Source organism: Microtus pennsylvanicus, chromosome 7 (assembly GCF_037038515.1).
Source record: "Microtus pennsylvanicus isolate mMicPen1 chromosome 7, mMicPen1.hap1, whole genome shotgun sequence".
Taxonomy (NCBI): domain Eukaryota; kingdom Metazoa; phylum Chordata; class Mammalia; order Rodentia; family Cricetidae; genus Microtus; species Microtus pennsylvanicus.
In genome coordinates this window covers 74618658-74761524 of record NC_134585.1, presented here as the reverse complement: position 1 = coordinate 74761524, position 142867 = coordinate 74618658, and the positions used below count along the sequence as shown (strand labels likewise).

General features: G+C 46.1%; 3 protein-coding genes and 1 pseudogene across 7 annotated transcripts in view; 2 read left to right on the top strand and 2 right to left on the bottom strand.

Annotated features, from left to right (window-relative positions):
* Window positions 1-39447, bottom strand: part of Dnai3 (dynein axonemal intermediate chain 3) — a 49642-nt gene extending 10195 nt beyond the window's left edge. The window contains exons 1-18 of the mRNA XM_075978975.1: window positions 39284-39447; window positions 35268-35354; window positions 34848-34886; window positions 25252-25433; window positions 23948-24052; window positions 22107-22256; window positions 20207-20406; window positions 19119-19235; window positions 18603-18793; window positions 17588-17712; window positions 17189-17278; window positions 15119-15205; window positions 14000-14128; window positions 11699-11772; window positions 9687-9900; window positions 8108-8195; window positions 4680-4840; window positions 3641-3704 (exon numbers count right to left, since the gene is read on the bottom strand). Of these exons, the coding sequence (XP_075835090.1) occupies window positions 3641-3704; window positions 4680-4840; window positions 8108-8195; window positions 9687-9900; window positions 11699-11772; window positions 14000-14128; window positions 15119-15205; window positions 17189-17278; window positions 17588-17712; window positions 18603-18793; window positions 19119-19235; window positions 20207-20406; window positions 22107-22256; window positions 23948-24052; window positions 25252-25433; window positions 34848-34886; window positions 35268-35340 (2089 nt within the window). The 5' untranslated portion in view covers window positions 35341-35354; window positions 39284-39447. The remainder of the gene's footprint in view (window positions 1-3640; window positions 3705-4679; window positions 4841-8107; window positions 8196-9686; window positions 9901-11698; window positions 11773-13999; window positions 14129-15118; window positions 15206-17188; window positions 17279-17587; window positions 17713-18602; window positions 18794-19118; window positions 19236-20206; window positions 20407-22106; window positions 22257-23947; window positions 24053-25251; window positions 25434-34847; window positions 34887-35267; window positions 35355-39283) is intronic.
* Window positions 39448-44164: 4717 nt separating this feature from the next.
* On the bottom strand, window positions 44165-44295 carry LOC142855218 (U1 spliceosomal RNA; annotated as a pseudogene).
* A 5673-nt stretch (window positions 44296-49968) lies between these two features.
* On the top strand, window positions 49969-67705 carry Mcoln3 (mucolipin TRP cation channel 3). 2 transcript variants are annotated; one of them, XM_075978973.1, is made up of 12 exons: window positions 49969-50196; window positions 53113-53280; window positions 56814-56967; window positions 57370-57454; window positions 57621-57717; window positions 58965-59064; window positions 60628-60740; window positions 60819-60968; window positions 64035-64136; window positions 64224-64346; window positions 65795-66001; window positions 66814-67705. In XM_075978973.1, the coding sequence occupies exons 1-12, from the start codon at window positions 49969-49971 to the stop codon at window positions 66946-66948; spliced, it is 1662 nt and encodes a 553-aa protein (XP_075835088.1). In that variant the 3' UTR covers window positions 66949-67705. The 2 variants fall into 2 exon arrangements, with proteins under 2 accessions (XP_075835088.1, XP_075835089.1); XM_075978974.1 differs by lacking the exon at window positions 53113-53280.
* A 7327-nt stretch (window positions 67706-75032) lies between these two features.
* Mcoln2 (mucolipin TRP cation channel 2) lies at window positions 75033-117968 on the top strand. 4 transcript variants are annotated; one of them, XM_075981141.1, is made up of 14 exons: window positions 75033-75179; window positions 88335-88494; window positions 95235-95408; window positions 95791-95944; window positions 96973-97057; window positions 97152-97248; window positions 98312-98411; window positions 101657-101769; window positions 103366-103515; window positions 105761-105862; window positions 105969-106091; window positions 112581-112787; window positions 114397-114518; window positions 117188-117968. In XM_075981141.1, exons 1-14 carry the CDS (start codon window positions 75070-75072, stop codon window positions 117222-117224), a joined length of 1734 nt encoding a protein of 577 aa, XP_075837256.1. In that variant the 5' UTR covers window positions 75033-75069; the 3' UTR covers window positions 117225-117968. The 4 variants fall into 4 exon arrangements, 3 of the variants coding, with proteins under 3 accessions (XP_075837256.1, XP_075837257.1, XP_075837258.1); XM_075981142.1 differs by lacking the exon at window positions 75033-75179 and adding an exon at window positions 75292-75502; XR_012911375.1 differs by lacking the exons at window positions 114397-114518; window positions 117188-117968 and adding an exon at window positions 106246-106400 and having other exon boundaries at window positions 112581-112715.
* The last annotated feature ends 24899 nt before the right edge of the window (window positions 117969-142867 follow it).

Below are 142867 nucleotides of genomic sequence, written 5' to 3'. Positions count from 1 at the left end.
CTCAAGGGTTCTGAGAAACAGGAGAGACTGAAGGAAATGTGGCCTGTGGGGGTGAGCTGACTAACCGAACTTAGTCAGAAGTCAAAGGAGCTGTTCTGACTTGCTGGCTGTGGATGCAGGCTTCAGGGTCAGAGTTGAGCTGTCCACTTCAGTCCAGTTGCAAAGGCAAAAGGGCAGGGCTGGGTCCAGCTCGAGGGAAGGGAAGAAGATCTAGGTGGGTGGACAGGAAGGCAGGCAGCAGTTTTATCTGCGAGGCCATATCGGGCGAGAATGAGCTAAGCTGAAGGAATAGTCTGGGAGTTCCCCGCACGGGGTCCTTGACAGGTCTGGAGGAGCCATGGTCTCTGCAGGGCTAAGTACCTACATTTTGGGGCATGGGGAGGGCAGGTGAGGGAATTACAGCCTTTCCTAAGTCTGAAATGTCTGGTAAGTTCTTGGGGCTAGTTTCCCTGATTTTCTTTTTTTTTAAATTTGCCCTTGTTTCCTTACTGTCCCAAGTCACCCTGATACATTTCCAGGGTGGCACTCTTTCTCCTCTCACTGATAATAATTTATCAGTCTGTGCACTGTGTGTGGTACCAGACAGATACCATCTGAATGCCCATTATGCTGCAAATGTCATCCTCCATCCTAAAAACTCACCCCCAGGCTGAGTGTAAGAGGAGTCTCAGCGGTCGGTCAGGGCCTGGTCTGAAGGGCCACTGCTTTATACAATATAGAACAGACTGATCTCAACAATAATAATAATAAACTAATAAGAATGGTGGCTCTTCTGGGCAGGAAGCAAGAGATCCTCTTTCTGAGGCTTCATCTTGAAGAGATCACAGAACTCATATTTCCCAGGCCTTCTTGAGTGATCTAGAAAATTCCTTGTAAGGCAGAAGATGCCCCAGACAACCAGTGGCTTTGTTTTTGTGAATGTTTTTGTTTGTTTCAGGGTTACCCTTGGGGAAGTTTCCCTCCACACTGTCTCTGAGTGAGCAGGGCTGTTCTGGGGCCTGGAAACCCTCGGAAACTGTCTGATCAGCTATGACATTATCCACAATGGTAAGGTGGGTTGTTGTTAATGACATCCTACGCTAATCTTTTCTTTCTGGTGTCCTTTGGAAGACTAGCGTGACTTTCAACAATGAAAGGAGCTGTCCCTAAGTTATTAAATGGAGTGTCAGAGCCCCCAGGCCAGATCGGGTAAAGACAATTATAACTAAAAGGCACAGACAGACTGGCGGCAGACTGCCTGCGTTCAAAGACTGCCATTGCCGCCCAAGACAGCAATCCCACAGGGCTGCTGTGACAATGACAGGCATTTAGCTGTGGAAAGTGCTGGAAGGGTACCTGGCATGCATATGTGCTGCCTGCACAGTTTAAGGGTCTACTGCATACAGTGGTTTATACCAACTGTCCTCACTCAGATCTGCATCTCTTGACTTGGTCCTTGGATCATGTGGAAATATTTAACGTGACCACACCCCCATCTCATTTGGGGAAATCTGCCTTTTTTTCCCCTAAGAGGATGGAATTCTCTCTCCCGCTTGGTTGTGTAGAGCTAAGCAGATAGAAGGGACCAAGTTGTGGCAGCTCCCTCTGCCTTTGCCCAGGAGACATGCTGGTGTTTATGACAGATGCAGGGTGGGAGCTCACAAGGAAAGCATCTGCAGCCCACGGACTGTGAACAGGGCACATGGATTACAACTGAGGGCAGCTGTGTACCAATCCTCCCACCTTGCAAGCATTATTCAATGGGAATAGCAGGCTGGCTCAGCGTTGCCTGTCTCATGGCGCTCGGCTGATGGCTTCAGGGGCTCCCACGGCCCTGGACTAAAGCTCTTCTCATTTGCTGGGAACGGACTAAATGCCAATGAATGAAAAGCAGCTCCTTTCCATCCTGACCACCCATATCCCACTGGCCAGGAAATCTTGGCGTAGAGAGCCTCACATCGCCCATGCTTTTCGCGATGTCCCTGCTAGTCCACATTGCTCTTATTAGGCCGCTGTGACTGCGCACCCTGCTTCCGTTAGGACCTCCACAGGCAATAGCCAGCTCCGCTGGCCCAGCCTCTAAATACTATTGGGTCTGGAAATCTCATTGATACCATCAGAGATCTTTGTCCCTCTGGGTTGCTATGCTGTGGCCCCGAATTTTCCTGCTTCCTTCCTGTCCACTGCTCCTTTGGGTTCCCTTGCGCTTGCCCTTGTTGCTCTGTGGACAAGGAGGGTCTTTCCTCGTTTAATCTGAAAAGTCTCTACCCTTCAGGGCTGTAGTGGTTTGAATGAGATGACTCCCATCTGCTCATACAAAGGTAACTATAAAGGACAGGACATGTGGCCTTGTTGGAGTAGGTGTGACCTTTAGGAGGAAGTGTATCACTGGGAATAGGCTTTGAGTCTTCAAATGCTCAAGCCAGACCTAGTGTCTTTCTCTCTCCCTGCTGCCTGCCAGTCCAGATATTGAACCCTTGGCTCCTTCTTCAGCACCACGTCTGCCTGCATGCCACCATGCATCCCGCCATGATGACAATGGACTAAACCTCTGAAACTGTAAGCCAGCACCGACTAAATGTTTTCCTTTATAGGAGCTGCTGTGGTCCTGGTGTCTCTTCACAGCCATAGAACATTGACTAAGACAGGACTCAGCTCAACTGCGGGTCCAAGTGGGACCATTTCTTAACAGCCCGAGAAAGACAGCTCTTCTCTGGGCTTCTCCGGCACTCTCTCTTTGCTGACAGCCATAACACTAGCATCTGTTTGCCTTGCCAACAGGGCACTTCCTCCTTGTCTCCTCTCACCATTGTCCAACCCACAGCATCAAACTGGAATAAAGGTCATTTAAAATAAATGACCGTTCCTCCACTGCTAAATAGTTTCAAAATCTGGCTGTAAGAGGAGATGGGACCCCAGGAGCATGTATGAGACCAGGAGGAAGTCACGTTTGCCATGGCATTGAATCCTCTACTGTGGGTCACAGGACTAAATGGTGCCACTATGATATATAATGTCTGCGTGCAGCACACATGTCCACCATGGGCATCCCTGAGTGAGCTCATAAGTATAGCAATACCCCCAAGGTGCAAAGCTTCACAGATGAAAGGAATACAGAGAGGTAGAAGGCTGTCTTCAGAACACATGCGGTGGCTACACTCTTGATCTCACGGCACTGGTAATTACTGGCATAACATCTGGGCAAGCAAGGGAGAGCTGACCCATGAGGCCCCATTTCCCCTGAGGAACTATAGGCAGATGAAGGTTTTTAGTCAGACAGGGGCTCACCAAGCCCTGCTACTTCCTGAATATCTGAGGATAGTCCATGGTGGCTGGAGAAAGTATGACATCTCTTCAGTGATGTAGACACTGGCAAAGAAGCCCATGCTCCTGTAAAGAAGTCTGGACCAAGGACCAGTAAGCAAGCCCAGTGAAACTCATTGGCTCATTAATAAATAAAGTAATAAGGACCAGGTAGGAGGATGAAGGGGACCACTGGGAGTTGGGAGCAGATAGGAGAAGGTGATGAGGAGTGGTGATGATAAAAATGCATTTTATATGTGTTAAAATGCCATAAGGAACCTCGTTATTACATATAATTAACATATGCCAATAGCAACAGGAAGATCTTATTAATAGGGAGCTAGCCCATAAAACTTACGCATAAACCGTCCAGTTTCAGAGTCTCTCTCCATTTTCCAGTCTGTGTATATCACTTCGCCTTCCTAGAAAGATAACAGGTTCTGGATAAATGCGGTAAGTTCAGAGGCAAGAGACCTTGTTTTCTGCAGCCCTGGGCTAAGACTAGGGGGACGAAGACAAATAAAAGCAACAAGTCACATGAGAATTCAGTGTGCCAAGTGGAAAGAGAGGCTCAAAATTGTTACTGCATTTGATTCCAAGATGAAATAAACGAGTTTGCTTTATGTACACATGGTGATAGGAGTAACCTGGTTGGCTGTGGAGACTCACTATGTGTGTTTGCTGGCCTTCCTAACTTTCTGAGGGTGAGTGGCTGGGCGAGAACAGGTTTGGGTCGTTCAGTGATTTGTTCTCAGCATTTTAACCAAGTTAGGATGTAACAAAGACCTGGAATAAGGCAGAGAGGAGCGATACATCACAGCATTTACCTTTTAAAGCTGAGAACAGGAAGTACACGTCTCAGCTTGGATTTAAGGATTGTGCAGCCCGGTGCTAACCTACAGCTGTTTTAAGGAGAGGGAAAGACAGAAGCCTCCAATGTGGAGCAGCCGAGGAGATAGTCACACAGATGGGAGACAGAGGCGGTGAGGTGAGCGACAGTGGGGCGAGGCAGTGGTCCCACCGTGAACCTGCTCCAGGTCACCCAGATCGGGGCGACTTTGAATGTGTGCTCTTCCGGCCTCCTGCTTCCACCTCCTGGGTGCTGAGATCACCCATGTGTGCTCTCAGGCCTGGTTTATGTGGTGCTCGAATGGAGCCCAGGGCCTCACGCATGCTAGGCAGGCACTCGGCCAACTACGTCCCCAGCCCATTAAGGAGATTTCAGACCTGAGTCTACAAAGCATCTCAGTCAAAACTCTTAAATACAAATTGAACATATTGAAAGATGAAAACGCCTTCAGGCAACAAACATGTCAACTAAACGTTATAAAACTACAACAGTGTGTGTGTGTGGGGGGGTGGGGATGTAGTTTAAAAACCAGACAATTCTAGCTTACCTCTGTCCCCACAAAGAACTTGGTGCAGAAATCATCTATTGGCTTGAGCATATTGACTAACCCAGCCTCGAGATTGTGGTAGGGGTTTATTTCGGCTGCCTTCAGGGCTCTGATCTGGTTTAACATCTTGTCTTTCTGAAGAACGTGGATAGAAGAAGTACCTGTTTAGAGAGAAAGACATATCATATTTGCCTTTGCTTGCCACACGCATCTATTACGTTTGTTCCCTTCTCAATAAGGCATCGGTTAAGTCCGAGACTCAGCAGGCTTCAGCTTAGCTGTAACTCCCCACCTTTTCAGACCACCACCAACTATGTCATAATGTGTATATATATAAATATATATATATTACGCATTAGAGCTGAGTGTGCAAGCAGCATAAGGGACAGCTGTTCTGGAGGCCGACAGACTGGGATATTTTTTCTCGTATTAATGTTATTTTACTTTTTTTTTTGCAAAAAAACCGCTACTTTATTTAGATCTTTACCTAAAAATGTAAAAAGTTTTTTTATTGAACTGTGTCTAGGGGCCACTAACTTCTGGGTTCTAAGATGGTGGACAAAAGGAGAGGTCTTTGGTCACTAGATGGCGACAGAGTGCCAGAAAACCGAGCGGATTCAACAGGGGCAGGTGAGTCATGGTCCAAGCCAGGGCTGGATCAATAGGCAAAATGCCACAGGAAAGTCCTGTGTGCACTCCGCTGGCCAGATCCAGGCTGGCCAGAATAGGTGTGTAGCTGGCAGTGGGCCAAAACCACTATCTAATAAAATTCTTAAAGTTGGCTATTCACCCAGAAGGCAGGAAGTGGCCAACCTTTCTGAGACCCTGGGATTGTGGGTAACATGAACTTTTGTCTGGGCCGTGTGTGTCTCTGCTGGGAACATATCTTTTGCTTCTATGATGTGGTTTATCCGAAATGCTTTTCTTTAAGGATAACTTATAACATCATGTTGTCCAGAAAGAAAATAGTTATTTGATGGCATGTCTTCCTGTTTGACAACTTAGGGGTGTGCTACAAACTACTTACTTTAAACAGGCTTTTCCTTAAGTGCATGCAAATGTATTTGATATCTCTTCCACCAGAATATTAGCTCTGTGAAAGGAAAGACTTATCTTTAAAAAGATTTATTATGTTAAATTGTGTGTGTGTGTGTGTGTGTGTGTGTGTATGTGTGAGTGCAGATGGCCACTCTACAAGAGAGGGTGTCAGAGCCCCAGAGCAGGAGTTGGGCAGTTGTGAGTCATCTGCTGTGGGTGCTATGAGCTGACGGAGGTCCTCCAGAGGAGTAGCATGTGCTCTCGCGGGCTAAGCCATCTCTCCCGCCCCAGACCCGCCTTTCAACTGCTGTGTTCTCAGAGCCTGGGGCTTTTTGAGAGCTTAAGAAATACTCGTTGACTGAATGTAGTGTGAGCATGGCACCTTAGCATGCGTGAGGCCCTAAATTCACTTCCCCACAGCACTAAAGGAAGGAAGGAAACATTAATTTTAGGATTTATGTTTCTAAAGGCAGAATTTCAACATTTGACGCAGCAGCTGAAGGACAGACAGCACAGGGACAGGCGAGTGTGCAACAACAGAAGATCACATCCATGCCTCTCCCTCAGCAGTCGCTAGGACGGAGTCTCTCCGCGCGGTTGCAATTTCTGTAACTTCAGTTCATGACTCAAGGTCTACTGATGTCAGGAGAGAGCAAATGGAAAATTCCAGAAGCACCTCATTTTAAGTTGCCTGTCAGTCTCCTCAGGGCAATGAGACATGGTGCCATCTGGTTCCATGCGGCTAAGGTGTGAGTTGCCCTTGGGGCAGCACATCCGCTGGACAGGGCACCTGCCCCTCAGCCACTTAGCCATCCTGCTAATCAGATAGGCAGCGGTGGCACCGCCGAGCTCGGGCTCCAGTGACCCAGTCCCCTTTAACTTGCTAACGGTGCTGAAGTGCAGATCAGTGAGACTGGTGAAGCTGCAAAAACACTTCAAGTGAAAAGCTGGAAACACAACCCAGTACTTTTAGGGACCGATTCATGGAAGCTTTATTCCAGGATACAGTCATAATGCTGTATTTTATGAATAGTTCCATTGTTAGCGTCTTAATTGTCTTGTTTATAGAGCAAATCTTTGTGTTTGTGTCTTGAAGAGGCTATTGAAGATCTTGGCACTCATCCCTCACAGATGGCAGGACCACTGCTTGCTAGCTGACTGGGCTAACAAAGCTTACAGAGCTTCTTGGAAGTCAGGGCCATGACCCCATGTCATAATTGAGCCTGGGGTGGGCATCACTAAAAATCAGTAAAAGTCTTCTGACCCTGAGCAGGTGGCACACACCTTTAATCTTAGCGCTCAGAAGGCCGGTGGATCTCTGTGAGTTAGTCTACATTGTGAGTTCCATGACAGCCAAGAATATGTAAGGAAGATCCTGTTTCAAACAAATCCTACCCAATAACGGACTTTAAACAAAAGTTGGAAATTTTACAACTGAAATCCTTGGGGACCAGGCAAGTGTCTGAGAAACGCTTCAGCTGCTGGGTAGTTCTGTGCACTTTGTACGTTTACAGGGCACTTTGCTCTCCAGTTGAAGCACTCAGCAGACACTCCGAGGGTTCAGGTAGCTTGTGCACACCCTTCCATCACTTTCCAAAGAGGTATGGATTGAGCCAAGCTAGATTTAAAAATGAATTTTCCTCTTTCATTTGGTTTAATTTATCATGGTGCAATGTAGCTGTTAGTTTAAAAATTATAATTATAGAAATTGGTTTCTTTGTGCTTCATAATTGATTTGGCTATGCTTGAGATAAGTTTTGGTCTATAAAATTATTCTTTTTATAATAATACACATCCCTTAGGTGGGCTTCACTCAACAGTATATTTGATTTCTATGTTCTTTGAGGCTTTCATACTTGTTTACAGTGTATTTTAGTCATATCCACCGTACTTGTTATGGCTAAGATTGCTGGGATGAAACACCACGACCAAAAGGCAGGTGGGGAGGAGGAGAGGGTTCTACCATTCACAGTTCCATAGGACAGCTCATCATTTAAAGCAGTGAGGACAGGAACTCAAGCAAGGCGGCAACCTGGAGGCAAGGGCTGACGTAGAGGCCATCTCAGGGGCTCTTTAAGTCCAGTGTTCAAAACCAGCATGGGCAATAAAACAGGTAGAACAGACAGAGACAGAAAGACAGACAGACAAACCACATACACGCACACACACACAAATGCAGCACTCTCAGGGCTTACAAAGCTGAACCACAGAATTCTGTGGCGCCCTCTGTGTCCTGATGACTTTAGTACAGGCCATCTCTCTTACAGCTATTATAAACTTGAATCCTTCTTACAAATCAGACTGTTCCAGCAGGTAACTCACCTTAGACATAGACGGATATGAACGCACCAAAATGAGCTTTTGATGGACAAAGGTGGTTAGTTAGTTACCTTGTATTCTGCAAAGAAGAGGGTCTTCGCCCAGGCTCAGCTTGGTTGGACAGTGATCTAAGCTAGTTTCCCCCTTAGACAGCTTTATCTGTTGGAAGAACATAAAAGAAAGTTACATGCTTAGCAAACCCTTGCATTTTTTCCTTTACCTGTCCCCTCTGCTCCTAGATGGTAACAAACTTACCTTTTTACTTCCCTGCCCCTCCTTTATCCCAGTTACTTTTCCCCATGGAAAGCATCTAAATCCATATTTCTAAGACCATGCAACCAAGGGAAGCTTGCCTGGGCGCAATCGCAAAGTATCTTCTTTCTTTATACGTTTTATATCCATCCCCAAACTCACCTTTGTTGTAGCTTAAAACAATGATTTAGTGCCCTGATCCCTAAATCCTTCAGTAGAATGAAGCTTCAGAAGGGGCCTGGCTTCTACCCGGATGCCTGCTGGTCTGAATGATGGATGTGGCTCTGTGCCTACATCGTGTGTCCATGGTCAGAATAATAAATGGCCATTGGGTTTCTTCCTGTATGGCAATCTCCCCCTATTTTCTCCCTCTGACTCTTTATCTCCTCGCTATGCAATTATTCTTGGGTACATTTGCATATTCATTTGTTTTACATCTCAGCAAATCTTACCCAAGACAATTTCTTTCCTTTCTTAAAAATTGCTTTAGATTTATTTCACCTTATGTATACGGGTGCTTGGCCTGTATGTATGTGTGTGCACCATGAGCATGCTTCATGCTCACAACGGCCAGAAGAGGGCATCCCATGCCCTGGAGCTGGAGTCAATGCTGGTTGTGAGCCACTACGTGGTTGCTGGAAAGGAACCCATATCCTCTGCAAGAGCAGCAGGTGCTCTTAACACGCTGGGCCGTCCCTCCAGCCCCCTCCTCCAGACAATTATTAATATTTTCGTTCATGTTCTTTCCCAGCTACCTCAGAAATAGTCTCACCCCTCCAAGCTCCTTCTCTGGGAGCCAATACCCAGGAGTGTCGACATGATATTCATAAATTAAAAGAAAATATAAATATCAAGTTTGAAATTAGAATCACACATCTAAAGAAAAGATCTCCACACACCCTCCACATGTTCCCATACACTGCTAGGCTATTTTCAAGGTGAATTGCCCACTCAAGTTAAATACAGCTGACTTCTTATTCGGTGACTTCTCAGCTCTGTTTGCTGCAGTATTAGCCTGTCATTTCTTACTACTGATGTTTAAAATGTGCAGATTTTTCCTATTGAAGTGGGGAAAATTAACTTTCCTGGGCCCACCTGAGTAGCAACCAATCTTCAAGGAACCAATATGCAGCTAAAGAATCATCACTCAGCTGTTTCTAAATGTAGCTTGCTTATACAGGAGATACCAGCCCCGAGTTCACTGCGATTTGGGTGTCTGTTTGGGTCTAGATCGGCATCAATCATCCTCAGTCAGGTTGTTATTGGCTGAATGAAAGAATTAGTGAACACTGGGATCCTGTGCTAGTCTGAGCCATTCTTCATTTGGAGGGTGGGTGCACGGTGCAATCTAGGCAGAATGTGTGGGGTGTAGGATAGAACCACGCCCACGTTGCTTACTCTAGACAGGGGTTTCCAGGACAGATCCAGGTGCAAGAAAGTTGACGGCACATCAAAGGGAATTTCAATGGTTTCTTCTTTCTTTTTCTCTGCTGCTGGTTGTTGGGAGTTTGTGTTGTTGTTGGTTGCGGCAGTGGCGGTTGTTGTGGCTGTGGCGTTCGTTGCGGCTGTGCTTGTAGGTTTTAGGGGTCTAATATCCCAAAAACATATTGTGCTAAAAGAAAGCTCATGTGATTAGTATTATTACTTAATTAAGAACAAGCAAGAGGCACAATGTCTAGACATCATGGGTGGCTACATGTTAACATGGCAACTTCCTAGTGTTTCTGAAACTAAGCTTTTATGAAATGAGGCCATTCTGTGTTTCATTTCCAAAAAGATTTGATTTTTAACTAATACGTTTGTGTGTGGCTGCACGTGACTTCGTGCATGTGAATGTGGTGTCCATGGAGGTCAAACAGAACCTTGGTTTCCTGGAGCTGGAGTTCCAGGAGGTGCTGAGTTTTCTCATGTGGGTGCTGGGAACTGGGCCTGACCTCCGGCAGGAACAGTCAGAGCACTACGTCATCCCCCGGAGCACCACGATCCATGATTTACAAAATCATACCGTGCGTATAGGTGTTTGATTTTCTTTGTCTCGATGATAATACAGGAGAATTCAACTTGGAAACTGATGACTTTGAAAAGGAATATAGGAGCTTTATTAAGACACAGCTCATATATAATAAGCTCATCTAGCTCATCTATCAAAAACACAATTTTAATGGTGGTTATTAAAGTCTCCAGTGCCTTCGGTTGAACCCCACAGTTTCTGCTCCTTCTAGCTTCCCTATCATAAATACCATGTCATTATTTTTTGTCTGGACCAAAGATTTTTTGTTTTTGTTTTTTGGATTTTTGAGTCAGGGTCTCACTACATAATTCTGGTTGTCCTGGAACTCACTATACACACAGGCTGGCCTCAAACTCACAGAGATCTACTTACCTCTGCTTCCCAAGTGCTGGGGTTAAAGGTGTGTGCCACCACACCGAGATTCAAAGATTTTTTTTTTAAAAAAATAGGACCTTACCATATAGCTCCGGCTGGACTTAATTCATAATTCTCAGGCTCCAGTCTTTTGAGTGCTTTGATTATGAGCTACAAAGCTGTTTTTAATAGTAATTTTTTTCTGGTATTTGAAGGCTAGATAAGCATTATTACTTATCTAGATAAGTATTAAATTTTCCATGTTGTTATGAATTCTTAATTCTATAAATGGGCCGATGCAATTTTATCTAAATGAATAGCCTCTGACATGTCTGTCAAATTATAACAACACTTTTCTACTGTTAGGAAGCCTTCCTGTCCCATGTGAGATGAACTGAATGTGAACAGCATTTACCATAGATTGACAAATACGGTGTATGAAGAAGCAGATACTGCTATGCAGGAATACCAATGAGAAAGTGTAGTTAACTATGTTTTCTATTACGGTTATTATTATTACCATTATCACTGCTGTTGTGTGCACGATGTGTCTGAGCACAGACACTGGCATGCCATGGCGTGTGTGGCACACAGAGGACAACAGCCGACAGTTGGCGCTCTCCTCCACCCTGGCTCCCGGGACTCCAACCCAGATTGTCAAGCTTTTCTGCCAAGGGCTTTTACCAGCTGAGCCTTCTTGCTGGCTCCCATTTTCTTATTGTTTTCAAATTTATCCCCATAAAAAGCTCTTTTGTTCTCTTTTGGCTCAGAACTTGCTTTGTAGATGACTTGGCTTCACAATCTAAGATCCTGGTCTACTGGAGCCTCCTGAGCGCTGAGACTAAAGGCACACACCACATTGCTCCAGGTCAAAGTTCATTTGTTTTAAATGCCAGCAACACTACACAATTCTCCTTCAGTCATGTTAGGTTATTGCTGTAGTAACGATTATGGAATGAGCGAAGAAAAAGATGGGTCTTAGGAACATCAAAGCAAAAGAGCCTAACTTGGAAAGGGTTTGGGAAATGTTTGAAATGAAACTTACCAATCCGCTGAGCACGTGACCAGCTGACAGTTTATCCCACTTCGATTTTCAAAGACAGAGCCCATTCTGTTAATCTATTTAAAACGTTTGAAGAAAAGAAAATTCGGTAAACTAACAATAATAAGTTTCCTCTAAGGCTGCCTCTGGTTTCCTTAGCCATCAGCATTTCACCAAGTTTACATGTATGAAGAAGTTCCGAAAGCATAACGACTATTATTTAAAAAGCAAATTCTGAGTAGCTAAAAATGATTTTTCTCATAGCTCTTTTCCTACTTTAAAAAGTTTTTCTTTTTTTTTTTTTTTTTTTTTTTTTGGTTTTTCGAGACAGGGTTTCTCTGTAGCTTTAGAGGTTGTCCTGGAACTAGCTCTTGTAGACCAGGCTGGCCTCAAACTCACAGAGATTCACCTACCTCTGCCTCCTGAGTGCTGGGATTAAAGGCGTGCACCACCACCGCCCGGCTTAAAAGTTTTTCTTCTTTTAAAAGATATCATTAACACTACCATAGACATTTGAAATCGGAGTTTTAAGATAAAATACAACTGTACTTTGAATTCTTATCCACTCCTTGTTCACAGAAATATTTTTACACAGTTTTAATTAAGGGTTGATTCTCAGATTCTCCAATTCACAGTGTGAATTTTAACTGCATGTTCACAAAGTATTTTACATATTTTATAAAATGTAGATGACACACATTGTTTAATGATTCACTAGTTTTAGAAATGCAGGCTCTTTCCGTTTTCCACTATCGACTGTTAACTAAGCCAAATAGTTTCAGGGGACTATTAAACAGGTAAGAGCCATAGAAAAGGGGATAAGTCTCAAGGAGGGAACTGACGGTGACTGGGCATAGTGACAGGTGACTTTAATTCCTTGTCTACATAGAGAGGTCCAGAATAGCCAGGGCTACATAGAAAGACCCTGTCCCCCCTAACATAAAAGAACAGAGTCTAGAAGATAAAAGGAAACAAATGGCGTCCCCTGTCAAATTACTACACAGCCCCGCAAGCACACAGAGGATCTCCAGGATCCACTCACGCTCTTAGAAGGTCCAAAGTCCACACTAACTACTTGTTAAGGAGATTAACACGCTTGGGAGTAACTTGTGAGGTTGGCTCTCTCAAATGTATACGGAAAAATAGCTGTCTTGATAGGGTTCATATGTAAAATAGTAGACAGCAAAGGGGCTTTAGCAGGGTTGGGTGAGGGGGAGATGCTGCGACCAGGCATGCAGGCATCCTCCAGGTAACCGCAGACCAGGCTGACCCACCCTCAGCTCCCAACCCTTTCTGGTTGTGTGTGAAATGCCAACTTTCATTGGATCTCTACTGAGGCCACCCTGATGGTCTCAGAGATTCATGACTGTAGGATCTTATATTATAATCTTTGTCAACTCAACACAGCCTAGAGTCAACTGAAAAGGAAGCCTTGGTTGAGGAATTGCCTAGATCCAACTGACATGCATATGGCGTGTCTGTGGAAAATCATCTTATTCCTTGGTGCCTGAGGGTCCAAACCACTGTGGGCAGAACCATCCCTGAGCAGGTGATTCTGGGCTGTATAATTCCATGGTCATGAATGTCTTTAATCTCAGCCCTTGGGAGATAGAGGCAGGCAGATCTCTGTGAGTTTGAGGCCGGCCTGGTCTACAGAGCAAGTTCCAGGACAGCCAAGGCTACACACAGAAATCCTGTCTGGAAAACAAACAAACAAACAAACAACAACAAAAACCCCGAGAAAGCTGGCTAAGCACAGTAGAGCTGTCAAGTGGGATTCCTTCAAGGTTTCTGTGTTAAGTCCCTGCCTCGACTTCCCTCGAGGAGGGACCTGGAAGTGTAAGCCAAGTAAACCCTTCCTTCTTCTAAGAGGTTTAGTAAAAGCATTGCATTGCAGTAACATAAAGGAAGCTAGAACAACCCCCTGAAACTGCAATACTACTTCAGAAGCTTGAACAAACATATTTTATAAACTAGGCAGGGACTGTGGCTAGCTCAGTTGGTACAGTGCTTGCCAAGTGTGCTCAGAACCCTGGTCTGACCTCCAGCGGCACCACATACACAGGGCATGGTGCACACATTTGTAAGCCCAACACTTGGGAGGTGGAGACAGGGGAGTCAGAATTCAAAGCCATCCTTGACTGCATAATAAGTTCAAAGCTGGCCTGGGATACATGAGACACTGTATCAAAACAACAACAACACAAATATAACAGAATTTGGGCTTGGTGGTTAAGGGGACTGGCTGCTCTTCTAGAGGATCAAGGTTTGATTCCCAGCACCCGCACAGCCATCAACACTCACCTCAAATGAGTCTGGCAGCCAGTGTATATCTGTGATTACTTTCCTATGTCCGTTTTCTATTGAAGACACCGCACAGTGTCTGATGTACATCGCTTCTTTATTACTGTCTGGTTCAAGGAGAAACATAGGCTAGAGAAATGTTAAAAGAATATTAGATTTCAGAGAGGAGATGGGTGAACTCCACTTCACCGGCAATTGCAGTTAAAATGGAAAAACCCAGAGTGGTATCAGTTTAGGTAAAAACAAATTAGTGTTTCAGTATACCACAAATTTAGTAACAGACTTACCAACTTTCCCTTTCATTGGGGTCCAATCTCTAAACTTCACAAGGATTATGGACCCAATCTATTCTTGAATGAGTGTTTCCATGGGCACAGGGACGCATACCTCCTACCATTCCTCAGGGAGAGCCCTATGGCTCCCAAGGCTGGAGAACTGGGATTGGAGGAACGTGTGATACGGAGGGAAGTACGGACATGGAGGTTGATTGCTTTTTCCAGTACTCCTGATGGAGTCCACAGCCTCATGGAACCATTACATGTTTTTTTAATTTAAAATGGACATTAATATGTTTCATACATGTGTACATGTGTGTGGATGTGCTTGAGTGTGGAAGTCAGATCTCTCCTTCCACCATGTGGGTCTCAGGGATGGAACTCAGTTCACCAGGCTTGGGGACGGCACTTTTATCCAATGTCACCCTTTCCTCTTACCATGTGACCTGGCCCTTGGAGAGGCGAGGTGGCACGTGCAAGCTCAGAGCCTGTGAGACAGCACCTGGGTACCCAGACTTTCTGTCCTTCCATCCTAGGCTCCTTCAGGAAAATCACTTTAGGCAAATTATTTGCTTCCTTCATTTTCTTTAACAAAAATATAGCAGCAAAACCCCATAAAATCCTGCGCTGGTCAAAGAACCTTGTTTTATTATGTTTTTAGTGACCACCTCCATAAAAAGTGATTCAGAAAATGCCTACAGACAGATGTAAAGAATGGAAAAAAATATTGCCATGTTTCTTGTACGGAGTCTTTACAAAGATTGGCGACCCTGTTATGTGTGTTTTGCGGAACTCTGGAACGGAGAGGAACATCCCTGTGAGAAGGAAGCTAGAAACAGCCAACCTTGAGAGTGGCCTTTTTACTTCTGCTGCCGCCGGTCTTGATGTTTTCTATGCGGTCCACGTGCGCTGTGATATCCCAGAGGACGATCTAAATCAGAGAAAGGTGAGCACAGCACTTTCAGGACACAGAGGACTGGGTTTGAGAGACTGCTTTGTAGGAAGCGATTGGTATGGAGCCTGAGAAAAATCAATCACCTTAGGGCATACTCAGATCTAGCTTGAGGCCTATGTAACTTGCGACTTCTGGAGCAGATACTGAGAGAGTGTTCTCATCTCTCCAGCAGGTACTGAGAGAGTGTTCTCATCTCTCCAGCAGATACTGAGAGAGTGTTCTCATCTCTCCAGCAGGTACTGAGAGAGTGTTCTCATCTCTCCAGCAGATACTGAGAGAGTGTTCTCATCTCTCCAGCAGATACTGAGAGAGTGTTCTCATCTCTCCAGCAGATACCGAGAGAGTGTTCTCATCTCTCCAGCAGTGTCCGCCACTCCTTGTTCTATGCTCATGGATGTTGTTATTGAGCAAATAAACGCAAGACAAATAGCGGGCACTTCTCCATGCTTTGGTAAGATTTTGTCCCTTGTCCTGCTCTGTATATAGGTATATATACCTGGGGAGAAACAGAATTTACCCAGATTCTCAAGAATTAAGTACAAACTTCCAATCACGAGGGAGGAAAGGCAGACACATTATCTTACTTGCCTCTAACTGCTACCTCAGAATTTGTGTGTTACTTGGATGGTCCTTTTTTTAAAAACAAGAACAAAGTAGAATATACAACGCCAGGTCAGGGCAGTGGTCAATGACTAGCCAGCATGATGGTCACAGACTGCCAGTGTTGGAGAAACAAGAGTGGTTCTATTACATTGTGCCCCTTTCTACAACATTCTAAAACAAAATCATACCATTTTTGTCACAGGTCAAAGGCACTTCAGACTTTCTTGGTTTAGGGGATGGGTCATTACTACAATCTCAGCAGCTGTTGAAGAAACACCAGGGAGGTGTTTGCTTTTCTGATTTTCCTGCTGTTCTGGAAAAATGTACTGGAAGCTGCTGATGTGTGAATCTAAAGAATTGTCTCAGCCACACACAGAAAGAACAGATGCCTCTATTTATTAATGGGCTTGGGTCTCATATAGCCCAGACTGACCTTGAACTATCTATGTAGCCAAGGATGACCTTCAACTTTGGATCATCCTGCCTCCGCCTCCCAAGTGCTGGGAGTGCAGGTGTGTGCCCCCATTTTTCTGGGGGATCCAATTCAGGGCTTTGCAGTCTCTGGGCAGCCCTCTCCAGCTACATCCTGTGCACTAAGTGAAGTTTTTAATTGTCAGACTCACTGATTGAAATAGCTTGAAGCTTAGACCATAGAAAGTCTTTAAAGTTTGTGTTTGGCTTCCCTAATACAACATTGGAGGGTAGAATCTCAATGTGGTATGAAGTATATGCCTTAGAAGAAAAATGAAGGAAACGTAGTAAATTCAAGCAATGGTTTCTTTCCTAAGAGGCAGCAATGCATGTAGCTTATTGCATTGGTTAGTTTTTATTGAAACTAGAGTCACCTGGGAAGAGGGAGGCATTACCTAAGTCAGCACGACCTGTGGGCATGTCTTTGAGGCATTTTCGTGATTGCTAATTCATGTCAAAGGGCACATCTTGAGAAGTCAATGCCTAGCCAAGTGGGTCTGGGCTGTATAAGTGAAAAAAGGATAGATCTAACTGAGTTCTTATGTGTATCTTTTTTTTTTTTTGAGACAGGGTTTCTCTGTGGCTTTGGTGCCTGTCCTAGAACTAGCTCTTATAGTCAAGGCTGGCCTCGAACTCACAGAGATCCACCTGCCTCTGCCTCCCAAGCGCTGGAAATAAAGGCGTGCGCCACCACCATCCAGCTCCCATGTGTATCTTAAGTGCCAGTCCCATGACTGACCTATCTTTCTACTCAAGTCATAGCACAGTGGTTGCCATATGGCCAACATGCCTTCCCTGTGCCCTACTGCACCCTTGAGTTCTAAAGTTACCCCAGTCCAAACTTCTTACAGCGTCAGTAAATACCTGAAGAGAATTCCTAACTACCTGTCCATTTATACAGCCTCCAGCGATGATGTTAGGGTCACTCGGACAGAACTCAAAGCAGAAGATGTCATCAGGGCTCTCCAGCATCAACTAAAGTCAATCCATGCATCAAAAAGAACAAGAAAATCTATTACATAATATTGAGATGGGGAGAAGTCTAATTTTGTAGCTGTCTATAAATAAGGCACATTTGAGCTAGCTCTCAGAGGCACTTTTGTTGAATTTTATCATGGACGTTGGTTCCACCTATGAGATTGCAATCTGCGAAGAAAGAAACCTATTTCCTGTGATTTACAACATTAGGAGATCATGAAATAATTTGCAGTTTAAATTTTTCTAGAGACTTGAGGACATGGCATTTGAGAAGGTCAAGCTTTTGGTGTGCTGTCCACCTGTTACCTGAGGGTGTATGGGGTCAGAGAAGCTCCAGAAAAGAATCAGGGATGGCTGTAGCAGTAGTTTACCCGAGAAGTGGACTCTCTCTTCGTAGGAGAGGCGCACAGCCACCGACACAACTATGAGTCCTGTTGAACCAAACACAGTAGCAAGCAGTCAGCAGTCCCCACGCACAGAGACCCCCACACTCCATGCTTGTTGTAGTGGTGGATTTGATGTTGTGGGCATGAGCTGCATGTCCCTAAGCACTTAAAGCATAGCTGGTGCAAACTGAGATGTGCAGTCAGCAGAGCCAGCTTTTTTGGAAGACTTGGTAGTAAAAATATGGTTTTGTCTTTACTTGTGTGACTACGTGTCTGTCTCTGTGTAGTCTGCACATATGAGTGGAGGTGCCCTGGGGACCAGTAGGAGGCATCAGATCCCCCACCTGGTGTGGGTGCTGGGAATGAACTCTGGTTTCCTCTAAGAGCAGCTTGTGCTCTTGACCACTGAGCCATCTCTCCAGCCTTCAAGATCGGGAGACAGAGGCAAGCGGATCTCTGTGAGTTCGAGACCAGCCTGGTCTACAGAGCTAGTTCCAGGACAGGAACCAAAGCTACAGAGAAACCCTGTCTCGAAAAACAAAAAAAAAAAAAAAAAAAAGAAAGAAATATTTTTAATCAGAAAAAAATGTCAGTGAGGAGGGCAGGAAGGGAGAAAGTGAACAGAGACTTAATTTTTTCCCATGGCTACACTTGAACACATCGACTGCTTTCCTTGAGCTATTGAGCTCTTTAAAGGTGTCTGTCTGCCCAGAGGGTTAGGGTAGCACACTCAGCACAGGAGTCTGGCAGGCCCCAGGCAAAGGCAGACTCTTCGTTCACTGTCCCTGCCGCTGTGTGGCCTGAACAAGTCTTTTCCCCAAGTGTGTGTGGGAAATGCTTGCTTGGCAGGGCCCTGGCACTTAGCAAGCCTTATATGTTTAGCCGAAGTCAATCTCATCTTCAGTCTTAGATACTAAAATAAGACTTTTCCTTACCATAGATGGTTGGGTGCCACGAGACACAGGTAATCATTTTCTCCATGGTGCTGTGAAGGTCTGTAAAGGACTGGTACTCTTTAAGGTGGGTGTCGCCCTTGTCCCCAAAGGTGCTTTCTTCCTCTGCAAGGTTCTTCCAGTCATTGATAAACGTGTTCATGATTTCATTTTGCTGAAGGGCTATTTCAACACTGTTTTATTTAAAAAAAAAAAAAAAGAAGAAGAAGCAGCCGCCATGCTGGATTTTAGTATCAGTGACATTAGAACTGTCATCACAGACATGAGGATGGTGGAGGAGGCATGTGTGCCCGTGAGGACTATTCTTGCTCATAACCCAAAGCTGCACAGCCTAAGTCCCATGGAGGGCAGGAATCACTGAGACTCATTCACTCATGTCCCACTAACAACTGTCCCCATATTCCTATGTGTCACACAGGAAGCTGCTTCTGGAGACACCATTATTAAAAATAACTGGGTGCATATTATGTTTAAAGTTTTTAATAGATACTTTCTTACCTTGTGGACACGTTGTTGAGAAAGTCGACCAAAGACTTGGATTGTTCTAGGCTTTCTTTTTCCTCTTCTGAAAATTCCCTTGGATAATACTGTGTAGTCGCATTTCTAGGAAATGCCCTAATAGTTAAAAGAAAGTTGAATACCAAAGCTTGGATCAGAGAGAAGCAAATATGGGTAATGTCAGAGTGGGCTTGGGGCGAAAGGTAGATAAGAAACGGAAGAGGATGTGGAGTGCAGCGCTGGTTATGTCCAGGGGAGCAAGGACAGCTGCCATGAAAGTGGCATCAGGCAATAGCTGGAGCAGATGTGTTACTATTTGGTTTCGATGATGGTGTTTTAAATGTACAAATCTCTCTATCCTATCATCTCTATATCTTGCCACTGCCTAAATTAACAGTGGCCACATTTTGCCTGGTTTAATTATAGCCACTTCCTACCTGGCCAGCCTGTTCCATTTACAGCTTCCTCTACCCTGCCCCCCCAGCACACACCACCACGGATCATTTTTACACTGTACATCAAGTCTCCTTTGTATGAGAGCTCGCCAGCATTTCCTGCTGGTCCACTGCTTTTCTGCGTGCCACACTGTGAAGGAAATGAGACGTTAGATGCTATTCGAAGCGTTCTGGATGGAAGTTTCTTGTTTTTTTCATAAGCGATAGTGGCCCAAATAAGAAATCCAGCCAATGCAGCCAGACAGTCTGACACGGGGTGCAAAAATGGTCACTTAGAGCTGCTGAGGTGGCATATGCCTGTAATTAATCCCAGCATTTGGGAAGCTGAGGCAGGAGGATTGCTGAAAATGGAAGATTAGCCCAAAATACATATAGCAAGTTCCAGGCCAGCCTGGACTAAATAGTGAGACCCTATCATAAACAAAGTCTCTCAGCAGGAAGGCAGTAGCACAATTCCAGGTGCGAACCGGCAAGCACTGTGATTATTAACACCATTTCCCATTGTCCTGCTTCATAGTTTTAACATATATTTATGTCGTGTTCCCTAAGAGTTTAAAAAGAGAGTTATTGGGCACAATCCAGTCTTCCTGAATTGAACACACTTTTGTGACGGCTGTACCATGTCATACCTACCATCTTGTCTGAGTGCTTGTGCCCTTGACTTCAGGAATGACTTGCAAGCCGATGTCTTTCTCAGCTTGTGTGAGTGTGTAATTTTTATCAACGTAGGAAGCACACTCAATGTAGGCATCTTTGACGCTAGAAGCATTCTGGTCTCTGAAAGCCACGGGGGCACCAAATTGACTTCTTTTCCTAGAAATCATATACGTCACCTGCAACACACATAGGCAGCAAAGAAAACCCAATGAAATCTCCGGAGAGAAGTGGTGTGAGTGTTGGTTTACCCAGACACTAGGAGACTGCTGTGGATTCTTGCTGTCCCTCTTGAGCTTTGGTTCCCACAGCCTGCAGCCACTATTCCTCGATGAAGCCATGGTCACCATGACTGAGGCCTCCTTGCCTGTCAAAAAGACAAGCAGTGACTGGGAATTTACATCTTGACCAGTAGTGGACTGGTGGGAGGCTTCGGAAGTCCATCTCCATGGCTTCTCTTTGGGACAACCCTGAGTGTAAGTTGTACTCCCGAGTTCCTTTATGAACTCAGGACAAAGCCTTCCTTCTAGAGACAATGGCAAGCTTGCTCCCTCGGAGGGCTTCCTTCCTGCCCAGCACCCCGCTAAGCTGACTGCACCCGAGCCTTCTTTCAAGAGTTGCTCTGAGAGGGATCACTACTGTATTCCCTTTCTACTGCTGCGGTAATCGATGACCACAACTGGGGTGGCTTAAAACACAGGGATTTATTCTATGTTTAGTCTAGCTATAGAGGCTAGACTGCTGAAGCTGTCTAGTTGGGGGGCAAGGGAGAACTTGACCTTGCTTCTTTCTCAACCCTTGGTACCAGCGAGCAGTCCTCATCCTTCCTTGATCATAGGTACATTCTCCCTGAGGTCTCTACAGTCTCCGAGCAAAGGGGATTGAGCCGGGGGCTTGGAGGGCCTGAGAGCCAATTCTCTGTCTCTTCCATGTGGCATCCCTGCCTACATCTATACTTGATCAACTTCTCATAAGACCACTAGTCAATGGACAGGGGGTGGCATAGGAGGAGCATGAGGAGGGGAGAGAGGGGAACGTGGTTGGTATGCAAAATGAAAAGAAACTTTCAAATACAAAAATTTTAAAAAAGAACACCAGTCAAATCAGATTAGTGTAGTAATATGAGCGGCTGGGCTGCGTTCCCAGCACCCCGGCCGCCTGGCTAGCTTATGCCCCGAAATAACAGATTGATATATGACACTCCCACATCAGATTAGGAGCCTATTCTATGTGTGACCTCATTATAGCTTATATACAACTCATTATATATTAGCAAAGACCCCTCCCCATTTTACCAGTAATGTTACTCTCTGGGGCACTAGAGGTCAAGAGATTTTTTTAAAGATATCCTTTTGGGGGGGGGGCAGATTAAATTCCTGACACCTGCCAAAGGAAAAGACCATTCTTTTTTGGGAGCTGTAGATCCCTGGCCCCCTGCCTTTCTTTGCCTGCCTCAGACCCTTTGCTGGAGTGAACTGGGCAAAAAACCTGTGCCTGCAGCTGCTCTGAGCACGAGACCTTAATGGCAGGGGAGTGGATTCTGATGAGGCCTGCAGCTGAAAGATCCCGAGAGCTGGGTGTGGCTAAGGATCCCTATATAAGGTTTCTGTGAGCACACTAATCTTGGAATTGGCATTCTTGTATGAAGGACCGCCCGTGTCCATGTCTCTCTGTCTCTGTCTATGTGTTTTTAAGTCTCTCAGCCCCATTCCAGCTTGCATACATCTTGGCCCGGGTGCTGCTTTTTACAGCTCTTCTATGAGAAATAAGAAGAAACCCCACACTTTCCAATATAGCAAAGTTCAGGCTATCCCAGGAAAGAACACTTCCAGTTACGGGGGGGGGGGGGTAAAGACTGGACAGCATCAAAGACTCTGACCCGCCTTTTTGATTCCTTGACTGATTCTTCCTCAATTTCTTTCTCACTGCCCAGAGACACCCACGGCTTGGAGACAGGCGGTTTGTAGATGTACATGTCTTCTGGAGCATGCTCCTTGGGTTCTTCTTGTTCCTCTGGCACTTCTGGGGTCTAGGGCATAACAGAAGCATTTTAGAACATCTGGCCATTCTTATAGTCCATGTGTCTCACACAATTAACTTGACTTTTCTAGGGGTGCATGGAGCACTTCCTGTATCCTTGCCAACTTACGTGTTCATAAGTCCAGTAAGCAAAAGGGTGGTGGAGGAGGAAGTTGGCTCTTGACCTCTGTCTCAAAGGGCCGGGAGGATGAATGGGAGAGGAGTAAGAGGGCTGTTGGCCACTGTATAGGACATGTGACCCAGTAGGAGGGAGTTGGGTAGGCAGGGTTAGAGGTGTGAGGGAGGGGCCAGTATTTCCGGCAGCATGGTCAGGGCAGCATTTTTAGGGTCACAATTCCCAGGTAGGCCGGAATCTGGAGGCGCCGTGATCCTAGCCAACAGGACAGGTGGTGAGGGACACTGGTTATTGAGGGAAGGATGGGAGCGTAGCACCCAGTGGGCATACGGGAGTTTTGGCCACTTGTCCCACAGTGGCAAAAATTTTTAGATATTCAAGACATATGGTATCAGCCCCAATTTAAAAAGATTTTGTTAAAGGCTGCCCAGGGCGTTCGTGGATCTGGCTTCGAATTGCAGGTGACCATTTTGCAAGTCTATGCTGGGACCGAAGCCTAGTGCAATGTATCCACTGTGGTAGGCTTTGAGTCAAAAAAACAGGGGGTGTCCTTTGAACAGAATGCCTTCTGAGAAAGGGGATAAGGTAGGTCCTTGTCCCGGTAACAGGTTGTCGAGGGCCTGGTACAGCTGCGCCTTTGATGGGACACCCTGAAAATCGCAGCAGGCCCTGGGAAAAACAGCTTACCTAGTTGAAAGCCAGTCTTAGCCTGCTGGAGAGCAGGTGTTGGGGAGAAGGGTGTTTTACCACCATTTTGCCCTGGGCCAGTGGGGGAAAAACAGCCCCTTGGTGGAATTTCCAGATTATTTTTTTTTTTCGAGACAGGGTTTCTCTGTGGTTTTGGAGCCTGTCCTGGAGCTAGCTCTTGTAGACCAGGCTGGTCTCGAACTTACAGAGATCTGCCTGCCTCTGCCTCCTGAGTGCTGGGATTAAAGGCGTGCGCCACCACCACCCGGCCAGATTAAAATTTTTTACACCCCATAAGGGGTCCATCATTTGTCAGGCTTTCTGAGATGCAGTAGGGTTTGGAGAGAAATGGGGGAGGGGCTTGGGGTGGCGCTTCCAGCCAAGCAGGGAGGATGAACAGGATATTCCATATGCTAAGAAAGCATAATTTATTGCACGTCTTTACAAATAATACAGATTGCTTAGCTTGGTGGCTAAAATATAAAACTCAGTTTCCCTGGATTTATGAATAATTATCTGATAAGAGGAAAGTAATACATACACACATACACACACATATGTATATACATATTGTATATATAAGTACATACATATATATTTATGTATATATGTGTGTATGTATATATACATGTGTATATATGTGAGTGTATATATATACACACACACACAAATATATGTATATGTGTGTATTCTATTTGGGATAACTCCATCCTGAGGTATAATTTATTTTCCTTAGTTCCTCTACAGGAACTGACAAAGCTCACTATTCTGAAGCTGAGCTGAGCTCAGGGTACAGAGCTCTGTCAAGGAGCCTAGGGATGACCCAGAAGCATCGCTCCCTCCAGCAGCTGACCTGCAAAGGCTTATGATTTTCTTACCTTTAAAAAGTTTTCCTTGCCTTCCTCGGTCCCAATGAGGTAAAAGTTTAGTCCATATTTGAAGTCTTTGTCGTAGACGAGCAGCAACTCATCCCCAGGATATTCCTGTGGGGACATCAACGGGGGGCTAGGGTCAGAGCTCATCACTTGGTGCTGGTGCCAACATCAAATCGACATAGTCTGCAATGTAATCACGGTGATGATCTGCCTGCTAAACCAAATCCTCAAATTTAATTAAAACGTTCTCAAAAATAAAATGGATTCATGTAATTTTTACTGTTCAATTAAGTGTTTTGTTCGAACATATGTATGAGCACCATCTTCTTCACACATGCACACGATGCACCTGCACTTACAGAGTACACTCACCCAGCCCAACAATGCGCACACACACATGCACACACATGCACACACAGTGCACACTCATGCATACACATGCACGCACATGCACACACATGCACACAATGTGCCTGCACTTACAGAGTACACTCACCCAGCCCAACACATATGTGCACACACACATGCACACACAGTGCACACGCATGCATACACATGCACACACGCACATACACATGCACACATACATACACACACATGCATATGCACATGCACACACAGTGCACACTCATGCATACACATGCATATGCACACGCAATGCACCCTCATGCATACACATGCACGCACACATGCACACTCACGCATGCACACTCATGTGCGCGCACACACACATGCATATGCACATGCACACACAGTGCACACTCATGCATACACACGCACACACACATGCACACTCATGTGCACGCACACATGCATGCACACACATGCAACATGCATACACACATGTACCCACAATGCACACTCATGTGTACACACGCATGCACACACGCATGCACACACGCCTTAGAAAAAAGAGCGAGCTATGTGCACTGCTTGGTGGTGTGGTCTCGATGCTTGGAGACAAAGCAGGACCAAAACTATAAATTTAACAATTTAAAACAACATAAGAAAAAATTTTAAGACATGATCTTTTTTTGCAGCTCAGGGTGGCCTGGAAGTTGCTGTATGTCCCAAGTTGTCCTCAGTCTTGTGATCCTCCTGCCTCAGCTTCCCAAGTGCCACCATGCCCAGCTCGATTCCTATTTTAAGCTACAGGGTAAGACTGAACCTTTCACTTAGCATTCTCACATAGGATTTCCGGGGGCTGAATGTAAAGGGAATGCCAGAATTGAATGCGAAATCATCTCTAACTTGTTCTGGGCTGCTCTTGAGGTAGGACTGAGAGTAAAGATCAAGCCTGTATTTACCCGGACAATTTTTTTCACTGGGTGGAAGTCAGATACTGCGGCTCGGTTCAGCAAGTCTGCCAAGATATCTTCTTTTTTGATGAGCTTATATGTTTGCTCATCTGTGAAATCTTCATCTGCTCGACAGTTGAATATTTCCTGGGTTTTGGTCGTTAATACTAATGGATAAATCTCTGGATGGCCTGGGAGAACAAAGTGCAATTGGGACATTAAATACAACTTAAAATGCTAGTATCAAGGAATGTTCTTGGTTACAGATGTGAGACTCTAAACGTCTCAGTCTTACATCTGAAGCAACTACATTCACGGTAAATATTCTGAACCACAGACTTTAAAGATGACTCTGTCACTAACCCTTGCCTTACAGACCTGAGGACCTGGGCTCCATTGGCAGCACCCACGCAGAAGGTGGGCAGCGTGGTGGAAACAGAGACTGCCCTTCCATTTCCTGGCTGCCCAGACCCAAATAATCACACAGAAACTATATTAATTACAACACTGTTTGGCCTATTAGCTCAGGCTTCTTGTCAACTAACTCTTACATCTTAAATTAACCCATTCCTATTGGTCTATGTTTGGCCACATGCTGTGGTGTTACTTCATTTTTTATATGTCTGTTTTCTCAGAGGCTGGCTTGAATCTCTCTTCTTTGGCAGCTACATGGCATCTGCCTGACTCTGCCTTCTTTCTCCTTGCATTCATTTTAGTTTTCCTGCCTACCTACATTCTTCTGTGTCACAGACTAAAGCAGCTTCTTTATTAACCAATGGTAATAAAACATATTCATGGCACACAAAGGGAATCCCAGATCATGGTGGGATACCCTCATCCTGCCAGCAACGGTGAGCCTGGGGTAGAGACAGGCAGATCTCTGGAGCTCCTGGCTAGGCAGCCTTGCCTACTTGGAGAGGTTCCAGGCCTATGAGAGACCCTATCTCAAACAAGAATGACATCCAAAGGTGTCCTCTGTCCTCTACCTGCGTGTACACATGGGTGCACCCACTCAAACACAAACATGCATGCACACACACAAAACCTTGGACAAAATAAAAAGAAAGTACCAATGGCTTATTAATATCCTCTAAGGAACACTAATGTTTTCCTCTACCATCCCATGCAAACCTTTTACTGCTTAACTGTCACCTCCCTTGTATTTCTACTGTGACGTTAAATAATATCTCTGAAACATTTTAAATTAATTTATCCCTGTATTCGACCATCTTCTTACTGTTGAGTATTCAGTTTTTCTTATTTGTTTCTAATTATCATAACTACTCTTATAAATTAAAAATGTTTATGAATTGTTCTTGTACTACAAACTGTTTCTTTGGGGTAGTTTTAGGTGTGGAAGTACCCGTCTGAAGGTGTGGTGATTTTCTTTTAGGTCCTTTCAACGTCTGTCTCTGTCCCTGGTCTTGCTACTTCCTCCCACCACAGACCAGTCCCTAGCAGTGGCGTGTCCTGGGTCAGAGGATGCAACAGGGGCAGGGAGCATTTTACCCGTCATCAACCTTCATTACGGATTTCTTCCAGAGTCTTATCCTATTCAATATCATTAGTCCCTGCCAGGCCCGCCTCTGTCTCCCTATAGCATCTTCTCCCATCTCAACATTCCTGGGTCCCAGTGGTGATGTCCAGCACACAGACTACGCACTAAAGACTCCGTGGTTTCCTTAGGAAGCTGCTGGGAGGAACTGGAGACTCCTCAGCACCCAAGATGGAAAAAGAGCAGGTACTATACCAACACAGGTGTTCAGAAAGGCAAGAAGCTTCAAGAAACTGGAGAGACAAAACAAACAAACAAAAAAGCCCATGCTCTCTTTTTAAAACTGCAGTTTAATTTTTAAAGGCCTTTTGAGATGGTCTGTGATTGTTAGCTTTAATTATCAACGCAACAGAACCTGGAATCACCTGGGGAAGACTGTCTACAATAGATTGGCTGTATGGGCATGTCTATAGGGGATGGCCTTCACTAAGTTAACTGATGTGGGCAGTTTCAGTCCATGCATGTGGCACCATTCCCTCGGCAAGGAGGGAGGATCCTGAACTGTATGAGAAAAGAGAGATTCAGTTGAGTGCAAGCAAGGACACTTGCGCTTGTTTTTCTCAGCTCTTAACTCTCAATGTGAAGGAAGTGGCTGTTTGCAGCTCCTGCCTTTACTACCCCTTCACTGATGGAGTATAAGCTGAAACTGTGAGCCAAGTAAACCCTTTCTCCCTTATGCTGCTCTATGTGCCCAGTGATTTTATCATGCCAACAAAAATAAAACCTGGCACAGGGTCTCACACCGTGAAAGTACAGGCTGCCCAAAATGTACTACGTAGAACAGATTGGCTTTGAACTTGAGGTAATTCCCCTGCCTCAAGACTGTTTTATGTTTCTTACCCTGACTAGACACCCAGTACATAACTTGGTATTTTTCACAAAAATGGCCAATTTTCTCTAACCAGACATTTTATTTATTTTTGTTTTATGTACATTGGTGTTTTGCTTGCATGTACATTTGTGTGGGAGTGTCAGATCTTGGAGTTACAGACAGTTGTTAGCTGTCATGTGGGTGCTGGGAATTGAACCCGTGTCCTCTGGAAAAACAGTCAGTATTCTTAATCATTGAACCATCTCTCCAGCCAGTAACCAAACATTTTAAAGGCAATATAAAAATAGGATTTAACGTTTCTTCGTGTAGTAGCTAGGAAACATTATAGGCTATTTGTAGCTGGGGTAGACAATCGATGGTTACTGTGAACAGAGGCAGCTGATAGAATGTGCCTTCATGGCCCAGCATAACAGACGGGATAGAGCAAGGCCCGAGGATTCTGCCACCCAACAGAGTTTGAGGTGAAATTTAACAAGAGCAGATGCTATTAGGCTTCAAGGCAAGCACACAGGACAGCATCAGGACCTGAGGCAGCAGCATTGGGCTGTGAGATCAGCAGTAAGAGGCACTCACTTGAGCCTACCTGTTAAGTGGGATGCTGTTTGTTCCCGAGAGACCAAGGAAGGTCTGGGAGCAGAGGAGGATAGAGCTTCACACAGGTATCAGCTACTGGACTGCTGGCCATGAGCTCAGCAACAATGAACTGGCAGCAGACGAATACTGCCTTTGAGCACAGTATAGAAGTAATAACTTTCAGACAGAAGATCTTTTAGTACTCTGATGATAGGTTAGGAATTATTACTAGGTATGTGCATGATGCACAAGTGTGGGTGTGGGCGGGCATGCAGCAGTGCAGGATGCACATGTGGGGGTGCACAGCAGTGCAGGATGCACATGTGGGGTGTGAGTGTGAGTGCACAGCAGTGCAGGATGCACATGTGGGGTGTGAGTGTGAGTGCACAGCAGTGCAGGATGCACATGTGGGGTGTGAGTGTGAGTGCACAGCAGTGCAGGATGCACATGAGGGGTGTGAGTGTGAGTGCACAGCAGTGCAGGATGCACATGTGGGGTGTGAGTGCACAGCAGTGCAGGATGCACATGTGGGGTGTGAGTGCACAGCAGTGCAGGATGCACATGTGGGGTGTGAGTGCACAGCAGTACAGGATGCACATGTGGGGGGTGAGTGTGAGTGCACAGCAGTGCAGGATGCACATGTGGGGTGTGAGTGTGAGTGCACAGCAGTGCAGGATGCACATGTGGGGTGTGAGTGTGAGTGCACAGCAGTGCAGGATGCACATGTGGGGTGTGAGTGCACAGCAGTGCAGGATGCACATGTGGGGTGTGAGTGCACAGCAGTGCAGGATGCACATGTGGGGTGTGAGTGCACAGCAGTGCAGGATGCACATGTGGGGGGTGAGTGTGAGTGCACAGCAGTGCAGGATGCACATGTGGGGTGTGAGTGTGAGTGCACAGCAGTGCAGGATGCACATGTGGGGGGTGAGTGCACAGCAGTGCAGGATGCACATGTGGGGGGTGAGTGTGAGTGCACAGCAGTGCAGGATGCACATGTGGGGTGTGAGTGCACAGCAGTGCAGGATGCACATGTGGGGTGTGAGTGCACAGCAGTACAGGATGCACATGTGGGGTGTGAGTGTGAGTGCACAGCAGTGCAGGATGCACATGTGAGTGTGAGTGCACAGCAGTGCAGGATGCACATGTGCGGGGTGAGTGTGAGTGCACAGCAGTGCAGGATGCACATGTGGGGTGTGAGTGCACAGCAGTGCAGGATGCACATGTGGGGTGTGAGTGCACAGCAGTACAGGATGCACATGTGGGGTGTGAGTGTGAGTGCACAGCAGTGCAGGATGCACATGTGAGTGTGAGTGCACAGCAGTGCAGGATGCACATGTGCGGGGTGAGTGTGAGTGCACAGCAGTGCAGGATGCACATGTGGGGTGTGAGTGCAGAGCACTGCAGGATGCACATGTGGGATGTGAGTGTGAGTGCACAGCAGTGCAGGATGCACATGTGGGGGGTGAGTGTGAGTGCACAGCAGTGCAGGATGCACATGTGGGGTGTGAGTGCACAGCAGTGCAGGATGCACATGTGGGGTGTGAGTGCACAGCAGTGCAGGATGCACATGTGGGGGGTGAGTGTGAGTGCACAGCAGTGCAGGATGCACATGTGGGGGGTGAGTGTGAGTGCACAGCAGTGCAGGATGCACATGTGGGGGGTGAGTGTGAGTGCACAGCAGTGCAGGATGCACATGTGCGGGGTGAGTGTGAGTGCAGAGCAGTGCAGGATGCACATGTGGGGGGTGAGTGCACAGCAGTGCAGGATGCACATGTGGGGTGTGAGTGCACAGCAGTGCAGGATGCACATGTGGGGTGTGAGTGCACAGCAGTGCAGGATGCACATGTGGGGTGTGAGTGCACAGCAGTGCAGGATGCACATGTGGGGTGTGAGTGCACAGCAGTGCAGGATGCACATGTGGGGGGTGAGTGTGAGTGCACAGCAGTACAGGATGCACATGTGGGGTGTGAGTGCACAGCAGTGCAGGATGCACATGTGGGGGTGAGTGCACAGCAGTGCAGGATGCACATGTGGGGTGTGAGTGCACAGCAGTGCAGGATGCACATGTGGGGGTGAGTGCACAGCAGTGCAGGATGCACATGTGGGGGGTGAGTGTGAGTGCACAGCAGTGCAGGATGCACATGTGGGGTGTGAGTGCACAGCAGTGCAGGATGCACATGTGGGGTGTGAGTGCACAGCAGTGCAGGATGCACATGTGGGGGTGAGTGCACAGCAGTGCAGGATGCACATGTGGGGGGTGAGTGTGAGTGCACAGCAGTGCAGGATGCACATGTGCGGGGTGAGTGCACAGCAGTGCAGGATGCACATGTGGGGTGTGAGTGCACAGCAGTGCAGGATGCACATGTGGGGGTGAGTGCACAGCAGTGCAGGATGCACATGTGGGGGGTGAGTGTGAGTGCACAGCAGTGCAGGATGCACATGTGGGGTGTGAGTGCACAGCAGTGCAGGATGCACATGTGGGGGGTGAGTGTGAGTGCACAGCAGTGCAGGATGCACATGTGCGGGGTGAGTGTGAGTGCAGAGCAGTGCAGGATGCACATGTGGGGGGTGAGTGCACAGCAGTGCAGGATGCACATGTGGGGTGTGAGTGCACAGCAGTGCAGGATGCACATGTGAGTGTGAGTGCACAGCAGTACAGGATGCACATGTGGGATGTGAGTGTGAGTGCACAGCAGTACAGGATGCACATGTGAATGTGAGTGTGAGTACACAGCAGTGCAGGATGCACATGTGGGATGTGAGTGTGAGTACACAGCAGTGCAGGATGCACATGTGGGGTGTGAGTGTGAGTGCACAGCAGTACAGGATGCACATGTGGGGTGTGAGTGTGAGTGCACAGCAGTGCAGGATGCACATGTGGGGTGTGAGTGTGAGTGCACAGCAGTGCAGGATGCACATGTGCGGGGTGAGTGTGAGTGCAGAGCAGTGCAGGATGCACATGTGGGGGGTGAGTGTGAGTGCACAGCAGTGCAGGATGCACATGTGGGGGGTGAGTGTGAGTGCACAGCAGTGCAGGATGCACATGTGGGGTGTGAGTGCACAGCAGTGCAGGATGCACATGTGGGGTGTGAGTGTGAGTGCACAGCAGTGCAGGATGCACATGTGGGGTGTGAGTGCACAGCAGTGCAGGATGCACATGTGGGGTGTGAGTGCACAGCAGTGCAGGATGCACATGTGCGGGGTGAGTGTGAGTGCAGAGCAGTGCAGGATGCACATGTGGGGTGTGAGTGCACAGCAGTGCAGGATGCACATGTGGGGTGTGAGTGCACAGCAGTGCAGGATGCACATGTGGGGTGTGAGTGTGAGTGCAGAGCAGTGCAGGATGCACATGTGGGGTGTGAGTGCACAGCAGTGCAGGATGCACATGTGAGTGTGAGTGCACAGCAGTGCAGGATGCACATGTGGGGTGTGAGTGCACAGCAGTGCAGGATGCACATGTGGGGTGTGAGTGCACAGCAGTGCAGGATGCACATGTGGGGTGTGAGTGTGAGTGCAGAGCAGTGCAGGATGCACATGTGGGGTGTGAGTGTGAGTGCACAGCAGTGCAGGATGCACATGTGGAGTGTGAGTGTGAGTGCACAGCAGTGCAGGATGCACATGTGGGGTGTGAGTGCACAGCAGTGCAGGATGCACATGTTAGTGTGAGTGCAGAGCAGTGCAGGATGCACATGTGGGGTGTGAGTGCACAGCAGTGCAGGATGCACATGTGAGTGTGAGTGCACAGCAGTGCAGGATGCACATTTGAGTGTGAGTACACAGCAGTGCAGGATGCACATGTGAGTGTGAGTACACAGCAGTGCAGGATGCACATGTGAGTGTGAGTGCACAGCAGTGCAGGATGCACATGTGGGGTGTGAGTGCACAGCAGTGCAGGATGCACATGTGGGGGGTGAGTGTGAGTGCACAGCAGTGCAGGATGCACATGTGAGTGTGAGTGCAGAGCAGTGCAGGATGCACATGTGGGGTGTGAGTGTGAGTGCAGAGCAGTGCAGGATGCACATGTGGGGTGTGAGTGCACAGCAGTGCAGGATGCACATGTGGGGTGTGAGTGTGAGTGCAGAGCAGTGCAGGATGCACATGTGAATGTGAGTGTGAGTGCACAGCAGTGCAGGATGCACATGTGGGGTGTGAGTGTGAGTGCACAGCAGTGCAGGATGCACATGTGAGTGTGAGTGCAGAGCAGTGCAGGATGCACATGTGGGGTGTGAGTGTGAGTGCAGAGCAGTGCAGGATGCACATGTGGGGTGTGAGTGCACAGCAGTGCAGGATGCACATGTGAATGTGAGTGTGAGTGCAGAGCAGTGCAGGATGCATATGTGGGGTGTGAGTACACAGCAGTGCAGGATGCACATGTGGGGGTGCACAGCAGTGCAGGATGCACATGTGGGGTGTGAGTGCACAGCAGTGCAGGATGCACATGTGGGGTGTGTGAGTGCACAGCAGTGCAGGATGCACATGTGGGGTGTGAGTGTGAGTGCACAGCAGTGCAGGATGCACATGTGGGGTGTGAGTGCACAGCAGTGCAGGATGCACATGTGGGGTGTGTGAGTGCACAGCAGTGCAGGATGCACATGTGGGGTGTGAGTGTGAGTACACAGCAGTGCAGGATGCACATGTGAGTGTGAGTGCAGAGCAGTGCAGGATGCACATGTGGGGTGTGAGTGTGAGTGCAGAGCAGTGCAGGATGCACATGTGGGGTGTGTGAGTGCACAGCAGTGCAGGATGCACATGTGGGGGGTGAGTGTGAGTGCAGAGCAGTGCAGGATGCACATGTGAGTGTGAGTGCACAGCAGTGCATATTTAGTTTTTTTGCATCAATGTTCATGCGTGAGATTGGTCTGTAATTCTCTTTCTAGTGATGTCTTTCTGTGGTTTGGGTATCAGGGTAATTGTAGCCTCACAAAAAGAGTTTGGCAATGTTCCCTCTGTTTCTATTGTGTGGAACAATTTGAGAAGTATTGGCATTGGTTCTTCATTGAAAATCTTGTAGAATTCTGAGCTGAAACCATCTGGTCCTGGGCTTTTTTGGTTTGGAGACTTTTGATGACTGCTCAGCTATGTTTATAGTAGCTTTACTTGTAATAGCCAGAACCTGGAAACAACCTAGATGCTTCTCAACCAAAGAATGGATAAGCAAAATGTGGTACTTCTGCACAACGGAGTATTACTCAACTATTAAAAACAATGATGTCAGGAAACTTGAAGGCAAATGGATGGAACTAGAAAAAAATCATCCCAAGTGAGGTAACCCAGACTGAGAAAGACAAACATTATATGTACTCATTCATAAATAGATATTAGCTGCAAAGTAATGGGTAACCATGCTACAGTCTACAGATCCAGAAAGGCTAGGTAAAAAGGAAGGTTCAAGTGGGGATGCACCGATCTCCCTGAGAAGGGCAACTGGGTTTGGTGGGGATGGGAACATGAGGAATCAGGATGTGGGGTGGGTGGAGGTGGAGAGTACTGAAAGAGATGACTGGAGAGGGGGGCGTTTTGGGGCCAGGTAGACACCTGATGCAAGGGAAGCCTCCAAGAATTTACAAGGATGACCCTAGCTAAGATTTTTATCAATAGATGGCCTGAACTGGCCATCTCCTGTGATCAGATTGGTGACTACCCCAATTATCATCAAAGAGCCATCATCCAGTAGCTGATGGAAACAGATGCAGAGACCCACGGCCAAACATTAGACTGAGCTCAGGGGATCCTGCTGAAGAGTGGGAGGAAGGATTGGAGGAGCCACAAGAAACAGCTAACCCAGGCTCATAGGAACTCGCAGAGTCTGAACTCATAACCAAGGAGCCTGCATAGGACCAACCCAGGCTCTCTACATGTGTGATAGTTGTGTAACTTTTTGTGTAGCTTATTCTACTTGTGGGACTCCTAACGATGGGAACAGGGGCTGTCCATAATGCTTCAGCTGGCTCTTGGGACCCTATTCCTCATACTGGATTGCCTTGCCCAGTCTTAATACAAGGGGCATTGCTTCTTCTTACAGCAACTTGATATGCCATACTATGTTGATACCCATGGGAGGTCTGCTCCTTTCTGAACGGAAGCAGGAGGAGGGGACTGACGATGGGCATAGGAGGAGAGGAGGGAGGGGAAACTATGGTGTGGATTTAAAATAAATAAAGTAAACAAATGAAAAGGAAACAAAAGACTATTTATTCTTATTTTATATGAATAGATGTTCATGCTGTGCACCATGTGCATGCAGTACCCTTGGAGGCCAAAGGAGGGCACTAGGTACCCTGGAACTGGATTTATAGTCATTTGTGAGCCACCATATAGGTGTTGGGAATCAAATCCAGGTCCAGCCTCTCCTTTCACTTTTCCTGGGGTTCTGGGATCAACTGAGGTTGTCAGGTTCGCCTGGAGTGTGCTTTACCCACAGTCATCTGACTACCCCTTCGTAGTCTCAAACATTTCTGTTTTTAAAGGACTGTTTTGACCAAACCTATTTCTCCACTTAATTTCTGCTTTCTATTTTCATTGCTATTGTTTATTTTAAAAATTCTGGGGTGTGGGGGTGCAACCCGAGCAGACCCCGAGTTTGGGGCACATCTGGGCTTCGTTGTGAGCCTCTAAATAGCCAATCCCCAGTGCTGCTCTGCTCACCCATGCTCTCCATGTTCATTGGCTCCTCTTCTTCGGCAACTGAAAGGCAATGGGATATCGAGTTTACAGTTTGAATCAGGTGATCTCCCCTTGCTATACCACATCAAACACAAACCATAAATAAAAATATATACTGAAGAATTCAACTACTACCCGACTGGTTACAGGAGAAGCAGGAAACTGTCTTCTTTTTAGTAACACATGTGTGGTCGGTCGCATTTCATTCATATGTGGGGGAAAGGCTAAGCACCATTCAATGTCTGTCTGACTTTATAAGAGCAAAAGTATCTCATTTTACTTGATAGATAAATCAAGAGTATATACTCCATAGTACACAACAACATGCAATAATACAAAATAACACACACAGCAAGAAATAACCCAGTAAAAAAAATCCCATAAACAAAAAGACAATCCTACCTTGTAATGGTTGTTTGGCCTTCTTTTTGCCCTTTTTCTGGCCCTTGGGGCTCTTCTGCGCTTTTGGTGCCATGGTTATGATGTAGGCTACAACGAGAGATAGCATTATTAAGTACTGGCTTATACTTTCAGGTATGAAGCATTCTTATTTAGTGAACATAATATTTTCTAGGCTTAGGGCCTAGACTAAATCAGCAATGAATTTTCAGTAGGAACTCAGGGTTAGCTGTGGACTGTGTCTAAAGGTTTTAGTGCAACAGCAATGTGATTGATAAGAACCCATTCCTATGGAGCCGTTGGTTGAGGTGCCCCATGGCCATCCCTGCTGCCCTGGGATCTTCTCTGTGGTTGCTCGATGCTGTCTTGGTCTTTGTCTCCTCACAGGTGTCTCGGCTACACAAATGAGCTTTAAGCCATGGGGTGAGTCAGGTCCACAGCACACACATCTGTGCATATTTGTAAATGAATATAACTTAAGTCATACTCCTGTCTTACATGTAGCCGTTAAGGTCTTATTTGTGCCGCCTCAGGGTGCTTTGACAGGACGTGGCACTGGGCAAGGTCATCCCACGGCATCAAATCCCTGTCAAGATGCCCACCATAGACTCATCCTATTAAATGGTTAAGAGTGTGATTTCAGAGTCAGGGATAGTGGCCATCCTATGATCGGAGCTCTTGGGGGGTGGAAGCAGGAGAATAAGACGTGATTTCAGGAGTCTGTGCACCAGGATTTACAAACAGTCTTACTTTTTAGCTGAATGGTCCTGGCAAGCTGCGGACCGTCTTAGTCTCTATGTATTTCTTTGTTTCCCAGGGAAAATGGAATCCACTCAGAAGGCGGCTTTGAGGGCTCAATAAAAGTAATAAAAATAAAATCATTATTCAGCTTGTCACCTCAGAGAGGTTTGTCTTATTTTTACGAAATCAACATCAACACAGATTGAGCATTATCTTGTAGCTGATGTCTAAGACATCATCAGCTTCTGTTGCTCTTGACCTAGTCCCCTCATTACAGAATTGTGACCAAAGTGTGGGTGCCCGTGTGTTTGCATGCATTGAAAACATTATCATTATTGTGTATGTGTATATATGCATGCAGAGGAGGAAGGAGGGTGGCATATGTACCACTGTGCTTGTGTGACAGACAAAGGACAACTCTGTGGAGTCACCTTTATGTGGGTCCTGGGATTGAATTTACGCCATCGGATTTGCATAGAAAGCGCTTTTCATGTTGAGCCTTGAATGTGTGTATTATTATTATTAATTCTTTTTTTGTTTTTTTGAGACAGGGTTTCTCTGTACCTTTGGAGTCTCTCCTGGAACTAGCTCTTGTAAACCATGCTGGCCTCATACTCACAGAGATCCACCTGCCTCTGCCTCCTGAGTGCTGGGATTAAAGGTGTACGCCACCACTGCCCAGCCAGTTTGAAGCATTTCATGTGCATTTTAAATTAAATGAAAATTTTTTTGAGACAGGATTTCCCTATTTGCCTACTCACACTGGCTTTGTGTTTAAGATACTTCTGCCTCAGCTTTTCTGCGACCTTAATCTTAGTTACATGTTATTATTACTGTCATTTTTCATCCTTATTTTATGAAGGATGAAGGGGTCAGGTCACTGATGAGGGGACATAGAGAGGTTGAGCACACAGTCTCCACACCACCACATCCCTTGGATTTCTGTGTTTCATTACAAATATATCTTAATTAGGGTTCTATTGCTGTGATGAAACACCACAACCGAAAACAAGTTGGGGGGGGGAGTTTATTTGGTCTACACTCTGTGTTGTAGGAACTCAGGGTAGGAATTCAAACAGGGCAGGAACCTGGGGCTGATGCAGAGGCTCAGAGGGATAAAGCTTATTGGCTTGTTCTCCATGGCTTAATTAGCAGTTTTCTTTCAGAGCCCAGGACCACCAGCCCAGGGATGGCACCACCCACAGTGGGCTGGGCCCTCCACCCCAATCACTAATTATGGAAATGCCCTACAGCCAGAACTTATTGAGGAATTTTCTCAATTTTGGTTCCCTCCTTTCAGATGACGCTAGCTTGTGTCAAGTTGACATAAAACTAGCCAGCACACAAACAGAACTATTTAAAGCCATGGTCTTCATCAATAAAGGCACAATTTGTGCTTTGATCAGTATTTTATGATTCTGAATTTTAAAGAAATATCTATTCCTTTCTCTTCCTCTCTTCTCCCTCCTGTACTCCTCACCGGTGTGTGTGAAGGGGCATGTTTGTGTGGCACAGGAAAACTTAGAATGTCGTGCCTTAGGCACTATCTACCTATCATCACAGTTTCTTGAGACAGGGTCACCCAGCAGTAAACGGGTTGACCGCCAAGCTTGAGGAATCTTCCTGTGTCTGCGTCAGAAGTGCTGAGATTACAAGTGTGTGTTACCACACCTCAATGAAAAAGTTTTAGACTTACTATTAGAACTACTATTTATTTTATTGTGTGTGTGTTGTACTTGCGTGTCTGGGCTGGTGAAGTTCGGAAGAAGGCATCAGATCCCTTGGCACAGGAGTTGCGGATGGCTGTGAGCTACCATGTGGTTCTGGAGCCTCAACAAGAGGATCAAGTGATCTTAACCACTGAGCCATCTCTCCAACCCTTTCACCTTGCTGTTTGTTTGTTTGTTTGTTTTTAACCTAGTTTTTAGTGATCAAATTCAGGTGCTCACAGTTTAGCCGGCGAAGTTGTCTCCTCAGCCCTGAACTTTATACTTAAACAAATTTAAATTACACACGTGTGTGTGTGTGTGTGTGTGTGTGTGTGTGTGTGTGTAGGACAGAGGACAACTTGCTGGAGCTAGTTCTCCCCATGCAGCACGTGGGGCCTTGGTAGCAAACTCAGGTCACCAGGCTTTGTGGCAGGCACCTTTATTTACTGAGCCATTCCACCGGCCCAAAGCTCTACTTCTTATATTCTGCAATAAATGCTCTTTCAGTTTTTCAGATGAAATGTTATCCACACCATTCTCCAGAATCATAAATTCAAAACGTAGACATCATTCTCTTTTGGAAGATTTCTCATCAGTATATTCCTCTCCATTTTCTATTCCAGTTCCATTTGGCTTAAAATACTCAACAACATTGTAAAGACCACCCTTCTTCATACAGCTACAGCGTGGGCAATTGCACAGGCATGTGGTCGCATGTACACACACATTAATACTGCTAATACTACCACCATGACCATTCATTGCATATTCTATACAATGAATATGCTTTTTACATATGAATAAAATGGTCAAGTTACTTCCCTAAGTATAAGACTGACATCACTTGAAATGCCTTTCCCAAGCCCCTTCTACTTCCAAAGAGTGGATTTTGCATTTTAGAAGAATTTTTCCAACTCTGGAAGCTTGTATCTGAAGATTATCCTGCCCTGGTGGTCCGCTTTCTCCTTGAGCCTGAATCAGTCTTGATGTGACATATTCTAGCGATGCTGAGAGGAGCTGACACAGGTCCCAAATACACTGCCTGAGGGGTGGCTGTGGACTCACTCAGCGTTCAACACACAGGACTACGAGGGCTGAGAGGCCGCACTAAGCAGCAATTAGGTCCTAGATACAGTGATCCCTGGGGAAATGAAACAAGAACCTCTTTCATCATCTCTCTTTGACTTCCTGGTTAGCCTTCTCCCAAGCCCCAGTGATCTGCTTCAGCCCACGTTAATCTTCTATGGTGTAGATGAGCAACCAGGACCACGTCATTCTCATATTCATTTATGAATAAATTATTGAGCTCCTACTGCGTGCCAGGCAATGCAAGGGCTAGAACAAGACAGTATCTTCTCTCTGTTCCCAGCATTCTTAAATCGCGGTTAACTGCTCTCTCGTAGCTGTTTTGTCTCTGGATTGGGCTGGAAGCCCTTTGAAAATAGTGAAAAAAGTCTTTGCTTATTTCGTTGACTTCCCGGTGCCTAGCACATCGAGGGAGGTTTCCGATCGCCCTCGAAATGGTAATGAGATATTTAGTTTACCCTTGCCCATTCTGAACCGCCTTACCTGTATCACTAAAGGCAAAAGAAGATAGCCTCTTGGTAGTCAGTACCCGGGAGAAAAGCTTCTCTAAGGGTTGGAGACTGGGGCTTGACGCTTCTCGCTCCGGAAAAATAAATCTCAAATCTCCAGCAACAGCAGCTGGCGGGCGTTGCTAGGACGCGTCCGTTGCTAAGATGGAGATTGACAAAACCCCCGACACCAATACGGTATCGGCCTCCAACCGTTTTTGTCAAAGCAGGCTTGTAATTGGTTGTCATGCTGTGACGTCACCTAACGTAACACCAGAAAAGCCGGCAGTTTTCCCGCCAGCCAGGAAAGAGCCAGCGATTTCGGTCTTTCGCGGCAGTGCTTCCGATTGTTACTAAGTCTTACCATTTCTCCTCCCTGAATGTGTGTCTGAAGATACATCTCCTCTAAGATGCTTTTGCCTTTTCCTTATTTCGGATGGCCTCATCTGTCACCTCGCTGGTAACAGCAGTGCCGGACACGACTCATCTTTTTCCCTCTAGTTTATCTTCTAAGCTGCCATGTAGTGTTCGGAATCAGGGACCCAAGGCTGGCAGCACTTTTCGCACAGCCCCATGTGGTGTACAAAAAGTTATACAAAATTCTGAGCATGACTTGAAAGATGACTGGCGGGTGCCAGATGCCGTCTTACCCCATTTCCTGCATCTCACAGTGCAACCCAGCACTTTTGATCCACCTCTCGGAACCAAGGGGCATGAAGGCTAGGGGGTAAAAGGCTAGGCCGTGGACTGAAGGGAGGCACACTCGTCATGTAAGTGTGAGGACCCAAGTTCAGGTCCGAGACTCCAGCGGGTGCATCCCAGTGCTGGTATGGGGAGATGGGACCTGATAACGGGCGGCTCGAAGCTGTCCAGTCTCCAAGTGGGCACTGGGTAGATGACCCTTTCACACAGAGATTAACGCTTTTTGAGAATTTGACATTCTGCTTCACAATGTATTCATATTTGTGTCAATTTAAAAATGTGTAAAGTCACCATTGACTAAAATAGACACAAAATTGAATGAAAAAAACCCACACCAGGCAGCTATGACATGCTCGTCCCTTGGTGTTAAGCAGCTTGTGGCTCCTCCATGGAAGCCTTTTCCTCAGGACACGGTGCCTGAGTCCCTTTCTCCATCTTCACTGCTTTGTGAGGTCCTTCACCTTTCAGATTCAGCTCAGGTGCCATCTCCTCTGCAAAGCCACACAGCACAGAGAGAATCAGCCACTCTTTCCTGTTCTTCCGTTTGAGCATCACAAAATGCAGCTAAGGCACTTCTTGACGTTAAGGCTGGGGTAATATCTCTTTCTTTTAAGTGGATGTAATACCCAACACTGCTCCTGATGCACTCATGTCTTACATTATGCACACATCCATGCAGTATATGTAAATATATAATTGCTTATTCTAGAAAATAAATGCAAGAGATATTAGCAAAGGCTTTTCAAAAAAATTCTAAAAAATGGTTTATTTTCCTTTAAAAAATTTCCCCACAATCCAATAACTGGATTTAAAGAGGATTGTAACCTTGTGATTTGGTTGAGACACAGGTCCTGCTGTCATCTTTGCTTTGGACACACCCCGTGAATGAGTCAAGAGTCACAATACCAAGAAAGTAAAAGAGAAGTAAAAGGGAAGTGAGTAGTGATTTCTCACGCTGCAGATCCATGAAGAACAGAATCCGTTCTTCAGTGGGAGTGGCCAGAAGAGAGGGCGGGGTGACCAGTGGGAGTGGCCAGAAGAGAGGGCCGGGGTGACCAGTGGGAGTGGCCAGAAGAGAGGGCCGGCTGACTAGTGGGAGTGGCCAGAAGAGAGGGCGGGGTGACCAGTGGGAGTGGCCAGAAGAGAGAGCGGGGTGACCAGTGGGAGTGGCCAGAAGAGAGGGCCGGGGTGACCAGTGGGAGTGGCCAGAAGAGAGGGCCGGCTGACTAGTGGGAGTGGCCAGAAGAGAGGTCCGGGGTGACTAGTGGGAGTGGCCAGAAGAGAGGGCGGTGTGACCAGTGGGAGTGGCCAGAAGAGAGGGCCGGGGTGACCAGTGGGAGTGGCCAGAAGAGAGGTCCGGGGTGACCAGTGGGAGTGGCCAGAAGAGAGGGCGGGGTGACTAGTGAGCGCCTGTGCACTCTCAGGGGACGTGGATTAAACTTGCCGCAAACTCGAAGATATTCAAAATTCGTTTTTGTTTTGTCAGTTAAGTGAAGATGTAGTGAGTGAAGAAGTTACATCAGAAAATAAGGACGCTTAGAGAAATTTCAAAGTGAGTTTGCCGTAGGAAATCTGACACGTTAGAGCTAAGATAGTTTTTTTCTATTTTGTTTTTTGAAGAGCTCAGAATGGAGGCTGTGAATAGCATCCTTGTACTGTCACTTGCTTCAGTGTCTTTAGGAGAGAGGACAGGTGAGAAGGAAAGGGGTCTCCGTGTTTGAACTCTGCCCTTGTGGGATCACTTCTAAGTTCTTGGGGAGCTGTCTTACTTAGTCTATGGCAGAGGGACCAGGAGAACACCCTCAATGAACTCTCAGCTTCAAAAATGAGAAAATCAGATGCAGACACCTGTCCTGGGGGCAAAGCTTAAAAATCAACTTTATCTCTACCTTGTCAGATTTTGTGCAGCAAATTTAATATCCATTGATGAAAAGTACCAATTCCAATGTGGTGTGTGTATATATAAACATCCATGTGTGCAAGTTCCTGTGTGTGCAGGTGTGTGTGTGTGGTGTATGTGTGTATGTGTGTGTGTGAGTGTGTGGTGTATGTGTGTATATGTGTGTGTGGTTTGTGTGTGAGTGTGTATGTCTGTGTGTATGTGTCTGTGTGTGGTGTATGTGTGTGTGGTGTCTGTGTGTGGTGTATGTGTGTGTATGTGTATGTGTCTGTGTGTGGTGTATGTGTGTGTGTGTCTCTGTGTGGTGTATGTGTCTGTGTGTGGTATATGTGTGTTTGCACGCACGTACGTAGAGGCAGAGGGCAACCTTGGATCTTGCTCCTCACTAGCCATCCATCTAGTTGTTTGAGACAGGCTCTTGCACTGGCCCAAAGCTCATCAAGTAGGCTAGCCTGGCCATAAAGCCCTACGACTCCATCCGTCTTTGCCTTGCCAGCACCAGGATTACAAGCACACACCACATGCCTGGCCTTTTTAGGTAGATCCTGGGAGTTAACCTCAGGCCCTCATGTTTGTACAGTAAACACTATATTGACAGAGCTATCTCCTCATCCTATTGTGGCAATTATAAAAAAGGCAAGTCTAAAAAGTCTTGGGTGAGAAATACACTAAAGCAAATAAAGGAAGGGGGTAATTCCCATCGTCACTTCTGTAGGGTAGTTGAGTCCAGATGGGACTGGAATGACTCAGGCCCCATCTGTCCCCACACATGGTCTGTGCTGTATAGAGAGCAGGTGTCTCCAGAGAGGCTGGGGCAGCAGCTCGGGAAGAAGCCAAGAACCTCGTAAGGAAGCAGAGTACACCGTTGCTGGATGAGTCTTCATGCTCTCTACTCGGAAACAGCTGTCGGGGGAGAGCCATGACCTGCTTGCTGGTGGTGGACCTTTGGTGTGAACAGGCATCGAGCCCACTGCATGCTGGTGAGGGACCTTTGGTGTGAGCAGGCATTGAGCCCACTGCGTGCTGGTGAGGGACCTTTGGTGTGAGCAGGCATTGAGCCCACTGCGTGCTGGTGAGGGACCTTTGGTGTGAGCAGGCATTGAGCCCACTGCGTGCTGGTGAGGGACCTTTGGTGTGAGCAGGCATTGAGTTTTGGTGAACAAACACCAGATATGTTTATTTTTTTTTAATCCTTAGGGCACTTTGAATGTTTTTAAAGTGATAGTACTGCATTTAAAGCAAGAAAATTGTATCTAAGCCTAAATTTGTTTTTGTCTAGACAAATGCCATTCACAAACTAAACTTCCCAAATGTCAGTGGGGGGTGACAGTGCTTCCTTAGAGCAAGGCAGAAAAAGGTGGGGCAAAGCCAGGAAGGCTCCTCAGCTAGTCCTGGTTCCCACAAAGAACTTTCTATTAGAGCAGGAAAGGGGAGAAGAAGGACAGAGAGTCAGAGAAGAGGGTGAATGAACTGTCTCAGCCAAGTAGACAGCTTCAGAGTTAAAATAAGATCTGTGTTCAATAATGCTGTCATATGAAGGCACAAGTCATGTGACTCAATCAAATGGTGATTCTCCCACCCCTCAGGCTATTCACTATTCCTTTCATTGGAGAGATTAGACAGGAAGGGAAGTGGAGAGGAAAAGAGAGTAAATGATTCCTTATAAATAAGTTGGGAAGAGACACAAAAGGGAATTTGGGCCTCACTGAACTGACGCCCAAAGCCAGACTTTTTTCATTCGCTACTAGACAGCGCTCACCTGCAGTAGGGCTGAGGGAGGGTCATCTCTCATTTCTGCAAACCCATCCAAAATTCAGATCGTGTCTGAACAATTTTGCATTTCAAATTCTTCCTACAACGATAACTTCAGCTACAGCATGGAAGAAGTCAGCTTAAACCGCGCAGAGACAATGGGCACTAGAGATTAAATTATACTTCCAAATTGCACCTGAGAAAAGAGTGTGCCAGTTAGATCCTCTCAGCATCTAGCTCGTTTAGCCCACTTGGGATTCGGGTTAATGAGCAGCATAAACCTTTTACACTCCATTGCAAAACAAAACTAGAAACACTCCCCCACTCAAAAAGACACAAGAAAGGATAGTTTCGTTTATAAATTCTCTGTGCAAACTGATCTAGCATTTGAGAAAAAAGTTTCCAAAATGATCCGTCTGTTCTGGATATAGTTGGTGGGATACCCCGTTAGGACGATCTACTTATTTTACAACTTCAAAAAGCATTTATTATTTCTTTTCCAAGGGAGAGCATGCACATTATGCAAATTATGCAGTTAGTTTCTCACATTTGGGGGAACCGCAGGGCTCAGCGCATCCAGAGTGCAACGGAGAAGCCTCGGCCCTGGGAAAACCACCTTCGTGATCATGGTATCTCCCCTGCCAGGTAGGTATTCATGCCCCAAGATAATAAAAATAAAACAATAAATTAATACAAATCTCAAGCGATTGTAATTAAAGTTAGCTAAAGTTCCTGCTAGTCTTGATAAGTGGTAGAACCACTGTTAAACGTTTCACAGGAATTCGTGAAGAAAAGGTTACAGTTTAAAGGCTGCTCCCAGGCATTTGCTTTAAGGTTTATTTTTATTTTATGTGAATAAGTGTTTTGATTGTGTGCATGCACGTGCACTCCAAGTGTCTACCTGGTATCCTCAGAGGCCAGAAGAAGGCACCTGGTATCCTGGACCTGGAAGTACAAGTGGTTGCGAGCAGCATTGCCAGGAACCAGACTTGGGGCCTCTGCTAGAGCAGCAAGAGCTCCTAATGACGGAGTCATTCCTCCAGTCTGGCACTTTTAAGAAATTCATGTGTGGTGGCGGGAGAGATGGCTCAGCAGTTGAGAGCACTGACTGCTCCTCCAGAGGACCAGCACCCACCTGGCAGCTCACAATTGTCCATAACTCCAAGAGCTGACTCCCTCACACAGACATGCATGCGGGCAAATTACCAACGTCCATAAACATTAATGGAGAAAATGCATGCACGAGCGTGTGCCAGTTTGTGTAAAGATGCACCTATGGGTTGCCATACTGGCGCACACGCATGCCTCTGAGAACCAGAGGACTGCCATGGTGTGGCATACTCAAGAATCCAGTGAGACAAGGTCTCTCATTGGCCCAGAGCTCACCAGTTAGACTAGACAGGCTGGCCAATGAACTCAGGGATCTTTCTGCCTCTGACCTCCCCCAGGACTAAGATTGTGGGTGCCATACGGATTTGGGGGATAGATTCAGTTTCTTAAGAGTGCAAGGCAGATGGTTTTTCCTAACTAAACCATCCTCCAGCCTTGTAAAGGTGTCTGACATATTTGTATTCGCATTGCATCCCAGGGCACCCCAGGGCTCCCCAGGGCTCTTTCTGCACCTGCGCTCTGGGGAGAATCGACAGCCCTTCATTTCCCATCTTTTGACTGATGATCCAAGGCTCCGTATGGACGCCTTACATTTTCCGAGTTCACATTGTCTGCAAAGGTGAGCCTAGCAGGCCCGGGAGCCAGGTGAACGTCAGTGCAGCTGAGCCTCCGTGTGTTTTCCATACCACCTTGACAGCTCCATGCCCAACCTGTTGGAACGGTCCCCTAGCAGGAATGGTCCCCTAGTGATCCACCTCACCAGTCACTTTCCAGCTTACAGGGAAAGGAAATGGTGGGAGCGCAGGGAATAAGCCTCTGGAGGTGTGCGAGAGAGGACAGCATCACAACCACAATCCTTCAGACGGCCTCCCCTCCCCACCTGTCTCAGAGAAAGGCCGCCCCACAAAGGGCGTGGCAGGGAACCCGAGCCGTGGGGAGGAGGGTCACAAGGCTGGGGCCCGAGGAGGGAGGATGGCTGGAGCCTGTGGGCTCCGGGCTCCAAACCGAGGGTGACTCTGCGCTGATCAGTCAGATCTTTAGGCTGCCACCAGGACCTGACTCCTCCCCTCGAGTCCGCGCTGTTCCTGCCGGTGCCCCCTAGGCGCGCCTTGGACGCAGGTGAGCCTAGCCCAGCGCCGCCCCAGGGCATCAGGTGTCGTAAGAACCTCGCCTGCGGCGCTCGGGGAGGGAGCCCGATGTCTCCAGTCGGAGGTGACATAAAACGGGAGGGTAGGGGCCCAGGACACCTGTGCCAGCCATGGAGGGCACACAGAGGGGAGCCGAATGCGAGATGCACCAGTTTGTCACAAACGGGGCTCCAGCACGCACCACAGGTCAGTGGGGCTCATGGCTGGGGTGGAACACCCACCCTCTCTGTGCCACCTCGGTAAGGTTTGGAGGTGACAGCAGAGTCCTGCCTGTGGATACCAGTCGTGTTTCCTAGGAAGCAAGCGGCGAGAATCCAGTGCAGGATGCCCACTTTAGCCCAGAGTGTTCCTGCTCTCTGGGAGGCTGGTGTCCCCTGGAGGTCAACTGGACTCCCACCAGAATCTCAGGGACCACTCCTGGAGCGGCTTCGTGTCTGCTCTTAACTTGGGCCTTCCCCTTCTAAAGGCTGTTGCCAGAGGTAGAAATGGGGGCAACAGCAGAGGTTCTGAGCTAATAGGACTCCAGCAGGTTGCAGAAATCTGAATATCTCAGGGTGTGGTATCAGGATGGCAGCAGGCCAGACTTTGCTTTCTCACAAGGAATAGGTACCACAGATGTAGTCCCATGGCATGGAAGAAGAAAGAGGAAGGAGGGACAGCGGAAAGAATAGAACTGATCTCGTTTTGCAGGAGCAAAAACCAAGGCTCGGTGTGGACCCAGTGAGTGGCCTGAAGTCATAGACTTGTATTGTAGAACCAGAGAGGAAGGGCAGGAAAGGAGGGGTCTGGTGAGATGCCCTGCTGCTGAGGAAGCAGCCTGTGGCAGTTGGTGGTGCTTTCTCCAATTACACCTTCCCTCTGTAGAGCTACATTTCTGCCGCTCAACCCAATTCAACCTTGGCTGCTGTGATTAGGAGGTCTGTGAGTCAGGCTAGGCCAGCGTCCTGGCACCTGAGTGGACATCTGCTGTTGTCCCCCCCTCCCCGCAGCAGGCCCTGACACCAGAAAAAAAGTGGCTGTCAATACCTGGTCAGCCAGTGTGGTTCCCCATGGGTTTGTAAGTTTAGCAGTCAGTGGGAATGAAAGCTGGGCTCCTGGAACAACTTGAGCAGCGTTTTAAATAAATTAATGGTGTTTGGCTGTTTTCTCCTTGTTCCTGTAGGTTACTGTTACATGGCGCACGGCTGGTGTGTTTAAAGTTTCATTTTCTCTGTATCACAGTGGAAAAGGGTTTGGTGAGACTTCACAAAACACTTTAGTAGCCACAAACTCATCACTGTAGCTATTCAGTGTGCTAACGAACAGAAATGGTTTGCGTCTCTCTTAGTCAGGGTTTCCATTGCTGTGATAAACACCATGACCACAGTAACTCAGGGAGGAAAGCGTTCGGTTCAGCTTATAACTCTCAGGTCACGGCCCATCACTGTGGGAAGATGGGGCAGGGGCACGGGACCTGTCAGGGCCGGAACTAAAGCAGCAGCCGTGGAGAAATGCTGCCTAGTGATTGTCCCTTAGGGTTTGCTCAACCTTCTTTCTTTCTTTCTCTCCCTCTCTTTCTTTTTCCCTTCCTCTCTGTCTTTCCTTTTTTCTCCTTCCTTTTTCTCTTTTTCTCCTTACTTTTATTTATTCTTTGTGTGTTTTTCACACCATGCATCTCCATCCCATTAATTTCCCCATCCCTTTGTATCTACTCTCTCCTTACAACTTCCCCTAAACCCAAAATAAAATAAAATAAAATTTAAGAGAGAGAGAAGTGAAAAAAATCAACTTGTCTCACACGAATAATGTATGGACTCTCTTCCCAGATGGCAAAAACAAGCAAATGCTGTCTAAATCATTCCACTGTTTTGAAAATTTGTCTCGCCACGCTTTTTTCCTCTCTTTTATGTCTTTGCCCAAGTATTATTACATACACTCATGCTTTGAGGTATCTTGTGACACTGGAGCAAACCACACTTGAGGCGAGCCATTTCTTTGGGAGGAACTGACTGCGCTTGTTACATAGGAATATGTTTTATGCATTATTTTCTTCACTCGGAGGAACTGACTGCGCTTGTTACATAGGAATATGTTTTATGCATTATTTTCTTCACTCGGCAGTAGCCTTGTTACTTTTCATTAATCAGGAGTTTAAGATGCTCCTCATGACTGGTTTTTATAGCCCAAATCTACATTTTAGGAATCTTGGGTTTGCTGAGAATGTTGTAATCTACATGCAGCGTGTGATTCTAGACTTGGAAAGCAGTGGGTACGACTTATCAGATGTATAAATGTAGGCAAAAGTCTTCCCCCTTCGTTGTTGAGTGCAAGTTGTTAGGAAAACATTAAACTCAGACGGGCTTTCTGTTTCGTGTGGAAGGACTCTGCTCTCTTGGTGAGGTGTGGGTATTTTATTCGAATGGGTTTTCATAGTATTATTACTAGTCTGAGGGGAAATCCCAGGTAACTCCCAGGCTCTGGAGAGACCCCTTCCTCAGTCTGAAAAGCTTCTTTACACCTATCAAAGAGGCCAAAGAAATAGCATGCACACATGCTTCAAAGGGAGAAACGCACTGGGTAAGGTAAGCAAGGTCAGTATTGGGTCATTCTGGAGTTGGGTGGCAGTTGAGGGCTGCCTTCCTTTGGGTAGCTGAGCTCCATTCTGGGGGCTCACACAGTCCCTAGAAATCTCGCGGTGTTAGAGAGCCTCCCCAACGAGTGGGGCAGAGAGCAGGTGAGGCTGCCTGCTCACACTCTGTGTTAAGGTTTTATTTGCACTTCGTTTAATGTTTGCTACAATCTTCCAAGGATAGAGATTATCATTTTGTAGGACTGAGGCTCAATGTGGGCTGAGTGAGTTGACACAAATCATAAAAATATCAAGGTCTAAACTGGTTCTTGGTTCCTACAAAACCTATTTATTGATTAATCATTGTATGGGAGTTTTTGCTTCTCCCCAGAGAGGAAAATGAATGACTATATCCACATGAAAATATGCATGTCATTTCAGGCTCCATTTACTTATTTACTTATGAAGTTCTTATTCAGCCTCTCAGACCCTGATCTTTGCAATGGCTGTATCTAGTACCCAATGAGCCAGAAAACAGACACATACCATATACAACCATACATGTAAGCATCTAATCTTTTACATCACATTAAACATGTAATCTCCTACAATCTAGTAGGAACAGCCCTTAAATACGCTAACTTTCAACGAGGTGAGAATTCGCTTAAGTATTGAAACCAGTTAGAAACTGGTATCCTCTGTTCTAATGGGTGTTCAGCTAAGATCGTGTGGGGATACAGGATAACTCTACGGACACTGGGCAGCCATGCCAGCTTTCTTAGATGTACTAACTAAAGTAGTGTTGAGTCTGAGAAGGCACAGCTCTACCACAGTCACCAGCAGTGGCTTGGGCCATCTCTCAGGTACTTCCATTCGGGGAAAAGTGGATCCTTGGCTATGATAGGGATAAAAAATTTCAGGACTAGTTAACATGAAGCCAGGTGGGAGTTTATCGATGACATTTTGACACATCTTAAAGCATAAGGGTGAAAAGAGAGAGGGGTGCTCCAGGAGGAAGAGTAAGACCTCCTCATGCATGGGCGCAGGCTTCCCAAGAGACGATCGCAAGCGTCTCCGTGTTAGCCTCATCTACTGCTTTGATGGCTTTCAAGCCACATCTCCAAGCGTTGCTGGGAAACAGCCTTTATTTCTCACTTTTTGATAAGTAGGGTGACAGGTGGCTCCAGGGAGATCTTAGATGGAATTGTAATCTAATAAAGTAAAGCAAGCCACTAGGGCCATGCAAGGGGTTATTATGATACGTCCCTGTTAAGGGGTTTCCCAGTCAGAGTTCGAGAAAACTGCAGGTTTAGAGTTGGGAAGGGAGGGAGGCCTTAAGCAAATGTTAATTGTGCTAGAACATTTGATTCTCAGCTGAACCAGGCTCGAAGCGCAGCGCCCACCTCATTCCTTTCTCGTGTCCTCCACTTTCCCGGCTTTCTGTTCTGTCTCACTGAGGGTGATCCTTGGACACTGCGTCTTTCCCCACTGATTGGGCATGTTTGGTTCCCTCCCTAGCGATGGCAAACCCCGAGGTGGCGGGAAGCAGCTGTGGCTCTCACCAGGATGACAGTCCCTGTACCATTCACCAGAGCTCGTCCCCCAGTGAGCTGCTTCTCTTAGAAGACCAGATGAGGCGCAAACTCAAATTCTTCTTTATGAATCCCTGTGAGAAGTTCTGGGCTCGGGGTAGGAAGCCTTGGAAACTCGCCATACAAATTCTGAAAATTGCAATGGTGACTGTCCAGGTAAGCGACTCCCAAGACAAGTGTGGTGCAGGCAGAGAAGGAGGGCCTGGCTTATGCGGCAACTTTTAACCACATGCATAAGGGACGTGAGAAAATAAGGAAAATACACCTGTATTAGCAAGGGGTTTCTACTGCCGTGGAGAGACACCATGACAATAGCAACTCTTTTTTTTTTCTTTTTTGGTTTTTCAAGTCAGGGTTTCTCTGTAGCTTTGGAGCCTGTCCTGGAACTAGCTCTTGTAGACCAGGATGACCTCAAACTCACAGAATCCACCTGCCTCTGCCTCCCAAGTGCTGGGATTAAAGGCGTGTGCCACCACTGCCCGGCTGACAACAGCAATTCTTATAAAGGAGAACATTTAATTGGAACTGACTTACAGTTTCTGAGGTTTAGTCCATTGCCAAATGGCGGGGAGACATGGTGACATGCAGACAGACATGGTGCTGGAGAAGGAAATGAGAGTCCTACATCTTGATCCACAGGCAGCGGAAGGAGACTGTGTGCCACACTGAGCTTAGCTTGAGCATGAGCCCTCAAAGCCCGCCCCCACAGTGACACTCTTCCTCCAACAAGGCCATACCTACCCTAACAAAGCCACACCTCCCAATAGTGCCACTCCCTATGGGCCAAGTATTCGAACACATGTTTGTGGGGGCCATACCTATCCAAACCACCACAACAGCTGTGAATTTTTTTCTCTTTAACATTTGTGAAAGACTTCGACTTTTTGTTTCTTTAAAAAAAAAAAAAAGACAGGTTCTCACTATTTAGCTCTTATTAGCCTGTGACTCCCTGAGTAGACCAGACTGGCCTTGAACTCACAGACACCCACATAACTCTGCCTCCCCAGTGCTGCTATTCAAGGCGTGCATCAAGACATCCAGATCATTTTTATTTTTCAGTATTGTAATTTTACCACCATCATAGTTTTCAGGAATAAACAATTTTAACATCTGGATCCTAATGAAGACATTTCTTGAGAGATATCTGAATCTTCCACAGATTCTAGCTGACTCTTAACATGAGATTTTTCTTTTATTCCTAAAATTCTGGGCATTCTTTTCTCCAGAAACTGTGTGGATTTTTGCTGTAGTCAATCTCTGGGATTCCTACAAGCCTGGATAACAAGAACTGTGTAGTGGAAGAACATGGGGTAGGCAGAAGGGATCCTGCAGGGCCTATAGAATACATGCTTTCATTTTTGTGAGAAGGGAAAAAAGGCAATCTCTTTCCCATAACTTCTTTAAATTTTTTTTTGAGGAAACAAGTTTTGTGATAGTTGCATGTACGGTTGTGGTTTGTTCTAAGAATGGACTTTGGGTGCTGGCAAGATGGCTCTGCTGGTCAAGGGGCTTACCACCCAGCCTGGCACTGAGTCTGATTGATTCCTGGACCCCACATGGCAGAAGATGAGAACTGGCTCCTGTCATTGCCCTCTGACCCCCATGCATGTGTGCACACAAAAACAAAATAAATAAATGTCAGAAAATGGGATTTCCTGCTGGTGAGGGGAAGCATCTCTTCTTAAAAGCAGTAGGAATAAAATAAAGGCCAAATTTAGGTTAGTGTTTTTACTTTCTGTTCTTGGTAAACACTTGTTATTGAAGGATTTTTTTTTAAAATTTTGAGATGGCTAATCTTAATTGCCTATTGAAAACAGGTACTTGTGATTAGTAAGCCATTTTCTAGAACCAGCTGAAGTTGGTGGAATTCTTATCTAGATTTCTAACCCTGGACTTGGGTGAGCACTCTGTCTGAGTGCATCATCTTACGTTGTTCTAACCACCACCCCCCTCTTGGGGAAATCCCAGCCTCTCTCACCTCACAGAGAAGTACTGATGCTTGCAGTGTTTGGAAAAATAGCTCATGAGTGGCTTCATGGAGACTCCAGAGGCAGGGGCACTTTTTCCTCAATATATCGCCATGAAAACACGCTCAGTTCTCAGTCTAATAATTGGCAACTTGCACCTGAAATTTTATTTCCAAGTGATAAAGTAACATGTCACAACACTGAAAAGCTTATTTGTGTCATCTCTATGGGGAGTCCGTACCAGCTGATAGGAATGCTATTTACTTAGGGTAATAATGGGTACATTTGGGTGGCTGCTGTGTACCAAGCTCAGTGTTTTATATACACGCTCATGCTCAAGTCTTAGGACCTGAGCAGTGCATCTCTGTCTCTCCCACAGTGATGAGACATGATGCAGGCATGTTCCCCGTGTAACACAGGACACTATAGCAGAGGACAGCAATGCACGGCCTTAGGTTTGCACACTTGCAGGCTTACACTCGTAAATACTCCCCCATCAATTTAGAGAATCCCCAGTAGTTTACTAGAGTGGTCAAGGGATGTTAGCCAGTGGTTTAAGCCTTTAGGTAAGAAGCACACAAAGGTGTTTAGGTGTTGAGGTGGAGTCTCAATCTATTGCCCAGGCCATAGATAGTTTCGAACTCTCTATGGAGGCTAGACTGGCTTCAAAGTCAGGGAAATCCTGTTACCTTATTTTCCCGAGTGCTGGGAATATAGGCAGGACCCTCCATACCTAGCGTTCATGCTCTTTCTCTCTCCTCTCCCTCCCTCACCTCACCCTCAGAATCTTTTAAAGAAAAACTATATTGAAATTTTATTTATCTATTTATGTGTGTGCATGTGTGTGTGTGTTTGTCATATATGCGACAGAGCCAGAATAGGTCCTTATAGGAGTGCTGGCACACATGTGACTTTTCTTTGGATCTGGGGATTTTAACTCAGGTCCTCATACTTGTAAGGAAAGCACTTTCATCCACTAAGTCATCTCCCAGTCCCTAAGCCGTGAGCCTTCTGGACATCCTGCCAGCCAAGACCTGGGACCACATGCCTCTGTTTCTTTCCTGCTCAGATATTTCACCCTCCTGCTGTTTCTTTTTTCTTTAAGCTGGTCCTGTTTGGACTAAGCAACCAGATGGTAGTAGCGTTCAAGGAAGAGAACACTATAGCCTTCAAACACCTCTTCCTGAAAGGATACATGGATCGAATGGAAGACACATACGCAGTGTACACTCAAAGTGACGTATATGACCAGGTCTTCTTCGCAGTGAACCAGGTAAATAGATGGTGTGCATTTGCTGTTGGTTTCATTTGTTTTAGGTGTTAGGGGTTGAACTCGGGCCCCGCACAAGCTAGGCAAGCATTCTAACACTGAGACACCCAGACAGTGTGTGCACTCTTTATTGGGAGAAAGAACAGACTAGAGGAAATGGTAGCAACAGATTATATAGAAACTCACACCCAGCACTGAACAGTTCTGCTTAGAGATGACTTATGAAGAAGTAACTGAAATATAGTTTAAGGGCTGGAGAGATGGCTCAGCGGTTAAGAGGACTTGAGTTTGCTTCTCAACACCTACACCAGGCAGCTCGCAACTGCCTGTGATGCCAGATTTAGGGAATTCATTGTCTTTCTGGCCTAGTAGTACCACCTACTCCTACATAGAGCATGCATGCACATCCATGTACACCACACACACACACACACACACACACACACACACACACCTAAAATTAAATGCATATTTAAAAATTGATTGGAAAAATATTGCTAACAAACAATTATACAACTAAAAATTGACAAAAGCTTTCATTTCCAACCATCAGAAAAGTTGCATTTCGGTGACTAAATGAAAAGAATCAGGGCTAGGACTGGACGCGGGAGCTTCAATATTTGAAATTACTAACCCAATCCTGGCTATAAGTAGTCATTAAGTCTTCAAAGCTTATACTTTTAGAGTCCTAGAATAGATAATGAGGTTTTTAATTTTGAACAACCAAAGCCTTCAAGCTTGTGTAAAGTCAGGCTGTTGTGTCACTCCTGATGCTGATCCCATGATGCTGGCTATCTGCCCGACAAAAGGAAGCTTGTTTCTCATACTCCAGGGTCAAGTTTTCATTCTGGGCTGTTCTTGCTATAATTAGTACCTTCTCAAGGTTCAGAGTCACTTCTTGTGAAGGGATAATTAAACATGCGTTTGATATATATATATATGTGTGTGTGTGTGTGTGTGTGTGTGTGTGTGTGTGTGTGTGTGTGTGTGTGTGTGTTTTAAGATAGGGTTTCTCTGTATAGCAGCCCTAGCTGTCCTGGAACTGGCTTTGTAGACCTGGCCAGCCTTGAGATCTGCCTGTCAGGATGAAAGACGCTTGCCACCACAGTATTTTTAACCTAAGGTCACATTTCAAAATCATCAAATCCCTTCTTCAAACATTGTTCCTGAGCAATCATGACTCTTCTTTTCTGGAGGCAGCCTGTTCAAACAGTGGTCATGAGCTGCTGGGGTGAGACACGTCTTTCTGGAGCCCGAGCTCTTAGCTAGCAGTGGGATCAGGAAACTTAGGGACAAAGGCTGCATAAAGTTGTTAAACAGAATCATGGCTTAAAATTTTTAGAAGGAAAATACCAAATAACTTAGTGATGAAGGTGAGTTTAGAGAATCAAAATAAAGTGTGTGTGCGTGCACACGCACGTGCACATGCACGTGCACACATGTGCTGTGCATGCAGGATGTGGCATGGCATTTGCGTGAAGGTCAGAGGACAGCCTTGGTTGTCAGTCCTCAGCTTCTACCTTGTTTGAAATCAAAGTCCTCCGTTCACCGTTGCATATACTAAGCTAGCTGCTTACAAACTTCTTGGGGGAATTTTCTTGTCTGTGTCTCTCACCTCACCATAGGAAAATTGGGATCAGAGATGCAAGCTACTGGACCTGGTGTCCTGTAGTGATATGGAGCAGCGGCGGGGCTGCGTCCCCAACACCCTAGCCGCCTGCTCGGCTAGCTTTTGCCCTGAAATAATTACACACAAACTGTATTCATTTAAACATTGCTTTGGCCCATTTCTATCTAGCCTCTTCTAGGCTAATTCTCACATATTAATTTAGCCCATTTCTAATCATCTGTGTAGTGCCCCTAGGTACGCTTACCGGGAAGATTCTAGTCTATGTCCATCCTGGGTTGGAGCTTCATTGCTTGCGTCTGCCTGGGAGCTGGGAGCATGGTGTCTCTCTGAAGGCGTCTGCTCCCGAGAGGAGAGCTGTCGAGTCTAACCTCACTTCTTCTTCCTCCCGGCATTCTGTTCTGTTTACTCCACCTACCTACGTCCTAACCAATAAAATGGGCCGAGGCAGTTCCTTTATTAGCCAATGACCTTCCTCCATCAGTGTCCCATAGGTTTTGGGGATTTGAACTCAGGTCCTCATGATTTGGTGGTAAGTGCTTTACACACTGAGCCATCTCTCAATGCTGGATTTAACTTTTAAACGTATTAAGTATCTGTGAGCACTGTATCAAGTTTCTATGTTTCTTAGGTGTTATGTAGAGATAAGAAGTAAACAGTCCATTACATTTTGTTGTTTTGAGGCAGGGCCTTATGCAACCCAAGGTGACTACAAACTCCTTGTAGCAGGGGTTGGCATTGATGTCTTGATTCTCCTGCCTCCACCCCTGAAAAGCAGTCTCTATGCCTGACTAAGGCCAGGTGAATTCTATATAAACCATCTTTACCCTCATCATTAGAACTAAGCACAGTCTTCAAAACACTGTGCCCGGCACTGAAGTCACACAGCTTGTTAGGTGTCCATGTTCTTTCCGTGAAGATCCCTTACCGTCACTGCCACGTTCTTTCTGCTGCTGGAGGAAACCATCTGTCAAGGATAGTGAGCGAAAGCCATTTCCCTCTCACCATTCTGGAGGCGTGAAAGGCCAAGATCAAGATGTCTACACACTCAGCTCTTGTTGGAAGGGACACAGAGGGCCAAAATGCCCACATAGTCCCACTGGCCCTGTTATGTCGGAACTGTTTGATGTAACAGTCCAAATACACCATGTTAAGTCCTGTATCTGGCCGCTTTCTCTTATTCCCCAATCAATGGTCCCAGTACCTCTGCATTACTTCCTAATGAATCCACAGAAACCACAGCCCTTGCTGTATAGACCTGCTCCTGCAGCAGAGAGACACATGTTCTGTTCGTTTCCATACATATCCAACCCCCCATCAGTGCTTAATGGCATAGCACTTGATGAACTTACTCCATGAAGACAGAAATATCAGAGAGACACAAAAATGTTGGGTAATAGGTTCAAAATCTTTATTGTACATGTTCCAGGGACAGGGAAGGACTACAAATGAGCAATGGGCAATGGCTTTACTTCTGATGTGTGGTGCTTGGCTAAGAATCTTTAACTTCATTTTTACTTTACCAGTCATAGAATGACCTGGGATGCTGCATCTAAGTGAGGAAGAAGATTCTGGGCTGGGAGTGTAGGGAGAGCCTGTGGTCAGAAGGCAGTTTTGACCTGGAGAATTCCTGGGTAGATGGTACAAAGTATTTTGAGTGTTCAAGGCCTCTGTCAGGCTTTCCTTGGACGTGGCTGTCCCTTCTGGTCTTCACTGCTACTCCTTAGAGCCACTCACTCAGATGCAGCATCCAGTGTGTGTTTCCTGAATGTCTGCACCCCGAAGGGAGATGGGAACCCCCCCTCTCAAGACATGGCCAGGAAGGGTTATAGTGGCTCTCCTCCTCCCTGACTGGCGCCCCCTTTGCCCTGGGTGTTGTTCCATTCCCATCTCTCTCTTTTGGATGAAGTACTTGCAGCTTCGCAACATCTCTGTTGGCAACCATGCTTACGAGAACAAGGGGACGAAGCAGTCGGCCATGGCAATCTGTCAGCACTTCTACAAGCGAGGGACCATCTGCCCCGGGAATGATACCTTTGACATTGACCCAGAAATTGAAACAGGTGATGATCTCCTATAACCTTCAACTATTTTTTTTTAAATTTCCTGATTTACACCTAAGCCCCGTGATGACTGCATCTCTGAAAACAATGACAGTCGGTGCTCTCATGGCTTAGGAAGAACTGTACAACTCTTACGTGCCAGCTTCTGTTGTGAACATTTGTTATATAACTCATGAATTCAAAAGGAAAACAAACAGATAACGCATAGAGGAAATAGAGACAGGGAGAATGATGGCATCCTGAGGCAGAGTTTGGGTCTGTCTAAATATCCGATCACTCCAGAAATGTCTTAAAAACAGGAATGTCCAGACAAGCGGCATTGACACCGAGCTCCCACAGGGTTGATCTTAGCCATCATCCTTTGAAAATGCAGTTTTATTTATGGTTTTGTTTCTGTTGCAGAATGCTTCCTGATAGAGCCAGATGAACCCTTTGACATCGGAACACCTGGAGAAAATAGGCTCAATCTGACCCTGGACTTCCACAGGTGAGGAGAGCCAAAGGGTGCATAGCTCAGCCCGTGTTCTCGACTGTCCGCTGGAGGAGCATTTGGATGGGCCTGTGTGTGTCCCCTCATCTCATGTCCTCTGTCTGGAGGGGCACAGAACTCGGCCCATGTCTGTCCCTCATGTCAAGTATCTTCTGCTTTCCAGGCTCCTGACGGTGGAGCTTCAGTTTAAGCTGAAAGCCATTAATCTGCAGACAGTTCGCCACCAGGAGCTTCCTGACTGCTATGACTTTACTCTGACTGTAAGTGTGGGCTGTGTTGAAATTGGCTCCTGTCTAGAGAAGATCCGTTTTATCTAGGTGTATAGTTCATGTTTGTATACTGGTACTAGATATAGGATGCTGTACCTGAACATCCTGGGACATCGCTCCAGCTGGCTCTAGTCTGCATATTGCTAACTTGCTGTTTGTCTTCTGCACCTCGGTGTGTGTTCTGTAAGACAGGGACTTACCTTGTCTCTTACTGTCTTCACTGTGGGGCCTGATATCAATGCCTAAGATTCATTGAAATCGTATTTAACCTTTGCCTGCATGTGCTAAGTTGGATTTATAACAGAAAAAAATGTTCATCTGCATTCAGAAGTCTCACGCGATGTTTTCTGAGGTTCTTTATGAACCTCTGAAGTCCTTGTTGGGTGTGTTTGTGTGTGTGGTGTGTAAATGTGTTCACATGTGTGTGGCCCATGATGTGTGTGTGTATGTATGTAGTGTATGGGCACCTGTATATGTGTCTTCACACACATGTGTGTGCACATGCATGTGTGGGTGGATATATATATATATACATATATGTGTGTGTGTGTATGTGTACATGTGTGTAAAGGCCCACAGTTAGCATTAGGAGTCTTCCTTGATTGCACACCCCTTTATCGACGGGGATGAGAAGGAGACACGGGAGGAAGACAGAAGGCATTGTGCTGTAGCTTTGTGCTGTCTCTACTCAGAGTTTTCAACTGGTTGTCTCAGAAGCAAGGCAGGCTAGCAACTCTGTCACTGAGCCCTTTATAATACATGTGATACCATAGTGATGGAGAAATCTAGACCCAGAATGAAAACAAAAAAACTCTCCATCTGGGTTGTCTAAAGACAGAAATGACAGACATGATTTCCCCAAACATCAAAAAGCCATCCATTGCTAAGATTCTGCCGGAAGGTGGGGCAGACCTAACTTGTACAAACTCCTGCCAAGCCAAGTTTCTAGAATAGGAAGAAGGGGAAGGCACTCTTGTTTGCTAAGGTATCCAGGGCTGGAATGCATCCTAAAAAACGGGGTATTAGACACTAAAATTTCTCTATAGCAAATCTAATTTAATATTATCAACTCAGAGAAATCAAGGGGTACTCTTCAGGGATTAACAGTTACCATCTGGCCAGAGATGAGGATCAGCATTTCCTGTATCCTTCAATGAACTGATCCTGATGAATTCAGAGAGCCATCTTGATTCCAAAACTTAGTCATGCATTCTGGACCCTTTTTCTTGTCTTTACAGATAACATTTGACAACAAGGCTCACAGTGGAAGAATCAAAATAAGTCTAGATAATGACATTTCTATCAGAGAATGCAAAGACTGGCACGTATCCGGATCAAGTAAGTAATGAGCTCGTCTCATTTGCAGGATGGCAGTTAAATAATTAAGCATTAAATGATTGCCTGCAGGACATAAGGACCAGTAAGTAAAAGACTGAGCTATTCCCGAGTCTCTCGATATTCTGTAAGCAGATGGGTTTGTTGTAGATGTCCAGTGTTTCAGACAGTACGCAGCACTGAATGGCTCTTTACCATCTCCACAAGTCCTCGCCTGCCTGCTCCTTATGTAGCTACATGTTCAGTTCTGCACTCACAGCCACCCGTGCCTGTGTCCTCATGCTAGTAGTTTTAGATATCTCAATGAGCAGCAGAATCCTTACAATCACAGATGAGGAAACCAAGGCTCAGAACTGTTTCCATCAGTTGCTAGATGAAGGTTCCATGGTAACATTTAAGATATTCATCAATCTGATTGCAGGGCAAGGCCAGTTGGGTCCCCCTCTCCTCTATTGTTTAGTCTTAGCTGAGGTCATCCTTATGGCTTCCTGGGAATTTCTCTAGAGCCAGAGTCAGTAGTTTTATAGCAAGAGCTGAGGACGTCTCCAAGTGATGCAGATTGGGAGGTGCCGGGAGCAGGCGTGAAGGACTGAATGCCAGCTGGGCCACTCGCTGTGTCACCTAGGCAAATTATGTGACCCTTTGTGTTTCAGGTTCTCACTGCAACATGGGGGAGCCCCACAGCCTCTCTAGGGCTGTTGTGAGCATCTGTGCACACAACGTGCTCCAACGGAGTCAGGAGAGAGTGGCTGGGCAGAATCTGTAGTTGCGACTTAACTTCCTTGTCTCACTCCATCTGTACGTTTGTCCATGCACCTGCTTGTTCCTGTGCTTGTCTTGCCGTCATAGATGTTCCCGATAGGTCAGGGGCCTCAGCTGTCTTGTCTTCTAGTAGCTAGAAAAGTACCAGGTATATAGGGGTGCTTAATGATTATTTTATACCAGGCAAAGTATGTTAACAAGCAATGTAGAAAGGTTTATTGATTGACTGATTGATTGATTGATTGATTGATTTTCTTTGAAAGGATTTCACTATATGTAGCCCAGGTTGATCTCAAACTTAGTATATAATCCAAGGTAGCCTAGACCTTCTGGTGATCGTTCTGCTTCTTGCTCTCAAGTGCTGGGATTAGAGATGTCACCACCACACCCAGCCAGGAGCACTCATTCAGCATAAGGACCACAAGCTGATAATTAAAGACCTTTGATTTTGATTTGGAGTGTTACCTTTTTTTTTTTTCGAGACAGGGTTTCTCTGTGGCTTTGGAGCCTGTCCTGGAACTCGCTCTGTAGACCAGGCTGGTCTCGAACTCACAGAGATCCGCCTGCCTCTGCCTCCCGAGTGCTGGGATTAAAGGCATGTGCCACCATCGCCCGGCTGAGTGTTACCTTTTTTAAAGGAAGGACCCTCATCTTTTTAAAAACGCTAACAGGAAGATTGCTCACAAGTTCTTTTTTTGGTTGCTGTTCTGAAATGCTTGAATTATCTAAATCATTGTAAAAAAAGAAGCCAACAGCATCATATTAACGCCTCATCCCTGAACCCTCACGGCCTCTGTCTTCCAGTTCAGAAGAACACCCACTATATGATGATCTTTGATGCCTTTGTTATTCTGACCTGCTTGTCTTCGCTGGTCCTCTGCGCAAGGTCTGTGATTAGGGGTCTTCAGCTTCAGCAGGTAGGAAACTGCTCCCTGAGATGCCGCCGACACACTCGGTCACAGGGACGCTCATACTCTTTCTCATCTTCCCTAAAGGAATTTGTCAGCTTCTTCCTTCTCCACTATAAGAAGGAAGTTTCTGCCTCTGATCAAATGGAGTTCATCAACGGTTGGTACATTATGATTATTGTTAGTGACATACTGACCATCGTTGGATCCATTCTGAAAATGGAAATCCAAGCCAAGGTAAAAACTGTTCTTCCCAATTGTGCAACCCCAATGGTAAATGTACTTTTCCAAGCTATGAAGAGATTTAAAGCCAATGCTTTCCTCTGAGCTTTATATTCAGTTAAATCAAAACTGAAATAGCAGTTTTCTAAACATTATTTAAAATTATTTTTATTTCATGTGCATCGGTGTTTTGCCTGCATGTCTGTGTGAGAGTGTCAGATCCCCGGGAGCAGGAGGTGCAGATATTTTTGAGTTGTCTTGTTGGTACTGGGATTTGAACCTGGCTCCTCTGGAAGAACTGCCAGTGCTCTTAACCACGGAGTCATCTCTCCAACCCCATCTCTAGAAGTCTCCTAATCAGAGTTTTAAAAATCATAATCCATAAACTAAGAGGTCAGAATCAAAGTGGCCAGAAAATACTCTGTGCTATACCAGGAGAGTTCAGGCCCTCCAGGCCACAGACACCAAACGCCATGTCTACACTGAAGAAATTATGCTAAGAGTTAAAAGAAAATGTTGAAGCCAGGTGTGGGGCCTGGGGCAAGTGAGGTCAACACATGACCCTGTGTGTTTTTACATGATTTCCTCTCACAAAGATGCTTGCGTTCTTACTTTTTCCATTGTTATTATTCTCTTGGAATAAGGTTAATCTGGTCTAAGATTAATCTTTCTCCCCAAACAACAGCAATAACAAAATTTAAAAATGTTCAAATGAATCTCACTCAACTTTATAGTTCCCTAGACTTGCTGTAACTACCTGCACATCACCTAGGCAGCTGGTTGTAAACCTAGGTAGAGACTCAACACACAGGCTGGGTCAAAGGGCAGCTTGCCCTCTTTTCTGAAACGGTCAGAATGGGGCTCTACCGTGGCCAATCCCTCGGCTCCGTGTAGTCTTCAGGGACCTGAACTCTCTTCATTAGTTCCTCCTGACTGCACGAGTGACACAGGGTTGCCTCATGAACTGGCTACAGCCCGTGGGAAGTGAAAACACCAGCTGGAGGCAGCTCTCCAGTGTCACATGTCACGTGGCCTAAGCGGAGGAGTAGCAGATTTCACTCCTGCTCACTCACACCCTCTAGAGTAGACAAACCCACCTGCAAAGGAGCTGGGGAATAAGTAGACCTAAGTTAGAGAATGATGTTGCTCACCATAGGCCAACTGTGGCCATATAAGGCTGTCGTTTGAGCAGTTTAACTTTAGGGAACAACGACAACAAAAAGATGGTGGATTTGTTGTAACTCTTTATTTCTTTATTATTTACTTTTGAGATAGGATCTCATACAGCTCAGGTTATCTTCAAACTCATCACTTAGCTGAGACTGGGCTTGAACTCTGATCTCCATGCTTCCACCTCCCAAATTCTGAGATTACAGGCACATATCATACAAGACACAATTCTTTATTTTCACCAACCTCAACTATCATTTCCTTCAGTGAGCTAAGAGTGTCTATTTTCTTCATTTTCTGGACTATCTTCTTCTATTCTGAAACCTCTACACATCCTCCCGGCCCCACGTCACTTCCTGTTTCAGAACAGAAAGAGACACCTCTTCCACAGCCCCCTCACTGTCTCCAGTGTCTGTATATTCTCATCCATGCTGCTGTCCGAGGCTAGCCCCCTCACTTGCTTCTCAGGGGCTAGCCCCAGGTTCTTAGCGGAGGACATAACTTCAGCTCCGTGTTCTCCTCTCCAGCAATTGTTTCTCTCCTGGAACTTTCCCATACTGTTCTTGCTTCTTGTGTAAAATTAAAATCCCAGTTCCTCCACCCTCCTCTTTACCCAGATCTCTGCTCCACTTTATAGAATGAAAGATCTCAAAAATAGTTATTAACCCTCATGATGATTCTGATTCTCCCAGCCCCTGTTCTTCTAGAACGTCTCCCTACCCGGCTGTCTCACTTCCCTGTGGAAACTCCTTTCTGCAGATATCCTGTGGTTCCCCTCAGTAGCTTCTCACAGCTGATCTGGTTTGTGCTGAGGTGCCTTTTAGCTGAATTGACACTAACCCAGGTTTCCTCCAGATCCCTGGCTGGCTTTCAGAGCTTCCCTGGCTGGTTCCCTCTCACTCGCCAACCCCCATGTGAGAATGTTTCGAGACATCCTACATGGAGAGCTCCTTTCTGCCACTGCCTTGGTGTTATCGTTCTGACCCAGACAGATGTTTTGCTATTTATTTGCCAGTGTTTGCTAAATCTGCATCTCCTCCCTGGTTGTCTCTGTGTTGCATCCTGAATGTCCACGCGTTGACCACATATCTTCTGACTATCCATATATCTTCTCAGGTTTAACAGACCCACCTCAGAACCCCCTCAGTCTTCCTCCTCAACTCAGATCCACTTCTCCCATTGACTTTCTGGTGTCCATTAAAGGCAATTCTCTGTGAGTTCATGCCCCAAACAGTAGTACATTCCCCGAAGTTCCTCTCTTTTATGAATCTCCTCTCTCCCATACTGTATATCCCACAGAGATCATATGTGTTCTACCTTTGAAAATGACTCACTGGCTCTTAGACCCAGAACCCTCTCATGCCTCCAGCAGTCTGCTGTCTGTCACAGCCAGCACTTGGTCCTGTTGCTCCTGTTCAAGGCTCTCAAATCTCCCTGACCTTTTCTGACAAAACCCATGAGGCCTTATACTACCCACGCCTTACCCCCATCTGTTGCTTGCTTCTTGCTGGGTCCCTTGTATTTGCTGCTCTGTGTGCCAAAGGCTCTTCTAGGTTTCTGCTTGATTTTCTTCCTCGTTCCTTTCAGATCTTTGTTTCCATGTCACTTACTCACTGAGATTTGTCCTGCTCATCCTCTTTCAAATTGCCAACTCATACGCGTTCCTTCTCTCCCTCTCTGGCTGGCCTTCTTCCTCAGCATTTACCGTTAGTGAATGTACCGAAGGCTGTATTCATCTGACGCTGGTTTATGCTCCACACTCTGCACTAGAGTGTAAACTTCATGAGGGTAAAAAACTGTTTGTCAGTTGCTTTATCTTTCATACCTAGAGCAGCTCCTGTTGCATAGCTACTTGATAAGTCTGACCCAACGGACACATTGCTATTTAACCAATCTTTTCCATCTGTCTAGAGTCTCACAAGCTATGATGTCTGTAGCATCTTTCTTGGGACTTCAACCATGCTCGTATGGCTTGGTGTCATCCGATACCTGGGTTTCTTTGCAAAGTATAACGTAAGCAGTCCTACAGAACCCATCAGAATTATTCTACTGCCTTGGCTAAAGGGCAGAGAGATTCTAATGCCTCTCTTACTTCCACAGCTCCTTATTCTGACCCTCCAGGCAGCGCTGCCCAATGTCATCAGGTTCTGTTGCTGTGCCGCTATGATCTACCTAGGCTATTGCTTTTGTGGATGGATCGTGTTGGGCCCTTACCATGACAAGGTACCGATAGACAACTTCTTACTGACAGTATTAAGTGCAAATAACAGGCCAATGGCTTCTATTTTTATGATTGCTACTTTTTATTCATTTATATTTTTGTTTGTGTTCAGGTTGGCCTTGAACTCACATGTGTAGCCAAGGACGACCTTGACCTCCTGGTCCTTCTGCCTCTATCTCCCAAGTGCTGGCATGGCAGGTTTGTGCCAACACACATAATTTGCTGTTTTATCTTTTTGAAAAATATTAATACTTTTATTTATTCTTTGAGAATTTTACACATATACATAGTATGTTTTGATCATTTTGATACCTTACTCCTCCCAATTCCTTCCAGATTCTAACTTCATATCATCTTTTTGTTTGTTTGTTTGTTTGTTTGTTTTTGTTTTTCAAGACAAGGCTTCTCTGTAGCTTTGGAGCCTGCCCTGGAATTAGTTCTTGTAGACCAGGTTGGCCTCAAGCTTATAGATCTGCCTGCCTCTGCCCTTATACCAGTGGTTAGTTCATTTGAGTTCACCAATCAATATACATCTAAGCAACTATAGGGAAAAACACTGTAGGAATATTTGATAAGTTTGCTGTGAAAACTGTTGCCTTGAACATTAGACATTATATTGAGTTTGGATGAGCTTCCAAATGAGACAAAGGACCATGTGAGTCTGGGACCTGGATGTCTCTGCAGAAGCATTTAAGGCGTTTCATGGGTTTCTTCTGTGAAAGGGAAAGGGTGATGGAAGGGAAGGAAAGGGAAGGGGAAAGGGAGGAGAAGGGGAAGGGAGGAGAAGGAAAAGGGAGGAGGAAGGGAGGAGAAGGAGAAAGATAAAGGAAGGGAAGAGAAGGGAAGGGAAGGGAAAGGGAAGGGAAGGGAGGAGAAGGGGAAGGGAGGGAAAGGGAGGGGAAGGGAGGAGAAGGGAAGGGAGGGAAAGGGAAGGCAAAGGGAGGAGAAAGGGAAGGGAAGGGGAAGGGAGGAGAAGGGAAAGGGAAGGGAAGGGAAAGGAGGAGGAAGGGAAGGGAAGGGAGGAGGAAGGGAAGGGAAGGGAGGAGGAAGGGAAGGGAAGGGAGGGGGAAGGGAAGGGAAGGGAGGAGAAAGGGAAGGGAAGGGAAGGGGAAGGGAAGGGAAGGGAAGGGAAGGAAAGGGAAGAGAAGGGAAAGTCTGACTCTGAAGGAGTCAGCTCTGCACAGAGAGAGCAGAGCTGTTCTTCCCACTCTTTGTCAGGCTGCTGCAGCTCAGAGGAACGTCAAAAAAGCCACTTGAGCCCTGACAAAGCAGCAGCCTCAGACATGTCATATGCAGCAAAACAAATGCTTGTGTCTACCTCAGGGTGGTTGTTGGGAAAGTGTCACCTGGAATACCAGGTCTGGCTATTTTCAGGATGTTGTCATGAACAAAAACCTCCCATACCAGGGAACATGGAAGACACTAAACTTCTCTTCCCTCCTTTCCCCAGTTCCGTTCTCTGAACAGGGTCTCCGAGTGCCTTTTCTCTCTGATAAATGGAGATGATATGTTTTCCACCTTTGCAAAAATGCAGCAGAAAAGCTACCTGGTTTGGCTGTTCAGCCGAATCTACCTCTACTCCTTCATCAGCCTCTTCATATACATGATTCTGAGCCTCTTCATTGCGCTCATCACAGACACGTATGAAACGATTAAGGTGGGTTTGTCAAGAGCCAGGGCATACTGTTTTAGAGCTGTGTAGCGGTGATACATAGCTTAGGGCGAGGAGGAAGGAGGGCTGTACAGAGAATAGAAAAAAAACCAAAGGAATACGGAATTTCTAGAATGCTGAATGTCTTGTTTCTCAGTCTTTATGTTAAAAAATAAGTTATTTTCTCCTTTTTTAAAAAATTCATTGTTTACTGTACTAAGGGTCAAACCCAGGGCCTGGCGTATGTCAGGCAAAGCCTGTGCCATTGAACTGTATGTTCCCAAGCCTTAAGTACGTTTTAGAATCGTTTGTTAGACTAATAATGGTCAGTAGGTATTGGGCATACAAAATACACATTTGAGAAAGGCAAAATTTTGTGAGGTCACCTGTGGAAGAGTAGGGACACTCACTGCTCAGCCCCTAGCCAGGCTCTGTTCATCTAGATTGGCTGGTATTCTGCGCCTGAAGCCAGTTCCACACAAGGAGCTTCCCTCACACTGAGAACCACGGGGGCTGCGGGGCAGACTGGTGGCAGACACTGTAGCACTTAGGACAAAGCTGGCTGAGTATTTCCCAGGAGAGGGTACGGACAAGGTTCCCAAGCCTCTCCAGGTACGGGAAGAGGCAGGCACAGACGGACTGAAGCTGATTCCCGAGCGGCTGACTCCGGAGGTAATAGCCCCCAGACATGCCTGGGAGCGACGAAATAGCCCCGAGAAAGATCATTTCCGTTTGTTGCCAAATGCGCCATCGTGAGTTTGGAATACAGCTGTGGGAGAGGGCCTTGTTAACCTGGACGTTTCCCTTCTCCCATGCAGCACTACCAGCAAAATGGCTTCCCAGAGACAGAGCTTCGCAAGTTCATAGCAGACTGCAAAGACCTCCCCAGTTCTGGAAAATACAGATTAGAAGGCGACCCTCCAGCGTCTTTCTTCTGCTGCTGCAATAAGTAACTATTGGTTTTCTCTGGGCTTGCAGAGGAAAATATGGCATGTGGCTGAGCCAGAGACAATGCGGATAATTATGATAACGCAACAGTATGCCCAGATATTAGTATTTTGAGCTCACTCCTGACTGCGACATAGCGAGACCTGTTTCCATTTTTAAAAATATTTTAGATAGTTTCTACTTACATTAGAATTAAAAAATAACTGATTTGGCAGTCTGTGGTGGTGCACACCTTTAATCCCGGCACTTGGGGGGCAGAGGCAGGCTGATCTCTGTGAGTTTGAGGCTAGCCTGGTCTTTAGAGCTAGTTCCAGGACAGTCAGGGAAACCCTGTTTCAAAACAAAACAAAACAAAACAAAACAAAAAACTGATTTGGTGAAGGAAGCTACTGGACCATTGCTTGTCTTAGTTGCTGTAGCTCTTGCGTGTTCCCTGGGCCCCTTTGCCTTCCAGTGTGGCTTCTGTATGCACTGGAGAATGAGCTCTGTCTCTCAGGGCATTTGGATGACCCAGTGTGCCTCTCTGAACCTTGGGACAATTATAATTATTACACATCTGACACCACATCATCTGAGAGTTTCCCCCTTAAAAGAAGACAGAACAAGAAAGAGGCCTCCAGCGTAGCCGGTGTGCAATGCTTGGCTCCTAGAGACAGCTGTTTGATAATCTTGCCTTTCAGTGTTAAGGCTCAAGGCTGAAGAGAGTCTAAACATGAATGAAAACTAAAGTGAGTGCCAAGGGGTATTTGATCAAGCAGTGATGGTTTTTCGTAGCAACCAAGCAATGTGGGGGAAACTAATGATATACCATGCCTGCCATAGATCCAATCAGTCTCAGCAAAGCCATGTATGGTCAGGATCTTTGGCGCTATGGACTGCAGTTCTAGAACCCATGCTCAAAAATTTTTAAATGAATATATGTATTTGAAGAGGCACTAAATTAGGCTCTATACTTTATAGTTTGATGATGGGCAAGTATGGGGATTTTTATGATATAATTCTCATTTTGTGTACTGTTTATCCATGTAGGCACTAATTCAATTATGTATAACAATGACTTTATAAATAACCTTTAAAAACAATAAAATTTTTAACATTTTAATATTGCACTGGAGTCATAATGATAATAGCCCAAGACACTGAAATCCTTTTTTTAAATTTGAGACAGGGTTTTTCTGTGTACCCCTGGCTGTCCTGGAGCTCATTAAGTGGACCAGGCTGGACTTGAATTCACAGAGGTTCACCTGCCTCTGTCTCCCAAGTGTTGGGTTTAAAGGTGTGTGTCACCACTGCCTGGCAACACTGACATGTTGAGATCTAATCATAGGCATGACTCCAGATGTTGCAATGTGAGGCTTTGCAGTGATATAAGTCACTTTTGAGGTATCTGTGGCTTAAAATTGTGACCCTCTAAGCTTTTAGATGAGCATGTTAGGGCTTAGCTCTAACACTGATGTCTTAGTTAGGATTTCTGTTGCTGTAAAGAGACACCATGACCATGGCAACTCTTATAAAGTTAACATTTAACTTAGGTTGCTTGCTTACAGTATCAGCAGGGTTGAAGTGAGTACTAGGAGAGGCGATGGTTGTTCTATGTTTTGGGGAGAGCTCAGGAAAACACAAGACTGAGGACAGTATGAACTGAAATGGTTGTGGCCAGAATACAGACAGCTGTGGGAAGCAAAGGCCATGCTGATGCAGTTGTTGGTAGATAAGAAGATGTCTTCCAGGGACAGGCAGTGAAAGCCATTCTGTTACAGTGCAGCAAGGAAAGGGGATCTGTGAGCTCTTTCTCTACCGTGTGGAGACAACGTGGCCTATCTGGAAGAAGCCCCACCTAGGCTGCAGGGCTCCTCAGACACTCCCTGACCACTCTTAATCACTTATGGGATGCAGTAGCTAAGGGTTGGCGCACGCTGGGAGTCATAGTTAAGAGGGAAACCCAGCACTAGAACTGAGGAAATTAGTGGCCTGGTCATGCAAGAGTCCAAAAGCACAGTCAACAGAGATCGCTAAGCGTGTGGGCCTCCAAGCTGCCTCTTGTGAGGGAGGTTCAGGATCAGCATAGATGAGGCAGGTCCCGCCCATCAGAGCAACAAGGAAAGGCCATGAAGACACGTCAGAATCTTTGAGTCTGCTTCTGTTCTCAGAGGCCTGGAACCCCAGAGGAGTGGAATGGTCCCAAGAGGACTGCCTAGGGTACCCTCCACAGCCTCATGCCTTCTGGAATCCCAAGGATTCTGCTTCCCGCATCACTCCGTGGTTCTGCTCATCTGCAACCAGCCTTGGCTCGAGTGAATCCAGGTGTAGCTCTGGTCACATCACTGAAGTCCCCAACCCATACACCTGGGCAGTGTGCTGTGTCTCAAGTGGACTCAGATGTCCCTCCTACCATTGCTGCAAAGGGCATGATAAGCAAATGCTGGCGGCATCCGCTTCTCAGGGGAGCAGAATGCAGCTGCTACGAAAGTGTGGAGCCCTCTAACTGAACATTAAAATATGCACTGACTCTCTGGAAGCTGCGCCTGGGACCTGCCAGAATAGGAGGTGGCAGAGTCACGGTGGTCCCACTGTGACTCCACAGTGCAGTAAAGAGATCACTGTGCCCCCCGCCCAGAGTGTAGTCACGTGGATTGAGTCCCCAAAAGATGTGGGAACAGAGCCACATCTTTTGAGATGCCTTGAGAGATAGATGCCTTGAGATGTTTTGAGAGCCTAACCTCTGCCCTGTGCTTGGATGATTCCAGATTTGTAATTTGTAAAGTCTGTTTAGTCAGGTGCCACCCGTTTTCCCATCCCGTGGCCACTTCTTTCTTTGGGAATGGAAGTGTCTACCCTCAGCCTATTCTACTTTACACCTCACGGGCCATGGCTTTTCCTGATTTCTTAGCCTCACACTCGACAGGATTTTGCCTGAGCCACAGACAACACAAGGGACTCTGGAGATGACTCTGGAACTAGTTGGAGATTGTTGGGATGAAATAATTATATCTTTCATAACAAGAAGTACATGGATGGGGGCAGAGGAGAAAGGCTACAGCTTGAGTATGCTCCCTCCCCAGGCCCATGTGCTGGGAGCCTGGGCCTAGTGGGAGGCATTTGGTCCATGGGGATAGTGGCTTTATGATGGAGATATGTTTCTCGTGGAATAGTCAGTCCTCCTGAACCTTTGCGCCCTGTTCCTTTCCCTTTATGCATGTCCCTCCTGTCCCTTCTACTTTCTCGCAGCTTGAAGCAGCACAGAGTCCTCACTAGAAACCAAACAGATGCTGATAGCATGCATCTGGACTTTGTACCCTGAACCACACGAAACTCTATAAATTACCCTGGTGTCAGGCATTCCTGTTACAGTAACAGAAGACGAACTAAGTCAATGGCTCAGTTTCACACACGGGAGAATAGTTAGTTTCACATTTTTCTTTGTTTCTTCTTTTTTATTTTACTTTATTTTTGAGACAAACTCTAACTACGTAGGTAGTCCTACCTGCCTGAAACTTGATATGTAACCAGTCTGGCCTCAGACTCACAGAATATATGCTCTGGAAAAGGTACCAACAGGGGAAAGAGATGAGTAGGAGAAAATGTTTGCAAAAGGCCAGAGCTAATGATATACACCAATATAATATACAAAGACCTCAGAATTCGACAATAAGAAAGCAGACTCCCCATTTAAAGTGGATATAATAACTTGAAAAATGCCTTACTAAAGACGACATAGAGGTGGCAAACAATTGCGACACAGAGGGTCAACGTCACATGACACTGGGGAACTGCAGATGAAGTCATCTCCTGCCCGCCTTTACAATACATCAGAAGTCAAAGCACTTCAAATCCAAACCTTGGTGAGGATGGGAAGTGACAATCTTGTTTATTGTTGGGGAGAATTCAAAATGTTATAGTCCATTTGGAATAAGGGCAGTTTCCTACAAAACTGTATTTTCGTGGCATGCAGTCTAGCAGCTAACAAACACTAGTACCTCTCGGTGTTTAGCTAAAGGAGTTGGAAGCATGTTCGCTTTAAGCAACAAAGGAAAACAACGCTAACACAGATGATTTTAGCAACTCTCTTCAAAATTTACAACACGTGCAAGCAACCAAGGTATTTTGAAGAGGTGAATGGATCAATACTCTGTGGTATATCCCTCCAGTAGAATGGATCAATACCCTGTGGTATATTCATCCAGTAGAATGGATCAATACCTGGTGGTATATCCCTTCAATAGAATGCTATTCAGTCCCAAGAAGTAGTGAGTTAGCTGGCAATGAGAAGACATGAAAGAAGTTTAAGCCCGTATCATGAAGTGAATGAAGTCAGCCTGAAAATGCTACACACTGTTGGATTCCAACCATATGGCATTCTAGAAAAGGGAAAAACAGAGATAGTAGAAAGATCCATCGTGCCTAGGGGTTACAGGAGATGGGGGGATTAGTAGATGGTACACAAGCGTTATCAGGCAGCTCAGGCTGCTATGACATAGGAGTGTAGCTCCAGTAGCTTAAACCAAACAATAAGCAGTTATTTTCCACAGTTTGGGGAGCTGGAATGTTCAAAGTCAGGGCGCCAGCAGATCTGCTGCCCAGTGAGAGCATATTCTGTGATCTGATCTCCAGACTGTCGGTGACCCCAAGGTGGGATATGGGTTGTGGGGGAGGCAGAGGGCCCATGGGAATCCTCTGTGCTTTCTGCTCAATCTCACTTTGAACCTATATCTGCTCTAATAAACAAAATCTATTTATAAAAGCATAATATTTCCATGACTGGAGAAACAAACCCATCTCTTGTTTGTTTCCCTGTCTCTTGTCTGTACCAGTGTCTATATCACACATCAATTGCCACAGAGGCAGCACCAACCACAGAGCTCAGAGCAGCACCTGTCCCCTGCCAGAAAGATCACCAAACCCAGGGTGCAGGCTGTTTTTGCTGAGCTGATTGTTTCTTACAGTCAGCTGAGTCGTCCTTACCTCCCACCATAGGTGAAGTTGAAGCACAGAGAATTTGATATGGCAGATAAAATCGAGCTCCTACAGAGAAAGCAGAATACCTGTGGCTCTTGAGTAGAATTCCTTCCTGACATCAGAAATGCTCATATCATAAGGATAGATACTGACATCAGAAACACTTGGGTCATAAAGATAGATATCGTGCTGATTTTCCAATGTCAAATGGAGAGACCTAGGCCAAGGAGGACCTAGTTCAGAGATTAAAGACAAAATAATATATTTACAGTGTTTAAAACCAGCAAAAGACTAATGTCTAGAAAGTTCAAAGCCTACTTACTTGCCCATCAATGAAAATCAGAAGGATGTGAAACCACATAAACAGAAGGCAATTTCCCTATTATTTTATTGCGCTCTGTCCGCATATTGACTTCCCAGTGGATATTGCTTTGAATTACTGTTTTATAAAATTGTTTCAGGTCTACCATTACCCTGACTGACACTTCCTAGAGGACTTTAAAAGAATTCCTTCTATCTGTGACTTTATAAAACTGTTCTAAGAAGGAAACCCACTGGAGAAACTCATGACTGTGATTGGTAAACCTGCAATGTCATCTGATACATAGTACAGGGTTGAACAAAGATATCTGGTCATGACAAAACTGAGTTACGATACAAACTTGGAGGTATGGTATGCAGAGCAGAAACCTGAGATTGGAATGACTGACACACAGCACAAAGCAATACCCGTGGCTGCCCAATGAGAGGCGAGCTAGGCTCTTCACTGTAAATAAGAGATCTTGGTAAACTAACCATTGAGAGTGGCTCCCCTGGCTGCCCGGAAATGGCAATTCATGTCTCTCAGTGTACCTGGTAGCCATCCACTCCAGCCATCTGATACTGTTTCCTGTCTTTCTCCTCTTCCACAGCTCCTTCCTACGTCTAGGTTAAGTTGCTTCTTTAAGGGCAGCAGGTGCACTGACTGCACGGGTAGAGTCTTCCAGTTGAGGGTGCAGAGCACTGCTTGATCCCAGTGAGGCAGGCTGGAGTCATGCTCCAATGAGGACTGAGACCCAGTACCCTCCTTTGGGAAGCTCCTCCTTTGCAGCGTTCTGTGGGAATTTGCAGGATGGGAGAGATGGTTCAACAGATCGGAACACCTAATAGCATCACTTCTGTCTTTTTTTTTTGTTTCTCCTCTGACCCCTCCCATATCACACCTCACTCCTTCTGAAATGGATGACCTCATTTTGATTATCGTATCTCTCCCTGTGTCTGGTTGATATAAGCATGGCGTTTGCACATATGATTTCAGGGCTGACCGTTTTGCATTGGATACTCCTGAACCAACTGCTCAGGGAAGATCTTGGAAGAGGAGGTAGAAAGAACTAGATGCTAGGAAGTCAGGTGTAAGGTCCTGTCTCCTAGAAATGGCTGGGAAGACATGTCTAGATAAATGTATCTTTTATAACTATTTAGGAAAATGCATGTTTTCTCCACCTGCAAAACAGTTTCTAGATTGTCGTAGGTGGGATGGGAATCTGTTTGGAGAAACTCATCTGTATGAGGAAAGCTACTGATCACCAGCAACTGTTTTAATGATGTGCCTGTCAGTGGTTGGATGGAGCAAGAGCAAAGGTTTTAGGGAATCAAAGACCTAAATAGAAAGATTTGACCTGCTGGTTTCTCTGTGGGTGACTCTGGAGAAGTAAAAACTTCTCTGACCTTCCCCCTCTCCCTACAGGTTACTGTCTCTGTGCATCCACCAAGTGGTCCTGGAGGCTATTGAGCACCTTTACTTCCTCAACTGTCTTGCTGGCTCCATCTTGTCATTTCTGGTGCGGGTAGGGCACAGAATCCTGAACATGGCGGTATGGTGGGCACTGTGACTTCTCAGGCAGACTCTCCAGGCTCGCTGTACCCAGTGGGCATTCCTGCTAAGAGGAATTCCGGAAGAAGAAAAGCTGTGTGTGTGTGTGTGTGTGTGTGTGTGTGTGTGTGTGTGTGATATTTTGACCCGATCGTCCTTGAAGTGACTTTTAACAGAGGGTAGATTCGGGGGTGGGGTGGGGCGGGGAGTGGGCAGAATGAGGCTGGAATAAGCCTTAACGCCAGCATCAAATGTGAGGTGGATGCAGGAGGAACAAGTTCAAGGTCTTCTTTAGCTTTGTAGCAAGTTGGAGGCTAGCTTGGGTTAGTTACATGAGGCCATCTCAAAATTAAAAACAAAAACAAACCAAAAAAAAAACCCCAACAACAACAACAACAACAAAAAACCCCGCCCCTGAAGAAAGGGTCAATAATGCTTCGACACCCGTCTTTCTGTACAACTGTTTCTACATAATCCTCTGCAAACCGCCCTTTGCCCTGGCTAACCCTGGGGACCTTCTGAACACGTACTGATGCGCATAGCCTGGAAACGGAGCCATTTTGCTCATCGGGCTCCTGTTGAAGTTCTGGGCCTGTTTTGTCCAAAACGTCCTGCCAGCTTCAGGTGGAGCACTGTAGTGTGGTTCACGAATGGAAGAGAGTCATCGTCTCAAAGCTCCAGGTTTCAGACAGCAAGGGGGAAGGGCAGGGTACCGCTGGGGTCTGCTGCTTTGGCTTTGCAGGGGTCGTGCAGACTCTGGCTGAAGAAGGTCCACCTCGCATCTTGTTTTCCACGTGCTTGTCCAACACCTGTCATTCCACTGCTTGTCAGGGAATTATCAGAATAAAGACTCTGTAATGAAGAAACCCGTCCCCACGAACTTGTTGACTCCTAGGCGGAGGAACTGCAATGTATTCATCCCGTAGAACACAGTATGGGCACTTAACACGGCAGAATAGAACTGGCCAAAGAAACGGACAAGCCAGGCGTGGGTGGCACGTGTTTGTAATCCCAGTACTTAGGAGGCCGAGGTAGGAGGATCGGTCTGAGTTCCAGGCGAGTCCGGGCCACATAGTGCGCTCAAAAGAAATGCAGCAAATGTATAAAGGGGTCAGACACTATCTTGGAGAGGTCAGGGAATGGATGAGGGCAGCGGGGTGGCGGAGGGCGGGCGGGGCGACCGGGGCGGGGTGGACAACGGGAGGCCTCTCAGCAGGCTCCCTGGGCGACTTCCCTTTATAAAGGGCGCCTCCTCCGCCTGCCTCCCGCAGACACCCACAGGCGGAGCCGGGTGTTAGAACTGTGGGGATTGAGGGGGATGGAGGCTTCGCACGTCGGTGGCGCTCGCGCCATGCCTGGGGGCGAGGAGACGCTGGACCTGCCTGCTTGGAACCGCGCCCTGGACCCGGACTGGGACACCCACCACAGGTCTGTACTCCCCCGGGGCGCCACGTCTTGTGACCTCCTGGGTTCCAGCGTCATCTCCTTCCGGGACTGCCCCAGCTGCGGTGTCCCTGCGCCCACACCTGCTCCCGGTTCTGCCTCCTGCCTCCTGCCTCCGGCTCGCGGTCGCTTAGTTAAAGCTCTTCGCGACACTGGCAGAGCAGCTCCCGGGTCGCCCAGCTCTGGAGGAAGGCAGCGGCAGCCGGTGGGGACGCGGGGGCGTGGCGGGAGAACAGGGCCACGCGTAGCGACCAGGGCTCACACATCCGCGGGGCCCCGGGGCTGCAATGAGAGCGCTGGCTGCGAGGGTAAGAGGTTTTGGATACCTCCAGACTTCCAATTGGGGGATGCTGTCCCGAGGGTCGGGAGATGGGTGCTCAGTGGGTCCGCTTTCCAACTCCTTCTTGTTCCCCAGAGCCCTGGAAAGTTCCGAAGGTGGGGAAAGGGCTGGTCCTGCAACCTGACCGTTTCCCCAGGTAAAGGACCCGGAGAGAGATCAGATGTTTTCAGGTTAAAGTCCTGGTGAGGCTTTTTCTGGAGACAGTATTCTGAAAGATCCTGGTTGGCTGAAGGATCCTGGTTGGCTTTACCGGAGCGTTCTTACTACCTTGGTCAGGCCCAAGCTAACTGCTTGCACTTAGTTAAATAAGGCCGGGTTTTACATTCCGGAACAAACAGGCCTTTTCTTAGGTGGGAGGGTTACGGTGTGGTCAACCCTGGTTTCCTCAGCTCTATGAAAAAGCGTTCAGTCAAGCCAGATGGCTCTGCCAAGTGGCCCCTCCTATGTGCTTAAACTTCTACAGCAGCTCAGTTGAGGTGAGGACAAAGTGGCCTTTGGCTCCTGCTTGCTGCTCTTAAGCAAATAGTGGTGGGATGTTAAAGTTTTCTAAGGCAGCCAGGAGCGGCTCCTGCCTTCCTAGCAGGGTGCTCTCCAGGTCAGCAAGGAAAACCGAATCAGAAGGGAGTCTATTTAGTCTGGGATGATCGCCTGAGTGGAGAACTTTCTGCAAGGATGGCATAGATTTCCCAGACCTTTGAAAGACCAATTTTGAATTATAAGACAACATTGGTGGGTTCTCAACACCCAGGTAAAAGTAGTTGGTGCCTGTAATCCTAAAGCTGGAGGGGCAGGCGACAGGAGGACCCCCAAAGTTCACTGGCCAGCCAGCCTCCCCTAATTTCAGAGCTCCAGACTAATGGGAGACCCTGTCTCAAAAGAGGTCTGCCTTGTTCCTGAAGATGGCTCACTAGGTTGTCCCCACATACACAACTCGTACACAAATACATATGCATCCCTGAAAAAATGGTGCAACTTTGACAACTGTAACAAGTTGTGAATGTCACATCAAAATGGCCAGTGTCATACAATCTGTAAACTCCTCTCTGAAAGTAAAGGAGTTTATTTTATTTTATTTGAGACAAGGTTTCTCTGTAGCTTTGGTGCCTGTCCTGGAACTAGTTCTTGTAGACGAGGCTGGCCTCAAACTCACAGAGATCCACCTGCCTCTGCCTCCTGAGTGCTGGGATTAAAGACGTGCGCCACCACCACCCAGCAAGGAGTCTATTTTTAATATGTCCCATGAGTAGAAGTGTACCCACTTCTCTGTCTTCTCCCTAAATGCACTGTCCTTGAAACCAAGGACCAAATGCCTCTGTCTGGCCTGGAGAATGTCTGTGCTCATGTTGGGTGCGATGCATAGCCTTCGGTTTTATTTTTGTTCGATGTTGTTTTCCCCAGCACATTGTGTTCAGGGCTTGAATGGTTTTTGACATATTCTGTGTCCTCAGAAGCTGTGTACATTGCTGAAGGACACAGACTAAATGTTCGTGGAAACCGTTTTTGAAGGCTTGCAGATGTGAAATATACCACAGGCAGGTGTCTGGCTGTCCAATACGGGTGGGGAGACAAGATGGTTGCTGTAAACTGAGAACGGAAGTGGGGTGGTACAAGAGGTGGAAAAATCGCCTGTGGGTATCAGGGTGCAAACTCAGGCATTGTGTGTACAAGGGATGAGGAATGCAGCTCTCTCTAAGTGGGCTGTGAGCTCTGCCAAGTCAGGTGCCGCTCACAGCATCCATGACATTCTAAGCTAACAGCACGTAACCAGGACAGTTGAATAGGCTTTCCTGGTAGAGTCTGAATTCTGCTAAGATTTTTGCTTGTCTTCCTCTTTCAATCCCAAGAGATATAAAACACCTGCCTGCCTGAACTTTCGCCCGGCACACCTTTCTCATCCAACCTTCCTGAACCAGGTTTGCAGCCAGGATCTGTTTAAAAAGAAAAGCACCTTTTGTGTGCTTTTCCTCCAGGATCAAGGCTTTCCCATTCTCCTCTATCAAAGAGATATGTATATATATATAAAATGTCCCAACACCGAAGTCTGCCAACAAAGGGAAGACTTGGAAGACACTCTGGAGCTGAGAGTCAGGGATGCGCAGTTAGAAGCCAGTCTCCCTGCTCCATGGCTCCCCTGTCAGTGACATGAAACCTAAATTCAGACTGTTTTTAAAACTTAGTGGGGGAAAAAAAGCTGACAACCAGGTGTCTTCTTGTGGTTAACATTTGTGAGTAAAAGCAGTTGCCAAAGAAAACCAATTTGGCCCTAAGCACTAAAGCGAGCCTTCTTCAGCTGGGCCTTTAGAGTTGAAGTTCTGAATGTCACTTCTGAGGAGAGAAATGACTCTTCAGAGGGCCCGTGTGTCCACCACAGAGAAAAGTAACTTCATTCCCAGAAGTAGCTACTTTTAACATTTATTTTCATTTGTGTGTTTGTTTGTGTGTCTGTGTGTGTGTGTCTGTGTGTATGTGTGTGTCTGTGTGTATGCTGTGCATGTAAGTGCCCATGGGGACCAGAGAGGGGCTGCTTATCCCTTGGAGCTGGAGTAAAAGGTGATTGTGAACTCTCTGAAGGGAATGCCAGGATCCATACTCAGGTGCCCTGGAATAGCAATGAGCACTTTTAACCTTGGAACCCACTGCCCCAGCCCCAGACACTTAAACAAGCAGAATACAGTGTTCTACTCAGTGTGGAGTATGCCCGTCTGTGTTCACTTGCTTCTGCCGCCACTTGGACTTCCCCTCCGATGTCTTATCTGACCTGTCTACAGCAGAACCCCTGTTCTGTTTTGAGCCTGGTCCCAGGCTCCCTGGTCCTGAACTCTTTCTCCTTGATGAGGGGAGACTGCTTTGTAGGCACAGGTGTCCAACTTCCTTTTCTCTCAGATGGCTGATTTCATCTCTTCTCTTTCAAAAATTGTCTTTTTCCCCCTCTTTCTTTCTTTGAAATACGTCTTCATGATTTCATTTAAAAATTTCTGCGGGGTAGTCATTAGTAACTCTTGAGGCCAGCGATTCTGGAACATCGTCTTCGTGTCCTAATTTTTGAAGACACATGGTGGACTTTATAAAGAAAATCCTATTACCCTTGGCACATTTCCAAGACGTGTGGCCCACCGAGAGACCGGCAGACTGGGTAAGCAGGACATTGGAGCCCTATACTCGTTGAAAACTTTAGGAAAGAAAAGGTTAGCGAGGGCTCGCCGTCGTTGCTGCCTTTGTCCTCAGTCCTCAGAGCCCATTCTCCTGGAAGAGGAGATTGACTCCCTCCTCCTGTGACCCCAGGACCGGATTCTTCATTATGTTTGCAGAAAGAGTGCGGCCTGTTGAGGATAAGCACTTTGAACATGTGTGGCTTTACTTCTGCATTCCTGGAAGTCTGGGGCACTGAGGAAGACGGCAGGGATGGTTTCATAGGAACTTGGTGGCCCAGCTGTCTTCAGGGAAACCCTGAAAATTCTGGGTGTCCGTCTTCTGTTGAGAGCACTCGTGGGCAACGGAAAGTCCCTTCGATCTTCTTCCAGGGCTCTTCCTGGGATCCGAGCCACCACGTGGCTTATCTTTCCAGAGATATTTTTAATAGCCTCCTTGACTTGGGCAACGGTTAACTTCTCTTAGAAGACTAAGAATTCATAATTAGTTCATAATAGGAAATGGAGTGAAATATTCAGGCTGAGTTGTCAGGAGTGGGCCAAAGTCTCCGTCTGTGGGACTGGGGACTGGCTGTCTGACTCTTGTCCTGGGGCCCTCAGGGCCACCACTGAGGGACTCCACATTCACCCTTTCTTCCCCTTGCTCCTCCCACTCAGCACACGTGAGAAGAGGGCAGGGAGTACCTGGTTCCCTGATACACATTAGACACCCTACTTTGACCTTAGGTTATTTACCTTGTGAGAGTAACTAAATAATTCTCATGTTAATTACCAACATTGAAGAAGAGAGAAAAAACATGAGGAAAATTAAGATTCCCTGGGAAACATTTCCCAGAGGTCTTGTGGGTAGGCAATGCTTTTTCACTTTTGTTTGCTAGTTCTAGATTTTTTAAAATGGCGAAATATGGGGAGCCAACTTTGGACACATACACTAACATTTAAAAAAATAATGATATTATACTGTGTTTATTTTATAATCAAAATGTAACAAAGTAACATAGGCATTTTCTCCGGCTCACAGTCTCAAGCCTGGATTCAATGAATATTTTATAGATATTTTAATAGATAGCAGTTACAAAATTTGCAGAAAAATACATAAAGCCTTGGTTCCTTGATCATACAAACACTCATAGATAAAGAACAGATTGGCTGTTAGTACTTCCATTTTTCCCAATAGAGTTTCCCCTGGATGCATAAGAGTTAAGCTGGATTTGTGCCAACCGATTGTTATAGCAACCTGTTGCTGCTCTCCAGACCCTTTGCCTGTAACTGCACTGGGCTGTCTTTTTCTTATTAATAGTTTGGGCTATTAGGAGCCCAGCACCTATTAACTACTAACAGCAGTAAGCTTCTGGATGCTTCAGTATCATGCAGACCTCCTCCGAGTCTGCCTTTTGGCTCTGCTCGTGTGTGTGACTGCACGTTTGCCTGTGTGTGGATGCGCATGGGTGTGTCGGCCTGCAGCCTGACATCAGTGTCTTCCTCAGTCACGCTATCCTTTTTATTTATGGAGGCAGAGTCTCTCATTAAAACTGGGGCAGTCCAGCTAGCCAGCTTATCTAGTTAACCTAGGGGCCCCCAATTCTGCTTCCAGTGCGCTGGGATTACAGAGGGCACACACACCTGCCTGGCTTTTCCCTGCTTCTGGGGTCTGAACACTGAACCCCCACTTGTTCAGGGAGCACTTTCTCCTCAGAGCCATCTGTCCAGCCCACTGTCTTTTCACTCTTCTGACCGTGTTGTCTACCAGTGGCTTCCATGCCTTCTGAGGTTTGCTGTACTTAGAGAGACACATTAAATTATTTGTCTATATTCTATATTTGATGTATCCACTGATTTTACTTTTTATACATGCATCTCTTTGTTCTTTTTGTTGGTGGTTTTTTTTTTTTTGTATTCTGTTTCTGGAAGGACTCTGGCCCAAAGAGCAGATCATCAGAACACCATGGTGGTAACTTATCAAGTTGATTCTATAAAAAAAAAAAAAATCAAATCAAAACAAAACAAACCCCAAACAAACCAGGAGTAGCAAGTAAAAGAATAAAACAAGGCAACAATTCTATCAGCAAATTGGTCACCTAGACCACCTAGATCCTTCTAGTCATCTTAGCTAAGTATGACTTTAATATTTCATTCAGTTGGTCATTCTAACGTTTTTCAATTTTCTATTGTTACATAGTTTTATTACTGTTGCTATGGTTTGGTTTTAAAGGGCACTGACTGAGGAAAAACTTATATAGCCAGAATCGTGGCCTCATTCGTTGATTCATTTAGCTTCTTCCAAGCCATATTCACTGAATACCTACTGTGTTACGGAGTCTGCTGTATGCTCCAGATATGGAGCAGCAGGGCTTAAGGAAGCTCTTACAAGGAAAACCAGTTGTGATATTGAATCGGAGGAAAGTAAAAGTTATAATAAGGAACAGAGAGGTGACATGAGTATCTGGGCCTCTCTAGCTGACTGTAAACCCAGCTGTTTGGGAGGCTGAGGCAGGAGGATCTCTAGTTCAAGACCTGCTTGGGTAATGGTGAGTTTAAGTCTAGTGTGGACAACTTAGTGAGACCCGGAGTCAAAGTGAAAAGTAACCGGGGGTAAGGAGTCTAGTCTGTGGCTGAGTCCTTGCTTGTCGTGTTTAAGGTCCAAGGTCCGGTGCGCAGTCCTGCAAGGAAAACCCCCAAAGGCCTCTGTAAAACCATACCCCGTCCCCACCCCGAGCTGAGAAACTCCAAGGACAGGAAGGATCCAGAAATGCAAAAGAGCTGGGGAAACACCAGGTGCAGACCCCCAGGTAGGGGGAATATTCCAGAGCCAGAAGTGACTGGATGGGGCGCAGTGAGGAAGTAGACTGAGCATGGGAAGAAGTGAACTGTAGTCTTGTAAGCAATGCCCGGAAGTGGTAGGAGGCTCAGCACTCATTCTGAGAGGAGCAGAAAGTCCCAGAGGTGATTTCAGCTGGAAATGCCGGATTCAAGAAACGAGCTGAAATCAATTTAAAGGTAATTAAGCCGGTCTCTAGCACCGCCCTCTAGCTGTGATGTGGTGCACTGGGAAGCCACGTCTGGGATCAAGTAAGATTGAAGATGCTGAGGGAGGGGCTGTAGTAGGAGCCAGGAGCACTGAGAATGAGACCTTCAGAAATGCAAACTCGAGTGTCAAGAAGAAAAAACAGACGTTTCGGTAAAAAAACAAGATTTGTGTATTGCGGCCAATCTTGAGCTCCAGGTGCCTAACTTGCCTCCTCGGCAGCATGAGGAGATAGCAACAGGCCACTTCTAAGTCAGTCTGTCATTAGACTCATCCTGTCACTTGGCAGGCAGAGTAAGGGTCACCCAAATAATTCAAAACAATAGCAGCATGGACGGTCACTTCTCTGCCAGCAGGAGGCCATCATGCACCAGGTGCATGCATTTTCAGAAGCAAAGGTCAAGAGCCTTTGTCTCAGTCCCACAATGAGATTGGGGGTTATGATCTCGATACAGCTAAGCATCATTGGTAAGAGCTTTTCAACACATCAGGTTTCCACGTACTTGGTTCAGTAAAGCTAGAATTGCCCTCAGTCATATGGTAACCCTCAGCCCAATCATCACATGGTCCCGGTTACTCACGGCAGGGTAGGCTTTCTAAGGAGCCAGTGCAGCCGTGGCCTGCTTCCCTTTTCTTCCCACCCACCACCTGACCAGCCCATCTGCATCCTCAAGCGTTTGCTCAACCATTGTCTGGTCAAGTTTCTTTTCTGTTTTATATCTTATTTTAACGCTGATGGATACTGTGTTTACCCCACCTTTTGTAATTTGGTCCTCGACCAGGTTATTTAGTAAGCTTATCAAAATCCAGGGGTTAGGAATACGGCTCAGTCGGTAAAGGGCTTGCTACATAAACATGAAGACCTGAGCTCAATTCTTAGAATCTCCAAAAGCCAGGTGTGGTGGCTCCTGCCTATGACCCTAGTGTTGGGGAGACAGACACAGGAAGATCTTAGGATTCTCTGGCCAGCTAGTCTAGTCTAATCTGTGAGGTCCGGCTTCAGTGAGAGGTATTTTCCCCTCCACCATCTTAGTGAGGGAGACATCTGACATCAACCTCGGGCTTCCGCATGTGCATATATATGTGTACACACACACAGAGATACACACATATGTACACACAGTGAGGATCATGCATTTCCTTTGGCTTAATTAAACTGATAATGAGTAAGTGCTGTAATTGTCTTGATCGGTTTCTCGCGTAGCAGTGTGTGGTTACTGCGGTTAATGGGCTGGCGTCATTAGATCTGCACAGATTCCCATGCCTCAAGCTGTGTTAGAGCCATTCTTTCCTCTGCTCTTGGGAAAGTTTCCCCTTTGTTCTGAACCTGTTGGTGATTGTTACTGTCGCTGGCGAGAGTTGCGGCATTCCTCCAGCCTTCTGACATTGTTCGTGCTTATGAAGGGGTGACTGCAGTTTCAGGCCCCTGGCGCCTGTCTCCCAGCTGGTATTCCCCACCAGGGAGTGCTGGGAACTTGTCTTTTTAGTTTTTCTGTTGCTTTCTTTGCTTTACACCCCTCTATCGTTGCTATAGTGAAGCCTGTACCTTTACAATAAATATCTTTACCTACTAGGCGGCCAGGCAAAACTACAAACTGAGAAGAGAGGAGCAAGATAGTATGTTCAGGGAAGTCTCAATAACTCACACATTTAAACTTTTCCTTTGAGATGCTAGAATTTTTGGACCCAAATACCATTTACTTTTCTCCAAAGTTTAGATGTGTTAAAATCTAAGTCAGATTCCTCTTGAGCATCCATTATGTCACTTAGCTTTTGTTCTGTGTTTCTGCCACCTGCTCCAGCCACTCATTCTTTCCTACGGTTTGCAGGTTGAGCGGCTCCGGGGGGTGGAGGGTGCTTTGAAGAAGAGTTGAGCACGTTCAATCCTTCCCAGTACTAGGAACATTGTGACTCCTAGTGGGTTAAGGAACAGGGCTGGAAAGACATAGTAGTTTAGATAAGTGCTGACAAGTTTCACTTGCATTCTCTGCTACCTCTTACTGTCTTGGTATTTCAAAACTTTGTTGCTTTTGCTATCATTTTCTGGCTTTGCCTGAGGCTTCTGAGTGTGTGTGTGTGTGCATGTATGAGTCTGTGAGTGTGTGTGTATTGTGTGAGTGAGTGTGTGTGCGCATGTGTGTCTGTTAGTGTGTGTGCACATGTGAGTCTGGAGTGTGTGTGCGTGCATGTGAGTGTGTGTGCATGTTTGATTCTGTGAGTGTGTGTGAGCATATATGTGAGAGTGTATTCGTGTGTGTGCATGTGTGTGTGTAAATGTCTTGGGGATGCCTCTGGTCTCTGCTCCCCTGGAAATGAGAGTACAGCATTCATCATCATGATTGGCACTTTCCATGTAGGCTCTAGGAAATCGGACTCAGTTCTGCTTACAAGGCAAGCGCATTACCCACTATGCCACCTCCCCAGCTCTGGGGCCTTCTTACTAAAGGATCTCGGGGTTGCGGTAGCGTCACCTACCATTTCTTCAACACTGAGTGGCTAGTGAGGAGCACACATTACTGGATGCTCTTGAAGCTGTAGGGCTACACTGCATACTCCTCTGCCCCAGGACATACATCAAGTATAGCTCCTGACACAACTTATTGTGATCTCCCCACTCACATCTTCCAGTGTGTGAGCTCTAGAAGGCACAGCAATGTCTCTATCAGAAGCTGACCCTCCAGACACTCACTCCACCAACTGCCTTGAATCTTCATTATGGTTCATGCAAAAACAAGCTCTTGTCTCTTAGGTTCAGAATTTCTTACACAGTCTCTCTCTCTCTCTCTCTCTCTCTCTCTCTCTCTCTCTCTCTCTCTCTCTCTCTCTCTCGTGTGTGTGTATAGGGTTCTCCATATGTCAGGGTTCTAAGAATCTAGTACACACCTCTGCGTTTATTCAATGAAAAGTGTATCATGGAATGTCAACACACATCCTTTAGACTAAAGCGACTGTGGTTGATTTTAAAGTTGTCACCCGCACACCCTCAAGAGCCCCCAGTCGTCTTCTCTGGGCTCTAAAACTCCTTTGTGAGGACTCTGTTCTCAAGCTCAGGGAAGACAATGCTAGGTCCCTCCACCTTCCCAGTCAAGTGCTCCTGTAGTATTGACACCTGTGAATTATGACCACAATGGCATTCTCCTTGCTCTCTGAACCCTTCACCTCACGGTCAGAACTTTGTGTCTGGAATCACGGGTACCCTGTGCTGCAACCCTCACTCACCTACTTAACAATGATGTGTTCCCAAGTCTCACCTGCTGGAGCTTGAGCACGTGACCTTCAGGGACCCTTACTCATCCCACGTTCTGTCCCAGCACCTAGCCCACAGAGTGATTATTCAGTCAGTTAGGCTAAGGAGCTTCCAATATCACGCTCAAGGCAAACATATATGTAAAGTCTTTCTTGAGATAGTTTGTAGCTCAGGCTGGCCTGGAATTCACTATGTAGTTCAGGCTGGCCTGGAACTCACTGTGTAGCTCAGGTTGGCCTAGAAGTCCGTAAAACCCTCATGTCTCAGTTTGTGGAGTGTTACGATCATAGACATAAGCCACCTTGTCCAACTTAATCTTTTGAAATGAGACTGGTTTCTCATTATTAAAAAGCAGTTTTTAATTAAAGTTTATCTTCTAGATATTTTACCCATGCTGTATGGCATCAAGGCTACTTTCGTTTTCTTTTAACTTTATTTTTATGTGTATAGGTGTTTTACCTGCATATGTGTGCAGTAGCTGCAGAGGCTAGGGGAGGACATTGGATCCCCTAAGGCTGAAGACAGACAGCTGTTAGCCACCCTATGGATGCTGGGAATTGAACCCAGGCCCTCTGGAAGAGCAGTCAGTGCTGTTAACCACTGAGCCATCTCTCCAGTTTCAGCAAGGCTCTTTTCTCAGCTTTCCAGTCCTAAGGCATGCAGTGGTGCATGCTCGGTTTCTGCTGCATTCTAAGCGCTTTCGTTACTCAATTGCCATCAGTCTGGTTCTGTTTATTCAGGCACTGACCATATCTTATAAGTTACACGTTAGATTGTCCCAGTCCCTGGAGGCTCATCACTGCATATCTCAGGACACAGAGGGAAGCTCCAGTTCAGAACCTCCAGACTCGAGCAACCCAGCACTCTGAAGTACCACAGTCACCTAGGTTTAAGTCCCACTGCTCTGGTTTATGGCTAGTATGTCTGGGGATGGGGTTGTGTTTGCATTTCCCCTTTCTTAGGAAATAGGACCTGGAGTGAGTCTGGTCTGCGGGTTAGCCTTAGGAGTGCTTTCTCAGCCTTCTTCCTGAGAGGGAAGGGCTTTGGGGTACATATCTGCAAGAGAGGAGAATCTGCTGCCGGCTCAGGGTAACACACACACACACACACACACACAGTCCCAGAGTGTGTGAGTGGCATTTGGCAACAGCTGTAGACACAGGTGAGATAGCCCGGGAGCTGCCTACTGTTAAACCCTCCAGTCTTTACGGGCCCTCCCCATCCACCTTTGAGCAGCATAGACCTTCTTCAGTAGGAACTATTTTCTCCATGTCTTTCTCTGTCCTGGCTGGTTTTCTGTCAACTTGACACAAGCTAGAGTCATCAGAGAGGAAGGAGACTCAGTTGAGGACATACCTCCATTAGATCCAGCTGCAGGAAATTTTCTCCTTAGTGATCAGTGGGGACGGGCCCAGATCTTATTGGGTGGTGCCATCCCTAGACTGGTGAACCTGGGTTCTAAAAGAAAGCAGCTGAGCAAGCCAGGAAAAAAAGCCAGTAAGAAGCACCCCTCCATGGCCCCTGCACCAACTCCTGTCTCCAGGTTCCTGCCCTGTTTGAGTTCCTGTCCTGACTTCCTTCAGTGGTTAAGGGCAATGTGGAAGGATAAGCTGAATAGACCCTTTCCTCCCCAGCTCACGTTATGGTCATGGAGTTTTTTCACAGCAGCAGAGACCCCAGCTACCTCCCTCTCCCTCTCATCTTCTCTCCCTTCACTTTTCTTTTAACCTTCCCCCCTTTCCCCTCTCCCCCCTCTCCCTCCCTCCCTTCCTTTCTCTATCCCTCCCTTCCTATCTTCCTTCTTCTTCCTTCATTTCTTATCTCCTTTTAAAATTGCTGGTAGGACGGTTCTAGCTAACCTAGTGTACCAATCTTAGAAATGACATCATAGTCAGGTGGTGGTGGCACATGCCTTTAATCCCAGCACTCGGGAGGCAGAGGCAGGCAGATTTCTGTGAGTTTGAGACCAGCTTGGTCTGCAAGAGCTAGTTCTAGGACAAGCTCCAAAGCTACAGAGAAACCCTGTCTTGAAAAACAAAAACAGCAACAACAACAAAAAAATCAATTTAGAAACAGAAAACCAGGGAGAGCAGGATGGCTCCATAGGTAAGGTAATTGCTGTGGAAGCTGAAGACTGGAGTTCAGCCACACATAGAGGTGGAAGGAGAGGACTGGCTCTGTGCAGTTGTCTTCTGAGTACTCAAGCACACCGTGATGTTCATACCCACCCTATCATGTCTTTCAGTTTCTTTTAAAGTTTTAGTCCAGGTAGACAGCCCAGATCATAGTTGTATAGGGTGTTATTTAAATAGGAAGGCCAAGCTCACAGCACAGCCCACCTGTTTACTCTATGACCTCTGATCTGTGTCAACTCTGTCCCAACAGGAGAACTATATCACAACAGTTCGGTCATGATCATGCTGATTACATTCTACTGCTAAATATACCTTATGCATTGTTCTATTATGCTATATATAAAATTTAGATTAATTTTCTATTGTACATGTTCTATACTACATTATCTCTTAGTAAAATTCATGTTTTTAGTGTTAATAATTTCTATATGCCCAGCATATTTTGTACTCCTCACCTTGAAGACTTAGCTACGAAACATGTGTCTCATCAGTTATGGCCATGGTTCCATAGCCACCTCTCATTATTGTCTCTGGCCTTGATGATCACATGTCCAGCCATCAGTTTGGAGTTGATGAACCAAGTTGACAAGAATATAGCTGGGCGAAGGCAGAGAGCTGCTATCCTACCTCTCTCAAGCGGTTTATATTCTGGCATTAAATATTTATTCTTAGACAATTTCGTTCATGTATATAATGTATTACTATCATACCCATTCCTCGCCACTCTTTCTTCTGGAATCTTGTAATCATTGGTATTTATCCATAAATGGGGGACATAATTCTTCTCAGAGTTATAGGACGAAGATTCTCTAAATCCTTAACGATTTAATTCTGTCGATTTATATAAAATGCCAGTCATTTCAAACCCAAAGTGTCATGATTGATTTCCCTTTTGTTGTTTTTGGAATAGCACACTCTCACACACAGAAACTCATATTTTCACACTCTTCTCCCAACCCGTCCACCCACACTCTTTACAACAGGAGATACTGTACAGTAAGATGCAGGAAATGCCAGGCAAAGCTTTTGATTCTGACAACAGGCATTTTGAGTGAGATGGGTTGCTACCTGCAAAGGCAGGTTACAAAGGAGTGGAGGCCCCTTTGGATTTCCTGAGACAAAAGGTCACCGGTCTGAGAGTTCTGTGTCTGGGAACAGGTGACGTGTGTGACCAGGAAGTGTAGGCCAGGAGACTGGGAGAAACAGGCTGTTCCTGGGTGTTTAAAAACTGTCTTCTGTGGCAGAAGCGCGATGGCATCTCTTGATTCTGAGGTGAAGGAAGAGCGTCTGAGGGAAGACCTGAAGTTCTACTTCATGAGCCCCTGTGAGAAATACAGAGCCAGACACCAGATCCCATGGAAGCTGGGCTTGCAGATTCTGAAGATAGTCATGGTAACCACACAGGTAACTCACACAATGACTCCTCCCTTCCCCGAGATCCAACCATCTCCACCTGTTCTGTCCTTGCTTGTTTATCTGCAAGACTCACGCTGAAGTTCATGAGACTGAAATTAAGTCTCCTCGGAGGGCAGAGGGCAGAGAGTAGGCCGAAGTTCAGTTCAGAAGACCTGGTTTCAGTAAGAGTTCATGAGGCCACATCTCCACCGGAACTGTAAAAAACAGATAAAAGAAGATCCATGTAGAAGGGGTTTCTTAATCTTCTCACCCCAATCCATGCGAGGTGCACAAGCTGCCAAGGAGTTCTCAAGAATCCATCTTACAGTATTTAATATGTGTTTGAAAGTCTTCAGACATAGAAAATGCTGTTTCCTTAATCAGAAGCGTTGTGCCCCCATGTAAGTGCTAACTACAGGCACTATCAAGAATGTCTGAGCGTTGCACTGGACCTTGATCTAAGGTTGTCCTGCAGATCGGTTATCACCAGAACTGGAACGGCTGTCAGCGCTGTCATCTAGCTGTTGAGCTGTGGCTTTGACCTCATCTGTGGGTGACTTCTCCCGAGGTGACTACAGTTGAACATACATGTCTGAAAAAAAAACCAGTACTGATTTGGAGTCTTTAGCTCTACTATGCGTAATCTACTGGGACCATCAATCCAAAAGGATAATTTTTCTGAAATACAACATAAAAAATGTAAGGAATGCTTCCATGTGGAAATGAGAGGCCCTCGGCTGTGATTACAGCTGCAACTTGACTCTGAGTTTGTTCAGGAGTCTTCAGGTTGGATGATGTGCTGTCCCAGCTCATTCAGAAAAGCAAGTCACATAGGCTCTGAGGCTAGGAACACTGCCATCCGGAGACCTGAGCTCAGTTCCCAGCACACACTGTGGCTCATACTTATAACTCCAGACCTAGAGTATCTGATACCATCTTCTGGATTCTGTAGACATGGGACATATATTGGTGTACAGGCAAAACACTCAAATGCATTAATATAATAAAACAACATAAAAGTAATTAAAAGAGAGAAAGGCAAGCAGTCGCTTCAGAAGACGTAAGACCCTGCACGCCCAGGGTGCAGGGGCGTGGTTAATAATAGCATGCATCGCTTGCCCTTTTCCACTCTTGGTTTTCAAGTTTAGTTTTGGTGACCTATAAATTAGAGTCTTCTTCGTTGTTTCTTAAAAGGCAAAGAAATGATTTAGTTGATTATTTACCAGTTTTCTATCTTGCTTAAACTTTGATGTTTTAATCTAGTACTGTTGTTAAAATTGTAACTGCCGTAGGCATAAAAAAATCATTGCCATCTTAACTTAGTTTTTTTTGGTCTGGTTACTATTGAATCACATTAACTTTCCTCTTCAAAATGTTACCTGCTTATGCTTTTCCCATTCTCAGCATTCCCCCAGCGTAGTTTCTTATCTCTGATTTAGATTTGTTTTAATTTTTATTTACACGTTTGTGAGTATACACATATGAGTGCAGTACCTGGATAGACCAGAGAGGGCATCAGATCTCCCAGAGTGGGAATTAAACCTGGTTGTGAGCTGCCCGGTGTGGGTGCTGTGAACCAAACTCTGATCCTCTGCCAAAGCAGCCAGTGCTTTTAGCCACTGAGCCATCTTTCCATCCACACTTATCTCTGATTTCAAACACAGAAGAAACATCTCATTTGCAGGGCACTGAGTTGAGGCACACTGTAGTTACCTATTCTGCTGCTGATAGCTCACAGGTTAATGGTTGCCACGGCAACCGCGAGGAGGGTCTTAGGCATGGTTACTCAGTTTATCCTTTCTGCAACCCTGTGAATTGAGCTCGGTTAGAATCCCCTTTTCATGGACGAAGAAACTGGGACAAAAGGGTTAAATAATTTGGTGTCATGCAGAGTTGGGGTTTGAGCCCAGCCAGTCTCCAAAGCCGTCTTGTTCTCTTTTGGTATCTTGTGCTGGACACAGGCTTTGTCTTCTTGGTTTGCAGGTAGGAAGACAGGCCAGTGGGCCAGACTGCTTCAAAGTTCGTCTTGAACAAGTCCCAGTCTCTTCAAATGCTGTTATCATCTTACTTTTATTTTGTTATTTATATGTTTGAGTGATTCGTCTGGATGCCACATGTGTGCAGTGCCTCCAGGATCTAGGAGAAGGTGTCAGATTCCCTGGGGCTGGAGTTGCAGAAGTTGATAGCTACCATGTGGTTGCTTGTGGGATGAACCTGAGCCTGGGTCCTCTGGAAGAGCAGCCAGTGCTCGTAACTCTAACTGCAGCCCAATCCTACTGTTCTTTCTTAGGAAAGTGTTCACTTCATTCTCCTCCTGCTCAGGAATTCTACTGTGGGTGAGTGCACACGGACATCAGAGGTCATCTTGAGTGTCATTCATCGGGGGTCCTGAGACAGGGTCTCTTCTAGGCCTGGAGCTTCAGCAGGATTGTTAGGGTAGCTAGCCATCAAGCTAGGGGAATTCCCTCGTTTCTCCCATTTTGCTATCACAGGGATTCCACACACACATCCTCCCATGCCCAGCATTTTACACAGGTTCTGGGGATTGAACCAAGACCATCAGACTCACGAAGCAAGCAATTCACAAACCACTGCTCAGAAAGTTCTGAAAAGTGCTTCTTTTCCCAGAAGACAACTATGAATTTATAGTCCAGAATTCATGGATTCCCAGCATCTTCCTCACCCTCTGTCCAGGGAGGTTTCATCTACGGCCTCCTGTCCAGACGCCAGCCAGATCAGACAGGTGTTTCTCGCTGACATTTGTACCTCTCTGCCCAGAGTGGTTCTTTCCTCTTCACTCTGCAGGTGTGATGTGAAGACTCGCTCCCCCATTGTGTAATGTCCCTCTCTCTGCTCTGCTGTAGGCATCTCTTATTTTACTTTTTATAATAAACAAATTCTGGGAACTGGTATTTGCTCTTTGTGTGGATTTCTGTTTCTCTCTTAATATAAGCCTATCAGTTACAACCTACTCCTGCCCCAGTCTTATTCCCATGTGGCATCTATCTATCATCTATCTATCTATCTATTTATCTATCTATCTATCTATCTATCTATCTATCTATCTATCTATCTATCTATCTAGTTGTGGATGGCTTGGTCACTTCTTACATCATCCCACCTTTCCTGCCTCCTCATTCTCTGTCTCTTCCTAATCCAGTGAGTCTGAAGATCACAGGATTAGGAAAAATTTAGAAAGAAAAAAGAAGCTAGCTCTGTGTTCGGCAATAACTTATGACCTCAGGGAAGGCGTCTGCCTTCTTTCCTGAGTTCCAGTCTTTCTATGCTGTACAACAGTCAGAGTGACATCTTGCTTTTACTGGACATAGTACACTTTCTCCTACGGTGATTTATAATGAGGACTTTGATTCCCAGCTTTTCCAGACTTCATTAAATGTGTGTGTGTGTGTGTGTTGTATCTTGTTCATGGAAAATTTTGGCATTTAACGGTGGTATGGGATGTAGTTTCTTGCTGCCACTTTTTGAGAATACAGTCATTTAGTCGACACCATCCTCCCTTGCTCCTGCTGCTTAGGCAAAGCTGGTTTTGTCAAGGCCAGAGACTGCACCATTTCCCTCTCATAATGGTCTCTTCTAAGAGTTTTGGCAATTTCAGCCCTTACTTGATGATGCTGGACTGTGCATAGAGACATTGGCTTTTTTCTTGGAACAAGAGAACTGGGAAAAATTCCTGCTCTTCATCCTAGATGGAAGTGGTACTAGGAAGACATCTTCATACTAGATGGAAGTGGTACTAGGAAGACATCTTCATCCTAGATGGAAGTGGTACTAGGAAGACATCTTCATCCTAGATGGAAGTGGTACTAGGAAGACATCTTCATCCTAGATGGAAGTGGTACTAGGAAGACATCTTCATCCTAGATGGAAGTGGTACTAGGAAGACATCTTCATCCTAGATGGAAGTGGTACTAGGAAGACATCACAGTGTCACCATCTCTTCATCTCAGAATTGTGTCGATGGCTTTAAGTTTAAATAAGGCCGTGGCTTTCGATATCAACAAATCATGTGCCCCATTTGCGATCAGTTTGTCAGTTCCTTCCTCAGACACTTTGTGTGCCTTCAACTTCACTACGAGGGTGGGAAGGGAGGGTCTCACAGCCCCGTGTCTAGAGTCAGGTGGCAGCCTTTGCTGTAAGTGCGTGGCAAAGTGACTGAGAGGATAAACAGGTCCTAGTATCAGGAAGAACAGCATTCAGACCCTTAGACACTTTTCCAGATGCCGTGCCTGACTATATGGCCGGACATCAGGTGATAGATGTGTGCAATGGTGCTACATTCATCAGGTTACTCTGTTTGATGGTGACAGGTGGGTCACCGTCCAACTGTCACCCATTCCCCTTCTGACTCAATAGTGCTACGTAAACAAACAAACAAAGCCTCCTCCTCATGGAGTCTAGTTTAATTGGTGAGTTACATGAAGTCATTATACATTTTTTTTAAATCACAATGCTTGGTACTCTGTGATGAGTACTCAGCACTGTGGACAACATCTCTCTCGCTCCACTCCAGCTTGGGGAAGAACCACTCTATACACGATGATTAAAGAATTTTATCCAAGGGGCTACTGCTCAGGCTGTCCGGAGATAGCTGGCCTCTTTCAAATCTTCAAACACTCCTGTGTGTTGCTTCCCTAGTTTATAGTCTTAGCTTTTAGAAAACAACCCAACCCTTGCTGACATCCCTTGCAAGGGACGTCAGTATTGAAAGTCATCATTTAGCTGGAGAATTTGGCTTTTAGGTTGCTTGATTTTCAGAACAGGTTGGAATAGGCTTGGGGTATCTTCTCTGATGGTTTTCTTAGCATAGCTGTGTTTCTGATGATTGTTTAATCATTGGTATTTGAGGAATTTGGTGTGATGACATTAAGTTATTAAAGCGTATCATCTGTAGACATGCTCAAGCAATGGTTGCTTCTATAATTCTGAAAAGTCTAGCACCAAATCCACTCCTATGAGAAGTTTCCCAGAGACCTTTTAAAGTTTTAAGTGGAAAGGCTTTGTTTACGCAGTGTAATAATGAGCTTTGGAGCCAAGCTCAACTTCCATTCTAGCTATGAGGCTGGGGGCCATTTCCTGAAGGCTAACGCGGTTAACATCAGTGTAAAGTGTGGGCTGAGGCAGTAGCATGGCCTGGTTGTAGTGGTGGACGGGGCTGGGGGCTTATGGCAGTTGCTGAAAACACGGGGACTCTTGCTGTTAACTATCCAGTCTTTAAAAATCAACGCACATTCTCATATTCAGCACTGATTGGATTCACCAAGACATACTAAAAACCCAACCAGACAAAATACAAAAGTTAAAACTGTAAGCCACTGGGAAGTCCTTATGCCGATTTTGTCAGTCTCATGATTTATACATCGTTGTGTGTATATAGCATGCTGAGGAACACCGGATATGACAGTCAGGGTCACACAGTCCACTTTCCTGATTTCACACATGAGACACAGCTCAAGGTTCCATGATGATTCAGTGGAATCGTCACTGCGAGGAAACATTGCAGTCTTGGTTTGTAAGACTGCTTGGGGAAGTGGGGAAGGTGTGTGAGAGAGAAAGCTTGCTGAGGTTTCCTTTACCACAGCCACCTGTGTGTCAATGTGTTTGTGTGGGAGCCTTGATCGAGAGCACGCTATGTGGGACAGAGTACAGGGGTAAAGATGTGCACTGCAGGCATGCATGTGTACACGTGTGTGTGTGTGTGTGTGTGCATTGGGGGTCAAGCCTCTGTGTGTGTGTGTGTGTGTGTGTGTGTGTGTGTGTGTGCATGAGAGGGGGATCAAGCCTGTGTGATGTGTGTGTGTGTATGCTTGGGGGGGTCAAGCCTCTGTGTGTGTGTGTAGTTTTGAATGAGAGTGTGCTCTATGTGACAGAGTGCAGGGGTGAAGGCTTGCACTGCAGGCATGTGCACATATGCACAATGTGTGTGAAGAGGGATCATGCCTGTGTGGTAGCGTGTGCATGGGCATAACATGTGCAGCTTCCTGGCTTCTTATGAACCTGTGGCAATAGCTGTTTTTCCTATTGATGAAGTCTAAGGGGAAACTGTAGCTCTTGATGAAGAGAGTCTGAGTATTTGACTTTATGTCAGCAAATAGATGATTTGGGGAGGGGGGAATGTTGAGGCAGGGTCTCATTATATAACCTGGCTGGCCTTGAACTCACGGCAATCCTTCTTCCTTTGCTCCCTGCATGTTGGTATTGCAGGAATGGTCACTATCCCCACCAGCAAGTGATTTTTAAGGGGGCAGACACCCTAAAGGACAGAAAACATCCAGGATCAAAGTCCTGGGTGTGGTGTCAACTGTCATTTCTATGAGTCATTTCTTCTTCCCTGCTTGCTGAGGCAGAGAAGCACGTGACAGTCCTGTCTGTCTGAGGCACTTCTGTCAGGCTAAGGAACCCCAGAGAAAGTCTCAGGACAGACAGGGTGGGAGAAGCCTTAGGGCTGTCTTCAGCTCAAGGTCCTGGCATGTCCCAGCATCGTTCTCTGGGATGCTAAGTCCCAACACACTCTTATACTGGGAATTGTTGATCCAATGCAATGGGCGATTCTCTTTCAGGCTTGTTTTTTTTTTTTTAACAGTGTTGCTCTTAATGTGTAAATCAAGGAATGGATATTTTTCCTCAGATGCTTAGCGATGAGAATTGATAAGAATTGATAACAATCAGCAGCAGCCATTTTCTTTCCCTGGTAAATGGCAAAAACCACATTCCTGTGTTTTCTTTTGCAGCTTGTTCGCTTTGGCTTAGGCAACCAGCTGGTGGTGGCTTTCAAAGAAGATAACACTCTTGCTTTTAAGCATCTGTTCTTGAAAGGCTTTTCCGGAGTCGATGAAGATGATTATAGCTGCAGCGTATACACTCAAGAGGACGCCTATGAGAGCATCTTCTTTGCTATGAAGCAGGCAAGTGTTCTGAATGTCCTACTTTTAAACACTACAGTGTGTCTTGTCAAGCTCTGGCAACTGCCTGGAGGCCAGTAGGGCTCACAGGGTAGAGCCTAGGAACCTCAGTGTGAGACGCAGTCTGAGAGACGAGTAAGACCTTGGTTTCGGCTGGGAGGAGGTTGCGAGTATCCCTCAGGGTGTTGCTTTGGTGTGGCGTTCGATGAGGCAGTGTGTCCCTGTTCAACTGAAGAAAATAACCGTATGCTGTGTTGAACTGGACAGGGTTCCCCCCAAAGGCATTGTATAAGCAATAAAAGTAGCTACAGTTGTATTCCATATGGTAGGACTTGTGGTTTTTAAGAACTCATGTGTTTATTTAACTGTGTTTTTATAAAAACAGTATCGTCATCTAAAGAACATTTCCCTGGCAACTCTTGGTTATGGAGAGAATGAAGACAACGGAACTGGCTTGAAATTCTGTAAGCAGCACTACAAGACAGGCGCCATGATTTCTCCTAACGAGACCCTGAATATCGACAGTGACATTGAGACAGGTAACAGCAGTGACCGTCTTGTCATGTGACTTTGTCATTTTCTGTGATGAGCAAAATGGCTCCTGTGTGCTGGCAACTCAGTGGAACTCAGAGGAGCAGGCTTTCTCTGGCCCGGGCTGTTTGTTTCCACAGTTGCCGCCCAAGGCTTTGGCTCAGGAAACCACACGTTCCAGGTGATGGGAAGGGAGCGCTATTTTGGTCTGTCTCTTCGAACATCTTAAAATTCTGCAGTATGTGCTCTTAACCATGTATCCTCTGCCTCCACTTCCCAAGGGCTGGAACCAAGGGTTTGCACTGCTATACCGCTCTACCGTTTATAAAATATGCAGTGGTCTTCAAAGGCGAATTGAGGTTGGTGATTATCATTCCTTCCCTTAGGAGACTGCTTGACAAAAAACGTCCCAGCTCACCATGCAGTCACTTGGAGCTGCTCTGTTAAGAATGTAGGTGAGCACACAGTGTGTGCTTTAAGAATGTAGAAGAGTAGGTGAGCGCACAGTGTGTGCTTTAAGAATGTAGAAGAGTAGGTGAGCACACAATGTGTGCTTTAAGAATGTAGAAGAGTAGGTGAGCACACAGTGTGTGCTTTAAGAATGTAGAAGAGTAGGTGAGCGCACAGTGTGTGCTTTAAGAATGTAGAATAGGTGGTACTTGCCACCCATGCTCTTCTGATTACTATGTTCCAAAGAAAAGAACATTTTCTCTTTCCTCACAACTGGTCGAGGTTATGCATCTGGGGAAGGAATGTCACACGGGTGTTGGGTCCTTCCCAGGGTATTGTAACAGGGGGCATCTGAAGCCTGCTTCTTCCTGAGACTGCCAATGTTATCACAGTCCCTGACTAAAAGTGGCCCCTGCCAGCTTCTCCCCAGAAGGGTTACTGTGCTCCATGTTGTAATGGTTTGATATTTTCTGGCAGATGTTTTGAGATGTTCAGAGGGTCCCTCTTCTCCTAACAAGGCTGCCGTATGCACCTAAGCATCACGTTCTTGCCGGAAGTGACCATTCCCGGTCTGTCTTTGCTCTAGACTGCATTCACCTAGATCTCCAAGTGCTGGACAAGGAACCTGAGGACTGGACACAGACTGCTTTCTTCAGGCTGGATTTTTACCGGTAAACACAACATGAGGTCTCAGTCCCCAGGAGAGGAGGCCGGGAGTGGACAGTAGCATCGTCACACTGACGGATATGCCTCTTACTTATTCAGGCTGGTGCAAGTTGATATCTCCTTTGCCCTCAGAGGAATTGACCTACAGGCAATTCACTCCCGAGAGGTACCGGACTGCTACAGCTTTCGGAACACGGCAAGTGTCTTTGTCTTACGGTGACCTCCGTCTGGTTTGTTCCCTATGGCTTCTGTAGAAGAAGATAAACCTGAAGTGTTGAAATAAGAGTAGCGGGCTGTGTCCCGCCACCCGGCTAGCTTTACCCGAAATAATTACATGGAAACTGTATTCTTTTAAACACCGCTTGGCCCATTTCTATCTAGCCTCTTCTAGGCTAGCTCTCGCACCTGGACTAGCCCATTTCTAATAATCTGCTGTAGCCCATGAGCTGGCTTACCAGGAATGATCTTAACCTGCATCTGCCTGGAGTGGGAGAACCATGGCGACTCTCTGACTCAGCTTCTTTCTCCCAGCCTTCTGTTCTGTTTACTCCACCCACCTAAGGGTGGGCCTATCAAATGGGCCTAGCAATTTTTTTATTGCTTAACCAATGAAATCAACAGATTGATATATGACACTCCCACATCACTGAAGCCTGCTGCAGTGGTCTCATCTAGAGACTGTTTTATGTAAAGATGGAGCCAGGCCTTTCCAACTCCCTAAAACCGTTTTCCTGGACTGGGAAGGTGACTCCCGTGAGGATGTGAGTTCAAATCCCTGGCACCTACAGAAACCCTTTACCCTGCAGTTCTTACCACTTAAAGAAAATTGTGAAGGAATTCTCCTAGTTGGCTTCAGCTGTCAGCTTGACATAGTCCATGGTGACCAGAGGGAGTGTCCACAAGAGGACCTCAGGGGAGAGTTTTTTCTTGGCGGCTGATTGATGTAGGAAGGCCCCTCCCACTGTGGGCAGGTGGTCCTGGGCTGTATAAGAAAGCAGGCTGAATGAAGGCTGTGAGCAGCTTTCCTCTGACGTGACTCAGTGATGGAGTGCGACCTGGAATTGTTAGCTGAAATATCCTCGGGCTGCCTAAGGCCTTCACAGCGACAGCTGCTAGAGCAGAGCCCGTGCACTGGGGACATTTCCATTGCTATGATCTCTGTATCCGTGTTCCATCCTGGGGCTGCTGACTTTCCTGAGTGGTTGACCTGAAAGCTCCCACCTCCCGTTGGACTATAACCTCTTTATTTCTGCCTCTAGATTACCTTCGACAACACAGCCCACAGCGGAAAAATAAGGATCTATTTTAACAGCGAGGCCAACATAGAAGAATGTAAAGCCATGAATATATCTGGATCTAGTAAGTGTGTTGTGCAACCTGCCCTTTGTGTGTTACAGCGTGGCTTGGGGCCCGTGTGATTGTTGTGGATGGCGGTGGAAAGAAAGTCCCATAAAAACAAAGCTCAAACACCAGTCTAGAGACTTCTGTCCAAGTCAGCAAGTGTTTATTGCTTCTCTGGAAGACTTAGCACGAGTCAGTGGCTTAGGGGATCAGTCTCTGCAGCCAGATGGCCTGCACTCACCATTCTGATTCTGTTCTCTGTGTCTGGGGGCTTAGACCTATGTCTTGGCCTTTCTGTCTTAGAATTCTCTACAAAGCAGCAGCAATGACTGTTTGCTGAGGGCATTGGCACTCAGTGCTGAGAGGGGAAATCATCAGAGTTGCTGGGCTCTAATGGAGGAGGAAAAGCCATAGTGAGGAAGACGGACGTGACCAGATCTCTAGTGTGTTGTGTTTAGGGACGAGTGCGGACATATGAGCGGTCTGAGGAAGGGGGTAAATGACAACTTTGACCAGGGCTGAGGGAATCATAAAATGATCTTTGGAGAAGGCATGTTTTGACACAAGCCTTGGACAGCAAAGAAGAGTCAAGACCCCAGAGCGCAGAGAGCAGCCTGAATAAACATGGGGATAGTTCCTCAGTCATCTCTTGGTCCATGTGCCCAAAGTGGCCCTGATGAGCTAGGTGTGGTGTCACATACCTGCAAACCCAGCACCGTGGAGGAAAAGGCGGGGAAATTTCAAGTTCAAGGCCAGCCAGGTTACACAGGGGTTCCTGTTCCAAAAAAAATGTAGGGAGGAGGAAAGCCCTCTGTGGATCCCATTTGGGTTGTTCAGTGGTCAGGGCAATGTCTCTGAAAGGTCAGCATTGAGAGTCGGCAAACTTTGTTTAAATGAGTTCCCCTGTGACCAGACAACCAGAAACATGAAAACAGGAGACACATGGTCTCTACCCTAACAGTGGACCATTACTTTTCAGTTGTACAATGACTGATTTTGAAGTCTTCTCTTCCTTTTCTAGCCCTGGTTTCAGTTGTTCCTAAAGGAAACACACAGTTTCAGGTTTGGATAAAATGGTTTCCTATCCCCATCAGACATTCCCTCACCACAGACCACCACCAAGCGAAAGCTGCAGCTGTGTCCTGGGAAAAGAAGTCACCTTGGTCATATTTAAAATGTGGTTTTCAATAGTCACCACGAGGATCAAAATGCTTCACAGTTTCCCAGGCATCCGCAGACCATGGCTCCTTCTTGATAACTGGGGCTTCCCCCCACCCCTCAACCTGTGCACAGAAGGGAGGACCTCCCCCTGGTGGTCAATGTAGAGAAACGCAGGCCACACAGCTGAGTGGAAAAACAGCTAAAATGTGCTATTCCTACAGCTATGTCTTAGGAAACTTGACCTCATCACCAAGAAAAGACGCATTTAAGATAAAGTGAAGGGTTGGGAAATCATTAAAAAGCTGGGGTTTAGAAACCAGTTTGGGAGATGGTTTATGCCATTTCTTTCATCTGAAGCTGTGTGGTGGATTGAGAAGCCCTACCTGAGCGACAAGGGCAGAGGCGACATCTGGCGGGCTCTGGCTGCTATTTCCCAAGTGTTCTGCCGCTCCTTCCCGCTCACTCAGCATCTGGGCTGCTTGCTTCCCTTGTTATCAACCACGTTTACCTACATCTCCTCAAAGTTCAGGCAATGGCCCCTTTCACAGGCGGACCTCATCTGCTACCTGATAACCATTTTCCCTAAAAATGTGCTTTTCGTCTCCACCAGTTTGAGTTTATAACGAGGCTTGGGAAGAAGTGGTGAGCGGGTCTCCCGGCCATGGGGGTTGTGATAGTGTTTACTTACTGCTGGGCTGGAGTTTACACTTTTGGATAGCCCTGAGCCAGTGTCCCTCAGGCAGACAGAGGTAGGGCATCTAGACACATCACATGTTTGGGAGCATGGGATGAGCAGGGTGTGGGGTTTCCCCACTCAGAGTGGCGGTGCATATTTCTGAACCAGTGTTTTCCAAAGCCAGTTTTGGAAGCTGCTTCTACAAAGTTTCAGTAGGGGTAAGAAATCAGTGGCTGCTGGATGCTGCCAACACTCGGGAGGCCAAGGCAGGAGAATTTCTACTAGTTGATATTCAACAACTGTATATGTCTTAGCTACTTTTCTATTGCTGTGTGAACACCATGACCAAGGTGACTTGGTGACTTTCTAGAAGGTGACTTAGAGAAGGGAGAGTCATTTTAGCCTGTGGCTCTGAGGGCTAAGAGTCTATCGTGGCAGGCAGACATGGAGTAGTCAGCTGAGAGCTCACAGCTCGACCCACAACCAGGAAGCACTGGGGAGGGCCTGGGAGGGATGCTGAGAAATGCCAGCATCTCCATAAGTCACAGCCACCTCAAACACATCCCAGCTACAGGCGCATAGCAGCTGCAGCGGCAGAGGCCCTCAGGGGGACTGCGTGGAAACAGCCCCTTCAGCAGGCAGACACTGGAGGAGGAACTCAGGGCCTCTGCCTGGGGAGAGACCTGCTTGCTGCAGACACAGTGAGGAGAAACCTGCTGCTTCAGCTGGGTTCCCACTTAGGACCCCATCAGGCCCCAGATCATGGTCGAATTCATTGTCCCAAACCACATCAACAGCTATGAATCTGGGAAGGGGACCAGGTGTTGATAGGGATGGAGGAAGCTAAGAGATGGGGGTGGGAGGTCAGAATACATTGCAACACAATCAATAAGAAGAAACATCTGAAACTTGACCCCTTCCCCAAATAAATCAGAGCAGGTGTGTGTCAGTGCTGTTCTGGCCAAGGGCAGGTGTGCCCGTTCTAGGCTTACGCTTGTGAAGGTCCCCAGGCGGGATAGAGAAGTCAGTATAGTTGTCATGTGGAAGGGGGGACCAGAGGCTAGAATGTGCCACCGTGACGTCTGGGAGCAGCTAAGCTTACAGACTGCTCTCCCTGACAGCCTCTTGCCCTGTGCATTCCAAAGCAAACCCCAGATCACTACTGTCTTCCCACGAGTTGTTTTCTTGGTGTTGGCAAGCAAGCAAAGCCTTTCAGATCGGTGCCATGGTGGGACGGTGCACGGTGGAGCCAATGAGCAGGGCTGCGGCTTCTCACTGTATAAGGCAAACTCGCTGTCTGTCTCTTCGCCGGAAGCAAATTAGGCCATCCCGGCACTTTAGCCACTCTTGAGTGGGGCCTAAATGGATCACTCTCCACAATTTGTGCAAGGTGTGCTTAACATTTGCATTCTGCCTCGTTCTGCAGTTCAGAGAAGCACTCAGTATGTCCTGGTGTTTGACGTGTTTGTCATTATGGTCTGCCTGGCATCCCTTATCCTGTGCACCAGATCCATTGTCCTTGCTCTGAGGCTGAGAAAGGTAAGCGTGGCTCTTCCCTTTCTCCCTCCACTCAGCCTGCAGCCTGCGTTTGTCCAAGTCAAGGGGTCTGCAGGGTCTGCGGGGTCTGCTGGGTCTGCTGGGTCTGCCTGGTCTACCTGGTCTGCAGGATCTGCCAGCACTGGGCTAGGCTGCCCTTGCTCGATTCATACAGGAAGAAGAGGCCCTGGGGATGAATGTGACAGGCCAGTTGGTGAAGGGCTTGTCATGCAAACCTCAGGATCTGAGACTGATTCCCAGCACACACATAACAAAGCCAGACAGGACTGTGTATGACTGTAATTCCAGCTCTGGGGTGGTGGAAACAGGAGGCTCCCGCGGCTCAATGGCCGGTCAGCCTGATGGGATCAGTGAGCTGCAGGTTCAGTGAGAGATATTATTTAAAAAAATAATAAGGCAGAGAATGAATGACGAAGACACCTGGCATTCACATACATACATGTGCATGTGAGCATATATACACGTGAACATACATGCACATATATACACATCAAAATTTTAAAAAGAAGGAAAAGGTTTAAATTATTTCAGAAGGTTCGATAATTATTCTGCTGGAAATCGAGCTAACAAATACAGGTATTTGTGGTAAGCTCTCAAGCATTTAGAAGCTTCCAGAATAAAATTTTAATGTCAGGGATGCTCTTAAGAGCATGTGTGGGCTCCATCTTCTGTCTTCAGGTCAGAGTTCCCTGACAAGGAGGCACGGAGGATGGGTGGCGATGAAGCCCAGGATACTTGGATTTGATTCCCTAGGCAGTTTATTGTACCGTTTACCTGCTCCGGTGTGTATTCTCAGGAGTGTGCCCTTCAGCTCTCTGTGTTGTGGGTGCCCACTGGGGTCCGGGAAGGCAGAGAGACACTGGCATACCATCTTCAGAGCAGAAAATAGCCCACGTTCTATTTTCTTTGATCTCGACTTCCATTTTGGTTCTTAGATATTTTTTTTTTGAGATTTATCATTTTATGTGAATGAGGGTTTTGCACACATGTGTGTCTGTGTGCTTTGTGTGTCCTGTGCCCGCAGAGGCCAGGAGAGGCATCCGATCCCCTGGAACTGGAGGGGCAGACAGTCGTGAGTTCCTGTGAGGGTACTGGGAACTCAAGCCAGGTCCTCTGGGGGAGCAGCCAGTGCCCGTAGGTGTTGAGACATCTCTCCAGCCTCTTGACTTGCACTCTGTAAATATCTGCTCATGTCTGCTCTCCAACCCTCTAGATATCCTGACTCCAATGCTGACGTCCTTTCTGCCAAGTGCAGGTACAGCATTGGGGGACACAGTGCCCACACCTGGACCCCAAGAGAACCTTAGTTTGAGGGTTTCCCATCCACCGGCTTGAAGGAGGGCATGCTATGCAGTGTTGGGAACACACTAGGTTAGCACTGTTGGGCTAACTTAGTGCTTGGGTTAGCTTATCAGGTGTTTAAATGCTTGCTTACACTGGAGTAGACAATGTGACTTAGCGTGCGGCGTTGTGTCTCCCCGTGAGGTAGATCTGCCATCTTGGAACTGTTTGTTCTTGCCTTCTGCCTCCAGAGGGCAGTGTGATTGGTGAGAAATGCTTTTTCCATGTTTGCGGTAGAGGTTTCTGAACTTCTTCCTGGAGAAGCACAAGCGACGTGCGTGTGATGCTGACCAGTGGGAGTTCATCAATGGATGGTACATCCTGGTCACTCTCAGCGACCTCATGACAATCATCGGATCCATATTAAAGATGGAGATCAAAGCCAAGGTAAGTGATATGCCATCTAGAATCTTATATTATCTTGGCATTGTGAGATACAGAATCCCTCTAGAGACTAGTGTGAGTCTTATGTTTTTGTTTGCTTGTTTTTTTATGTGGTTTTTTTTTGTCTGTTTGTTTTTGTTTTGGGGGGAATCTTTTGTTTGTTTTTCGAGACAAGGTTTCTCTGTAGCTTTGGAGCCTGTCCTGAAACTTGCTCTATAGAGCAGGCTGGCCTCGAACTCACAGGATCCACCTGTCTCTGCCTCTCGAATGCTGGGATTAAAGGTGTGTGCCACCACCACGCTGCAACCCTCCTGTTTTTTATGTCATCTATGACATAAGGCTGCCTCTCACTCTTCCTTAGAAGGAGAGTGCACCGTGGAAGGTGACCTCTATGGCCTTCCTCCAAGCATGTATAATCTTGTCTTTAGAACAGGAATTGAAGTTTGGGAAGATTGAGGGCTTCCTTTGTATTGGTTATTTATTAGTTTATCTGTCTATTTACTTGTGTCACTTGCAAAGGAAGTAACTGGCACACAGACCAGTCACCTCTCCTGAATTGTGTGTGTATGTGTGCACGAGTGTGTGTGTGTGTGTGTGAGAGAGAGAGAGAGAGAGAGAGAGAGAGAGAGAGAGAGAAGAGAGAAAGAAGTGGGATTCTCCTCTGTATGCTATGACAATGTTTTATTACCATTGATTAATAAAGGAGTTGCTTTGGTCTATGGCAGAACAGAACACAGTTAGGTGGTGTATCCAAACAGAGACAGAGGTAGAAAGAAGGTGGAATCAGAGATACCATGTCACTACCAAAGAAGAAAGACACCAAAACCTTACCAGTAAACCACAGCCTTGTGGTGATATGCAAATTAATAAAAATGGGTTAATTTAAGATATAAGAGCTAGCTAGAAATATGCCTGGCCATCAGCCAAACAGTGTTTTAGTTAATATAGTTTTTGTGTGATTATTTGGGTCTGGGTGGCCAAGAAACGAACATGTAGTCTCAGCTTACAAATGGTACCCAGTGTGTGTGTGTGTGTGTGAGAGAGAGAGAGAGACAGAGACAGAGACAAAGAGACAGAGAGATATGCTGCGTTCCCTGATAGCCAAGGGAGGGAGGAGGAATACTTGGGTGTCACAAAGTCTAACTGGTTCTTTCTGTTAGTTCATTGTCTGTTCTCATAGTTGGATTCTGCTTCCATTGGTCAATTGTTCTCTCCTCTGTTCTTTGTCATTCTTACAAAGCTGTCCTCCTCATGGCTACCGTACTTCTTGTCTTTATTCCAGCTACCTTGGCTTCTCTCAGACTGACTTCCTCTCTGGGCTGGACTGCCTCAGCCACCTTCTTGCTGGTGTTTCTGTCGTTAGCCTTATATCCCACAGATCCGTCTGTACAGTGGCTGGGAAAACTTCCTAGAAATACCCACCTTGCTGTGACAATCCCTTCTGCCCCCCAAAATCTACTTAGGATGAAGGGATCTCCCATCGTCATGGCCTCCAAGGTCCCTCTCTCTGGGCTCTGGTTCCCATCCTAGCTCTACCACTGCCTTTCCGTATACGAGATCTCAGCTTTGGGCATGCTCAGCATCTGTCCCTGAGTCTGTAGATTTCTCTCCAGTATGTGTTGTGAGTCCAGCCAGTTTGTGTTGTGAGGCTAGTCCATTGAGTGGCCTCTGTGAAAAATAGCCAGTGTGTCTCCTGTTGAATTTAGCATACTATTATTGGAATTGTGTTAGCTGTCTGTCACATTAATGCAGCCTAGAACCTCTTGAGAGTAGGAACTATGTCAGTTAACCACACTGGAGTATACTGGGCTGTGTTGTTTGATATTTGGCCAACACCATGCTCTTTCATGCCTAGGTCAGTGGTAAATGCAAGTTCTGTTTCAAAATGTTATTTGGAAAATAAATCAGTTCACAAAGTACTAAAAAAAATAAAAACCGAACATTTGAAGCTTTCCTCCGCTTCTTTCCCCCTCCTCTTAATCCTTCCCCTCCCCTTCTTTTCTTCTTCATTATCATCATCTTCATTGTTTTTGTTTGGAGACAAGGTCTCACTCTGTAGTTCTGTGGGCCTAGAACTTACTATGCAGTTCAAGCTAGCCTTGGGAACTCATGATTGTGCAGACTCAGTCTCCCCAGTGCTGGGGTGACAGATATGCGCAGGAGGCAGTCAGTTCACCCATTAAAGGGAGGTAAACAAGCAAGGGAACTGGGCCATTTCACTCACCTGTGTTTTCCTTTCCTTCCCTAGAACCTCACAAATTATGATCTGTGCAGTATTTTGCTCGGGACGTCAACGCTCTTGGTCTGGGTTGGCGTCATCAGATACCTGGGCTATTTTCAGACATACAATGTAAGCTTCCAGAAGTGCCACCGTGCTTGACACTCCTTCCTCCTCCTCTGGGTCCTACCTGCTCACTTCCATTCTCAACCCATCGGCTTCTGCCATTGTTTTTCAGGTGCTCATTCTAACCATGCAGGCCTCACTGCCCAAAGTCCTTCGCTTCTGCGCTTGTGCTGGTATGATCTACCTGGGCTACACGTTCTGCGGCTGGATTGTCTTGGGACCGTACCACGAGAAGGTGAGTAGCGCTAATTCTTTCCGGATCGAGGGCATTTGGGGCCCTTCACCTTGTGCCTCCAGCACTCACCCCCTCCACTCTTCTCCAGCGAGCGCCCTGACGTCAATACCTGGAGAACTTTTGCTTTTCTGTTTCTCTACCTTCTCCTTTTTAGGATATTGAGGCACCTTTAGGATTTTGAAACAAGAGCTACAGGAGATGGGAAAATACACCTTTCATGGTAGCCTGAGCCTGGAGGAGGACCTGACACATTCGACCAGTTGTTCAGCACTGGAAAGTGTTTGCACATGAGATCACTGTTAGCAAAATGTAAGAAAAGTAAGATTATGACAAAATCTCTCTAGTGTGAAGTGTAGGTGTTGTGTCCATATTGACAGAATAGAGAGGGGTAAGGGCTCCACCACGGCGAGCACTTCCTTTCTCTTAAAATGGGCTCAAATTTGTGAGGGTGCTTTTGATCAAACTTCAGGTTTTCGTCTTATTGAAGATCAGAATCGGAGTCTCTGTTATTTCCCTTCAGGTAGCATCGTAAGTCCAGGGTAGTCAGGCTCACGGTCGGGCTCACATTTGGACCTATGGTCAGGCTTATAATCAGGCTTACAGTCAGTCAGGCTCATGGTCAGGATCATGGTCAGGCCTATGGTCAGGCTTACGGTCAGACATGGTACAATCCCAAATGCTTTGAGAAAGGAGGAGGCTGTGAGTTCAAAACCAGCTTGGACCACATAGCGAATTCGGGGCTAACCTTAAAAGCAGGAGACTCTGTCTTGAAATGGTGTGATGATTGATAGAACATCATGAGGAGGAACCAGCGAGGCTGTGTTCAAGCCAAACGATAAAAAGAGTCAGTGCATCTTACAGCGTTTCTTCCCCAGCCTCCTGGCTGCTGAGACAACAGAAAAGATGTCCGCGGGGTGGGTGTTATATGCCCAGGGTCTCTCTCACGTCACACACAGTCCCTTCATGTGCACCACTCTCCTCAGGCACCCAGCAAGGACCAGTGAGGCAGGAAGCACAAAGGATTCCCTCCAAGGTCGTCTAAATAGCTCAACCCTAAGTTCTGACCTTGACAGTCAAGCTCTGGGGTTGGTTCGCTGTTCACAGGCTGAGTGATACACACAGCTCAAGCCCTCCTCCACATCAATCAAACCCCAGTTTGGAACCCAGGGTTCCCTCTCTGTCATATTTAATGTGTCCAAAAGAGTCTCGATTTTTCTTACAAGACAAAGCAGTCTGATGAACAAAGTGACAACTTACAGCTTAACTGCAGATCTTGATGGTCCTATTGATTTTTCTGTTTGGTGTCACTTCTTTGAAGGTGATTCATTGGTAAAACTTGTTCTTTGATATGATAACTCTAACATGGAGGGCCTGCTGTCTGATCAAGGCCAGAGAATTTGCAGTTTTCTTTCTCTTGATTGCCTCCTGCTCCTGGAGCATCTCCACCTCTCCGTCACTAGAGGGCACTGTTGCACCGTGTGGAATAAATACTGAGCCTAACCTGGGTTTCATCAATCCATTGGCCCCAAGACAGTTGGACAAGTGGTCCTCTGTTCTTTGTCATGCGTTCCGTGCTGCTCTTCCATCCCTCACCATTATTCTGGAAGGTTCTCAGTTAATACTGTCTGAAGTTTACTGAAAGCTGCATTTTTTTTCTTTTTGTTAGGCCCTCTGTCTAAGTTCTTTATCTCCCTTGCTCTCCTGGTAGCCTTCTGCCTCTGTGATAAAATGCCCAACAAAACAAACTTTTAAGGAAAAAGGGGTTTATTTTATCTCATAGTCCAGGGTCACTTGGTCCTGGTACCCTAAAGCCTGGGACCAGGCAGCGCATCATGGCAGGGCATGATAGAGGAGACAGCCTGTTTGAAACATGGTACCCAGAAAGGGAAGAGGAAACAGAAAGGGCTGGGTTTCCAGTCTGCCCTTCAAGGCATGTCCCCAATGGGCGCTACCTCTTAAGGGTACCCAATGGTACCACAGTCTGGAGATCAAACCTTTATCACAGGGACATTTTGAGGTCCACGTTACAGTACATCATTTCATCATCTTCTCTTCCTATGAGATGACAGCATTCCTTATAGAGAATAGAAACCTTAATATACCAAACCATTTTCTGTGGTTACTTAGACGGCAAATGTAGCATCAAATCTGGCCTGCCCTGTCTTGGTAATCCCATTATGACCAATAATACCCTACAGTGCTTTTCTTGGTATTGTCTGATGCGTACCATTGTAAAAGGACATCCAGTTTGACCTGAGAGGCAGGTGGTAATTGGGGACCCTTCCTCAGCTGTGTTCCTTTGGTGTGTGTCCGGATCACCTGCTGAAGACCTGGTCACTTGCTGGTGAGCCTAAGTGCATTCTGTATGTTCATCTTTGTCATCCAAAGGATGGGGGTAGAGCTGGGGTGTCCTGGGCCAGCACTGGCCAAAGACCACAAAGCGTGAGCCACAAATGCAGCTGTTGTGCACACTTCAAAATATTCTAAAATCCTCATGAAAAATCAAGAAGAGCAGGACAGAGCTGATTTTAACTGTGTGTCTTGTTAAGCCTAGCACAGCCCAAATCCTCGTTTTGGTCCATAAGCAAAGACACCTTGGGGCTTCAAGCTTTTGCTTTTTGTCCTCCTTGAAGTCTGATTTTGGAGCCTCCTACAAGTTTCATCTTAGCTATTGTTTCTTTATTTTTGGAGATAGATTCTCATGTAGGTCAGGCTAGCCTCAAACTTGCCATATAGCAGGGGCTGACCTTAAACATCTTCCTTTCTCTGTCTCCTGAGGCCTTGGCTTAGAGGCACGCATCACTATGCTCTGTTTATGCAGGACTATGGTTCAAATCCATGAATGTCGATATTGGCAAGCCCTCTGCCAAGGGTGCGACACCCCCAAACACCGCAGTTCCACAGACTGCCTATCACGTGCTCAACAGCCCCATGTGGTGGGCGATTACAGTTTTGGGCGTGCTTTTCACTTGTGCTAGTTCCGTTTGTCTCCCTCACAGAGTGAAACGAGGCCATCTCTAGCAGCCCTGACTGGTCAGTGATGCCCCTCACTCCCACCTCCAGCCAGGCTGATGGACGGGGAGAGTGAGGGGCTGGGTTTGCACAGGTCAGTGGGTGAACAAACGGAAGCCTGATTCTGGAATTTGGTGCTTTCCTGCCCCATTTTGCTGCCACTTTAAATTTGAAGTTGGAAAATTTTACTGTCCCCAGCAGCACTGCCCCTCTCAACTGATCTGCTAGAATGTCCAGGTTATACCATGAGCCCTTGAGTCAGAGGCCCTTCAGGGCTACCTGAACCCTAGAACAGCTGAGCATCATGGTAGTTTCATTAGTAGTTTGAGAAGCCTAGCAATCTGGAGTGTGAAAAAGAGACAAGAAAGAAGTTCTAAAGGGAAGGTGTCATGAAAGTCCTCCTTGGTGCAATTGACCGGGAATCAAAGCTCCAGCTTTCCAAGCTTTCTGTCTTCTCGCTACACATCTGATGGCAGTGATTCAGCTCAGGAACAAGAAGTGTCAGATCGATGGCCGTCTCCGGCACTAATGGACTTTGGCACCACGCTCCCTGAAGACGTCTGGGCACAGAGACTTAAAGAGCGCCGATGATCTTCCAAACCTCATCTTGAATTATTAAGGACTTCTCTAATGTGGATTTTACATTTCCCGTCTCCAGGGAACATTATTTTTCTTAAACTATGATGCATAAATCATTGTTTTGCATTGTCCCCATTTTACAAATAAGAAGCACAAGGCATTGAAAAACCATTGCACTCTGCTGAGGCCACGGACAAAATCCTGAAAATTCCAAGGCTTTTGGCCTTGCCCAGATATTTGCTTATTCAAAATAATCACAAGTGAGCTGAAACATTCTATCTAACTATTATAGGAGATTCTTGCTGCTGAGACAAAATAGCTAACAAAAGAAACAAAAGGAGGGGTTTGCTTTGGCTTACAATCTGAGGGCACATCTCATCAGGGTAGGGAAGTCGTGGTGGTGGTGGCACATCTCACCATGATGGGGAAGAAGTCGCGGTGGTAGCACATGTCACCATGGTGGGAAGAAGTCACGGTGGTGGCACATGTCACCATGGTAGGGAAGAAGTCGCGGTGGCAGCACATGTCACCATGGTAGGGAAGAAGTCACGGTGGCAGCACATGTCACCATGGTAGGGAAGAAGTCGTAGTGGTGGCACATGTCACCATGATGGGGAAGAAGTCGTGGTGGTGGCACATGTCACCATGGTAGGGAAGAAGTCGTAGTGGTGGCACATGTCACCATGGTAGGGAAGAAGTCGTGGTGGTGGTGGCACATGTCACCATGGTAGGGAAGAAGTCGCGGTGGCAGCACATGTCACCATGGTAGGGAAGAAGTCGCGGTGGCGGCACATGTCACCATGGTAGGGAAGAAGTCGTGGTGGTAGCACATGTCACCATGGTAGGGAAGAAGTCGCGGTGGTGGCACATGTCACCATGGTAGGGAAGAAGTCGCGGTGGCGGCACATGTCACCATGGTAGGGAAGAAGTCGCGGTGGCGGCACATGTCACCATGGTAGGGAAGAAGTCACGGTGGTGGCACATGTCACCATGGTAGGGAAGAAGTCACGGTGGTGGCACATGTCACCATGGTAGGGAAGAAGTCACGGTGGTGGCACATGTCACCATGGTGGGAAGAAGTCACGGTGGTGGCACATGTCACCATGGTAGGGAAGAAGTCACGGTGGTGGCACATGTCACCATGGTAGGGAAGAAGTCGCGGTGGTAGCACATGTCACCATGGTAGGGAAGAAGTCGCGGTGGTAGCACATGTCACCATGGTAGGGAAGAAGTCGCGGTGGTAGCACATGTCACCATGGTAGGGAAGAAGTCACGGTGGCAGCACATGTCACCATGGTAGGGAAGAAGTCACGGTGGCAGCACATGTCACCATGGTAGGGAAGAAGTCGTAGTGGTGGCACATGTCACCATGGTAGGGAAGAAGTCGTGGTGGTGGTGGCACATGTCACCATGGTAGGGAAGAAGTCGTGGTGGTGGCACATGTCACCATGGTAGGGAAGAAGTCGTGGTGGTGGTGGCACATGTCACCATGGTAGGGAAGAAGTCGCGGTGGTGGCACATGTCACCATGGTAGGGAAGAAGTCGTAGTGGTGGCACATGTCACCATGGTAGGGAAGAAGTCACGGTGGTGGCACATGTCACCATGGTAGGGAAGAAGTCGCGGTGGTAGCACATGTCACCATGGTAGGGAAGAAGTCGTGGTGGTGGCACATGTCACCATGGTAGGGAAGAAGTCGCGGTGGCGGCACATGTCACCATGGTAGGAAGAAGTCGCGGTGGTGGCACATGTCACCATGGTAGGGAAGAAGTCGTGGTGGTGGCACATGTCACCATGGTAGGGAAGAAGTCGTGGTGGTGGCACATGTCACCATGGTAGGGAAGAAGTCACGGTGGCGGCACATGTCACCATGGTAGGGAAGAAGTCACGGTGGTGGCACATGTCACCATGGTAGGGAAGAAGTCGCGGTGGCGGCACATGTCACCATGGTAGGGAAGAAGTCGCGGTGGCTGGTCATGTTGCGTTTGCAGTCAGGAAGCAGGGAGAGATGAACACTGGTGCTCAGCTCACTGTCTCCTTTTATTAAGTCCTGGGAATATATAATATGAATTATATTGATTATAATTATTATAAAATATTATAATATGTATTGCCTTCTGTATATAGGACAGATCTTCCCACCTAAGTTTAACTAGTCTGGAAACTCCTCAGAGACCTGCGGGAGATGCGTCTCCCAGGGGACTCTGGATCCTGTCATATTCAGGATCAATATTCACCATTGTATGATTCTGGCCCTGACCTTTCCTGCAGACGCCCTTTCTCCAGAGTCTTTCTCTCTGGCTGGGACTCGCTGCTTCACTTGGACTCCTACTGCCACTTTTGATTGGCACCTGCCCTTGTGCTGCCCCTCTCCCAGGAGCTCTCCCACATCATGCCTTTAGTTTTTAAAGATGTGTGCACCATCACTCCAATGGTTCAGATGGCCTTCCCTCGGGTCTGCTTGTGAGATAGCTTGAGTCTGATGTACGCCTGTTTCACGAGACCCTGTGCAGCTCAGCACCAGTATCTCTGCTCAGCCATTGCTATGTCTCAGCACCACAGTTCCGCATAGTCACTGGACACAACCCCTTCGTCCTCTCGCTGAGAACTAGTTCAGAGCACCACTGACCTTTGGTCTATCTCAGCTGTGGTATGTCCACCCTGGGGGGTGAAAGTTCCTAGAAGAGTGTTTCTTATGTGGTTGGGAAGGCTATGGTATGGCCACTTAGGAAAACCTTTGGATCTCGTGTTGTCTTCACCACGTCCATGTGTAGCTGGCTGTAAGATACGCACCACAGCTCTACTGATGACAAAACAGAAGAAAACAAGCCAGCTGCAGCTCCCTGCGTCCTGCCCTGCCGTGCGGAGACTCAGGAGTTCCTTTGTGTTTGCCCCTGCAGTTCGAAAACCTGAACATAGTGTCCGAATGCCTGTTTTCTCTGGTCAACGGAGACGACATGTTTGCTACCTTCGCTCAGATCCAGCAGAAGAGCACCCTGGTGTGGCTGTTCAGTCGCCTTTACCTGTACTCCTTCATCAGCCTCTTCATTTACCTGGTCCTCAGCCTTTTCATCGCGCTCATCACTGATTCTTACCACACCATCAAGGTAAGCCATGGCCAGCGTTTGCTGCCAGAATCACCGCAAACGTTGTATGGGTTGGGTCATGAGATAGGCTGTAATCTTATTGAAACACATTTTTATTCAAGTTTTTCAAAGTTATAAAATAGATATTTTTGATGACTAACTATAAATATGCACTTGTCTTAGGGTTTCTATTGCTGTGATGAAATCCCATGACCAAAAGTAACTCGGGGAAGAAATGGTTTATTTAATTTGACTTACACTTTAATATCTTATTCCATCATTGAAGGAAGTCAGGACAGGAGCCTGAACGCGGGAGCTGATGCAGAGTCCAGGGGTGGGGCATGCTGCTTACTGGCTTGCTCATCATGGCTTATTCAGTCAACTTTCATCTAGAATCAGGGACTACAGGCCCAGGGATGGCGCCACCAGCAATGGCTCGGCCCTCCCCATCAATCATTCATTAAGAAAATGCCCTACAACTGAATCTTATAGAGGCATTTTCTCAATTGAGATCCCCTCTTTTCAGATGACTTGAGTTTGTGTCAGGTTGGCATAAAACTGGCCAGCACAGCACATGAAACATTTTACTTGTTACCCTGAACAAGGTGATTTGGTTTAGAGGCATGCTGGGAAAAGAGAGAGAGAAAGAAAAACTGAGTATGATTAATTTGACCCTGGCAGATGCCCTGCCTGCATGGCTACCTGAAACTCAGGGATGGGAGGTGATTGTCACCCTGACAGCTGGGTGGATAGTGACATACCTCACACCCAGGGATAAGAACACTTGTAGTGCACCCTTTGTTAAGGTAATGAAAGGGAAGATTCCAGTTCTACTGAGCCCTGGTGTGTCCCACACCCTTTTAGATGGGGCCTGGGTGGTTGGGTTAGAGCTTCAAGGAAGATCACTGTCTTTGGAACTGGAATCTCCACAGCAGATGGTTGTGCTAGGAAAGCTACTTCAGAACCAATGCCTCAACCACGCAGGGTGCCACTCTCTGCTCAGCCCTTCCCATACTAACTCAGAAGGAAGCTGGTCAGTGATCATCATGTGGGATTAGAGTCACAGTGTACGTGGTACTTGGCCCCTGTAGCAGGGTGTATTGGGACAGAATTGCAGGCTCTTGCCATGAAAATTCAGATCTTTGGTATGGTAGTGTCTTTGTGTGGGGGTAAATATCAGTGTTGAGCTGGATAACCTTACGGTTGAGAAAAATCTACCCCCATCCCATTTTGTGGCCAACTTCATGCACACAGAGAATGCGGGTTATGACCCTGTCTGACTCTAGGTGGGCAGGGTGGAGAGTGAAATGTATCTGCTGGTCTCACTACTAACACGCTAACTTTCTAGTTTTGACTATTTCTTGAGTTCCTCTTTTCAACACATGTCTTCTCCCTTCTCCCCTGGCTGGTTTTCTGGAGCTTTCCTTCCCATTGTTCTCAGTTCCCAGGGCCTCCCTGGCTCAGATGTTCTAGAACTGACAGACTGAGTCATCGTTGCTCATAGTCCTTCTTGGATCCGAACTCGCACTGGGGGAGTTTCATTTCTCAGAGGTTGGTTTGTGCTGTTGACAAGGGGAACAATTTCTCACACTCTAGAAAGCAGGTAACAGCATTGTGTGCTTTTCAAAAGAAATACCAGCAAAATGGGTTTCCTGAAACGGATCTGCAGAAATTCCTGAAGGAACACAGTGGCAAAGATGGGTACCAGAAAGAACCACCAGCCTTGCGGTCCTGTGTCTGCTGTCTGAGGAGGTCAGTATTGAGTCTATAGCTGGGAGAAAGCCATCCCAAAGTTAACGCTGCACTCTGAGGTCAGCGTGTGGTGGGAAATAGTTGGTGTTTCTTTTTTTTCCTCCCCTGTACAAATCAGTTTGAGAAATAAATTGTTTCTTGTAAAACAATGTTCTACACAATAAGCTTTTTGTAGAAAGCTCCAGGACTTGATTAAAATTCTTAGGAACCTTATGAGAGCCTCATGAGGAGATAAACTGTGGCATGAGTCAAGAGGCCGGACTCTTAAGGGACCAAAGGAAGAGGCCTTTTATTTTGGAGGTGAACTTCCAGGCATGTTAGATGCATTCCCTCCCTTCTCAGGATGTGGCACCCATCATTGGTTCTTTAGACAGATGGGGACCTGCTGGGGAGGAAGCTTCTGGTGTCCCTCCTAGTTACTAGTTTCTACGGCTGCAACAAAACATCATAGCCAAGGCAACATAGAGAAAAAAGAGTTTACTGGGGTGTGCAGGGTCAGAGGTTGAAGCCGTGGCCATCATGGTGGGGAGCATGGTGGTAGGCAAGGCACTGGAGCAGCACAAGAGAACTTACATCCTGATTCACAAACACAAGGCAGAAAGAGCGGACTGGGAATGCATGGGTTTCTGGAACCTCAAAACCCACTCCAAGTGAAACATCTCTACAACACCACACCCCCTAGTCCTTTCCAAATAGCTCCACCAACTGGGGATTACGTGTTCAAATGTATGAGCCTATGGGGACCATGCTCTTTCAAATCATCACAGCGCTCTTGGTTAAAACCCCCGCATCAGTTGCTCTTCCGTGCTCAGCTGGGCTTTGCTGGCTGTTTGGACTCTGCAAGAAATATTGTAGGAAAGTTGCTTGTTGGTTCCTGGCTGCCCGGCTAGCTTAGACCCAAAATAACCACACATAAACTATTTTAATTAAAACACTGCTTGGCCCATTAGCTGTAGCTTCTTATTGGCTACTTTTACATCTTAATTTAACCCATTTCCATTAATCTGTGCATCACTATGAGGTCGTGGCCTACCAGCAAAGTTTTAGCACGTCTATCTCTGACAGTGGCTCCATGTTGTCCCCCTGACTCTGTCCTCTTTCTCCCACATGCAACCTAGCTTTTCCTGCCTAGTTTTCTTCTGCCCTTGCCATAGGCTCAAAGCAGTTCTTTACTAATTAACCAATAAAAGCAACACATAGACAGAAGGACCTCCCACACCAAAGAATGGTATGAATCTCACCAGAGTGTGCTACCCAGTTGTGTGGGAACCAGAATGGAGGTCAGATGGTTTTCTTAAGGGCACACATCTGTGTTTCACCTGGGTTGGGAATAGACATTTTTAAGGTATACCTTACCCATGTTTTTGAGGAGAATTTTATAATTCAAATTCCTAAAGGAAGAGGGGAAACCATGACAGATTAAGCCCTTAAACATGGTGTGTGTGTTTGTGAACGAATTCACTCTACATCTTGAGGCTTGCAATGTGGTAACGGACCACGTCCAAAGATGTCTGGTAACATAGGATGAGATCTTCTGAGATATTTGCTAAATTGATTTCATCTTCTCGGAGCATCAGATTGCTGCCATAGACTCCAGGATAAAGGAGAATTAATTTTCTTAGTTGGCAGCTGCCTCCTAAGAAATGAGAAGGAGAAGGCAGGTCCCTGGATTTGTTTTCCTATCGTGCAGCTATTGCAGTAGCTATTGTTGCTATAGCAAAATGCCTGATGAGAAACACCTGAAGGAAAGAAGGGTTTGCTTCAGCTCAGGGCTTGAACAAATAAAGCTTGGCAACCAGAGCACGTGGCAGCTGGCCACGTTGCACACACAGCTGAAAGGCAGAAAGAGACGAATCCTGGTGCTCCCTTGACCTCTTTCTCCCCTTTTCGTTCACTCCAAGGCCCCAGCCCATGGAATAGGGCTACCCACATTCAGGGTGGTCTTCCCTTCTCAGCAAAATAAGTGTAGAAATACCCCTAAAACACAGATGAATATATCCCACACCCTCCTGAACCACTTGATGTCTGCAGTATTATCAGGATGAGCCTAACGGCCCCAGAGTCCTCTTCCTGGGCCTCACATGCTGTGGCTCTTTGGAGAGAAAGACTCGGTTGAGCAGACACGAGCTGTCGAATGTTCTCCACCATGAGGAGAGCCTGGCCTTCATAGCCACTGATAAGGCTCTGTAAAACCACAGTCCTGAGAGATGGTGGCTGCTCACAGGTTGTTTCCAGAAGTGTCTCTCCAAGCCCCAGAGTGTGAACATTTCCCTTCTTCAGTTTTCTTCCTGTTTCACCATTTGCACATGTAAGCTGTGTGTCTAGAATATAGAGCATCCCAGTATTTTTGTAAAGATTTTGGAAAGTCTGAGTGAGGATATAGCTCGACTGTAGAGCACTTGCCTAGGCAGGGTACGGCTCTCAGTTTGATCCCCACCACTACTATATAAAGTTTCAAAAATGTGAATAGCAAGCATGACAATGGATGTCTGGAAGGAGGAGCAGAAGGATCAGGAATTCAAGGTCATTCTCAGCTACAGTGTTTGAGGCCAGCTTGAGCTACCTGAAATCCTGTCTAAAACAGCAGCAACAACAACAAAACAAAGCTACCCAAACAAAAATTCTTAAGTTATTGCTCTCCTTATTTTTCATCTCCTTTTCTGTTACAGGAGAGGAAGTGATGACCATTTGATTCTCATTGACTAAAACCCTTTTAATGTCAATCAAGTCAAACCTCTTTCTCCTGTGGAGGTGCAGAGAACCCCAGAGGGAGCAGAAGTTCACTAAAAGATTGTCTTACTGAATTGTGGATCCAGAAGGAGGAGTGTCTGCCAGCTTCTGACCAGAAGTGACATTCCAAAGTTACCTTTTACAAACATGGAGGGCAGAGGATAGGCCCCTCCTGGGAGTTAATTGAAGTGTGATAATGGAATTCATCAATAGTCTGCTCGTTTGTGACATCATAAAGTCAGGCTGAAAAATAGTAGCATTTCAGAGTGTGTAAGCAATATTAAAACCAGGTAAAAGTATATGCTTGTTGCCAGAAAAAGGTTTGTTTTAAAAATGTAATCCTTGGATTTGAAGACATTTGTTAATTCATGGTCAGCACAGAAATATATTTGGTTTCTATCCCAAATTAAGGCTCGAAGCTGGAGGATTGGCAAGTCGTGAAAAGTCTCGCACTCAGGCACTAACCAAAAGACGGCTGTTTGTACTGTGAACTTGATTCTGCAGCATGCCTCGCTGGGTCTTTCAGCCCACTCGGCAGGACGGAGCAGACCATATGGGTATCTCCTCAGCTGAGCTTTCCCTGGCCTGCACACACAGCTGAGTGGTGCTAAACCTGAAGTGGCCCCCGGTTTCATGAGTCATCCCCACTGTGGTGGGAATTTACCTATGTCAAGCAAGGAAATATGATGCGTGTTTCCTCAAATAAATTTATTTTCCCAATGCTGTATTGCATTATTACTGTGTGTTAAAACGCAATGTCTCTCAACAGCTACCAAGTGTGAGTTTCGTATCACACTCCTTTTAACTACCTTGTCTCCATGAGAGATCTCTCGTTTTTGAAGAGCTATGCAGCTTGGTCCACAGAAGCTACTCAATAAAGATCTGGGCTAATAGCAAGAGGTTAAGATCACCTCAAACACAGGTTTATGGCATAGCTGAGGTATCTCAGGGGCTATGAGTTCTACTGGTGTGGAGTGAGATTTGAACCAGCTTCTCAGAGCTGCTCCTGCTCTGGCATTGTCTGTGCCCCAAGACCCTGTTGTCTGATTCTCCTTCTGCTCCTTACCCCTGATCTTTCTCCATTGGCTTACATCAAATCTGGGCAAAGAAAATCATATAGTCAATAACATTAAAATTTGTAAGAAAGTAAATGATTCGTTCCAGGGCTGTCATTGCTGTTCTTGGGGGACAACCCGAGTTCAGTTCCCAGCACCCACATGGTGGCTCATAGCCTCCCTAATTCCGGTTCCATGGGGTTCCATGCCTGCTTCTCATGCCTGCAGAATGGGGCAGATGCACAATGCAAGCAAAACACTTACACTCCTAATACAAACAAATCTTTAAAATTTTTCAAAGAAAAAGACTAATGTCTACATATGGACTGCTTAGTTAAAATGTCATTTTAATTTATTTTTCCTTTTACAGAAAATGCCAAGATCGTAGGGTTTGGTTTTGAAACTGATGACCATCAGACTGAGGTTCTAGAATTCATTGCCTGGTTCCAGATCAGGTGTCTGATTAAGCCATTGCTAGTTGGTTCTGAACAGACTAGATTTCCAGGCTGCAGCTGTGACTGTCATTTGAACAGAAAATTAATGATGGTCTTGCCCACTTTTAGCTATTTTTTGAATTGGCTTTCATGTTTCCTTTCATTTCTTTTTGTTCCAGTTGACTCAAATACTTTCAGAAAGAAAAAAAAATCTTTTTCAAGGTTACCATGGAAACATTGTTTTTTCTCTTAATCATTTTAAACAATTGCCTTGTTATCTTTCGGATGTCATTGAACAATGTGGTATGGTAACTGCTAATAGAAAAATCTGGGACAAACCATTTCTTCTCTTGGATCTCCACTTGGGGACTTCGCTGTGACAGGAGATATATTCTTTCTTCCTTTTAATTGCATTCTCAACTCTCTACCCATTGTAGAAATTGCTTCCTTGGCTTACAGTGACACCCAAAGCTGCATGCAGAATCTTAAGCTGCTGACTTGGAACGGCAGAAACGAGCTTGGCATGGGACCCCTTGAGTCACAGTTCCATGCAACTTGCTGCTTTGGGGTTCTGGACAAGCCACTTTCTGCCTTGAGAGGATGGGGACAAATCTCAGTGACTGAGACTGGCCTTTGGGTCTCATAGTGCCTGCAAATCCAGCCCTAGTGTGGACCCTGAGCCTCTTTCTGATCTAGCCTCTGCTCTATTTAGAAGTAGATTCTACTCATTCATGCAACGGTGCAGACAAAGCATTCGCTTCTGTAAATTAGTTTGTCAGAGATCTTCTCCTGAGTTTCTTTGGACAGGGCAAAATGCGTCTCCATTTCCGCAGGTGTAAAAATGGAGATTGTGAAAATTAAGAGTCAAGTTAAAGTTCAAAAAAAGGGGGCATGTCTTTTGGTTGCTATACTAGCAAGTCATTGAAATGCTCATCTTGCTTGGCGTACAAATGTGTGCATCTATTCATGGCCAGCCAGGAAGACCTTCATTTTCTATGTGGTTGCTGTATACTCTTGGTGGACTTTGTTTTGGGTAGGACTTTAGGGACACAAAAATCCAACTCTAGGTCTGTCCTGGAGAGAATGGTTGCTTCAACTCTAGAAGCTCACAAGTGGTTGTGGGGTGGTCAGGATGAAGCAGCCTAAATGTCCTGTCGCTGGGTACCCAGCTGTCCAGATGTCCAGGCAGATGTGCAGGAGGTGAGGGGCTCCTACCCATACAGATGTGCAGGAGTTGAGGGGCCCCTACCCACGCAGATGTGCAGGAGGTGAGGGGCTCCTACCCATACAGATGTGCAGGAGTTGATGGGCTCCTACCCATGCAGATGTGCAGGAGGTGAGGTGTACCTATCTGAAACTCTCCGTTGCTGTTTTCACTGTGTGACAAATAGAGAGTAGTGGAATGGTTTGTTCTGACTCACAATCGAAGGCAAGCCAGCCCACCATGGAAGAGACGACAAGGCATGCCCGAGGGAACCACTCCTGGCTATCGCGGCAGGAGCATGAGGCTGCTTGTTCACATTTAGCTCCATGACGAAGCAGAGAAGGGAGAAATGCTTCCTCTCTCCCTGTTCCAACATCAGTCCAGAACGATGGTGCTGCTCACATTCAGGGTGGGCCTTGCCCTCTGCTCATCCTTTCAGCAAATGCTCTCTCAGTCACAACAGAAGGTGCGATTCACTAATGTTCTGGGCTAGAAACCATGAAAAACCCTTTGCCACATTCTACTCAGAATCCTGCAAAGCCCTGACTCACTGGAAACCCAGACTTGGAGCCTTGAGCACATGAAGTCAATAGCACAGCTTCTTATCAAGGGCAAACAGCAATCCCAAATGACTTCACCTAAAAATAGACTGGCTCTAGCACTGAGGACCAGAAGTCCAAAGTCATTAGCAAGGTATGTCCAGGAACTGCCCTATGGTGCTGGTCAGCATCCTCTCCTGACACTACAGGGAGCTGTAGGTCCCTCACTCATGCAACCCTTTCCTGCAGTGACATTGGACAAACAGACTTCACTGTTAATTGCTTCCACCCTCTTCATGTGACCTTGGCAAATTTAGTCAGGCTCTCTGCCTGATGTCAAGTTTGAACATTCCAGCTTCACGTTCTCTACCAAACATGCAGAGCCTCTCACGGTTCAGAGCATATGTGAACCCCTGATGGAGGAAGGTCATTGGCTAATAAAGAAACTGCCTTGGCCCATTTGATAGGCCAGCCTTTAGGTGGGTGGAGTAAACAGAACAGAATGCTGGGAAGAAGAGAAGTGAGGTAGACGCCATTTCCTCTCCTCTCTGGGGCAGATGCAAGGAAGCTCTGACCCAGGATGGACGTAGGCTAGAATCTTCCTGGTAAGCGCACCTCGTTGTGCTACACACATTAATAGAAATGGGCCAAGCAGTGTTTATATGAATACAGTTTGTGTGTTGTTATTTTAGGGCATTAGCTAGCCAGGCGGCTGGGAGCTGGGCTGTGGAAAGAGGCCCACAGCTCCTTCAACAAACCCCCTCTTGCCTGACAGGGTGACGAGGACCTACAGACTACCCCAAGCACAGAATTCTCTGTACTGAAGGAAAGGTGCCCCATAGCCTGGGAACTGGGGAGATTTTCTGTGGCACTTGAGATTCCCAGGGTCTTGACACGGATGATATCTGAATCAGCTTGGTGATGGCATGACCTGTGCATTCTCAAAGGACCCTCCACTTGGCTTACTGTCATCACCAGTCCTGAAATGCTTAGTGTACTTTGGACAAGGGGTCCCTTGTGTTCATTTGTTGGTGGGCTCTGCAAGGGTATAGCTATTCTTGATATGACTCAACCCAATGATTAAAGCATGCTTTAAAACTTAAATTTGGATTTAATTTTTAAAACATGTTTAGCTGTTTTGTTTTGTACATCTCTGTATATAAGTGCTCACAGAAGCTAATGTGGGATCCCTGGAGCTGGAGTTGCAACCATTTGTGGGGTACCCACCAAGGGTGCTGAGAACCGAACTAGGGTCCCCTGCAAGAACAGTACAGGCTCCTAACTGCTGAGTTATCCCTCCAGCCCTTAGAGCATGCTTTAAACAATTACTTTCCCCCTTTTTTTAGAAGCATACTTTTAAGAAAGGATTAGAAACCGGGTGGTGGTGGTACACGCCTTTAATCCCAGCACTTGGGAGGCAGAGGCAGGTGGATCTCTGTGAATTTGAGGGCAGTGTGGTCTACAAGAGCTAGTTCCAGGACAGGCTCCAAAGATACAGAGAAACCCTGTCAAAAAGAAAGAAAGAAAGAAAGAAAGAAAGAAAGAAAGAAAGAAAGAAAGAAAGAAAGAAAGAAAGCTATGTCTGTATTTGTATTCATCACGGTTTTGTTTTTGAGGCAGGATCTTACTATGTAATGCAGGCTGGCCTCGAACTGATTACATAACCCTGCATGAACTTGAACTCAAAGAAATCCTCCTGTCTCAGCTTCTTGAGTGCCAGGATGACAGGTATGTATCATGACAAGTGAACCTTTTAATTTAAATATATAGTCGAAATAAGTGAGCGGGGGTTGGAATTGTGTTTCTTAAACAATAGACTTCATTTTTAAAGGAAGTTTTGAGTTCACAGCAAAACTGAAAGTGAAGAATGTTCTCATAGCCTCTCTGCTCCCACAGGTGTCCAGCCTCTCCATGCATCCGGGTCCCAGAATAGAATGGTACATTGGCTGTCAACCCCATCTGTGAAACCGCATGGGTGAGCGCATCATCACCCACAGTCTATTGTTGCATTGTGCTTCACTCACGGTGTATACTGTGTGGGTTTATGAGAATGCGTGATAGTACCCCTGCTGGACGTTCATGCAAGGTGGGTGAATGTGTGATAGCGCCCCCTGCTGGACGTTCATGCAAGGTGGGTGAATGTGTGATAGCGCCCCCTGTTGGGTATTCATGCAGGGTGGGTGAATGTGTGATAGCGCCCCCTGTTGGATGTTCATGCAGGGTGGGTGAATGTGTGATAGCGCCCCCTGTTGGGTATTCATGCAGGGTACTTTCCCTCCTCTAAACACCACCTACCCTGCTTGGTCCTTTCTCCCCCCTTCTTCCCCTGTACTGCAGACCAATTTCGACATGATCTCTCTGCTTCCTCTTTCAGTGTGCAATCTAGTTGAACTCCCACAGTCTATCGCCTTTCGGGTTGACTTTTTTCACTGACAAGTGTTATACCGTTTCCCCCATGTCTTCTTATGTCTCCCTGGTGGAGGCGGATGAGGGGAGCTCAGTTAGAGCACTTAGCCAGCCTGGGCGGGGGGGGGGGTTCTGGTTTTGATCCTCGGCACCAAATAAACCAAACCCGTTGTCATCCCTGCCTTCTGGGAGGTGGAGCAGGAGAATCGGAGATCCAAGGTCCTCTGCTACATACTGAAGATGTACATAGTTCTGGAAACCATGAACATTTTCCAAAAACCAGAAGACAGATAAACAAAAAACAAACCAGAACAACCAAAACACTGTTACCACCAAAAAAAAAAACCCCACAAAAACCTAAAAATCATAACAAAGAGGTTTTGGTACACCATCTCACAGAAGGTGTGACGGCAGGCGATTTTTTAATCTGTTCGCAGTGGAGACTGAACTCAGGACCGCGGTGTCAGGGCCTGTGCTGTCCAGGCAGGCGAAGACTGATGGCTTCCTGGGCCCTGGCCCAGTTCTTTTTCAGAGAGAGCATCTTCCCCAGGTTCTGCGTTTTATCCCCGTGGCAGGAAATCAAGGATTGTTTGACTTCTGAACTCCAACCAGTGCGCCTTCTACCACATGACATATGCCCTTAAAGCATGTTGAGTGAAGGAAGCCTTTTGGGAGCCAAACACAAAGCCTTCAAGCTTTCTTTCCAGTACCCCTGTGGCCACCTTTGGTGTGAAGGGTTTGTGGCATGGCTGAACAGGCCGCGTCTTAGAAAAAAGTGGATGTCAGCCCTGGAAGAGCTAAACTGAATCTCCAAACAGACTCTTAAGCTGTTAGGGAAGAATCCATCTCATGACTACTCTGCATGGGACCCCGTGCAGCAAATGCTGCCCCAAACAGCTGGAAAAAGAAAAAAACAAAACATGGCCAATGTTACCGCGCCATCAGTCCCTGTCGGGGAGCTAGGGAGGAAACGAGAACACGGGCCTGTCACAACTGTGCATAATAAGGATAGCAGAAGCCTGACTTCACAACGACCCTGGGGAGCTGTTGGCTGCGGTGAACGGGGGAGACAATTTATTAGTGTGATATATGTTTCCTACTTTCTAATGATACATAAATTATCCCCTGAGCCATGATGCATATGGTTTAAAGAGAATTTTAAATGAAAGCCTCCCCCCACCCCCAGCAGCACTAATTGCCTAGCGGCATTAAATTACTCATCCCTGTTGCCTGTGGACTGGGGCCATTACTCTCTCTTCCAGGTTGAGCTGATGTCCCCCAAGAGGAATGTTTGCTCTGACAACGTGGATTTATATCCTCCCCTTGAGCACAACACAGCAAAAGTCACAGGGAAGGGCATTCGTGACACCTCTGGAGCCTGACCTGTGTGTGTGGCACGCCTGTGCTATCCACGAAGACAGGGCAGTGCATTCGGTCCAACCTCTCGGTTTGCCTGTAGGGAGGGCATCAGAGTGCTGCTATCAATACTTAATCTTCTCCCACTCTGGGACTTAGAGGTGGACTTAGGTAACCAACATGGGCGTTTCCTAAGTGGCACGAAACAGGAGGGATAAGCGCTATTAATTTTGGAAAACACCAGCTAATTACATGGCGTGGGAAGGAAAGTGATGATGCTATTAAGAATTATGAACTCAGCATTTACATGTTGAAGTTTAGGACTGTGCCATGTATTGAGGCTGCAGGGAACGGATGGCAAGATCGCTGTCTTCAGTAAGTTGACTTGGCACAAGGTCTGGCCAAGGTGCCGTAGGATGGCAGCAGGGAGACCATTCCCGTGCCTCCCTTAGGACAGTGGGAAGGCCGTTCCTGTGCCACCCTGATGTGTGAAATGAGGTGGCGTGGAGGAGACAACCCAAGAACTGAGATATAGGGGTGCATGCTTTCTGGCAATTATGGGAACAGAAAGAGAAAGGCTTGGACCTCTGAGAGAGAACTTTGTCGGTTAGGAAATGTACATTTTGGAGATCACGCCATAGGGGAAATCATACAAGATGAGAGTAAAGAAGAGACCAGGCAAGGACATAGATCTGTGTGAACCCCGAGAGGATCTGTGTGTACCCCGAGAGGACTATAGAACCAAGAGCCAAGTGATCTGACGGACTGGGGTGCAATGAGATAGGCAGGGAAGTCAGTTATAACATCTCTACACACACACACACACACGCACATGCACACACACACACAGAGAGCACACACACACACACACACACACACACACAGAGAGAGAGAGAGAGAGAGAGAGAGAGAGAGAGAGAGAGAGAGAGAGAGATTTATTAAACACGGTGACAAACAGTAAAAAAAAATTGGCTTGAGAATTGCCTGCAAAGGAACACACAGGGTTCATATATATTTTGAATCTACCTGCGCACATGTTTTTCTTTCTCAAAAGACTTTTCTGCTGCCATGTTCTGGAAACTTCCTGCCCTTGGGTTGCTCCCAGGAAGGGATGGTCTTTTTTTCTAACTCCTTTCTGCTACTGAGGAACAGATGTGTCAGGACAGGTGGGAGGCACATGTTTCTAGCGAGTGGCTAGTTCCCTTCTTAGGTTGGAAGAAAAGCAGTTCTCCAAGACTCTGGTGGTCTCTCGTCCTGGCCTGCAGGCATCTTGTGTTTCCAAGGGTGACGAGGGGTAGATGTCACTGGCAGCATAGCCTGATTTCCTGAATCTGAACATCACCACTGGCCACACACTCTCTGAAGTCTTCTCCTTGTCCGCCTCCCTCCTTACTCTCCACATGAGTATCTCCACTCGTGTGACCACGTGAAGATTTGGGAGTGGAAGTACAAAGACTTATAACTGGCTGTGACTGCCAGGGAGGGGCTGCTCCAGAAGATGACTCCCTGGGGCTCCTGGAGTGTGTCTGGGGAAAGTGAGGGGAGGAGCTGAGGCTTAAGAGCCAGGCTGGTAAAAGACTCCAAGGAAACAGCATCTTCCAGACACACCAGGATTGATACATACATGTGCTCACAGGGACTGTAGCAACGTGCACAGCTGCAGTCCAGGTTCAAACCAGACAATCCCAGCACAAGAAGGGACGTGGGCACGGGACCCCAGCACTGACCAAGAAGGGGACGTGGGCACGGGACCCCAGCACTGACCAAGAAGGGGACGTGGGCACGGGACCCCAGCACTGACCAAGAAGGGGACGTGGGCACGGGACCCCAGCACTGACCAAGAAGGGGACGTGGGCACAGGACCCCAGCACTAACCAAGAAGGGGACGTGGGCACGGGACCCCAGCACTAACCAAGAAGCTATTTGCGGTTGATACGTGCCGGGAAAAGGAAAATCAGTTTTCTCCAATGGAGGGACACTGGGTATATCAACCACACCTCCCTCGCCCCTTCCCTTAGCCCCAGTCCCTCCCTCCCTTTCCCCACACACACTACGCCAGCTGAAGCTGTCGGAGCTGGTGACTTCCTCCTATCTCTTCCTTTGAAGGTCAAGTTCCTGGAAGAAGTAATGGAGGCTTGGAGGAAGGGGTGGGTGGAGCTCTGTCGATTGCTCTGCTGGATCTTCATCTTCTTGCACGAATGGTTCCATGGGACTTTGGAAAAGATGGGTATAAGAAGACAGGGTCTCATGCTAAGGGATCCTGGGGCATGGGGGCGGGGACATGCTTGCCTCTCTGTTACTCCTTTCTTTAGTCCTCAAGAGGCCTCAGCCTTTAGGCCTTATGCATGATACTCTGTCCACATGTCCACACTTGACTGAGACACAAGAACCACATTTATTTTCTGCATTACAAGGCTGAGGGTTCTCATACCCAAACCACTTCCTTCCTTCCTTTTCTGCTGTCTGCCTTTCTGAGGAAACGGTTCCCAGTAACTGGATGGCAGAAACATGAAAAACTTGCTTTACGAGAAGGAGGACTTGTGTTTTCAAACAACACCAGACACTTAGGGGCTGATGGATATCAGAAGGTCATTTCTTACCTTTGTGGGGGAGTCAAAAGGGCCTCGGAAGCTCCCAGTCTAACGCTCAGCTGCTTGGTGGTTTAGACAAGCCGGGAGGTTGTTTTAAGTCTTGGAATCTTTATCTGTAGGAAACAGACAATAAAATGGAGAGGACAGAGAGGCTCAGTAACAGGTGCGGGATCACACAAGGTCACTGCTAGAGTCAGGTGAGACCCAAGCAGCCCATCCTGAGAACCACAGTGTTCTCGGCCAATAGGATGTCCAGAAGTGTGTGAGGTAAGCTTTGAAAACAATACATGACATGTTGTAGGGCGAACTGAAATAAGACCTGAAGGGCTAAAGCTGACTTGAGCAAGAATGGTGAGAAGCAGTTTGAGAGGGCGATCTCAGTTGCCTACGGCATCCTTATTAGCCTAAGGTCTATCTTCCAATGTAGTTTAAATGGTATGCAGACAGACAAGCCATTACCTCCCTCCCAGTCCTTCAAAGTCAATCAGTGTGCTAGTTCTGACGTGTGGGTCAAAAGCCAGCTCACTCCTAAAAACAAAACAAAACAAAAAAAACCAAAACCACATTGCTGCTGACACAAGACTCTCTGAAGATTCATGGCACCTGCTGGTTTCCAGGGGAGAAGGAGGCATTTCTTCAGTGGTGTAGCCAGTGGTAAGTTGCCCCTATTTCTCTAAGGAACCTTGATTCACACAAACACAAAACTGGGAGAGGGGCTGGTGGGGAAGTTGAAGGGGAGCTAACTGGACAGAGGAAGTGGGTCAGTGGGAGTTGGGGAGGAGAGAGGAAAGGATGGTGTGTATGTGGGGTGACTAAGACCTAAATATATTATATACACATATGAAAATGTCATACCCAAACTCATCATTATGGATGATTGATACATGCTAATAGGAAACTTAAAAAAGATTATATTCTCTAGGGAGATGTTCTGGCATGAACAATGAGTCACCAAAGAGTTGAGAGTGAAAAAGATTATTGCTCCACCCATAAGAGCTAAACATAGCCTACTGTTCTTGCCACTGATTGTGAGCCAGGAGAGCAAGCATTATGACATTTTTTGTTTGTTTGTTTGGTTTGGTTTTTTCGAGATAGGCTTTCTTTGTAGCTTTGGAATCTGTCCTGGAACTAGCGCTTGTAGACCATGCTGGCCTTGAACTCCCAGAGATCCTCCGAGTGTTGGGATTAAAGGTGTGCACCACCACAGTCCAGCTCATTAAAACGTATTTTAACAGAGCTCATGATCTTTCCACACTTCTGTGCAGTGCCCCATCACCAGCCCATGCACCCAGACTATTTTCCTTCCTCTTTGGATAGGTGTTGCTCTAGGCATGTGTGCACATCCAGCGATAGGAAGGGGAGACTTGAGGGCATTTCACTTGGCCACTGCTTGCTTTACATTTAAATACACAAATGACAACAGTTCTGCTCTTAAAAGTTAGAGAAGTTAGCAGGGCGGTGGTGGCACACGCCTTTAATCCCAGCACTCAGGAGGCAGAGGCAAGCAGATCTCTGTGTGTTCGAGGCCAGCCTGGTCTACTAGAGCTAGTTCCATGACAGGCTCCAAAGTTACAGAGAAACCCTATGTGGAATATCCTTCTGTACATGTGTTCCTTTTATTGGTTAATGAATAAAACTGCTTTGCTCTATGGAAGGACAGAATATAGCCAAGCTGAAAGAGATATATACAGAGAGAAGGTGGTATCAAAGAGATGCCATGTAGCTACTGAAGGAGAAAGATGCCAGAACAGAACCTTACTAGATAAGCCATAGCCTTGTGGTGATATACAGACTAATAGAAATTGGTTAATTTAATATGTAAGAGTTAGTTAATAAGAAGTCTGAACCATTGGCTAAACAGTGTAGCAATCAATATATTTTCTGTGTGATTATTTGGGTCTGGACATCCCGGAAATGAATGAGCAATATCCATTTACAAAATCCTGTCTCGAAACCCTCCCCCCCAAAAAGTTAGAGAAGTCACATGATAACGGATAGCTTGGACTTCACAGAAGCACTCAAGAAATAGTGGGTTTTTTTTTTAATATCACTAATCCATCGTAGGAACACGACACAGTGTAAATAACATCTTACAGCCACACCGCACTAAAAGGCTGGGGGGCTTTCACGTCCATCATTTAGCTTCCTCCTCGCAGTTATACTGTGAGATCGTGGGTCATCACCCCTATCCCATACGAGGGGAAACTCCTCATCCACACCAGAAAGAGGGAAGAAAGTAACTCGATGTGAATGTGGGTTGTCAAAGGTGGAAGCCAGCACAAGCCTCGGGCCCTGAGACCATCCCGATTTAAAACATATTAAACTGTTCCCTGCTACTGTCGGTTCTGCCGTTACCCTTCTACAGCAAGCAGTTTTTTCTTCTTTCAGTCTTTTTACGAGTGTAAATCTTACCTGTTAAGTTGAGAGCCAGTACAGTCAAGCTTGAACCCAGCTCTCCAGGCAGATTCTATACTATAGTTGTACCTGATAAACAGCCCTCCACTGCTCAGAGATCTGGGGAGTATGGCATTTAAATATTTAATTATTAAAAGACTTTTCATAACAAAAGGAGACAGGTTGGCTCCTAGCAGCAGCACTCTGCTTCCTCCAAAGAAGACAGAAGACAAATGAGCACAAAACTACATCCAAACGCAATTTATTTGAACTGCCAGGTGCTGACCACTGGGAAAAACTGCTTTTCATCCAAACTGAAGATCTCCAGACAGTGGACAGAATCACCGGAATCGACAGCCTAGCTGCTCAGGTCAAGGTAAGCTTTTCTTCCTACAGATTTCTTAGTCCACAGGATATTCTGGAGCCTGGCAGGTCCTGTGCTAAACAGCAAAAGGCAAATAGAACCCTCAGCAACCATGGAGGACCCTGAGGAGTAGCTCTAGGTGCCAACCAAGTAAGTTCTCTGTTATTTTTTTAGTCAATAACTCAAGTAAATTTTTTTTCCTTCTCAAAGATCTCTGATGCAGTTTGACAGATGAGAGGTTTTGTCAGTTTAAAAGGACAACCTCACCAAACAAATTTTAGCAAAATACAAGTAAGTAAGGCGTGTACCTGCAAGTTATAAAGGTGTGGGAACAAGTGCACGCTATCAAATTTCTCTCTCACCCTACCTTTCATAGTCTTAAAAATACTTTTCATTGGGCAAAAACATCTGTCACAGTCATTCTGACATAAATATGCTAAAACTTATGTTTTCCCAAGCCCCAAAAATTCTTGTGAGTTCCAGGGACCTGAATTGAAGGATCCACCTTAAACAGGTCAGATACACCCCTCTCAATTCCCTGGTCCTAATTTTTTTTTTGTCCCTAATCTTAAGTTTGTCCACTGTTCTTCCAATACTTTAAACAAGTGTAAGAGACACCAGACCTTTCTATACCAAAAACACCAGTCAGGAGCAAAGAGATCAGCTACCCCAGAATGTGACCAGCACCCAGCTTTTTCATGATCCCTCCCCAAGAAAACACCCACAAATAAGCAGGAAGCAGGCTTGAGAATCTGCAGTGCTAATTCCTTTAACCTGTTGTGCATAACCTCCTGCCTTTTTATTATAAAAGAGAGATGGAAATGTAATGGTCTGTCCTGTACCTTTAAGAGACAAGCACCCCCTACTCCCACTCCCCTGTCTGCCAACTAGTAGATCTTCCTTCTGCTTCCAGCCTGAACTCCTTCCTTTCTGTCTCTCTCCTGAAGAGGCAGTTTCTCCTCTCCTCTCATCCCCCCTCCTCTCTCTTTCTCTGTTTCTCTTTTTCTCTCTCTGCCTCTCTCTGCTCTTCCTCCTTCTCCCCTCCCCCTTTCCCTTTCCCCTCCATAACATACTAAATAAATACCACTTTCTCTGCGTGGCGTGCCTATCCATCTCTGTCTCTCACCTACCGCTGCTGACCATGAGACCAGCTGACCCGCTTCTCTCACCCACTGTGTGGCTCCCTGCCTGGGACCTGCTGCCTTTCGTGGCCTGCTGCCCATTGCTGCCACTCCAGGAACCCGCAGCATTTTGTTTTTGCCATTCCACTACCCAGTGTTACACCCGGGACCTCAGGTTTCTTGTCCCAGGTTCATATGCCAGAACCAAAGCAGGGAGATTATATAGCTCATAGGCCGGGGGGCGGGGGGGGGAGAGCTTGTGCCCAACTAGGATCAAGAGCTGAGCACTTTAGGCAGGCACCTGGGCTGCTGACAGCTTCAGGGCAGGAGGGGCCGAACCACCAAGAATGCTAAACTTTTTGGCGCCTTCCTTTTGTTGGAGATTCTCCGAGGGGGTGGAATTTGGGGAGAGAGAAAGCCAGGAATGGGGCTTTCTGGATCAAGCGAGAGTGAGCTGGAGGTTCCAACCACACACGAACTTTCTTTAGTGTTTGCTTAATATTAATTTTTTTATAATTTGAATATGTCTCAAAGAAGTAATGTGTAGCTGGATTTGTTGGTTCTCATGCTATCTATCTATCTATCTATCTATCTGTCTATCAATCTATCTATCAATCTATCTATCTATCATCTATCTATTTACCTACTTATTACCTATCTACCTATCATCTATCTATCTATCTATCTATCTATCTATCTATCTATCTATCTATCTATCTATCTATCTATCTTCTATCATCTATCGACCTATCTATCATCTATCGATCTATTTACTTATACCTATTATCTATCATCTATCTATCTATCTATCTATCTATCTATCTATCTATCTATCTATTTACCTACTTATTACCTATCTACCTATCTACCTATCTATCTATCTATCTATCATCTATCTATATCTATATATCATCTATCTATTTATCAATCATCTATCTATATCTATCAATCATTTATCTATCATCTATTTATCATCTATCAGTCTATCACCTATTTATCATCTATCTATCTATCCATCTATCATCTATCTCTCTGTGTGTGTATTTGGGGGAGCAAGTGTGTCATGGGGTGTGTGGTCAGAGGACAGCTGGGAGTGGCTCTTTTTCCACCTTCCTGGTCCTGAGGCTCCAGCTCAGGTTGTCAGGCGGAGCTGCAGGCACTGGTACCGTGGAGGCATCGTGCCAGTCCGACCATGCTTATCTCACCGTGACAGGTTGTCTTGCTCACATTTATTGTGACTGCGGATGTGTTTTGACTCACTTCTGTAACTTTCATTTGCATTTTCTGTAAATCATGCTTTTTTTCCCCTTGGTCCCCTCTCTTGCCTTTCCCTTTACTGGATCAATGATATTTTTGGTTTGTTTTGTTTTTGTATTCCCCTAACTGTCATTTCTCTTAGTACTTACCCAATCTGGTTATTTTTTTTCCTTGACTTATAAAACTCTAAATGTAATAAATTTTTTTAGCATGTTTTTCATTTATTTTACATACCAACCACAATTTCCTCTCCCTCCGACTTTCACCCACCCCCTCCCCACGTACTCCTTCCCCATCTCCATTCAGACAGGGCAGGCCTCCCTGGGCCTGCACAAAGCCTGGCCCATCAGGCTGAGGTAGCTCCTCCCCCTGCATAAAGGCTGCTCAGCTGCAGAAGATCTTAGCCCAGCAGTCCCAGTTCACCCCATTCTTACTCTCCATTTCCTGTCTTTTCTGTTTAATATTTTTATTTGATATTTTAGTTCTTTTCTTGTAACGTTTGCTTCTTGCTGGCTGCAGAGAGGGTGGATTCATACTTTCCCATGGGCTCGCCACTTGCCACAAGGAAAACTCTCTCCACAGACCACTTCTTCTTTTGGGGTTCATTTCCTTCCTTCCTTTACCTTTTTTTTTTAAACTGAGGCTTAGTCTTCACTAAAAAGAAAAGTAACTCCCAGTTTGCAATACTTTTTGGATGGAAATTGAATTATGGCTTGCTTAACGTTTGTCTTCATGCTTCGGGAATGCTGTTTTATTTTCTCCTGACCTCTGTTGCTGCTGAGAAGTCTGTGATCAGGTCAACTCATCTGTCTTTTCTCATTAATTAGTGATGCTGTCTGTTCATCTTAAAAACTTCAATTTGTGAATATGGAGGTGTACAGTCAGCACCGTTGCTTGAATGAGCTCAACTTCTTGAGTCTGGAAATTCATGTTTGGCCCAATTTGGTAAAACATCTAGTCATTCTGATTTGAAGGTGTCTCCCTTTGCCTTTGTATTTAGTCTTGCTTTCTATGTCTGACTACAAACAAGCTGAAATTTTTCACACTCATGTTCGTCTGTCGTGATCTCCTTCTCACATTCCTGCTCCTTTCTTTCACTGCAGCAGAATGAATTCCCCAGATGTGCCTTTTGGTTCCTTAAGTCTCTCTCCAGCTGTTTTTAAAACTCAAGAGTTTTACTTTGGAGTTTAACAAGTCAAGTTTTCACTTTTATTTCTTTTAGAATGACCTCGTGTCTTTTAGAAGCATCTTCTTGAAATGTCAGTTTCTTAACGAAGATGAACTTAGGGTGAACAGAAGGCAAATTAAACCTCAACTTGCCCACTGAAAATCCACTGCCCTTTTTAGTGAAAACCTGACAGGCTTTACATATATTCTAATCATCATTAGGTGATTAGGCATCTTGTGGTTAGTTGTCGGAAAATATCTCCTTTTAGAACTGCAATGTGCTGTTTATTACAATCATAACATCCCCGAGCTTCTCATGACATTGACATTTCTCTCCTTCCAATGCTTGAGTTTTCCCAGCTGGGAGTCTAAAGTGTCAGAGAGGCATCTGGACGTTCAGGGCTTCTTTTTCTTACCACTCCTTAGACATCGTGATACAACATTATTATCTACACAATTCATGCTTAATTAAGGACCACGCAATTGAGGTACAAAAAAATAATTGCAAAGATTTTATGATGTTTTCGGTGAGTTTATCTACCATTTTGTGTTAGTCACATTTCCAACTATCCTGGGGTGAGTGTGGCCTGAGACCATGGTTTGAAGACATCTGGAGGAGGTTAGAATAAAAGAAAGGTGTGATGCTATCTGTAGTGCCATCTTGACTGACTTTGGATCTTTGATTCCAAATATTCCATTGCTGTGTTTTTCTCTCACGAGACTTTTCTGGGCTTCTTATCATTTACCCAAGTCTCCCCGGGATCAAGCTACCTGAAGTTACCTCAGAGGATCACATTGGTAGAGGATTGCTCACCCCTTCCTAGTCAGTCTATAGGCCTCATGCAGTGCCCTCATGAACCACTTTGCCCTAAGAAGGACCAAGAAGGACCCTGCAGCAAAGCCTCCTTCAAAACTGCTTCAGGCTGACAGATCTTCACAGAAACACTAACCTCTGGACTTCCCCAAGACAGCATTCTGCACTTGCTGTTGGAGTCTCCCGCCACTATGTTCTGCTGTCTCTTAGGCACCAGCTGGTCTTATATCCACCCAGAGACAAGGAGAGCACAGATCATATTTCAGCACACTGTAGCACACAGATAAGGTCTGACAGCCTAGTGGAGTGCAGATTCTTGTCCCCACAGCCCAGGCACACTGAGTAAGAATCTGCTCTGTGAACAGGAGACGGGATCACATACTGGACACTGGCTCCTTCCTGCTTCTCTTCAAGACAGTGTCCCACCAATTTTTTTATATGTTTGGTTCACAATATTTGCTAAACTCTCTGCTGATATCTTTGTTGGCTCATGGGATATTATATGCATGAACTTAATTTGCAAATATCTGGGGATTTTCTAGATTTTGTTTTCACTTTACCTTACTGCAAATTTGGCCAGAGAATAATTTTAACCCTTAGGTGTATTGAAAGTCATTTTGTGATTCAAAATGTGATATGTTTTGATGGCTGTTGCATGTATATGTGTTTTGGTGACTGTTTCATCTGTGTGTATTTTGTAGTTGATACTGTTTCATGAATGCCAATTAGGCTAAATCAAGTACTCTATAAGCTGACTTTTGCCTGCTTTTACTATCAGTTACTAAGAAATGCCAGAATCTCCAATGATAGTTATAAGTATTTTATTTATTCCTTTAGTGAATTTTTATCTCATGTATTTTGAAAGTCTGTTGTTTGATGAGTTGATCCTTTTGTTTTCATTAAATAACACAGTGTTTCTCTGATAACAAGGTCACTTAAAATTATTATTGCACATCAGACCTGTCAATTATCATTGCACTTGAAAGTTGACACTATTTATAGCTGTAGAGACTGAGTAAAACTGAAGTTTAATTAGTAAATACTGTAGAAAACACTACATTAGTGTTTTTTGTTTGCTTTTGTTTTTCAAGACAGGGTTTCTCTATGTAGCTCTAGCTGTCTTGGAACTTGCTCTGTAGGTCAGTTAGCCTTAAACTCAGAGATTTGCCTGTCTCTGCCTCCCACGTGCTTGGATTAGAACATGTTCCACCATGCTTGGTGAGGTTGCTGTGAGGCTTAGGAATCATAGCTGCTTTAAGTAATATTTCTATGATACAGTCATCTAATAGTTTTTAATTTTTATTTTCTGGTTTTCAATTTTGTTATATGTTTATTCTCAAATACTCATATTTTTATGTTTCTTACTTTTTTTTAAAATCTTCCCCCCTCATTATGATTTATTCCCATTAATTCTGATCTGATCACAACACAACATAATCAAACTAAGCCACATCTAAATAATTAAAATGAAACTAAGATTTGAACCTCCTAGAAAAGCTTCTGTTAAAGCAAGGTAATTCATAGTGACTTTTTTCTTGGTGGTGGTGGCAAGCAAACTAACTATTAATAATACCAAAACAAAGCGTAAAATTATGTGATACCATTGTTACAATGTTTTATTTTCAATATCACAGAATCCTACTTTATTTGATTAATTTCAACATTTTGTACATTAAAGAGAACACCACAAACTGCTTAACTGTTGACTGCCATTTCAAACGAATCAACTCTGCATTTTAAATGGACCAAAGAGCAGTAGCTCAGATTGTTTTTATAGTGTATTCATGACAATCTGCAGTGTTATTATTCACATTACACAAGAACATTAAATATTAATTTGGCCAAGATCCATCAGATCTAACCTTTAAAAAAAAAGTCAATCCCAGAGACAAGAATGCCAGGATCGTGTTACCACTTTCTGTTGCAAAACAAGGGGAAACATTGAGTGCATAGGAGGCAGAAAACTCTAGCAGGGGTTATTTACAAGTATTTCCCTTTTCTCTTTTAGGTTTACCAGAATAAATATTTGCACAGCTGAAAGTGTTGCTAGTAGCAGGTTCTTGTTGACTGCCCCGGGCAAGGCAAATATCTAGTCATAGCTGGAGCATGCGGTTTGGGAGAAGACAGCTCATTATATAAGGTATATGTGGCTGTTGTCCGGACATGGCTTCACTTTTGAGTGAACCCTTAGCAACTTGTAGTCATTAGCTATATCATTCTTTCTTAAAGATTTTTTGGTATACACTTCTTAGACCGAACACTTAGGCATGCAAATGCATTGCTGTTTTTGCTGCCCTGGACCTGGAATCTCTCTTGCATCCCTTATTTCTGCCCCTGGCATGATTTGTCGCTCTCTGGCAAACTAAGGCAAGGTTAGCAGTTCATCCCATATTCTCCATGCTGTGGCGTTCAACTTCCGAAGTGGCACTGCAGTGTTAGACGCTGGTAAGCAGCCCATGGGTTATGAGTGGCATGTCAATCCCTCCTCCTAATCTTTGGGTTCTAATCCCCGTCCCCACTGCATCAGATGTCATTATCCGGGTCTTTATTGGCAGTGGATAGCTGTCTTGCATGCTACTTTCTGTCACTGCTGGGACCCACAGAAACCCCAGGCAGTGGGTTGGTCTTCCCTGGGCTAGTCTGCCGTGTTTCCAGTTTGCATAGCGCTATGCCGTGAGACAGACACTCACAGTGTGTCCTGCTGAAGCTGCAATGGGAAGGCAGGCCACACTTCTCACTCTCTGTCTAAATCAGGACCCAGTAGACTGTGCTGTGATGGCCAACCAGTGTTTCCCAAATCTCGGTAGCTGAGGAAGTCAGTTTGAAGCCCCTTGGTTCCATGGCTTCTTCGTCCCTGGATTTAGGCAGGAACTGATATAGACAGATAAAAGACAGCTGCTGCCGGGCTAAGGTAAAGAGAATAAAATGAGTTCTGTGTAGGTTAGTAAAACTCACCCCCCTCTCCACCCTTTCGCCACAGAAAGTCAGATGGGGAAAGCCTGACAGCAATCCGTGAAGAAGTTTGGTTTATCTAGGACAACACAGAGAATCTGCTAAAACACAATCCACCCTATGACTCCGGTGTTCCTAAACTTAAGGAGGGTTGTCGGTCTCTTAGATAATTGGTGGTGAGGTGTTAGTGGTCATGCGGCCACAGTTCTTATGATTCTTTTTCGTGTTCCTTTCTCACATCAAATTCTCTTCCATGGTGAAGGAAGCTGTCTTGGGCTCAGGAGAAATGGCTTGCTCCTCATTTCGTCCCTGTCCTAGATTAAAGCCCTGGCCTTTGCGGCTCCAGAGAACTTGATTTTTGCAAACCATAGACCTGGTTTTATTTAGGATTTTTTTTCCTGCTGGAGTTGGGGCAATCTCTCTGTAACTTAGCAGCTGTGGATAGGATGTGTTTGTTCTTTTTGCTTTTTTTTTCTGATGATGATTTGTTGTTCATTTGTTGCTATTGTATTTCCTGTGTTCCCAGGGCTTGGTGGGACGGAAGAGTCCTAGGGAAGCCAAAGACAGCCAATCAAAGGAGAGGACAGAGTGAGCTCTTCACCGCTGGGAAGCAGGGAAGTGGCTGCCAAGATAAAGCCTGCATGGGGGGCCTTTTGGTGGGGCCGGGCTGTGCTCTCTTGTCCGCAGTCACCAAGACTGACTAATCTATAAAGGGTCTTTCCTTTGGGGATCGCATGACAAGGCTCTTGTTAAACACAGGTGGACTACACCAGTCCTCAAGGGGCATCCGAGGGAAGTAGCAGACGGGTAAGGCAGGAAGTGCGGCTCAGGAGCTGGTTTCATGAGAGTTTAAAAGGCCACGAGCCGTCACTTTCTCATCAGACTGTTTCTGTTCTTATATATTATTTAATCCAAGTATTGGGTTCCACCCTGACACTTCCTACACACCTGAGTTTTCTTTACAACCTTGTATATTTGAAAAGGAGCAATTATTTTGAGTTCTCTACTCCTGCATGGATTGTCTTGGGGAGATGCAAAGAAAAATTTATCTATATTGATCCAGAGAAATCAGGATAGGTCTCAGAACGGGTTCCAGCTTGGAGAACCAATGAGTTTATTGGGTTTACTATAGGAACCAATATGACTAAGGGCAGCTTCAATGGAAAGTTCCCTGCACAACGGATAGGCACCTGAACCATAGAAAATCCCCTCCCAAGCCACTCATTCACTTCTTATATTATTTAAACAAAGCTTAGGAGAGGAGAGTCTCAGGCAGGTTTCATCCAGGCTGGCGAGACATAGCCCCGCCGCCACCCCATATTACTACAAATGACGCCCAGACGTGTGGCTAACTGAGTCCACAGAAAGCCTGAGAAAGCTTGGAAAAGAATAGAGTAAAGCATGTTTCTTGTGGCAATTTCTCGGGTCTACTCTGCTTGCTAGAGGCAAGCAAGAGCCTCATCTAAGAGAGGCTTCCTGACTCAGCTTCAGCTGCAAAGCCTGCAGCTCATTAAGAGGTCCTGCCACGAAACACTTAAACGGTGTTGGCGAAAAGCTGAACGCATGCTTTTCGGTTTTCAGCCATAGCAGGAAAAAAGCTGCGCGTTTAAAAATGCCGGCTTTCTGGGCTGTCCTGCCAGGGCAAACTCTGACTGTTTGAGGCAGGAGGGCCAGCTACCGAGAGACGACTTGAGTGTTGTCTGTTGTAGCTCGCTGGCTGGCAGGGACCTTACAGCCAGTACCTCAGCCATGAGGCTGGAAAGCTAAGGAATGGGCTACATCTAGCCCGCAAAGCCACGGCTTTAATTCTACTGATATTGCTTGCTAAATTAAGGCTCTTGTGGTCAGAAAAAGAGAGATACACAGTAAAGAGAGATTCAAAGACAAAGAAAAATTTTAAATGATTTACAGTGTTAAAAATATATGCAGACTAAAAGTTAAAATTCTTAAAGTAAACCTCTGTGACTTCAAGGTGTGGTAGCACACGCCTTTAATCCCAGTGCCTAGAAGGCAGAGACGAACAGATCTCTGTGAGTTCAAGGTGTGGTAGCACACGCCTTTAATCCCAATGCCTGGGAGGCAGAGACAGGCGGATCTCTGAGAGTTCAAAGACAGCCTGGTCTACAGGGTTATTCCAGGTCAAAGATATATGCTCAAAAAGCAAAAAGTTAACCTAGGAATGTCACAGCTTAGATTCTTAAGCGCCTAGTGATTTAAAGGCGCAAATCAAAAGTGCTCCTGGATAGTAAAAAATTGCAGATTCACAATAGCACAGATTCAGACCACTAAATGAGTCACACTGTTGGATGAATGTACGTAGGCTTGGGAGAGAGAAGAAAAAGAATATAGAGAATAAAGTTAATGGTTTAAAAAAAAAAAGGTAAAGTCTTTAAAGAGACAGAATAAAGTAAAGTGATAGAGTAAAAATAAGCCGCGTAAAGATGAAAAATTCACAGAGAGTCTGGATTCTTTGTATTATTGTGTTTTCTTTAAAATTTTTGACTGTGAAGGAGCTAAGTACAAAGAGACATTTTATTATATGGGCTGCCAAGTGGAACCAGAACGGATATCATGAGGGTATGATTTCAGAATTTGGGTCTAAGGATATGATGCTTTGGAAAGGAGTTTCTTATTTTGTTTTCACAGAGGATGAGACCCTGTTCATTTCTTCTATTCCGATTTGGTATGATGGACCACGTCCTCCTGAAGGGTTGCTGTGAACATCTTCAGAAAATTGCTTCGCTCAACTGCCAACTGAGATGAAACTAGCACACAGGTTATACCATGAAAGACCTAATTAACGACGCCCCCATTCAGCAGGAAGCAGTTTGGAGAGAAAAAACTGCGCCCATGTTCCCAAATATGATTTATAAATGTTCTTTTACATTTAAAGGGGGATATGATATAGACATGAATAATTTGCATTAGTATAGATTTTGCTTTATTGGTAGAGATTTACAGTCAATTTTGTTATATGTATAAATGTTTCTGATGTAACTTTTACTTGATAACTGTTTTGTTATATGTAATTTTGCTATGTTAAAGTTAAAGCCTTTCTTTTTTGTTTAAACAGAAAAAGGGGAAGTGATGGGGGAGTGTCATATATCAATCTGTTGATTTCATTGGCTAAGCAATAAAGAAACTGCTAGGCCCATTGGATAGGCCCACCCTTAGGTGGGTGGAGTAAACAGAACAGAATGCCGGGAGGAAGAGGAAGTGAGGTCAGACTCCACAGCTCTCCTCTCCAGAGCAGACGCAAGAGAGACGCCATGCTACCTGCTCCAGGGAAGACGCACGCTATGAAGCTCCGACCCAGGATGGACTTAGGCTAGAATCTTCCCGGTAAGCGCACTTAGGGGCGCTACATAGATGATTAGAAATGGGCTAAATTAATATGTGAGAATTAGCCAGTAAGGGCTAGAGCTAAGGGCCAAAGCAGTGTTTAAATGAATACAGTGTCTGTGTAATTATTTCGGGGCATAAGCTAGCCGGAGCAGGCGGCTGGGGGTTTTGGGGACGCAGCCCCGCCGCCGCTCCATATTACTACAGGCGAGTCCCAGGGATCTCGTGAGCTCCCTTCTTTCCATAAGGGTTTGTAAATGGGCTCAATCCCATAAGGGGGTCATGAGGGTAGAGACAGCTGCAGATTTGTGTACACTTCTCATGAAAGATCTATATCACATCTATCTATCAGTTTATCTGTCTATTTATCTATCTGTCTATCTATCTATCCTTCTTTCTGTCTGTCTGTTTGTCTGTCTGTCTATTCAAATATTTAAGAAGTAACACACACACAATCCTATCTCTGAATTATATCAGTTCACACAAAAGGGGCATTGATTTACAGTATTTATTCATCCAAAATCACATGATAAAAGCAAATAAAATTAATTATATAGTTCTGTATTCTGCCTTTTATTTTAAAAAATCACATAAAGTGATAAATAGATTCATTATCTGTTCTAGGAAGCATGATTTTCATGCCTGTATACCAGGCTATTCTGTTGTTGAATGGAAATACATTTGAAGAGCTTCTTACTGCAGCTTTCATTTGGTATTTGTGTAGGTTATTGCATATTAATTATGTCTGTCATCCTGAAATGCTTACATACATGTTGAGGTCTTCATGAGTCTGTAGTGGAGGTGTCTGTGGGTTAACACCCAAACGTTAAAGTACACAGTCAAACCGTGTGAACTTGGTTGGGATTTCTTGATTATGTCCCAGTTTCCTCCTATGTGACCTCATATGTTATAACAGTGTACCACTGTTATTTTATACATGTATAGATGTAAAAAGAGGCCAGAGAAACCGTGCTTTGTTACCACTTCTAATCTTCCCTTTGTGATTATTGTGTTTCTGGACTTACTTAAGCACAAAACAATTATTTTCTGTTATACTTTTGTGTATCTGTAAAGGAGAAGTTAGAGCCTTGGCTAAAGTATTCACACCTAAGGTTCCCTGTTTTTCGGAGTGAGCATACAGTTCTGCATGTCTGTTGATTGACTGGCACCGTGATGCAGCCTTAAGAACAAGAAAAAAGCAATTTCTCTGCCCCAGGATTTCCTTCCAGTCCCTGACTTCCATCCTTAAAACCCTCACTCTGTGGCAGTGACCACAGGGCCACATTGCTGCTTAGTTAGCACTGACCATAAGGGACACCTCACTAAAACATGTCCCTCAGAGAGTGCATGTGATGTCCTGCAGAATGCCCAACAGAATCATCAAACTAATTTGTTCTCCCGCCAGCAAGGTCTAAGTTATGGTCTCCTTTTAGATTCTGGTCCTTGTGGGGAACCACCACGATCAATCTCTGCAGTCTTCACCGTGGCTAGGAAAAGGAGCCTGCCTAGACATCCATCAGCAGTCAACGCACAAAGAAATACAGTAGATGTAACAACGTGATGGAAGTTTATTCAGCTGTAAAGAAAAACAAAAGCATGACACTTGCCTGAAACGGGATGGAACTGGAAACTACTATGCTAAGCAACGTCTCTCATACTTAGACAAATATCACAGACTATCTCTCACGTGTAGATCCTAGATTTTAGTTTTTATGTATGCATGGGGTATAAGTCATGAAACTAACCCCATGACATAAAAACAGAATGGGGATGACCAGGAAAGAGAGGAGGTCGATGGGAGGCGAGTAGGGAGATGGGGAAGGGAGCTGTGCAAACAGGGGCTGTAGACAGACTGTATGAACATGCTATAATCAAGCCCATATTAATGCGTCTGCTAACTAAAGGCAGTTTGCCAGTTTGGAAGCTGGTAAATAGTGTCTCATTTTAGTTTTTACTTCTTTTGCAGGTAGACCTGTTATAATATATTTTCATATATTTTGACCACTTTTCTTCCAGTTGTTGGAATACTTGACTAACTTGGTTTTTATATTAAATTTTTAATGGTTAGAAGTTCTTGGAGCTGGAGAGATGGCTCAAGATTAAGAACATTTACTGCTCTCCCAGAAGACCCAAGTTCGGTTCCCAGAACAGGCTCTAGACTGTCAAACGCCTGTAATTCCAGTTCCAGGAATCAGGTACCGTCCAAGGGCACATGTACACACGCACTCACTCATAGGCACTAATACAAATGAAATCTTTTTAAAAAATTGTTGGGGTCTGAGAAACGGCTCCACAGTAAAAAGCACTGCTCTTATAAAGGACCCCAGTATGGTTCTCAGCACCCACATCAAGCAGATCACAGCTCCGGGAGACTCAGACCCTTCTAGGTTCCACAGGCACCCATGTGTGCACACACACACACGCACAGAACAGACACACTCACACACCCAGACAGACACACACGTGCCCGCACATTTAACAATAAACTAACAAGACTTTAGGAGTTCTCTCCGTGCGGCTCCATAGATTCTACGAGAAAGGTGTTGCTCTTCCGGCCTCCATCTCTGCAGGTAATTTTCTCTCCTACTCTTTAGTCTGTTGTTTTTTTAAAAAAAAATTGAAT

Coding starts and splice junctions, on each gene's coding strand:
- Mcoln3 (XM_075978973.1), top strand. CDS start 49,969: ATGGCAAACCCCGAGGTGGCGGGAAGCAGCTGTGGCTCTCACCAGGAT. Junction 50,197..53,112: donor TTGCAATGGTGACTGTCCAG/GTAAGCGACTCC, acceptor TTTTTCTTTAAG/CTGGTCCTGTTTGGACTAAG. Junction 57,718..58,964: donor GCTATGACTTTACTCTGACT/GTAAGTGTGGGC, acceptor TTGTCTTTACAG/ATAACATTTGACAACAAGGC.
- Mcoln2 (XM_075981141.1), top strand. CDS start 75,070: ATGGAGGCTTCGCACGTCGGTGGCGCTCGCGCCATGCCTGGGGGCGAG. Junction 105,863..105,968: donor GCTATTTTCAGACATACAAT/GTAAGCTTCCAG, acceptor ATTGTTTTTCAG/GTGCTCATTCTAACCATGCA. Junction 112,788..114,396: donor ATTCTTACCACACCATCAAG/GTAAGCCATGGC, acceptor GCTTTTCAAAAG/AAATACCAGCAAAATGGGTT.